At 35.1% G+C, this 120,695-nt stretch overlaps 3 protein-coding genes, 1 long non-coding RNA gene, 1 other non-coding gene and 1 pseudogene across 7 annotated transcripts; 3 read left to right on the forward strand and 3 right to left on the reverse strand.

Moving 5' to 3' along the window:
* The first annotated feature begins 10,470 nt into the window (after positions 1-10,470).
* LOC114756411 (protein PXR1-like) lies at positions 10,471-13,373 on the forward strand. Its single transcript, XM_028945348.1, has 4 exons — positions 10,471-10,812; positions 11,512-11,738; positions 12,560-12,683; positions 12,768-13,373. The coding sequence occupies exons 1-4, from the start codon at positions 10,615-10,617 to the stop codon at positions 12,900-12,902; spliced, it is 684 nt and encodes a 227-aa protein (XP_028801181.1). The 5' UTR covers positions 10,471-10,614; the 3' UTR covers positions 12,903-13,373.
* Positions 13,374-14,902: 1,529 nt separating this feature from the next.
* On the reverse strand, positions 14,903-22,781 carry LOC114756410 (probable carboxylesterase 9; annotated as a pseudogene).
* An 8,355-nt stretch (positions 22,782-31,136) lies between these two features.
* Positions 31,137-73,161, reverse strand: LOC114756409 (synaptotagmin-5). 3 transcript variants are annotated; one of them, XM_028945347.1, is made up of 12 exons: positions 72,988-73,161; positions 72,658-72,789; positions 70,482-70,583; positions 60,272-60,322; positions 58,980-59,100; positions 54,577-54,698; positions 54,371-54,469; positions 42,141-42,221; positions 41,953-42,038; positions 41,545-41,770; positions 32,397-32,561; positions 31,137-31,887 (listed from the first exon to the last, which is right to left on the reverse strand). In XM_028945347.1, the coding sequence occupies exons 2-12, from the start codon at positions 72,760-72,762 to the stop codon at positions 31,468-31,470; spliced, it is 1,578 nt and encodes a 525-aa protein (XP_028801180.1). In that variant the 5' UTR covers positions 72,763-72,789; positions 72,988-73,161; the 3' UTR covers positions 31,137-31,467. The 3 variants fall into 3 exon arrangements, with proteins under 3 accessions (XP_028801180.1, XP_028801178.1, XP_028801179.1); XM_028945345.1 differs by having other exon boundaries at positions 72,933-73,161; XM_028945346.1 differs by lacking the exon at positions 72,988-73,161 and having other exon boundaries at positions 72,658-72,808.
* Positions 31,750-42,396, forward strand: LOC114756412 (uncharacterized). Its single transcript, XR_003741450.1, has 3 exons — positions 31,750-31,823; positions 34,172-34,181; positions 42,385-42,396. It is a non-coding gene; the product is annotated as an uncharacterized LOC114756412 (long non-coding RNA).
* Positions 73,162-86,513: 13,352 nt separating the features above from the next.
* LOC114756413 (small nucleolar RNA R71) lies at positions 86,514-86,620 on the forward strand. The gene has a single exon (XR_003741451.1). It is a non-coding gene; the product is annotated as a small nucleolar RNA R71 (small nucleolar RNA).
* Positions 86,621-92,271: 5,651 nt separating this feature from the next.
* On the reverse strand, positions 92,272-92,883 carry LOC114756408 (uncharacterized). Its single transcript, XM_028945343.1, has 2 exons — positions 92,443-92,883; positions 92,272-92,305 (listed from the first exon to the last, which is right to left on the reverse strand). Exons 1-2 carry the CDS (start codon positions 92,751-92,753, stop codon positions 92,290-92,292), a joined length of 327 nt encoding a protein of 108 aa, XP_028801176.1. The 5' UTR covers positions 92,754-92,883; the 3' UTR covers positions 92,272-92,289.
* Between the last annotated feature and the right edge of the window lie 27,812 nt (positions 92,884-120,695).

Consider the following 120,695-nt stretch of genomic DNA (forward strand, 5'->3'; position numbering starts at 1 on the left):
TGAAGAGGCTTGGCCTGAAAAAACGACTAGTTTCAACCAGCTAAATTCACCTTGACGAAGCAGAACAAGGATATCTTCCTTTCAACACTGAAGAACATAAAAGTACCATATGGATATTCTAGCAACATCTCAAGGTGCAACAATCTGCAGGCTTGAAAAGTTGCTGGGTTAAAAGTCATGACTCCCATGTTCTTATGCAACAGTTACTTCTATTGGCCTTGAAAAACACACTTCCTTTTGATGTATCTGTGGTTTTGGTGGAATTGTGTTCATTTTTCAAGAAGTTGTGTGTGAAGGTCTTGATAGCGGAAGAGCTTGATCAGCTGCAAAATAAAATAATTCTTACACTTTGTCACTTGGAGATGATATTTCCTCCATCATTCTTAACTGTTATGGTTTACATGACTATCCACCTTGTTCGAGAAGCAAAGGTTGCAGGCCTAGTTCACTATTGATGGGTGTACCCTATAGAGAGGTACAATTGATTATCTTTTATCCCTGGCCGCCTCTTTAAATTTCACATTGTTATTTCATTTGCTCGCAGTTATTAATGGAATATTAACCTGCAGGTACTTGGGAAAATTAAAATCATATGTTAAGAATAAGACGTGGCCTGAGGGGTCAATAGTAAAAGGTTATTCCGGAGATGAGGTCCTAACCTTCTGTTCAAGGTACTTTGATGACATGGAGACATATTTTAACCACCCACGTCGCGTAGATGATTCTCCTCCTGGTCCTTCCATGTCAACTTTATTTCCTCTTGTCAGGAAACCAGTTGAAGGATATGAATTCTTCAGACTCACTCCCACAAAGAAACTCCAAGCACACTAACATGTTTTGATAAATTGCAGCCAAGTTGAACCCTTCATGTAGTAAGTATTATATAAGCTCACTAACTTTTACACTTTATATTTGTTTTTCACTGACTCTTATAACAAAATCACTTCACTGTAGTGAGTTTAGAAGTTACCTTAGGCGGCAGCTACGGGGGCGTGCGTGTTCCATTGACATTGATAAAAGAGTCCACAAAGAGTTTCCCGGTTGGTTTACACGTCGAATACGTAATGATAACAGCTCATACATAGATGAATTCAAAGCTCTTTCCCTCGGTCCGTTAGACCATGTATGAAGGTTTACCGTGTATAATGTCAACGGTTTCAAGTTCTGTACTGTTGGACGTGATCAAGGATTGCTCACACAAAACTCTGGAGTTTGCGGGACATTCGGGACGAGATGTTATGCTAGCAGCAGTGACAGTGACATGCGCTTTGGAGGTGCCACTTACTATGGAAAGCTAATTGACATCATTGAGTTGAGTTACTAGCTTTTCATCGTAACTCTGTTCAAGTGCTCCTGGGCAAATATGACAACTCCACAGGGACTCGCTACTGGCTACTTGGGCATCACCTCTGTTAATTTCTCAAGACTTATTCATACGGGGGAATCTGAAGATGATGAGCCATATATTCTTGTTTTCGAGGCACAACAGGTTTACTATGTCAAGACGAGAAACATAAAGACTGGAATATGGTCATTCACCTCAAGCCACAAGATCTTTATGATATGGGTGATGGTGACATTATTTACGACAGAGAACCCTTCTAACCCCTGAATTTTGAAAACTTCTTTCCTCAAGAAGACGATAATTTGGCAATTATCAGGTATATATCTTTTCTTAAATTATTTAAATAATTAACTACTAATTACTAATTTTTTCTAAATATATTATAATTCTAACATAATTTTTTTAAATATCTCTTTTCAGGCAGGATAAAGATCAAGAATAGCAGTTTCAAAAATTTTTATTATTCAAAAAATTTGCCTTTCATAAATAAATATGTATAAATTAAAATTGGTTCAGTCTTTTAAAAAGTAAAAAATTACAATTTGTAGCGGTTACATAACCGCTACAAATTGTGAAACCACTACAAATACTAGCAGTTTTATAATATGCTAGAAAATGTAAGGCCGCTACAAAATGAATAAAACGCTGTAAAAAAAACCGCTACAAATGTCTCGCTGATCTCTAAAATACCACATCACCTCTTCATTCATTTATCCTATCTCTTTTCCTTCCTCTCCCATTCTTCTTTATAATTCTCTCTTTTTTTTCTTATTCTTTGATGTGGTGGTTTTTTTCTCTTCATTATATGGCAAGGTGATTATTATTTTATAAGTATTAATATCTTTTATTTGTTTTTATTTATAATTTACTAACATATTTATTTCTCTTTTTCTTTCAAATTTTTCTTCTTCACATTTGTCATGCCTTCGTCAACTGATTCAAGTACTTCTCAACATAACAGTTTAGGTTCAATATTATAAACTATCTCATCTTTTATTCATCTATCTTATTAAATTTAATTCTCTTCATTTGACACAATCATAACTTAATTACTTATTATTCATTACAAAATTCAAATGTATAACATGTAACACATTAGTAATTATACATATTAACAAAAATTCTCTAATATAATCTACTTAATGGTTTTTAAATTTATAATATTATATTTTTTAATAATCAAACATCTCAATTTATTTTTTTGGCTAGAAATGAATAAAAGAGGGACAAATTTTGTAAAATTTAAATACCTGCCACATCTAACTGTTAATAATCACTAGAAATGTTTTGGCGCCAATTACAAAATTTTGATTCCCTTCAAAATTTGATTTCCTCTAAATTTTCTAGCAGTTAATAACTGTTAGAAAATTATGACACCAAAATGAAAATTTTTGTTTCCCGGCAAAATAAAATTTCGCTCAGAATTTTCTAGCGATTAATTAACCGCTATAAATTTTTCAGATCTTTCTAGCGGTTTGTAACCGCTATAAATTTCCACTTCCAGTACTTGTTTTTTCTAGTGGTTATTTTAACTGCTAGAAGTTTTCTGGCATTTTAACCACACTGTGTAGCGGTTCACGTAACCACTAGAAATCCCTTTCTAGCACTTGATTTTCTAACGGTTTGTGTAACCGCTAGAAAAGTCATATTTTAACCTCTACAAAATACATGTTTTTTTGTAGTGGTCAACTCCAACAGTGGGAAAGTCATTAACTATTGATGTTCCCTCATAATTGATGTTAGTGATTTGTTCTATGTGATTATCTTGTGAACAATCACTTCGACTAATCACATCATTCTTAAGAAATTTGGCATTCTTAGATTCTACAAATCTTTTAGAAGGTGGAGGACAATAAAACTTATAACCCTTTGACCTTTCCGCATAGCCTACAAAGTAAGCTCTAATGGTCTTAGGGTCAAGTTTCTTTTCCTGTGGATTGTACACTCTTATTTCACCAGGACCACCCCATACCTTGAAATGATTTAAACTGGGTTTCCAACCTTTCCAGATTTCAAAGGGTGTTTTGGGCACAACTTTTGTTGGAACCTATTTAATATGTATGTGACTGTCTTGGGTGCTTCCTTTCATAATGAAGTTGGAAGTTTGGAGCTACTCAACATACTCCTAGTCATATCCAATAAGGTCCTATTTCTTTTTTCAGCTATACCTTTCATATTAGGTGAATCGGGCATGGTATATTGGGTACTATACCTTGCTCTTGAAGAAAGTCAGCAAATGGACCAGGTGCTTGTCCTTCACTAGTATACCTACCATAATACTTACCACCTCTATTTGATCTCACAATCTTGATTGGTTTCCCAATCTGTTTTTCTATTTCTGCTTTATATTCCTTAAAGGCATCTAGTGTCTCACTTTTATTATAAAGCATATAAATATATATATCGTGAGTAATCATCAATAAAGGTAATAAAGTATTTTTGACCATGCGCAGTCAAATCAGGGCAACAAACATCCGTGTGTATAATTTTTAGCAATTCAGAACTTCTCTTAGCCCCTTTATAGGACTTGTTGGTCTGCTTTTCTCTTATGCAGTCCACACAAGAATCAAATTTTAAATGGCCTAAAGATGGAAGAATTCCATCCTTACTTGACCTTTTGATTCTTTCAATGGAGATATGTCCTAATCTCCTATGCCACAGGCTAACAGAATTTTCATTAATGAAACTTCTTTTAATACCATGCGTAACAGAAAAGGATTGCTCTGAATCAGAAATTTTTTTAAATAAACCATCAATCATAACTTAGTTCACAATCAAAACAAAGTCTTTTGACAAAGTCATAAATTTCTTAGAAAGAACTAAATGGTAATCAAACTGAATCAGTTTTGACATAGGAATCAAATTCCTCTTGTAAGAGGGAACATAAAAAACTTCATAAAGGTCCAAAACATGATTAATAAAAAAAAATTATGCAAAAAGTCCCAACAACTTTCATAGGATCTCCTTTCCCCACTGCCTGAAAAGACCATTTCCTCATTGGGATGTGGAGGATTGCTTGTTAGAAACCCCTGTATGGTAGTCCAAAATGTGGATTATTGAACCAGTGTCAATCCACCAAGTGTCATTATTAACGCTAGAAAAATTAGATTCAAAAGCAACACAGGATGAAAACATACCTCTCTTGTCTAGCCATGCCTTCCTCTTGAGATACTCAACCCTCGTGTGTTCATTTTTCTTACAGAAGAAGCATTTAGCATTCCTTTTGTTGATAACTAAAATAGCAGAGATTTTCTCCTTTTTCTTTTTCTCTTTCTTTTCTTTCTTTCCCTTTATACTGCTAACCTTGGAACTTTCTGCTAAATGAGCCTCCTTTTGTGCAGCCTTTCTACTCATCAACAATCTAGTCTCTTCTTGAACACACAGATAGTAATTCATCCACTGACCATTATATTGAGCAGGAAGTAAGTTCAAGATCAATTGCACTAGGAACTGCTCCGTAGGTTCCATTTCAAAGGATTTCAGCTAAGAGGCTAGGTCTCTCATTTTCATTATATGTTGCCTCACATCACCAATACCTGTAAGCCTCATAACACATAATTTAGACATGATGGCACCATCCATTTGTTTGTTTGTTGGCTTGAACTACTTGTCCAAGGCTTCTAGGTATCCTTTAGCCACCTCACATTTAGGGATTACTCCCCTAATGCTTCTGGTGATCCTTTGTTGTATAAGCAGAAGAGATAAGCAGTTGCTTCGCTCCCATAATTCATACCGTTCTTTTGCCTACTTATCATCCGAGGCATCATTTGGTCTTGGAGGCTTTTCATACCTCAAGACATAATCCAAGTCCATACAATCCAGTTGCAGCAAAATATCATCTCTCCAGTCAGCATAGTTAGTGCTACCATCTAGGATGATTTTGTTGCTTATATCAGTCATGATTCTAGGGTTAGCAATTGGAACTGCAAATTGAAAATAGACAAATGAACTAACAAACAAGCTCACAAGTTAGAATTTGAGGCAACCACAATTCACTATGCCCTGTATGCATGCTTAAATGAATAAAGCATACAAGTAATAAATACGTATCACTAATATCTACCTGTGGGTAAAAACATTAGCATAGCACGTGTTTATCTCAAATTGATGAAACTAGAATGCATTTATATTTTCTAATACATGTGGGTTACTTAGAAAATAACAAAGCCATTCTATCCCACCCTAACTAAATGTGCAATCATGAGATATCTACCTGTGGGCAAAGATAAATCAGAATTACACATTTAATTACAATTGACATTTTAATCCATATGTGATTAATTAGTGCATGCAACATAATTAAGGATGCTGTGGCTACTCCTTAGAAAAATGCATGCTAATCATAAACATCATTAATGTGCATTTAAATTCCAAATATGCACAACTTAATGGAGAATTTAACAAATTAATTTAATCAATAAAAGTGACTAAATAATTTAATTAAAATTCTCCCACTATTTCATGCACCCAAAAAAAAAATTGTTTAATAAATTAATTTCAATATATTTCAACCGAAAAGAGTTTTACAAAATTTAAATAGTTAGTTCAATTGCCTAAAAACATTATCCAAAATAGGCAATTAAATAACAAATCAAATTAAATTTTGTAAATATTTTCCAAATGTCAAAATGTTGAAAAATAAATTATCCTTAATTTAAACCGTCATAGTGCATAAAATAACATTCAAAGAAACACATTACAAAACAAAATTAATTTATTTTGTGCAAATATATTCCGGAAAATCAAGTTAAATGGCCTAAAATAATTTTTTGGAAATAAAACCAAATGGCCCATACTTAAAAGTCTAAATAGAACCCAAAATAAGCATTCCAGAAACAAAACAAAGTTGTTCAAGCCCAAAACGAAAGTCCAGAAGATAAACAGAGACAAAAACTTAAATTTCTATACAAAAAGAGTCTAATATGAAGCCAAAAAGGTTACTGTTTCAACATTGTGCAAAATTTTTTTTGTTTTGCAAATGTGGCCCAAAAGAAAAGCCCATGCCGAGAGATAAGGAAAAAAAATTCCAGAAAATTAAAGTCCAAAGCTCTCGGCCCAATTCGGAAACCCATTAAAAACAACCAAAAAAATAAAAGGCAAACAGGCCCAATTCACAAATTTTTTTTTTTTATAGAGGCCCAATATGCCCCAAAACACGTCTGGCCTAGATCCTAAATAAGTGAAATGGTGCATTTCACTGGAGCCCAAAACGACACCGTTTTTGACATCAGGTTGTCTTCCACATAGAGTCGGGTTAGGTCAACCCGACTCCCAACCGGCGTGCCACCCGGTTCTGCAGCCCCTAAAGGGAATTGAAAGACGGGCAACGGAAGATAAATTTTAAAACTTTCAATCCCTTGCCCGGATCTACTGATCGTGTTTAAGTCAAGTAGTAAGAAGCATTACCTTCGGTGTTTGATTTCTTGGTGGCTCGGTGATTCCGCTGTTCAGGATGCCTCTGCTCGCCTCCTTTGTCGTTCGAAGTCGACAACTCTGGTCGGCTTCCTCTACCGGTATCCACACGAATAGCTCTCAATCTCGAACAACGTGCTAACGTCTTTGTCCGTCTAGGGTTTTCAAAGAATTCGTCCTCCCTTCTCTCTTTTTGGCCGTCTCTTATCTGCAAGTGCTTTCACTCTCACACCCAAAACCCTAGCTCCTAATATCAAATATATAGGATGCTGTAGGTATTATGAATGATATTTAATTTCGAAATTAATCCTAAATTAATTCCGAAATTAATACAATATCAAATATTGCCTAATCAGATAAGAGAACAATTAAATAAATATGGTTTATATTAAATCCGTCTCACAGATTTAATTCACCTATTTATTTAATTCAAAATAAAGATATGACGGAATTAATTTATACAGATCTAATTTATCCTTATAAATTAAATCTAATAATTAATATCTCTTATATTTATATAATATGTATATATATACGAATTTATATATATATACACGTCCACCCTATATTATTTGTTGAATCTGGACATATCTTAGATTCAGTGAATCTGGACATCATAACTCATGTTGGGCTATTTTGTGTGCGACCCTGTAGGCCCATATGAAGTTGGCAGTGGGCCATTAACTATAATGACTCACAAGTCGTAAGCGGTCTCTAGCAAGACATCACGACTACCCAAATCATATGAGGATCGTTGAACGATGTAACCTTTCATACAACCATATCACGTCCCTTTTGTCACACGACATTTTGGTCATGGATGAGGCATGGAGAACGTCATCCTCCTATTCATGACCGTTACTTTCTTGATCCCTGAGTAGTCTGAGTATAGAAACGGAACTACCTTTCCATTATAGTATGGCCATACATTTCTCAGACTCACTCATCGAGGGGCCCAGTAATATCTCTCTACGAATGTGAGGGACAAATTCCATCTTGACCATTCACATTCTTCCGCATGAAAAACCACTAAGCCTGAACATAGTCTTTATGATCACTCGGTCAAAAGTGACTTTTGACTAGGTCAAAGCTGAGCGTTTCTCATGTAGGAATCCATGATGATCTCAGGTCAAAGGGCACAGTGACATGGTTTGTATTTGAGAGAAGCTTATGACTTAACCCATGCAGCTCTTTCATAGCGGGTCGGTCCAACACCTTGTACTCTTACATGTGCCTATGACTTTAATTTATATCTCTATATATCTTTAAAGTCATATTGGTCTTATTTCATCTCTACTCCCACATAGATGACCGACCAGGGACATTTAGGATAAATCATGAGTTATTCAAGGATAGTCATCACAGTAAACATGCAAATATGATAACATAATTAATAAATTCATAAATCAACAATGTTCATAGCACAATGATTGGCCCCTAGGGCACAATTTCCAACACCCCCGCCATCGCAACTCTTGACGTCTCTTTCCGACGAGCCTAAACAAAAATCCTGCGATTTTATAGCATTTTCAGTGGCGGTTTTAATTGCTTTGTGCCCAGAAACAACAATAAGCAAAGTTTTAAACAAAACCAAAAAGAAAATTGAGCCAAAATGGAACAAGATATTAATTTTAATGAAAAAGAGTGACTGAAAAAAGGGGACCTCCATGGATGATGAAGTCAGTGACAGGTTTATCGGAGGGATAAAATTTCATCTCCTTCCGTCGCGTTAACTTGAGACTGAAGCTTAAACAATCAGAAATATAAACAATGTATCTTCAATTTTGGCTCTGGACTGATGGCGAAAGGCTTATTTCTTTCCCATTCAAAGCTCAAAATTTTCATAGATTCAGTAAAAATTGAAACTCAATGTAAACTTGAATGAAAAATGAATTTTGATCGAACCTTTAAAGACACAAGATGGTGATGTTCATAGGAAAATCAAAATTATTTTCCTCCATCCCAATAATCCGAAATTCATAACCTAAATATTCAGATTAAAAACAAACTAAACCAATCAAAAGGGATGCTCTCAAAATGGTTAAATAATTTTCGAAGTAGAAAATTGAACAAATTCAAATGAGCATCATAAAAGAATAAGGTGAGATGAATCAGGAACCAGGCTCTCATACCACGTGTAAGCAAAACAACACACACACACACACACATATTATTTAATCAATCCAGATTATATACATGTATATGAGACTCAAAAGAGTTATGGCAGAAGACTTATAAATACCTCACGTCATTAGCTCAGTTGATTTGATGTAGAACTCGATTTGAATGATAAGGAGCTGTGAATCTAAGAACATCGTTAAAGAAAGTAATACAGGAAATCTTCCAACTGGTGATTGGGCACAGTGATGGCAACTGGATTGTAGCCACACCAGTGGGGAACCCTCAGAGAGTGAGTAGAGAAGAAAATTAGGGTTTCGCTCCAGACTCAGTATACCGTATGTTATTTTTCATCATCAGAAGATTAACTTTAATTAACTAAGTCAGTTACCCATCTTGGACTGGGCCCAAAATGACTACAAGCCACACTCAGGATATTTATTAATTATCCTAATAATATCTAAATAGTCATAATATTATAAATATCTCACAATAGCTTCTACCTATCATGTCTTGGATGGGTATAGAATGTTGTTGAATGATGATTATTCCTTCTTTGGAAGTGTCAATTGCCTCTTCTTCCCTTCGAAAGTCCAGTTATTCTTGTGGAAATTCTTAAGAAATCAATTGCTTACACAAGAGGCTCTATTGCAACATCGTGTACCTATTCAGCTAGGGTGTTTTTTTTTTTTTTTTTTTTGTGATGAACGGACTGAACCCATGACTCACCTTTTCTTTCAATGTCACTTGTCACATCCGGTTTGGTTTGGAATCCCGCTGGCTCTGCATTCCAGCACGGTTCGGCTATCCTCTGCTTCTCAATGGTTGTTTGATATTCTAAGGGATAGTGATAATAATGTAATTAATTAGGTGGGTGCGCTGGACATCATATTGCACTTGGCGGGGGCGTAATAATAAGCTATTTGCTGGCAGAGTTGCCTCACCTGAATCAGTGGTGGAGGTGATTACTTGGAATGCCCAACACCAAAGTTCTATTTCCAGTCCTTCTGATGTTCAACCCCAGCACCCTCCTCTTCCGCATAAATTGGTCTAGTTGGTCTACTTGTATTAGTAAGATATGCAGGAATTCCAGATCAAAGTGGTTGCCGCGGTTCATGATATTTCAACCAAAAAGAATCTTCTGTCCCCCCCTCAAGAAAGTTTTGCTATTCTTGATCAATCAAGAGATTATAATTAAACTGTGTTTGTTTGATGTTCTTGTGCAGGCGGAGGATACTTAAGTGCTCTAGAGTGTTGTCGTGGGACACAGCTTTTTAGGAATGCTCAAGAGTTCTTAGATTGTTCTATACTGTTATCTAGGTTTAGGCTTGCTAACAAGTACTTTATCAAGTTTGACGTATTTTTGTGAATTATAGGTATGGAGTTACCATTTTTTGTTTTTGTTACGTGTAATAGCCTTTTGCACATGAAAATAATAATAATAATGTATAAGAGAGAGATGCTTTCGTCCAAATCTAAACCCTTTTCTAAAACAGCTTCCTATTGGGCTTTTTTTTTTTTTTGTGATGGCTTTCCATTGATTTTATTCGCCGTCAAAATGATTGGTTAGGACTAAGGATTCAAGCTGAAGAAACGACGGCCGAGATCTATCGCTAGAACGCGCGATTTGGAGCGTTCATTAACGGACAGTCTTGATGAGGAGATGTACATCGCGCCTTCTCACTGGAGATGTAGAGAGAGAACGCTTTTCAGAACAGCGCAAGTAGGGTTTAGAGAAAATGGGTGGCAAGGGAAGAAGAAGAAGGGAGAAGAACTACAGAGCCGCTCATGGAGGCTCCAACGTCCTCCCTCCTCCACCTGATCCTTCCATGGTGGACGCTTTGCCCTCAAAACTTCGTCGGATCATCTCTTTCACTTCTTCCTCTCAACCAGATATCAAACAACAAAAGACGCACGAGGGTGACAATGCCCAAGCTGTAAGTTCCATCTGATTTTTCATCTTAAACGTCAAAACTCCAAGTTGAAAGTCAGATATAACTGCTAATGTTAGTAAAAAAAAGAAAAAGTAAATTTGACTTGTTATATCCTAGCCCATTGTAATTTTCATTTTAAGTTGCTTTTGTAAAGACAAAATATGACCCAATAATCGGATATGTTGAAGGAAACGAGTGTTACTGATTTGTATTCGTTGTAAGGTGTCCCGGTTTTTGTTCTTAAATTTGTGGAAGGCATTTTATTGCTGTGGAGAGGAATAATAATTTGGGATCAAATGATAATTAAAAGCATAAGCATTCTGTCCTGTTCAGTTTTTTAATTCGTGTAGCTGCCAAGTTGTCATTCCTTGTATTTAGGACTGATTTAAGACTGATTTATATTTTCTTCCTATAATTTCTGTTGTGGAATTCCCTACTGGTTGAGCTCGAGTTGTGTTTGAGCTATTCCGTGTCCTCTATTTCCATCTCTTGTATAATTTTATTTAATTAAAGTCATGGTCTTGTGATTCTAACTTTTAAGCGCTACTGAAGCGATGTGTTTTTCCTCATAGACTTGGAAGAAGTTTCGTGAATATGAAAATTCTGCCACCTTTAACAATAATGTTTTGGCTGGTTTGTTTTGTTGTAGTTCATTTTATTTTACTTGGGCTCTGTTTATGACTTTTCATGCATATCTGACAGTTAAAGGACAAAGTTCAAGTCAATCCCAGAGATACCAGGCCGGAAGGTACCGATGCACAATTGCAGGCACCTCATCATAAAGATAATAACGATGAACAAATTGGGAGGAGTAGTACAATCGAAAAGAACAAGAAAAAGAGAAAGAGGAAGGAGGTTAAAGACCTGAGGTTTGAAATGGAAGTGGAGAAAACAAGATCCCGGATAAAGAGACGAGAGCGCAAGAAAAAGTAAGTGAAAGGACGTATAGTTAATTTTTCTGTTCTACTTTCTTTCTCAATTATTTTTTAAGGATTTTGTCATTTGTTGTTAAATAATGCGTTGAAAAAGATTGAATCTTTTGGATATTGCTAAATTGATGGACTTTATGCTGCATCTGTGTTGACTCATTTACCCCCATGATTCACTTGGAGCAGAAGCTTAGTGTTGGATCTAGTAATGTTTTGAAGTTTAAATTTGGCTTGAAAGTAACTCTAATGTTCGTCGAAAGAATGCTAAGTCAATTGGACGCTTGGAGAACTGTATTGTTTTCAGATGAGTTGTTTTTGGAATCCTGCTGCTATGTTGGCCTGGTTTTAAAACTGTGGTATTATCAAATGATTTCCTGCACAAAGAAAAATCACAAGTTTTCGTTTAGATTTGAAAGGGTGCTTTCTTCATTGTGTTTCCCAACAGTATGACTATACTAATCTTGGATCATTTAGTTTAAGCACGTTGGGGTCTGCTTTCCTTTTGTTAAGCCTGGAACTAGGATCGTGGGGCTTTATTTGTATTTTCTTTTTTAAAGAAGAAATTTAATCTTTTTACCTCTTCATCATTTATTAGAAAAAAGACATTGTGAGTTGTCAAAGGCCGTTTATTATGTCATACTGTCAGTCATGTTTATCCTCATTTTTTTACAGAGAAAATAGAAACATGCATATGTCCATTCAGTTACATCTTCTGTTCCTTATATGCATTTGGAATTAAACTTTGGGACGATGTCTTTTAAAACAGCATATTACCTTTTCACAACTGTAGCTTACTTGTCCTATGATGTATTATCATGTAGGTATTTGGAGGCAAAAAAGAAGAACAAAAAGAACAATACAGAAGAGCAGGACTTTCCTGGACATGAAAATATAAAATTTGGAGACATTGTGGAAGGCCCACCAAAGTTGAATGTTATTCCTAAGGTAGATTCTCGAACTTCTTACATTATCATAATGAACCTATCGATAATAGGATTTCAAGAAAATGTTATTTCATGTGTCATAAAGGCATTCAAGAACCCCCAAGATGCTTCACAAGAGAGACTCAGACTCAAAGCTATAGAGCAATACCGAAGTCGCAAGGGTTGGGTTTCAAGGCCAGGAAGTCACTTGCCGCCACCAGTGACTGCATCAACATTATAAACCACTTTCAGCATCTTGTCACACATACTCTGCATGAGGCATTGGTGTCTGCTAGCTGCACAATGTAGCTGTTATGTGTTGTACTGGAAAGCAAATGTGGCCTTTCCTTTTTTCAGGTTGGTTAATTGTTCTTGTAATGAAAATTTGTTTCTCAATATATAGTAAAAAAAGAGTAGATGGAAAGAACAATTTGACACCTAAGTTAGAAAATGATATGGCCTAGTCCAGCATTAGTTATGACCTCGATCCATCTGATCAATTTTGAATCTTGCAACTCTCTTGAGTAAATGACATACGTCTCTTCTGATTGTTTTTCTTTGAATGTCTTCATCTGTGTCCTTCGCTAAGTATGGCATATTCTTTTGACATGTAAATTGCAAGTGAAACTGTTGAGGATAAAAGATGATGTCTATCTGTAGCTGCCATTTAATGGCAGTCCTGATTCCTTTGAGTGCTTCTTGTTGCCTGTCATGCTGTGGAGAGAATCTGGAGAAGAAATGTCTGGCCAGTGTTAGATGAAAAAGCTTTCGGCAATAGCAAACTGAGATGCCAATAATCGGGTAACCAAGGAGAACATTAAAGCAAAGCCCTGCCGGTCTTCAACGAAGAGGAAGGAAGCCACAGATAAATGATTTGGACTGGCAAGGGGGTAATCAAGATTCAGTAACAAATAGGGCTAAAAGAGATTGAGGTCCAGATAATTCAACCGTGAAGGTTACTAGATAATGGATGGACGGTTATCATTAATACAAACAACAAACCCAAGTATTGATTAATTATATCGTAGTCATGGTTTCAAGGCTAAAATCATGATTTTTTTTATGAAGTTTGAGTGATTAGCTTTTCAGGAAAATAACGACAGTATTAAAGGTAATATGCCAAAAATAATATCCTCCATTCAACCATTAGCTCTCTTCTTTCTTTGTAATTATTACATTAACTTATGTTATTCAACCGTATAAAGAAATGGATGAGAGTAATTTAATAATCGAACGATTAAAATCATTTGTCATGAAGTCCCTAGGAACTTCAAATTCAATTTGATTGTTTTATGGAACTTTTTAGTGATAACGTGAAGTATTACCAAAGCCTCTCGCAAACCATCTGGACTGATCATATAGGCCCTGAATATCCCAGGGGATGACAACCCAATATTAAGAGAACTCTGAAGTGGGAAAGATGGTGCCAAGAGCATTGAAAGCATGCGTTGAGATTGCAACTGCAACATCACAATCCAAGAGCTCATCAAAGAGCCCTCAAAAGATTTAGCCCAAGCTTGATGTAACTGAAAAGCATGCCATTTTATTCTTAAAAAAATAACTAAGTTAAATGTAGTAGAAAGTGATATGTAGCCTAGGTCATGTCTCAAAGGAGCCTAATGGAGCCACAAATTAACAATTTAGTCAATGCAAAGTATAAGAAGATTACTTGATTGATTTGCTAGTTTTAAATTGCTTGATTGATTTGCTAGTTTTAAATCCTAAGAGCTATATAAATTATGATTTTATATGCAAAAAAAAAAAAAAGGAATTGTGAACTAAGGGAAAGAAATGATAATGACAGTGATGATTAAGAATATATGATAGGGTTAGGGTGCAGAATTGTTGTGAAAATTTTCACTCAGGATCACTGAGTATCAAGATTTTTTTTTTAGGTGCAAATTTGCCCATGAAATTGTTGATCTCCTTCCTCTCAGCCATATGATTCAAGTGGTGCATCTACTTTTGATTGGGTCCTCCGTCTTTATGTTGTTGGTCTCTTTTCCTCAGGTCGAAGTACTTAGGCTCCTGCTATATTCTCTAGTTTTATAATGTAAAGGGGGCCCAAATATTTATGTATCATTTGACATTTTTAAATAAAATTATGTTTTTATTAAAAAAAAGTTTGTGATGATTTTCCTTGTAATAGATAGAAGCAAAATAGTCGTAATTTATCAAATGAAATTCAATTACGCTTTAGAGGGGAATTAAGTTTGAGTTCCACTCAAATTAAGACTAAACTCAAAGGATAAATTCCTTAACAATGTTAAGAACTGCATTAGATCGCTCAGGGTCCCCCATATCAACCTTGTGGAACCCCACAGGATCAAACCTCGCTGCCACCTGGACCCCACACTTCACGAGCATCGTCACAAGCTCTTGTTGGCGATCAATTAGAATGTCCCCACCAAAGCCAATCACAAGGCATTTTGCAAGCTTTCCTATTGCCTCCTTGTGTGGACCTTCCAACAGAGGATTACAGTATCTGTGGTCCCTATCGGTTTGCTTTGGCAGCACTAGCTCCCACATCAAGTCCACAACATTTAGCGGCAAGAGCTCGTCCGCAGCCAATCGCAGCTCCGACTTCGTCCTCTTCACTCCTCCAAACATAGGTTGGTTCATTATTATTCCCTGAATTCTCAATGGCTCTAATTTTAACTGGGAAACTTTTATACCCAAATTGAACACAATGTTTCCACCACATCCACATCCATAAAGGTGATGCGATACAGCAAGCTAACTCCTCAACTTCCAATGATCCATTACAAATCCCAACTGGACCAATCACAAGAGCAAGAGCTAAAAGAATTAAGGAAGCTTTGAGTGGGCTAGTGCAAGACACCTTGACAAAGCAAATGGCATTTATTGGAGTATCAAATCTGGATAAAAATGCTGAGGATGTCACTAATGTCATTTGGGCTGAAAATGGAGCTACTGATCATATCTTGGGCTTGGAGACTTCAATTTAAGGAGCTTGGATCAAGTACAACACATGAGAAGACTCATTTGGGCCTAATTAATCATATTTTGGGCTTGATATGCTGATTATATTTCATTAAATGCATTTGTGCGAAAATTCATAATTAGTTGGCAGATTTGACTTTTGAATTTCCAAGTTACCTAAATCAAGTCCTTATGAATTTATTATGTTTTGATTTTCTAGATTGCATTTAATGCTTTTTAGGTCAGATCTTGAATGTATCCTCTATAAGATATTGTAACCCTCATTGTGGGAGCAGATTTGGAATTTTGAATGAAAACTTGCATTTTGCAATTTCTGATTGAGAGGAGTTCTCTCTAGGGTTCTTCATTGAACTAACAGACTTATCAAGGCTTGATCAATCTTGTGGCGTCTTTCAACACTTCGGGTCCTTGTTCTTCCGTGTTCAAGGGTTCAAGTAGATCACCAGACCTTTGTTTACGTTCTTGGGGTGCGTATATTCAGATCGGTTGTGGGTTCGTGGGATTTTTCCCTTGTGGGTTCTCACCATCTTGGTATCAGAGCTTGGATCTAAACTCAGGTCATATTTTTCTGTTAGTTTACCTTCATTTTCGTTCTTCATTTGGTGCCTTTTCTTGTGTCTGTTCGTCTTCTGCGTTTCTGTTCATCACCGAAATTGTCATCCTTGTCCATTCACTTTTCCGTTGAGTTTTGTGAAGTTTAATAGGTCATTTTCATAGTTCGGAATCCCTTCTTTCGTCTCGTTTTGGTTTCATCTAAATCCGACTTTTGTAGGGCAAGTTATACCCATTTGAAAAGGACGCGTTTTCTGGAATTTCTGGGTTCAGATTGCTTGTTCTGTTTTGTTTATGGTATTTTGTGATTTTCCTTGCATTATTCAGTGAAAAAAAAAAAGAAAAGAAAAGGGAAAAGACAAGAAAAAAAAAGGTACCCAAAAGAAAGGAACAGAAAAAAAAAAACGAAAAGAAATTATAGTGCTGGTAGTGTTTTGAGCAAATCATCTTCATATCCAAATTCTATTTTGGCTTTTGCAATACTTGTGTCAATTGAGTTTCTGATTTTTCTTGAAGGTCCATATTCAATACTCTTAATTTCTCAAAGTTCCTAAGTGTTGGCTGATTCTGCATATTGTGATTGCTTTGTTTAAATTGTTTAGTTCTTTAAAGAGCCTCAAGAGGGATTTCAGAGTGGAAAAAGGCAAGAGTGATATACCTCAATTTAAAAGCCAAGTTTGAGTGAAACACGAGTGTTGAGTGTCATTCTTGAGGGAAACACGTGAGGAAATTTGTGAGGAACTTTACTTCACTAACATAATTAATTTTCCTTGAAGTCACAATGTCTAATGCAGATGGGACATCTGGTGGTAGTGGAAATCCAATGAATATTGAAGACACCCTTAGGGCAATGCAGCAACATTTTCAACGGATGAATGTGGTTTATGGAGAGATAAGGGATAGAATGGATAGACAAGATGAAAGGATTGTAAATCTGCAAAGAGCCCAACCTAAACCTAGAAGGCATGGAAGGCAAAGGGAGGTTTCTATGGATGACTTTGAATCTGAAAATAACAAAGTTGGTGGTAGTGAGGATGAAGTCAATTCTGAATCTGAAGTTGAACTGATAAGGAATAGGCATAGAGGGGATAGGTATGGGAGAAGATATGGGAGAAATAACCCAAGGGAGAGAGATAGAGTAGATGGGAACCTTGGGAGCATCAAAATGAAGATACCATCATTCCAAGGTAGAAATGATCCTGAAGCCTACTTAGAGTGGGAAAAGAAAATAGAAATGATCTTTGAGTGTCATAATTATTCTGAAGCTAAAAAGGTGAAGTTGGCAGCAATAGAATTCACTGATTATGCCATTGTTTGGTGGGATAAATTGGGTATTAATAGGAGGAATAATGGAGAGAGGCCTGTAACAACTTGGAGCGAAATGAAAGCTCTAATGAAGAAGAGATTTGTTCCCAACCATTATTTTAGAGAGCTTTATCAAAAGTTGCAGACCCTTACACAAGGTCCTAGGAGTGTAGAGGAGTACAATAAGGAGATGGAATTGGCCATGATAAGAGCTAATGTGCAAGAAGATAGAGAAGCAACAATGGCCCGATTTCTAAGTGGGTTGAACAAAGATATAGCTGATATAGTTGAATTGCATCATGGTGCATATGGCTATTAAGGTGGAAAAGCAACTCAAGCGAAAAGGTGCTTCAAAATTTCATTCTGGATCAACTTCTTCTTTCAAACAGAATTGGAAGAAAGGAGAAAAAGCTATCCAAAAGGAGACCACTAGAGGCAAAGAAGAAGCTTCATCAAAGAGCAAAGGTAAATCTGATTCCCAAACTTCTAGAAATAGGGATATAAAATGTTTCAAGTGTTTGGGTACAGGTCATATTGCTTCTCAATGCCCCAACAAGAGAGTTATGATTCTGAAAAATAATGAAGTTGTGACTGAAAGTGAGAGTGAAAGTGATGACTCCATGCCCCTACTTGAAGATGCTAGTGATGATGGGATTGAGTATGCTGTGGAAGGAGAATGCCTTGTGGTTAGAAGAGCCTTGAATTGTCAAGTGAAGGAAGATGAGTTGAATGAGCAAAGGGAAAATATTTTCCATACTCGCTGCCTCATTAATAACAAGGTATGTAGTTTGATAATTGATGGTGGGAGTGTTACAAATGTTGCAAGCACTACAATGGTTGAGAAATTACATTTGCCCACTGTTAGACACCCTAGACCATACAAGCTGCAATGGCTGAATGAATGTGGGGAGATTAAAGTTGATAAGCAAGTTCTTGTTTCTTTTTCAATTGGGAAGTATTGTGATGAAGTATTATGTGATGTTGTTCCTATGCATGCTGGACATATACTTTTGGGAAGACCTTGGGAATTTGATAGAAAGGTAAAGAAAGATGGGCTTACAAATAGATATTCTTTTGTAATGAACAACAGACCCATTACTCTTGTACCATTGACCCCAAAGCAAGTGTATGAGGATCAACTTAAGATGAAAAAAGAGAGAGATAAAAAAGAGAGTGATATGAAAAATGTGAGAGAGACATCAAAAAGAAATGGGAGTGAAAAGGAGAGAAAAGATGAGAGTTCAAAAAAAGAATTTCAGAAAAAAAATGAAGAGAGAAAAGAGAAAAAGAAATTGAGTTTTTATGCAAAAGAAAGTGAAGTGAGGAATGCCTTTTTGGCTGAACAACATTTGCTTCTCCTTGTTTACAAGGAATCCTTTTTGGATACTAATGACATTAACTCTTCCTTTCCAAGTGTTGTTAGTTCTTTATTGCAGGAATATGTTGATGTGTTCCCAGAGGAGATTCCACCTGGATTACCACCCATTAGAGGAATTGAGCATCAAATTGATTTCATTCCAGGAGCAACAATTCCTAATAGGCCAGCCTATAGAAGCAATCCAGAAGAGACAAAGGAACTTCAAAGGCAAGTGGAAGAGCTCATGGCAAGGGGATATGTTAGAGAAAGCTTGAGTCCTTGTGCTGTTCCGGTACTTTTGGTCCCAAAGAAAGATGGAACTTGGAGGATGTGCATTGATTGCAGAGCTGTGAATAACATCACTATAAAGTATCGCCATCCCATTCCTAGATTAGATGATATGCTTGATGAATTGCATGGTTCTATTGTCTTTTCTAAGATTGATTTGAAATCTGGATACCATCAAATTAGAATGAGGGAAGGGGATGAATGGAAAACTGCTTTCAAAACAAAACATGGTTTGTATGAATGGTTAGTTATGCCATTTGGGTTAACTAATGCACCTAGTACTTTCATGAGATTAATGAATCATGTTTTGCGTGCTTTCATTGGGAAATTTGTTGTGGTTTATTTTGATGACATTCTGATTTACAGCAAGAATCTTGATGAGCATTTGAATCATTTGCATTGTGTGCTTGATGTTTTGAGAAAGGAAAAATTGTTTGCAAATATGAAGAAGTGTGATTTTTGTATGGATAAAATTGTTTTTCTTGGCTTTGTGGTGAGTGCTAAAGGAATAGAAGTTGATGAAGAAAAGATAAGAGCTATAAAAGAATGGCCAACACCTAAAAGCATAACTGAGGTGAGAAGCTTTCATGGTTTGGCTAGTTTTTATAGGCGCTTTGTCAAAGATTTTAGCACACTTGCTGCACCACTCACTGAAGTTATTAAAAAGTCTGTTGGTTTTAAATGGGATAAAGAACAAGATGTTGCATTCATTAGGCTTAAGGATAAATTGTGTTCTGCACCTGTATTAGTATTGCCTAACTTTAACAAAACTTTTGAGATTGAATGTGATGCATCTGGAGTTGGAATAGGAGCTGTTTTGATGCAGGAAGGAAAGCCAATTGCTTATTTTAGTGAAAAGTTGAATGGAGCAGCCTTGAAGTATCCAACATATGACAAGGAGCTCTATGCACTTAAAAGAGCATTAGAGAATTGGCAACACTACCTTTGGCCTAAACAATTTGTAATTCATACTGATCATCAATCTTTGAAGCACATTAAGGGTCAAGGTAAGCTGAACAAGAGACATGCAAGGTGGCTGGAATTTATTGAGACATTTCCGTATGTCATCAGATACAAGAAAGGTAAAGAAAATGTGGTGGCTGATGCATTGTCAAGAAGGTATACTCTTCTTACTACTCTAAATGCTAGGTTGCTTGGTTTTGAATATATCAAGGAATTGTATGCCATTGATGCTGATTTTGCTGAAGTGTTTCTTGCTTGTGAAAAGAAAGCATTTGAAAAGTTTTATAGGATTGATGGGTACTTGTTTAAAGAAAACAGATTGTGTGTGCCTCAATGTTCTTTGCGAGAATTACTTGTGAGAGAAGCACATGGGGGAGGATTAATGGGTCACTTTGGTGTGAAAAAGACTTTGGATGTTTTGCATGAACATTTCTTTTGGCCTAAAATGAAACGTGATGTGGAAAGAATCTGTGCTAAATGCATAACTTGTAAAAAGGCTAAATCTAGAGTCTTGCCACATGGTTTGTACACCCCATTACCTGTGCCTAGTGAACCTTGGGTAGATATATCAATGGATTTTATTTTGGGTTTACCTAGGTCAAGAAAGGGTATGGATTCCATATTTGTGGTTGTCGATAGATTTTCTAAAATGGCACATTTCATTGCTTGCCATAAAACTGATGATGCCACATACATTGCTGATTTGTTCTTTAAGGAAATTGTAAGACTTCATGGTGTTCCTAAAAGTATTGTTTCTGATAGGGATACAAAATTCTTGAGTCATTTTGGAGGATTTTGTGGGGTAAGCTGGGTACTAAATTATTGTTTTCTACTGCTTGTCATCCACAAACTGATGGACAAACTGAGGTAGTTAATAGAACTTTAACTCAATTGCTTAGAACTGTGATTCAAAAGAACTTGAAGAATTGGGAAAATTGCTTGTCATTCATTGAATTTGCTTACAATAGGAGTGTGCACTCATCTACTGATTATTCTCCTTTTGAAATAGTGTATGGTTTTAATCCACTAACTCCCTTGGATTTATTACCATTGCCTATTGATGAGAGGGCCAGTCTTGATGGGACAAAAAAAGCTGAAACAGTGAAACAACTTCATCAAAAAGTGAAACAACAAATTGAAAAGAAAAATGAGCAATATGCATCCAAGGCTAACAAAGGAAGAAGGCGTGTTCTCTTTGAACCTGGTGATTGGGTGTGGGTGCATATGAGGAAAGAAAGATTTCCAGCTCAAAGAAAGTCCAAATTAGCTCCAAGAGGAGATGGTCCATTTCAAGTGCTTGAAAGAATCAATGACAATGCTTACAAAATTGATTTACTTGGTAAGTATAATGTTAGTGCTACTTTCAATGTGGCTGATTTATCTCCTTTTGATGCAGGTGATGATTCGAGGTCGAATCCTTTTGAGGAGAGGGGGAATGATGCGATACAGCAAGCTAACTCCTCAACTTCCAATGATCCATTACAAATCCCAACTGGACCAATCACAAGAGCAAGAGCTAAAAGAATTAAGGAAGCTTTGAGTGGGCTAGTGCAAGACACCTTGACAAAGCAAATGGCATTTATTGGAGTATCAAATCTGGATAAAAATGCTGAGGATGTCACTAATGTCATTTGGGCTGAAAATGGAGCTACTGATCATATCTTGGGCTTGGAGACTTCAATTTAAGGAGCTTGGATCAAGTACAACACATGAGAAGACTCATTTGGGCCTAATTAATCATATTTTGGGCTTGATATGCTGATTATATTTCATTAAATGCATTTGTGCGAAAATTCATAATTAGTTGGCAGATTTGACTTTTGAATTTCCAAGTTACCTAAATCAAGTCCTTATGAATTTATTATGTTTTGATTTTCTAGATTGCATTTAATGCTTTTTAGGTCAGATCTTGAATGTATCCTCTATAAGATATTGTAACCCTCATTTTGGGAGCAGATTTGGAATTTTGAATGAAAACTTGCATTTTGCAATTTCTGATTGAGAGGAGTTCTCTCTAGGGTTCTTCATTGAACTAACAGACTTATCAAGGCTTGATCAATCTTGTGGCGTCTTTCAACACTTCGGGTCCTTGTTCTTCCGTGTTCAAGGGTTCAAGTAGATCACCAGACCTTTGTTTACGTTCTTGGGGTGCGTATATTCAGATCGGTTGTGGGTTCGTGGGATTTTTCCCTTGTGGGTTCTCACCAAAAGGTAACATCTTGAAGGGTCTCCATATTCTCTTATCCATTTCTCTCCTTTGGGATCAGTTATCTGTTGTTTAACCCAAAATATGGCGTCGTTAGCATCATGGTATTACTCCGGCAGGTGGCTCTCAGGTGCAAGGCGGTAGTTTACAGAGACGACAATGACAGGGATGTCCCCTGCGAGTTGTGAGCAGTTTGTGTGGATATTAACGTCAGCTACACTCAGGAGAATCCAACCACCGTGGTGGAAGTAGATTATGATTGGAAGCCGGGCCACGGTATTGCCGTTGGAAGGCAGTTTGTTAGGCCGGTATATACGAAGCCATGTTTTCCTTTCAACATCAAGGGTGATGTCTTTGGAGACGGCAGAGTCGCCTGGCGAGGGCTCAGGGCTTGCAGTGACCGTTGGGGCATTATAGTTACGGGTTAGGGTTCCGTCAGGGTTAAGAATTATACTGAGATGGTTGTATGGATCAAATTTGGACATTTTCTTTTGGTTGCAAAAGAATGATGGATATTAGAGTCTGTTTTAGCTTTAGCTGTTGATGACATGCATGGGAAGATGAGCTTGTATGAAAATCAAACCGATTTTCTTTTACAAGTATTTGTGGCTAACGAGGAATTTTCTCTAATGAAGTACCTAGCTAAAAGATGATTTTAACATGTGTGATATAGAGAGCAAGCGCTTCTCTCATTTATGTACTTATCTATTTTAATTTGTTCATTTTATCAGGTGTTATTCTCAGGCAGTTGCGTTAGCTGTGTGTTGAAAAATTCTGATAGGTTTCCTTTTCCTGTGCCGGTGGTGTAGCTTTAGCACTACGAAAAATGTGAGCTCCGTTTTGAAACAGAAGATTTTGACTTTCGTCATTCATGTTACTAATTGATGAAAATCCTATCTCATGGAAATTTCTATAATATACAGCCGCATCACACCTTATGTATAAAGATAAGGTGGGATATCAATGGTAATCATGGAGGAGAACGATCAAATGAAAAAGGAAAATAATAAACAAAAAAAAGTTTCATTTTCTATTTAAGTGGATTTTGATGATCAATATTTTATCTTTGTATTTTTACTTAATGCTGCCTGTGTTTTGTTTGTTTGGGCGGCAATGGCTTGAAAATGGAACCATGTCAAAGGAAGGCAAAGATCAAATAGATACAAGTCAAACCATGAATTTCACCTACTCATTTTTCAAGCTCCAGATGACGCTCCATAATTTTGTGAAGAAATAAGGGTGTTTAAAGATATCAAAGTGTTAAAAAGCATAAAGGAAAGAGAAAGAAACAAAATGTATGGTTAAGATACGAATTTACCCAACAAGTTTTTATTTAGAAATGTTAAACACCCGAAAGTTTTTTTTGATTTAATATTGTCTCAAAAATTTAAAATTTTCGTAATATTGCTCCTTACCGTTAAAAATATTAATATTAAATAGAATTATTTTAAATGTCAATATTAATATTTTAATGATAATATCTATTACAGACGCAAGCAATGGTGATTGCTCATAAACTGAATGACAGTAATTATCTCTAATGATCGAAGAGCGTACGGATACGAGGAATGTGGGAAGACAAGTGTATCAAAAGAGAAGCGCCTCAGCCCCTCCATGCCTTTGATACCTGGTTTGCTGAAAAATATTTTAAAATGTGCCTTGTTTATTCATTGAGCATAGGTATATTTATATATAATTCAAATGAAAAGCACGAACTTGACAAATACAGAATGTACAATAAATCAGCTTCATTTCAGCTCCAAAAAAAAAAAGCTTCATACTTTCCTCAATCTGTGCATGAGCTATGCTAACGGAAGAAGCGCATTTTAGATGTGTTGTAAAAATGCATTCCCATAACATGATCTCCGTTCCATCTCCCATCAGATGGAACTAGATGTAAAAACCCCACTGCGACGCACGGGATGCCAATGGTTTTGCCAAAATATAAATGAAATGGGATTGTTTAAGTTAATGTAAATTAGCGCTGTGAATGATGGCCAGGAAAAAAAAAAACACTGTGGCCAAAGCATACCGTTGAAATTAATATCATATTAGTGCTGGTAAAAAAAAATCATATTAGTTGTAAGTCATATTTGTTTACCCGGCCCATAAAAAATTGTTTAACCTATTTAATCAATATTCCATCATTAAATTAAAGAAAATAAATTCATTTTATTTTCACATGCTCTATCATTTATTTTGCTTCTATCTCTAATTAAATTTTGAGATAGTTTACATAACTACTTATTTTAATTGGCATCAATTTTTAACCGTCCGACCTAAATATTAACATGTTAATAGTAAGACTGTTAATGTTAAAATTTCTCCCCACATCACTCTCCCCCCCTCCAAAAATAATTACAGAGAAATTAAATTCTGAAATTACTATCACCGTATTATAGTTATTGGTCCCTTGCACTTAAAAAAGAAAATTGTCTTAACCTATTGAAATTTTAAAATACTTTACATGATAAATTGTTCGGTTTGGCATCAATTTTCAATTAGCCAACTTAAATTTTAATATTTTAATAGTAATCCTGTTAACATCACTTCTATTTCATCCAATAATCAAGATCCATGACAGCAACATCAGCCGTGCAATTCCAAAGGGAGGCCCAAACCATGAATTTCGAAATATGTGCAAGAAGATAGGATATTCAACTGATGACACCTTACGCCTCTTTTGCAGGGATAAATTTTCCAAGAAGCTTCCCCATGATGAGTTGCTTTGAAGGCATATAATAAATTTCTTATACTCCTATAGTGTTATTTACAAGGCAGAGAAATAATATAAATTTTGGTCCTTATATAAAGGCATTTGATGTAATTTTTAATATAAATATACAGAATTGCCATTATTAAATGAGAGAATTACAATCAAGTTCTATAAAAGAAAAGAATAACGAAACAAGTCTCAGAAATTATTATTCTCCATTGTAGGACATGTCATTACAGATTTACAGGCTGTTCAGGTTATTATTAGGATTTTTTTAGTAATTATTTCTTTTCTGTAGAACTTGATTATAATTTTCCCTTATTAAATTACTAGTACTTATTCCTTTGCACAGTTCGCATATTTTCTTTACTTCTCCCTGCGATGCTAAATATCCTTTGATTTTGTCTTCTTCCTATATCATGATTCCCGTCTCTTCCACTCTCTCTCTCTCTCTCTCTCCCCCCATATTTTCCACTCGCTCTCTTCCACTTCCTCTATCTCTCTTTTTATTCACCTCTTATACTCCCTTTATTCCTATGCTAATAGTTCATTCGATGATTACTTTTGCACTTAATTTTGCTTCACATAGAACCACCGATCCATACACTATCTTAAAAAATGATTGGCAATGTTATTTATTTACTTCCACCCATCAATAAATTATGTCAATAGAGTATTTAATATTTTTAATCTCTTTATTTCTAAAGTACTACTTCCGGTCCTTAATATAAAATTTTATTTGACTTTTGGTTTAATCCTAAATATAAGATCCCAATCCACTTTGTCTCTCATATTTATACTTTTTTTTTTCAAAGTAGTCCTTCTAACAATGGTAGTTTTAGCCAATACACTTGATTAGCAGGAATATTTTAAGAAAAACAATACATATTTATTATAAATAACTAACTTAACTTCTTTTTTTAATCTCCTCAAATTAGTCAACTAGCTCTTATAATTAGGACAGGAGGTAATACTATATAGGGGAAAAATTGAAAAGTTGTATTTTAAGGCAAAATTAATGCAATTTAAAATTTTTCTTAGTCTGTATAAAATATGCTAAAAGTACCTTATAATTAGGACATGATGAGTAATAAATTTATTAAGAAGCTACATTTTAGAGACCTAACAAAGTTAAATGCCTTCACACATTAGCAATCATCCTGTCTTCTCTTCCACCTACCTTAATAATAATAAACCTGGCTACCGGGGATGTTGAAGTTTGTTTGAAGGATACTAAAGATGATACGACCAAGGGGTCAAGTATAAAATCATGTTTGTTAAGTCATCTTATTACAAAAGGGAGAAGTCATCACAGAAGGATAAAATTATTTGCATATTTTCTAAAGAAAAACAGAATATACCTCCCTGATCCTAAACATATAGCTTGCGTTATATGTGTGGCTATGTCAATTCAAATTGATAATTTCGTTCGAAGATATCAACCAAAAGTTCAGGCTATCTACATCATGCCGTTAAGACTTGATTCTATAACTGCAAAAAATGGGAAAGCACAATTTCATTTTCTTTAAAGGAGACTATGTTGAAGGCATAAACAACTCTGGAACCCAGCATACCATCTCTAAGCTATGCTTATTGTTCCATAACCTTCAAGCAAAGTTTAAGCTTCTTATTCTCAGCAGTCAACCCTATAATGTCTCTCTGCCTCATGAGATAGAAATTAGTTTACCGTTCAGTTTTTTTTTTTTGGGTCAAAAGTATTTATTTTCATGACATTTTAGGATTTAGGAGTTACAATTATTATCTTTCCAAAAAAATCATTATAACCATTAGATTATATTAAGGGTTTCCTAATCCACCTGACAGAATACTTAATATTTACTGCTTTTTATTTCTCAGACAAAGACAGGAACCCTTGCCCACTTGCTATGTTGTAGCAACAAATTAATGTTGCATTTTAGCCATTAGGGCCTACATCAAGATAGTTAATATTACCCTAAAACACCGTGTAAGAATCATTCATGATGAAAAAATTTAGCAATCTCCTTTGACTCAAAGCAATAATATTTGTCATACATGAGTAAAATCACTAGCACAAACCAAAACTTTGTGTTTTGATTATAGACGCTAGCATTCATAGCATCTAGTTCAATGTCAGATTATCGATTTGAAGACCAAACAGAAGAAGGCAATTACTAGAAATACAATTAAAGCTTGATCGAAAATATAATTCGCATAGTTCACAAATCAGTAAAAACTTTTGTAGCTCAAAACAAAATTAGTGCCTTATCTTTCTTATTTCTTAGAAATAGATTCCTCTAGCTAAGAAATGAAATATAATTGAAAAAAACCTTTCACTGCATCATTGTTATACGCATTTCTAATTATATGAGGAGACGTACAAACCAACTAGAATCAAGTAATGAACTGACGGTTCATCTAAGTAAAACCCTAAGAGAACCTGTCTTTTACAACCTTAGCTATGAAGACACCACAAGGTTGATCAATCCTTTGATACTGTCGAGTATTCTGACAAAAATAAGAGGATGGGATCAAAGCTCACACATAAAGAAATAAACTTAATTCTTATTCATCTAAGTCTTAAATTCAAGTACAAAAACGTAACCTATACGTAGGCAACCATAGAACATTATAGAATCAGCATCCTAAGACATAAATGCTAGGGATGATATCAAATTAATGATTAGTTGAATATGAGAGACACCATTTATGACATAGAGATAAAAGGAAATATTTAAATTTCAAGAACAAATTTGCTATGTGAAAATAGGAAATTGAAGTAAAACATAATCTTTTAGAACAATTCTTGACCAAAAGGCCTTATACAAAGCAAATAAAAAGAAAAAGAAAAATTCCTAAAAACGAATTTAAATCATAATCAATTCATAATAATGCTTTCTTGATCCTTCTTGAATGTCATTTATGATCCTTGTTTAAGATACATGCTTGTCACATGGTATTTTAAGTGAATTCTTCAATCTGAACTCCACATGGGCCTTATACATCTTCTTGTTAGGCTTTTAGCAATGTGATCATTGTTCTTGGACTCTTTTTAGGCTCACTAAGGCTATGTTTGGATCTCCGTTGGAGATGAAAAAAGCATATGGGAAAGTGTGCAACTGACTTTTGTGGCTTATTATGGCTTAGAAGATTGTTTGGATGGGGTTTCTTTTCTAATTGACTTATGGGAAAAAGTAACTTTTCTAGCTGACTCATCCAACACAATCTGGATCAACTTTTCTAATTGACTTATGGGAACACTATGCAAAGCTTATGATCTAATTAGTTATGTAATTTCATTTACTTTAATTAGAAACCAAATAAATTTTAATTTATATTCATGTTTGTCCATTATGTATATTTAATTAATTATCTACAATGTGTTTTCAAATTTTTCTCCGTAACAAATATTTTTATTTTATAATTTCACAAATAAACTATTTATATTTTATCATAATAATTTTACGTATTTTTTTAAACTATTATCACATTAAAAATATAAAATTTCAAACACTACTATTTAATAAAGTCCATGTCCTTTTCAGTCATTTTACAGCTAAATTAACTTTTCTATTAATCATCCAAATAACTTTAAACTTTTTCAACTCACTTTTTATAAACACCTATCCAAACATAAATCACATTACACTAACTGACTTTTACTCTAACTTCAGTTACAAAAGTCAGTTGGACTAGAAGTTAGTTTTGCCCAATATCAATCCAAACACACCCTAAAATGTGCTTCCTCCAAATAAATGAGATCCAACTCTTTTAGCTCTCTTATTAAACAATTCAGGATCTCCTTTATAACTTTGGTCCTTGCTCTTGTCATTGGACTTCCAATACCTTGTAATGGATCTTTTGAAATTTTGAACTTCTTTCCGTGTGTTTGGACTCCTTACCCTTCCCGATAAAAAGGCTTCGCATTATGAGGCAGCATTGCAATGTCAAAATCTGGCTTGTTGCCCTTCAAGAATCCTTACATTGTAAACGGACCCTATGTTAACAAAATTCTTCATTAAGAAAAATAACAACTAAAATCCTTTCCACTCCAAGTAAAAAAATTGAACTAACAAACATAATTCCATTTGCTAATAAAACTTGATAATTCCTCTGCATTGCCTGTACTTTCATTCGAACAATCTGACATTCTATACTTTACAAGATCTGAAAATAAAATGGAAAATAAATAAAAGTGACAACGAAGACAATAATAGCCTGTTTGGTTGAATTACATGAAAAGGGATTACATGTAATTATAATGTAAAGAGCTTGTTCAAATGTTTGGTTGAGCTTATGTAATGTAAACATTTTGTAATGCTGATTACATTAACTGAGTGCATTAGGATTACATAGGGGGAACTCATGAATGGAGATGTAGACCTCTTGTAATTGAATTAAAAAGACAATGTTACCCTTATAATTTTGAAATTGATTTTATTCACCCTTGAACTTCTTTCATACATCTTGCTTCCCATACATTCATCCCCACCGACTTTTGCCAAACTCCTCACCATTTTCATCTCCAATGAAATAGATCTAACAACCTTCTTCATCTCTCCACCATCAACAGTATCCCAGATTCTTATCGCCATTTTTTAGCTATAAGCTCAACCAGATCTGCGATGAGAGAGGATGGATGAGAAGCAAAGAATCTTTGTTTCCCTTTCATTCGACCTTTCTTCTATCACCTCTATCTATCTCCTCCACCTTCGTCGACGTCACTTATCCCACCGTCATTGATGGCCTCATTAACTCTAGGTCCCTCCTCCACCAAGTCATGAATGTCCCCTTCTCTCTAGCTCTCCACAGCTCACTCTTCACCAAAACCATTCATAGAATACGGATTTATAAGTAGGATATTGATATTTATGGTGTTGAGAGATGACGGTAACAATTGAAGATGAAGGAAAGCAAGTGACGGTGGGAGAGAAGGTAAAGATGAAGAGAAAGGGGATGGGCTATCTTAGTCTTTTGACCTATATTATTATTAAATTAAATAAATAAAAGTTCAATTTATTATCATCATCTCTAATATCAAACCAAACAAACTCATGTAATCCTTATTACATTACATTCCATTCCTTACCATTACATTACATTGTATTCCCTCTAATTCAATGAACCAAACGGGCACTAAATTATAAACTCGGCTTGGAAATCAAATAAAGGGTAAAGCAGTATATGTAATCGCGTCGGCGTTGGAATTGAAATCATGGAGGAATGTCCAGTCCAATCTCAACCCCAATGTGCCCTTCTACCTAGAAGAGTGCTACGATTCACCGGTGATATATGATAAGAGGTTAAGAGAATAAGAGAGAGATGGAACTATGGTTTGAAAGGAACTAACCACAATGCTTGCAGATGTGATGAACTGAGCGATGGCTCTCATGGCTAATATCTTTAATTAAAACGTCTGGTGCAAGAAGATGGAATGCAAACATGAAAGCTAAGATTATATCGGTGAAGTGTCGTGAGCTTTCAGCAAAAAAATTCGAACCTTCCAAATTGAAGTGAGGTAACGATATAATGGATGACAAAACCAAATCAACGATGGCAACTGAAGAGCTTGATTTGGTCTGAGAGGAGCTAAAGTGAGGCAGCAAAGAAATCAAGACTTGAGCAAGAGGCAAATAGTGTTCTACAATTCCGACCGATAAGTGAAGGGAAATAAACAACTGTAAATGGGTTCCTGCGAATGTGGTTAGGGTTATACTTTGGGTGCTTTTGAAAACTTGAGTTTGAAATTTGAAATCTTAAAAGGGAAGCTTATCAGGAAAGCATTGGTACATGCAAAAAGTCCACTGGGGAAAAGTTGGTGGCAACTCCGATTGGTTAGTCTGTCAGATTAATTACCATTATTTATTATTCATGGTGGTGAAAATATTGAAAGATTGAAGTCATCTTGTGAGTCTGACATGTGATGTGCGAACCACCGAATGACTTACCAATTACAAATTGAGATATACGACATGTATTATGCACAAATGGACTGATGAATAATTTGCTACAAGTTTTAGCAAGTTATATTGATATTGATTGATTGATGAGGATTCCTATTTATAAATGCAAAAATAAGCTCAACCTCTGGATAATCAAGCTTCTTTTCCTTTCTCTACAAAGATCGTTGCTATAAACCAAATAGTGGTTATGGTAAGAACATGCCATTTTCTATTTGCTTTCACGCCCCCCAAAGCTACGTGCAACAATTCGTATAATATAAATTCATGCTATCGTATCTCCTTTGGTTCTCATGCATCAGGAATTTGCACTACTTATGTTTTATTACACACCCAGGTTTGGTACTATTACAGATAAAGGAGGTACACTTAAAAACTAAACCCAGCTTTTTGAGTCCGGCGGATGAAACAGCCTAGAGAAAGCATGATATGACAAAGAACAATCAAATAGGAAATCTATCATCAAAGTTCACAAAGTCAAGTTCTATCTAGTCTCTCGCAGCTCCCAATGAAAAATCACAGGGGCTTTGCGCCGCCACCATTTTCCTGAACATTACTAACAGGAGTAGATGATCCACTCCTTCTAGCACTGCTATGTCCTCCCGTGATAGTCCGGCCCATGAACTTACCTGCCTTGCTCAATCCACTGCCGACAGCTCCAAGACCACTACCTACAAGCCCCACCCCAGCACCAACACCAGTACCAACAAGCCCCACCCCAGCACCAACACCAGTACCAACAAGCCCCGCACCAGCAAGAACACCGGTACCAACCATTCCTACACCAGAACCAACCAGTGATGCTGCTCCGTCTATAGCATCCATGGTGCTTCCTATAACTCCTGCCTCTTTCAACTTCTTCCTTTCTTCTAGTATCTTCTTCTCTGCTTCTAGAGCCTCCAACTGCTCTTCTTTATTATATTGATGGTATAAGACCTGGAATTTCAAACGAATTCGATCTTAAAATCAACCAAAAGTGTCTGGAAATGACAGGAGTAACAACCTATATCATAGTTTGAAAAACAATAGCAGAATAATCAAATAATCTTTGAAGAATTTGACCGTCTGTCAGACTCAGTGAAACGAGAGTTTTCTCCCTTTCTCTATCATCCAAGGGTTTGTTTCTTCTAGCTATTTTATACATTCATCTACACTCTGAATATGAATTCTACAGATGTTAGGATTATCCAAACAACACATTTTAATTGCAAGGAATCTAAATTGCAGTAATTCAAAATCATTGCATTTGAAATTACAAGTCAGTCTAATTACAAAATCCAAACACACAAATGAAAAGAAACCTCACCCCATCTCAGTTCTCATCAATATCAACTATAAACTGCAGAGGGTCTCATATTAAAATATATATGCACATAATGTCACAAACAAAGTCAATTAAAAGACATATTTGTCTTAACAATAAATAGATACCGATATATTTATACCTTAATTGTCAATGATCCTCGGTCCTTCTTATCTTTTACCTTCAGTGTGTCCAGCGATGGCAGCAGCCTCAACTCAATTTCTTTATCAGTTTCAGGTTCGAGATCAATAAGGGGTAATTTTACTATTCCCAACCTCTTATCTTGCCCAATATCTTTATCAAAAACCTAATTCAAGAATCACGATACAAGAAAAATAAGGTTCCTTGGCCCCAAGGAAAAAAAAAAAAAAAAGGTTAATAAGGGATAAAGAGTCACATTAGAATGAGGAACGAGGATAGACACATATTAATAACTTCACGGATAGTGGAGAGGAAAAAGAGAAGAAAACCTTGTTTTCAATGCTACAAAAAAGAACAGAAAAGTATAGTCCAGACTCCAGGGATGAAGACCCCAGAGAGGAATCTGACACAGTTTTGAAGGAAACCACCAAGATGCACATAGAATGGCTAGAATTTGAAGTTCTCTGTTTTCAACTACAGTTATCTTCATTTATATTGGCTAATGAACTAATCGGCAATTTCAAACTTTGTTATCTCTACATACAATAACCAAATAAGAAATGGAACGCCATATCTTAGAAAAGATAAACCAATCAAATAACCCATCATATTCTCTTTCAGCCTAATAGTCTGTTTAACATGTTAGATTTATACTAAACAAGATAAGGTGCTTAAATCCAGCGGACGTACCCACAAAGGACCTAGTACTTGAAAGTTTTTTTTGGCTATTATATGCTTCGGAAGTTTACTTTCACTGCAAAAATACCCTGGCCGTTATTTGCTGTTAAGTTTGATTGTTAAATTATACGGTTTGACCGGTGTTTTTAACGATCAAACTTAATGGTAGATAACAGTTCAAGGTAGAAGTGTTACGAAATAAAACTTCCAGAGCACATAAAAACCAAAAGACCTTCCGGGTGTTGGGTCCTCCTTTTTGGATACTTTTGGGGTATTTAAACACCTTATCCCATACTAAAAATATTAAACTAGAATGCCCCATGTCCTCAACTAAATGAAAAACCAATTAAATAAAGCTCACCAAAGCAAAGAAACATAGAAGAATGGCTTAACAGATCAAGATTAAAATCTTCAGAGCCACTTTTGCATTAAAACAGAAGTCACTCTTGAGAATGCCAACCATATCCCCAACACTTACCTGTTTTGTTTCTTTATTTTTTGTTTAGTTCCTTTATCCTGTAACTAGCATCACCATGTTTGAATTTAAGCAGTTAGATGTGCGATTCTAATCTAACGGAATCCCCTCATATCTCAGATTGAAGAATGAGACAGTCAAAGGGAGAAAATTCTTCTGTGTTTTATTCATTCTCATTGAATGTACATATATATAGGTTAAAGGACTCGGCCAAGTTAATGAGGAGGCCAGAAGTCAGGGGGATACAAATAGTAAATAATTGAAAATCAAACTTATACTATTTACATTAACCAGCAATAATTTCAAGATCCTTTCACCTATAGTTTTAGGATTGAATTCCTAAACTCCCTCTCAAGTTGAATTATAGATATCAATCATGTCAAACTAGCCAATGGAATAATCAACTTGTATCTAGCAAGTCCTTTCATAAGGATGTTTGCAGTCTGCTCATAGGACAATATATAGGATAGGCTGATTATACCACCATCAATTTTTTCTCTTATCGAGTATTTGTCAATCTCCACGTGCTTGGTTCAGAAGAAGACAACAATAAAGCAAAAATCTTCCTGATTTCATTCAGATTATACATGGACATATATAAACGAATTAAGGCATATTAAGAGGAGGCAGAGAGTCAAGCAATTACAATCAGGAAAGAATTTGAAATTTGAACTCCTAATCTATATACAATAAATGATTGTAATTACTCTTATTACCCTACGATTTTCTACAGTCCACCTCAAGTTGGACCATAGATGTTGATTATGTCCAGCTTGCCAACAAAATATTCAAATTTATCTTTGGCCAGCTGTTGTGTAAGGACATCTGCTGTTTACTCTCTTGAAGGCACGTATGTGAGGCTAATATTCCACCATCAATTTTCTCTCCTATGAAATGCTTGTCCATCTCCACATGGTTGGTGTGATCATATTGGACCAGTATGTGAGATATTAATAGTTGTCATCCTATTAGAAGAGCTTAATAGATAGATTCACACTTACCTTTAATTCTTCGAGTACAGCCATATACCTCCACACATCCCTAGTGCTATGGCTCTAAATCTGCTTCAGCACTGCTTCGTTTGTTTTTTGCTTCTCCAAGTGATAAGGTTGCCCTAGACAAACATACAACAATTCGAGGTGGGTTTTCTGGCATCCTAGTCGCCTGCCTAATTGGCATCTGTGAACATGTCCACATTCCTCTTCTCAAATTTCTTGAACAGAAGGCCACGTCCCAGAGTACCCTTTTAAGCACTTGAAGATTTTGTAGACTTCATTAAGATGCTTCTATTTTGGATCACAAGAATGTTGGCTAACCATACAAACTGCAAAAGCTATACCTAGTCAGGTATGAGAAAGATAAATCAGCTCTCTGACTAGGCCTTGATATCTCCCCATATCCACAGCCTTGCCCAAGTCTTCATCATCACTAATCTTGTCTACTCATATGGGGCTGTAAATGGGTCTGCACCCTATCATGCTTGTCTCCTTCAAGAGATCAAGAATATAATTTTTTGTGAAATATAAATTCTTTTTCTTAATCTGGAAACTTCCATTCCAAGAAAGTATTTCATCTCCTTGAGGTCATTGATTTGAAATTCTTAGGCTAATGCTTTCTTACTTTGATCAATTTCTACTGAATCATCACCTATAAGGACAATGTCATCCACATATACCATGAAGATTTCTGCTTTCTCATGTTGGTGTTTGAAGAGGAGAGTGTGATCACTTTGCGCCTAGGTAGATCCTTGTGTTTCCAAAACTCGAGTGATTCTCTCGGACCATGAACCATGCATGAGGGGACTGCTTCAGTCCATACAATGATTTTTTGAGTTTGCATACTTGACTTGTACTCATACTAGGAACACAAGAGGCAACTTCATATATATTTCCTCGTTCAATTCTCCATTGAGAAATATGTTGTCGTCACCTAGTTGGTGTAATGAGCAATCCAAATTTGTTGCTAATGAAAGTAAGATTCTAATTGTATTCAGCTTTACTACAAGAGCAAACGTTTCTATAGAATCCATACCATAAACCTGAGAAACCTTTCGCAACGAGCCTTGCCTTGCCGTTTATTTGTCAAGGGTCCCATTTGCTTAGTATTTTAGGGCAAACATCCACTTGCAACCCATAGATTTCTTACCCCACGGGAGGTCTACCACATCTCATGTTTCGTTCTTCTTCAGGGCTTCCATTTCTTCCATAACAGCTTGTCTCCATTCAAGAATAGCCAGCGCTTCATCTATATTGTTTGGTATCTTGATACTATCTAGGTGAGAGACAAAAGCACAATACTTTGGAGAAAGAGCCTTGCATGAGACAAAGTTCTCTATGGGATGATGTCTTGTAGAAGATCTAAGCTTTTTTCTCAACGCAACAGGTAAATCAAGATTTGCTTCCATGCGCCTGTTCAACATCAATCACACCTTGCTTTTCATTTGGACTTGCCATCGATTTTGTCTCTTGACATGCGTTGGGTGCCTATGCGACCTCACCTGTCTTGTCTCTCTGTGTGTAGACTTCTACAAGATTGGTAGTGTCTCCCCTAGACTAGACTTTCCTTTATTATCAGGAACTCCCTCACTTTCATTTTCCTCAAGAATAGGTGTTTCAAGAAGGATTTCTTGAGACTCAGGTTCAGAGAGGATTTAATGGGGTTATGGTTCAAAGGTTTTTGGATGTTCTGGTACTAGTATGGTGTCATTGGTAGTGTCAGGATGCAATTCACTCCAATTCTCCCCTTGAATTGAATCCTGAGTAATAGTAGGGAATCCCTTTGTGAAAGGTGATATCACACAGGATAAGAGGCGTTTTAATGACAGTATCGCAACATTTATACCCTTTTTGAGATGCGGAATAACCCAGGAAGATGCAACAAACAACTTTAGAATCAAATTTGTTGGTGTGATAGAGGTGAACAAAAGTGGTCCAACCAAATACTTTCAAGGGTGGTGTGTTTCAAGGCATGGGAGACTGTAGTAGTCATGGAGGACTTGTAATAGTGTTCTGAAAGACAAAAGCTTGCTAGGCATTCAGTTAATGAGAAAAGTGGCTATGAGAACTACATCATCCCATTAGTATGTTGGAATGTGACTACTGAACATGAGTGCCCTAGCGGTTTTCAGGATATGTCTGTTTTTTCTTTCAGCAATGTTGTTCTGTTGTGGGCTGTAAGGACAAGTACTTTATGGACAATGCCATGATGTTTGAGGAAGGTAACATCTGTGCCATTATCAATGTGGAATGTTTGAATTTTGGTTGGAGTTGAGCTTATATCATATGGTAGAAATAAATGAATGTATGTGTAATTCGTGCCATAAACTTGCTACTAATGATAATAGGCCATGATTCTGTTAAGTTTGGCTACTGATGCGAATGTTTTTGCTAGTAGTAGGCTGTTTGTGGTGCTGTTGGTCGGATCTCAATGCAGCAAGCATCTCCAATATCCTACCTTACTTATCATTTTGAGAGCCCGAATTTGAGACACTTGGCTCCTCATCTTTAGATTGTTCAGCAATGTAACCATGGTCCCTTCCTTTCTTGGAGTATCCACAACAACATGTTTCTTTCGTGTGACCCACCTTTTTGCAGTGGTCACAAGCAGGATGACCTCGATTATTCTGCTAGTTAGAGAAACATACGACAAGAGCTAATGACTTAGGTTGGCTATTTCAAGGTGTAGATTCCTTCTCTAGTACCTTTCACTAGAGGTCTTTATGTCTTAGCATAGCAAAAGGCTCACGAACACATGGTAGTGGCTTAAGGCACAGAATTTGACCTCTGATGTCATAAAAAACTTTATTCATACCTGCTAAAAGTTCAAATAGGCGTTCCTTCTCCATTCCTTTTCAATGGTTGACAACATCATCTAAGTAATGCCACTCCTCCTCAGTTAGTGAGCCAAGTTCCCACCATAGTGACGTTTTCTCCAAATAATAGTCATTCAGACTTTTAGTTCCCTTTTTCAATTGCCATAACTCAGATTTTATTTCAAATATCTGAGAAGCATTCTCACTGTCACCACATGCTTCTCAAATGGCTTCCTAAATGTCTCTCATAAAGGGGAGAAACATAGAACTCTTCTTAATCCTCAAAGCCATCATGTTAACAAGCCACAAAGACACTAGTGAATTGTCGGACTTCAACTTCCACAGTGCTTTCATGTCCATCAATGAAGAAGCAGGTGAATCCTTGATGAAGTATCCAAGTTCCCCTCATCTAACTGGGGCCAAAAACATGTAACTTAGCTAATCCATTGATAATAACATGAACCAGAGAAGTAGTTGAACTCAGGGTTTTCTCACTCTTAGATGTTTCAGTAACCATGCAATATTACCGTTAGTTATAATACGAAGGATTATACTGTTTCCTCTTATGAAGCCCTCATATATCACCCCACAACATGGGATTTAATTAGGCTTCAATTATGAGATATTTCATCTTTAATGAGATCGGATTGCCTAATGCTTCGAACCTCTATATATATGCATCATATATCACAGAATAATATATTAGAAAACATATTCTGGCCCCTAAATATATGCATCATATGATCATAGAATAATATATTAGAAAGCATATACAGACTCAAAACAAAATGGTATGAGTGGTTGTAATACAGCCATGGGTTCAATGTAAACTCATTTTTCAAAATGGGTTTATACCTTTCGCAACTATTGAGAAAGATTTGTAACACTCAAATTGCATTTGCAAGCATGAGAGAGAGAGAGAGAGGATGTACGTGGGGTTGTGCAGGTGAGGACATCTAACAAGACCACCCCTTCTGTCCAATTCAAACATTGCATATCGGCTACTCCCTAGCATCTAATAACCTCTATGTGGGGTCATGCTAGGGCTTTGCTTCATGTTTGAGAGAAGTTCAAACTAGGTCATCAATGCAAGTGTATGCAATTGCAGGTCCTCACTCTTAGAAGATTCACTAATAGAGGAGAGGGACATCTCGAACTAGGAGGACCAAACCAATCATCCCCAAAACATATGCTTGACATTGCTACAATGCCTTCTTCCTGATCTTGAGGACAAGTTCAATCTTCATGGTAGGGGTGGGAACCATGCAAGCATGGGTATTCGTGGTATTTTCCTATATGACAGTTAGTGGGAGAGGGGTTATATAACAGGGGTCTGATTAGAGGGGGAATGGTAAATGTGGCAAGTGAATTGGGAGAGCTCCTATGCTTCAGGAATGCATCAAGTAGTGTGTGTTTTCTCCGTTTAGTTTTACCTCTATAAGACTTGCACTCTGTGGAGGAGTTTCTATCACTGAATAGTACTATTTTAGAGCTATGATTCCATCAATCTTCTTTGAGAGGGTAGAGTTAGAGGAGTTAAAATCTATATAGATGCAGATCATGGCAGATTCCTACAAAATAGAAGGTCTGCCACCGCATATTAGGGTTATTTGTTTTTTTTTTTTTTCCTGTTTTGTTTTTGGGGGGGGGGGTGTGGGAATCTAGTCACGTGATGAAGAAACAATCAGTGGTGTCAAGTAGTAGTGCCAATACAGAACTAAGGGCAGTAGGTCTTTCAATGTGTGAAGGAATTTGGATCATCATACTCATTAAAGAATTAAAGATCCCACAAGGAGGCCATTATGTGACCAGACTAGCATTGAGATGACAAAAAAGCTGATCTACTAGGACAAAACAAAACATGTGAAAATGGACAGACACTTCATCAATTGAGAAAGTGGAGGGTGGTCTAATCAAATTGCAGACATCATGACAAAGCCACTTGCCAAAGATCAATTTGAAAGACTTCAAAGCATGCTGGAAATGCTAAATATATTTTTTCCAACTCAACAAGGAATACCACGTCATGGGTTATGATTAGTCTTTAATCTTGAGATATTTAGGCCTTAATGTAATTGGACTGCCTAATGCATCCAACTGTTAGAATTGTCTCTTAAGGCCCAAACCTTAAAAAATGTATATATAAGATAAGTCAACATTAGGGTTATTTCTTTCTAGATCACTTTCATTCACCAATTTCTCAGTCATTCTGTTAACAATAAGAGAGGAAAACTGGGAAATTCATTCAACAAAGAGCAAAAACGAAGAGGTACACAATGTATAGTCTCGCTTCTAGCCTTGTCATAACCCACTCTCTCTATTGTAACTAACTAGTCAGACACGCACCCAAAATGACCCTATAGCAATAGGAATAATACCAGCAATAACATAACATATTATCAATAACACCCCCCCCCCAAAAAAAAAAAAAAAGGGAGAGAGAAGAATCCTTGTCCACAAGGATGGTGTTGCTTGGAGAAGCCAAAGACTTGAAGTGTGGAAACTGCTGCTGTATTGCAGAAAGATCTTCCCAAGTAGCATCCTCAGCTAGAGAGAACTTCTAGTGTACCAAAATTTGGGTAATTGGTAGATTAAGTCGGTTAGTGATCCTGCGACCCAATACTTCCTCAGGTTCCAACATAAATTGCCTTTGATTATCAATTGGGGGGCAATGAAGAGGCCACGTTCACATCAAGCCCAACATGCTTTTTAGAAGGGACACATTGAAGACCGGATGGACTCGAGTTTCAAGAGGCAAATCAAGCTCATAGGCCACAGCACCAATCTTCTTAATAAATTTGTAAGGACCAAAGTCTTTCACAGCAAGCTTATGCAGAGATGAATTATTGAGCAGATTTTGCCTAGAAGGATGAAGTTTAAGGTAGATCCGATCATTAACCTCAAATGTACGCTCAGTACTGTGCTTATTTGTTTGCTGGATCATCCTGTTCTGAGCTTTAACCAGATGCTGCTTCAGAATTTGCTAGACTAGCTCTCTAGCAATACAAGTTCGGTCAACCAAATCATTAGAAGAATCCACTGCTATGTAAGGTAAATGAACCGGTGGAGAAACTCCATGTACAGCCTCAAATGGGGACATCTAATGGCTGAATGGTAGTCAGTATTATACTAAAGCTCAGCCAGCGACAGCAATTTGATCCGTTGTTTAGGAAAACCACCGGTCATAAAGCGGAGATAACACTCCAAACATCGATTGAGAACTTTAGTTTGACCATCCGTTTGAGGATGATAAGCAGAAGAATATTGAAAATTGAGCCCATACCATCGAAACAATTCTTTCCAAAATTTACCACAAAAAATGGGATCTCTATCAATCACAATGGACTTGGGAAAGCCATGCAACTTAACCACATTATCAAGAAATATTTGTGCCACTTCCACTACTGTATAAGGATGCTTTAAGGGCACCTTCTCATCTTTTGCGCTGCTAGGCCTATCATTTCTTTTGTTTTAGTAGCAATTTACGATTGACCACTTCCATTGATTCTAATGCTGTAGGGAGAAAACTTAAGATATTGCCTCAATGCTCTTTTGAAGTCGCCTTAACTATATTAAGGCTTAGGTCGCCACTCAATATTTCTAGAAGGTATAAACTCATACTTTTGCCTGGCTAGTTTACTCTTTGTTTAACCTAATATCACCGATATAAAGAATCAGATTTATTGCAATCTCATCTCATTTAATCTCATTTACGTTGTTCCATGATTATCTGGACGAAAATAAGGGATGCAATTAAAATCAGATTCTAGGTTTGGTCGTTCCTGTTCTCCCTACATATATGTAAATGACTCAATAAGAATCAGAGCTTTTCCTCTGCTCAAACTTTCTCCAAGCCCTACATATATGTATCACATGAGCACTGAATAATATACAAGCAGGCATATTCAGACTCAAAACAATAGAACAAGATATGTAGTATGTCTTTAATCCCATCCTAATGACAGAACACTAGGTAAGTAATCAGCTAAAGTTCAATCTTAATATGAGATACTGGAAAAATCCGTAAAAATAAGTGAGCATTAATTAAGCTGACAAATAAGACATATGTTCTACTTCTATAAAAGGCTAAAATTAGTGAAAGATAAATGTGAATGAACATCGACAGGAAAGGAGGCAGAAGAGAGCAGTATTAGTGAACAAGGGGGAGCAATTGTGATGCAAAACCTCTAGAAAGAGCGACTGAGTCTCCTTGTCTTCGACAATCAAGTTAAACGCCTGATCCCAAACAGGATTCAAGTTGTTGTCAATAACCTTGGTTTTAACCTTAAATAAAGGTCGAATATGCAGAACTACATAAGGATCAGATTTCCCAATCATTTCCATATTCTTCAAATCATTGGCTTTCACAACATTCACTGTGAGATTTCCCTGAGGTTTAAGCTCCAGTTCACTGCAAATGAAAGAAGGGACTCATGTGCTTTGGGATGTATATATAAACTCAAGAAATAACATTGAACCAAACAACACAGCTTGCTAGCGTTTTTAGAGGGCCATCTAAAAGGTTACTGAAGTAGAATATGTAATAATAACTGATAAAAAAAAGGAAAAGGGTCCCATATGATTCATAATTACCTAATATCAATAGGTACACCACCAAGCGGGACAACGACCCTATGAGGCCATTGGAGCATATCAGTAACTATTGAGTTCACAGTGTCCTTTGAAATGTTGGGCAAAAAAGCAGATGAGTCATGAGTATTTATTCCAAATCCAATGCAGCGGGAATCAAGTCACAAGTCCAGATAACAAACAGAACTCACATCAATCATATCTGATAATCCAGGAATTGCAGTCAAACTTCCTCCAATGGCCTTAAGAGTGTAATCAATTCGAGGTTTTGGCTGATTATATATTAATGAATAAAATGAGTAATTCGAATAGTGGAACAAATTATAGTACAAATTTGCTATCACACATTAAGCATTAACCAATCCTGATAAAAGTAATTGAAATTTTCAGTTGAAAAATAGATTTAGGCAAAGCAGAATATAACAGTAAAATAAGAGATGATACTAATTCTTATCCCAGACAATCTTGAGAAAGACGTCATTCTAAAATCGGCACTATTATCTATCATGCTATAATAATTTGGTCAACAATAAAGCTAACATTAATTTTAATGCAATTAAGACAAATAGAATCTAAATTGACCCATTATGTCCCTTTTGGTTTTCTGCTTGGTCAACTAATTTTTCCATTCCCAAAAAAAATAAAAAATAAAGGCCAAACCAATCATATTTTGCAGTAACAACATTTATGCTGAGTAACATAGAGAGCTAAGTAAAAAGAAAAAGTAAATCTTTCAAAATATACCATGAAAAATCTTTGTCAAAAGCGACTTTCAACCTATACTTTTTATACTAAAACTATGGCCATTTGACCACAAACATGTCTTGATTTCTCAAAACTACTATTCCTAATCATGCACATTAAAACTACCCTTTGATAAAACTCCCTTACTACGTGCAATCAATAAGGACATTTAGGAGGAAAAAAATATGAACTTGAAGCACAAAGCGAATTTAAATCTTATATTTAGAAAAAAAAATAAACCCCATGTATAGCTTGTTGACAAGGATATGGGCCAAGAGCATGTTTAGGATACAAATTATAGTCTATATATTGTGATTCCTTAAATCTCGGCTTATATCTCAAGGAATTAATGTTAATTGATTATTTTCTTGATTTGATTCTGATTGGTGTAATCCGACCTATCCTAGTAGAGCTAGGAAGCCTAGGATCAGCTGCTATATGTACAAAGGATTCTGTTGAATTAATTAAGAGAGATTCTTGGGCATTCACAACTTCATGGTATCAAATCGACTACCATGATTTGCTTTGGATTGGGATTGGGATTGGGATTGGATCAAACAGGCCAAGGCACCTTCTCTTCATCATCTCATAGTATAACCATAGAGACGACGACTCAAGGAGTGAGCCAGGAATCGCCACAAGATGCCCAATCTACTGCGATCACCATTCATCAATTGAATTGTCATACTTATATCCAGTGGGAGCGAGGCTCCATGTCACCAGAAAGGGAAAAATTGGCTACTTCATTGGTGCAAAAGCAAAGCCATCGACCTCTAACTCAAAGTAAGTTGAGTGGGAGGTCAAGAATTTAGTGGTTCAATGCTTGGTGAATTCAATGACCACAAAGATAAGTGCAAGCTTCTCGCTGTTTCAATCAACTAAAGAGTTCTGGGATGCGGCACACGACATGTTTGCTTCTATCAAAAATATAGTAGCAACTCTGGAAATTAGTTATTGAATATTGGACTAATCTGCTTGTCTTGTGTTAGTAGTTAGACTCATACGAAGCATATGAGTAGTCATGCTAAAGTGACACTCTTGTATAACAAGATAAAGGAGGAAAAGCAAATATATGAATTCTTGATGGGTCTGGACGCCTCAAATGGTGGTACCCGAGGTCGTATCATGAGCCAAGAACAATTACCTAGGCTAAGACAAGTTTTCTCCATTATAAAACAAGACGAAAGCAAATTAAAGCTCTCAACCCCGAAACAACTTACAGCAAAAGAGAGTGAGTGAGGCACATTCTTCTCCAAAGGTGGTCAACCAAGTGATGATTGAGGGAAAGAGACTAATAAATGGTGTGAGCATTGTCACATACACCAAAGATATTTGTTGGCAGCTCTATAGGAAGCCACCAAATACTAAGGGCAGAGGCAAACAAGAGCATAGAGCTAACATTACGAGTAAGGAGCCTAAACTAGAAACTAATGATGAGTTAAGCAAAGAAGACATCAAATTCTTGAGGAAGTTACTTGACAATCATGACACTCGAGAAGCTTTAATAGCTACTGGTAATATTGCTTACATACGTAGTGCCATCTAAACTCTCAATAGCACTGTACACCATAACAATATGTGGATTGCTAACTCAAGGGCCATAGATCTCATGACTAGTAATAAAAATCTGAATCAAAATATAAAACCATGTCTTGTTCCTATGTTTATTAAGTAGCTGATGGGAAATTCATCGAGGCACATGGAACTAGAGAAACATGTCTATTTGGTATCTTGGTGTTTGAAAAAGTGCTTTATGCCCCTATTTAAAGTGTAATCTCATATCTATTAGCAAAACCACTCTAGTTCGGCAATGCCATGTTAATTTTCCTATTGTTCAATGTCTTTTCCAGGATTCGTAGTCGAGGAGGATTATTAGCGAAGTTGAGCATCTAGAGGGGCTATATTATGTTCAACATCAAGCACGGAGGACCTCAACAAGAGCCAACCAGTCAACTAGAACAAATTTTTCTCAAATTTCGAATCAAGATTTATTCGATATATGTCAAAGTTGTTTCCAGATGCCAATTATCCAAACATACAAGGAATGTTTGTTTCTCATAATCATGTTTCTTCTTAGTCCGTTGCACGCATTCACACCAACCTCTGGGATCCCCCCCAGACTCAAAAAATCTAACCCACACAAGATGGCTTGTCACGTTTATAAAGGATCACACCGGTAACTTGGGCTTTCTTGTTAAAAGAGAAAACAGATTTGACAACAAACCTTCCCAGATTCCATAAAATGATTCAAAACGAATACAATGATAACATAAAAATATTATGCAGTGACAATGGAACTGAATACACCGATTCCGCTCTCTAATCCCATCTCAAACAGCACGGTATCATTCACCAAACAACCTGTGTTAACTCACCATAGCAGCTGTTAGAGGTTGCACAAGCCATCATGCTTACACACAATGTTCTCAAATTCTTCTGGGGAGAAGCCATCCTCACCGCAACCCATCTCATCAATAGACTACCTTCAGAAACTTTAAACTTCAAAACCACAATCCAAGTCTTGTCCGAGACCTACCCTAACTCCCATCTCCTCACTCACATTCCTGAAAAGGTGTTTGGTTGCATTGCCTATGTGCACAATGATGATGGAGGGAAATTAGACCTTATAGCCTTGAAATGCATATTGCTTGGGTACTCCAACACCAAAAAAAGATACAAGTGTTACTCTCCTACTCTCAAAAAGTTCTTTATCACTATGAAAGTGTCTTTTGCTGAAAACCAAAGCTTTTATCCTAAAACAGTTATGTAGGGGAGAGTGAGCACGAATGGAGTTTTAGAATTTCCAAGTCATCTGTGGGAATATTCTGCCATTAATTGTACAAATTTTATTCTGTCATTGATTAGCTCTTTACTAGGCTTTATTAGCTTTTATGAGATATTATTATGCTTTCTGTCTCTAGGTGTATATATTCAGATGTAATGTACCATTCAAAATGAGTAATAGAATTATATTTCCCATAAAACACAACATGGCATCAGAGCATCAAGCTCAAATTCGAAATTAGGGTTCCTAGGCCATGAGTCAGATGAAGTCTTCTATCCAGTACGTTAGGGAACTAGTGTGCGTGATGATAGAGTCATTGTTGACTCTCACTGCCAGTCCCATCAGCAGTAGGAGGCTCTGATCAGCTAGACCCAGAGCAGCTTTGTGAATGGCGACACGTGTTAGTCACATGCGCCACCACAGTCTCCAACGACAACAGCACATCAGCGACGCGTGAAAGCGCGTGGAAGGTCCACTCCGACAGCGACTTCTCCTATCGACGACGGCAAGTAGTTTCTGGCCAAACCCAGGGGCTTCCCACGTTAGAATAGCCCTTTCTCGAAATATCCTGTTCACCTGCTATATGTTGTGTACTGTAGCCTTACATTTGCAGGGCTGTGGCCTCTGGACCACATAGACAATGAGCTTTTCTTCATGGTCAATGGTGTAGGAGTGATCCTATAGACGCTCCTAAGCACGTCGCCCAACGCTCCGAGTTTTGTACCAGTTACATCCGTGGCAAAAAGAGGAACTTTCCTTGAAGCCTTAAAGATGTCATGAAACACAATAGTATGGATTGTTGACTCAGGGGCATCTGACCATATGACCAATTCCCAGGGTGAACTTTTGTGTTTCATGACAACTTTTGTTGACTCAGGGGCATCTGACCATATGACCAATTCCCAGTGGCAAAAAGACGCTCCTTGAAGCCTTAAAGTTCACCACTTATACTTCTTGTGTTGGAAACATCAAAGTAAAAGCTGCTGATGGTTCTCTAGTCCCAATTGCCGGCAAAAAGAGTATTCGCATTTCAGATTTGATAGTCTTAGAATCTGTCTTACATGTACCTAAACTTGATTGCAATCTCATTTCGGTTAGTCAGTTGAGCAAGCAGTCAAATTGTTTCACTAAATTCCTCCTATCTCATTGTGTTTTTCAGGATCTACCCTCTGGTGTGACAATTAGAAGTGCCAAAGAGTACGAGGGGTTGTACTATTTCGAGGTCAACCAAGTGGGTAATTCACCCTCTCCTACAGTAAGTCATTCTGCATCTACCTCAATGATTTATGTTATAGCATAAGAGGATGGGCCACCCTAACTTCCAGTACCTTCAATGGTTGTTCCCAAATCTGTGTCCTAACTATGATATTAGTGCCACCCATTGTGAGGTTTGTGAACTTGCAAAACACCATCGATCCTCCTATCCTAGAGCCACTTATACACCTACCAAACCATTCACAACTATACATAGTGACCAATAGGGAGCATCTCGAGTTGCCAACTGCACCCACAAGAAGTGGTTCATTACCTTCATCAATGATCACACCCGTGTTTGTTGGGTGTATCTGTTGAAAGACAAATCTGACGTCTCATCTATGTTCCCCAAGTTTTATTCCATGATTAAGAACCAATTCAATTCCAGCATCCAAGTTCTCCACACTGACAATGGCATTGAATATTTTAACCACTCCATGAGTACGTTTCTTTGAGAACGTGGCATCATTCATAAAAGTACATGTGCTCATACAACCCAACAAAATGGAATCGCTGAGAGAGAAAGAACAGACACATCCTAGAGGTTGCCTAAGCCCTCATGTTCACTTGTAACGTTCCAAAATACTATTGGGGAGATGCTGTTCTCACTGCCACACACCCTATAAACAAAATGCCAAGTCGTGTATTGTCCTTTGAGACACCTCTCAAGAAACTCAAAAGTACCTATCCTACCTCCCATATTGAGACTAAACTTCCTGTCTGCATTTTTGGATGCACAACATTTGTCCACCTACATCAAAGGTCCAAACTTGAACCACGTGCTGTCGAATGTATCTTTGTGGGTTACTCACCAACTCAAAAGGGCTATAAATGCTATGACCTTGTCTCTAAACAAATATTTGTAAGCCTTGACGTTAGTTTTCTTGAAGATGCACTGTTCTATCCCAAGCCTTCACTTCAAGGTGAACCGCTCCAAACACACCACCCGTCAAACTGAACCACTTGAACTCACTTCTGTCACTCTTGATCCTCCATCACCAGTGCCTAATTCCTCTTCACTTTCTCTTGCCCCTTCTCTTATGCTAGAGGAAATTTGAAAACAGGGGAAGAAGCAGAACGACCACAAAAGGGAGAATTATCCACCTAATCACGAAGGAAGAAACTAGAGAATAATAAGCAACTAATACCCGAGGCACCAAGAGAGTCAGAACCAAGGGTAGTTCCTGAACTTGGAGTAAGAGAAGAACTGGAACGTATCACCCCAGATGTGGGGCCCTTAGAGGAACAAGATGTTTTAGTAAGTGAATCCTCTAATCTTGACCTTCCTATTGCTCTTAGGAAGCAACCTCATTCATGTACTCAGCATCCTATAAAAAGATTTGTCTTATAAAGCTCTTGCTCTGAGATTTCGTGCTTTCACTACTAATCTTGACAGGATAAAAATTCCTAACAACATTCATGAAGCCCTTGAAACACCAGAATGGAGGAAGGCTGTTATGGAAGAAATGAGAGCTCTTGAAAAAAAACAATATATGGGAAGTTGTTGATTTGCCACGAGGAAAGAAACCTGTGGGATGCAAATGGGTCTTTACACCAAAGTACAAGGCCGATAGTTCCTTGAACAAATACAAGGCATGATTAGTGGCTAAAGGGTTTACCCAATCCTACAGCATAGATTACACTGAGACATTTGCTCCTGTGGCAAAGCTTAATACAGTCAAAGTTCTATTATCATTAGCTGCAAACCTTGGCTAGCCGCTTCATCAGTTGGATGTCAAGATCGCGTTCCTTAATGGTGACTTGGAAGTTTTCATGACCCTACCTCCAGGTTTTGAAAACAAGGGAAGAAGTAGCAAAGTGTGCAAGTTAAAGAAATCTCTCTATGGGCCGAAACAATCTCCCAGAACATGGTTCGATCAATTCTCAAAAGTGCTAAAAAAGGAGCGGTATGTGCAGGGCCAGTCTGATCACACACTCTTTGTTAAACATAATGGAGAAAAAAGGGCCATTCTGATTGTCTATATTGATGATATGATCTTAAATGGAGATGACATTGAGGAAATTGAAAAACTGAAGAGAATCTTAGCATCTGAATTTGAAGTAAAAGATGAGGGCCAAATGCGTTATTTTCTTGGCATGGAAGTCCCCAAGTCAAGGAAAGGAATATGCATCTCAAAAAGAAAATATATTCTTGATCTCTTGACAAAAACAGGAATCCTTAAATGTAAACGTATTGACACTCCCATTGCAGTACAAAAGAAGAAGAAGAAGGAAGAAAAAGGCAATGTTGGTGATGATAAAGAAGAAGAGGAGGAGCAGGAGGAGGAAGAAGAAGAAGGACCCCTCATTGACAAGGAAAGATATCAAAGTTTGGCGGGAAACTCATCTACCTGTCACATACAAGACCAGATATTGCCTTTGCAGTGAGTTTTGTGAGCCAACATATGCACTCACCAAAAGAAACTCATCTGCAAGCTGTATACAGAATTTTGAAGTACTTAAAGGGTACCCTAGGAAAAGGCTTATTCTTCAAAAGGGTAGAACGACCAAGTATAGAGATATATACTGATGCTACTTACGGGGATGGCTTTGAAGATAGAAGATCCACATCTGGGTATTTCACCTTTGTATGGGATAACCTAGTAACATGAAGGAGCAAGAAACACAATGTGGTGTCAAAGTGCCGCAGAAGCTGAACTCAGAGCGATAGCACATGGGATTTGTAAGGGCTTGTGTTGCAAAAGCTCCTCAATGATCTACAAATTGAGGTGGAATTACCTATCAAGCTCTATTCTGACAACAAGGCCGCCATCAGCATGTCCCATAATCCAGTCCAACGTGATAAAACCAAACATGTTGAAATAGACAGGCACTTCATCAAGGAAAAGATTGGAAATGGAGTGGTGTGCTTGACCTATGTTCCGTCAAAGAAGCAAGTCGCAGATGTCCTTACCAAGGGACTTCCAAGAGACAGTTTTAATGAACGCGTAAGCAAGTTGGACATGATTAACATCTATGATCCAACTTGAGGGGGAGCGTGGAAATATTCTGCCATTAATTGTACAGATTTTATTCTGTCATTGATTAGCTCTTTATTAGGCTTTATTAGCTTTTATAAGATATTATTATTCTGTCTCTCTAGGTGTATATATTCAGATGTAATGTACCATTCAAAATGAGTAATAGAATTATATTTCCCATAAGATTCAAATCATCAACAAAACAGCTCTATTCCTACACCTACATCTCGGTCAAAACCCAATCCTACACCTAAAGTAACCCTAGACATTGAAACAGAAGCAGAAATGGAGATGCTGGAAACAAGACAATGAAAACACTAGAACAGCTTGAGCAGATGGTGAACATCCTCCAGAAGTGCCAGAAGGGCCCTCTAGTGCTGAGCAACATCAATCCTCACCTCCTACTCTTGATCCTGATAACCTTGGAGGCCAACTGCCTTGACAAAAAGGGAATGAGTCACACTCAAAATCCTATCAGTCATTTTGTCTCTTATGATAAAATATCATCTTCCATGCAAGGTTTTGTTGCTAGATTAAATGAAAAACAATTGCCAAATAGTTTTGAAGAGGCAGCCCGTGACTCAGACTAGAAGAAAGGAAATGAAGAGGAACTTGGAGCCTTGCACAAGAATGAAATATGACAAGTTACCTAGTTACTAGATGGGAAGAAGACAGATTGAACCAAGTTAGTATAGTGTTTTCCCCTGCATTTTTAATACACTTAGCTAGATTCTTGAGCGGTATTACATATTTTATAGCCTTTGGTAGACTAAGAGTAGTTGCACTGTTTTAAAGTTAAGATTGCATGTTTTACATCTTACTATCATTGATCTTGGTTTACCTTGATTCCATGAACCTTTTGACACTGCACAATGCTATTTTAATCTTGTAAGTACCTTGGAATATGAAGGGAGAAGTGCAAGACTCAAACTTAGGCCAGCAAAAACTTAAGATTCAAAATGTCTGTGTGGAGCCTCCTCTCTAGAATCGTCGCCGCGACGACAATGCGATTTCAAAACGCACAGTTTCAGATTTTGATGCAAAAATGGAACAAACCCACACCCAACATGACATGGAACTGGCTCTTCCTCAATTGGGTTATTAGGATTCGACCTAATACCACTAAGGAGACATTCATTCACCATCCATAGCCTCCATTCCATTTTTGTTTTCTGCACTTTTCCACCATCTTTTCCACCATCTTTTCCACGTCTAGAGATGGGTTTCATCATTACCAAGCATGGCTGAAGCTCTCAAGCTCTCTTGAGGATGGGTTGAAGGTGCTAAGGGCAATGGATCATCATTAGGGGAGTTCTTTCTTAGTTCCACTTGTGTATTTAGATTTTCTATACATGTATTTTGGTTACCTAGCTTCTAGATGTTCAGTTTCTATGTATGGTTGAGAATCTATTCATGTAAGTGAAGGTTCTATGATTCGATTGTGTGTTTGGATTGGTATTTGTATTAAATACTTTGGTTATGATTAATGTGATTTCAGTTTAAGCATTTCTAATAAGTTAACTCTTGTGGTGTTTTAATTCTTGTTTAGACTTGCTTTGAGATTGTGTTACTTGACTTCATGGGTTGAGCTTGTTGTGTGTGTTTTTCAGTGGCTGGTGCTTAATTGAACTCCACTTAACAAGACTCACTTAAAAAACCAATAGAAATAACCCAATCTAACCACACAAATATGATTAAGTGCCCTAACTTCTGTTATGGTTAGTTAAGATTCAGTGGCTTAATATTCAGTGTCTTTAGAAACCACACTAAGCCACTATATTGAATAATTGGATTTTGATTAATTATTTACATAGGCTAGTTGTGAACTCTTTGGTGTGAAGATTTTTCATCAATTGGAGTTAGCTTAAAGAATTAGTCATGGAACTAAGTTTAATTGTACCCAGACCCCCAACGAATGAACCATTGCTTGACACTTGATTTCCTAACTCAAGAGAGCATCCATCTCATATTGCATTTCAAACCATTTTCTATTTTCCTAAATCCAAAAATGTTTTCATTACATTGCAAAGTTTTATTTTGTTCTCCAAAATAATTTTTTATCACTTCAATCTACCTTTTGTTGCATATAGTTACCCAGGGCGTTTAATAAATTGACTCCTTAGGTACGACCCTGGTGGCTACTTTACTGCAATATTTGGTTTATAAATATTATTGATTTTAACATCCCAAGGCATAAGGAAAAAGGTTAGATCAAAGATACAATGTAAATGGGCTTTCACAAAGAAGTATAACTCAGATAGAACAATTAATAAGTACAAGGCGAGATTGTTGGCAAAGGGTTATTACTCCTAAACATATGGAATTCATTACCAAGAAACGTTTGCCCTTGCAGCAAAATTAAATACCATCAGAATTCTTATTTCCTTAGCAGCCAATCTAGACTGGCCTCTTCAACAACTCAATGTGAAGAACACTTTTCTAAATGGTGATTTGGAAGAAGTGTATATAGAGGTGCCACAAGACCTAGCCAAGAGAAATACACCAAGAATGGCATGTAAACTCTTTTAAGTCACTCTATGGTTTGAAACAATCACCTAGAGCGTTGTTTGATCAATTCACCAAAACAGTAAAAAGAGTGAGGTTTATACAGTGCTGCCATGGGCCAAATATTGGTACAACACTACCTTTCACAGCTCTAATGGATTGACTCCCTTCAAAGCCTTTCATGGCAGGGATTTGCCCCTTTTGCTGAGATGGAAAGACTAGCCTTTAAGAGTCCAAGAAGTGGATTAGCAAATCCAGGAGAGAAATAAGATTCTGGATGAATTAAAAACTCAATTGGAACGTCCTCAAACCAGAATGTAGAGCCAAGCTTATTAGCATAGAACAGACGTGGAATTTTCTGTTGGTGAATCGACATATCTCAAGCTCAAACCATACAAGTTTCATACCTAGCAAGGAAAGTGAATGAAAAGCTGTTTCCGAAGTACTATGGCCCATATTTAGTTGCTGAGAGATTAGGAAAAGTTGCCTATAGACTTGAGCTGCCTGAATCAACAAGAATACACAACGCATTTCATGTTTCCCATCTCAAAAAAAGCTCTTAAACCATCAGTTGAGGTTCAACCTCTACCAAGGGATTAATTGAAGAAATAGAGCTTCAAGTTGAACCTAAAACAGTAAAAGAGGTGCGTAGGGCTGAGGATGGGACTGTTCAGCTTTTAATGAAGTCAAAGGCTACCCGAGCACGAGAACACATGGGAGGATGCTCCTACTATTCAGAATCAATTTCCCACATTCCACCTTTAGGACAAGAAAGGGGAAATGATGGATCCATTAAACGCTGGGGCCAGAAATACAAGAGAAGCGCCCATGGTGATGGATCTGGGCCTAATAAGAGGAGTTCATGGGGGTGGATCCGGCAAGGTAGCACACCAAATGAAAGGCAAAATGGGAGAACATGAAGGGCAACAAATTTCTGATAGCAGCAAGGTAGTGGGGTGGTTTATTTTGTCGTAACGTAGCTTTTGTGTAGGCATGGAATTGTCTTGGACGACTGTGGAGAGGTTCTAGTCTCTCAAAAACCAGTGTGTGTTGCTGTTATGTTCTTGATGTTGTTAAGATTCATATTGTACTCTCTTTAATTTGCCTAAGTAAAAAAAGTTACTCAGCATATTTTATTCTGGAATTTCACAACTATTTTGACATCTCTATCAGATTTATCACCGGGAGAAGTATTCTTGTGGTCTATGGCATGAAGCATCATATGGTATTCCGCAATAGTGGTTTTGAGGTGGTGATCTGCAATGACGAAGGGGAAGGACATTCAGCAATTTTGGAGGAAGGTAGGGTCTTAATGTGAAAGGACAAACTTGTCAATAAATTAAAAAATTGAGGGTGTAATAGTCTTAAAAACGTCACAGCTATGAAACTCATTTCAATTCCATAGGTCATAGAGTAGAACTAGGTTCAAGCCTTTTAGCTAGAACGGACTTGCATAGAGAAGGTTTCCAATGCACCACCAAACGAACAAAATTATTGGTTTCACTTCCCCTTCCATACTATTAAACAGGGCATTAGGAGTCATTGACTAGGCCATTGGAAATAAAGTGGAGAGCCAATAGCCTCAAGACTGAATTGACTGTAGTTAGTGAAGCAATGTAAATTTACAATCCTGCAAACTCTCGCCTAGTAGGCCTACAAGTGAACTAAAACCAAAAGAACATAAATGAAATAAAAATAAACTAAAACAACTAATTAAAAAAAAACAAAATTGTTGGGATTTAAGATCAGCAACAATAGAAAAACATGTAAGCCCATAAGTTTTCCCAGGTGAATGTACAAAACAAGATAATGGTCAACAAAAGGCCTCAAACTAGATTTGCAAGAATCCCCAAAAATGCGTAATATGTTGTTACTCCAATCTTACACATGGATTCCCCTAAACAGAACCATAGGCAACAGATATTATTGAGATTTGAAAGGAAATTTAGTTGCAACAGTACTTATTTAATTCAAGGAAGACGTGTTTGCTACCCACTTTTCTTTGACTTGCCTATATAAGATAAATGCAAACTAAATAGAATCCTTTCATATTTATCTTTATTTTTTAAACCAACAAAATGGTCCAAATATTCAGAATGGTGGCTCAAAAACTAAAGAACGGCACTTATTCTTTTTTCCACCCTCGGATTACCTCAGCAAGTAGGGCAACAACAACAGCTGAAATACAGGGTATCTCTTCAGCAAGTTGGAAGATAACACGGACAATCGTGAAGACTTGGAGATCTTTCAACTGAACCAGAAAAATAATGATAACTGTTTGAAACTCCGTAAAGGAACAGGACTTTATCAAAAACAACTATAAGAGACAGGAGAGAAGAGCAGTCATCTGAGTTTAACCTGAATGGGGATTGATGCAACCAGTGCCGCTTCAACAGCCAGAATAATGCTAGGATCACCTCCCCACCGGAAATCAATGTCCATAATGATTTGGCCTTTCTTAAGACTCTGAACACGAATACCTATAAGAATTAGGAATTTACACACAATTAGCTCATGAACTAAAGAAAAATTCAACAGAAAAGTGTGATCATGGGAAGGCGCAAAAGAAGGAGCAGGATATAAAACTGCATTTACATGAAATTTGGTAAATTGCTCTCCCTTGTCCTAAAAGATGCACCAGTTCGAAAAACCCTTCCCTTTCAGAACTATAAACTTAATGTTTAAACCAAGATGCCCCAAACAAAAATGTCCATTTCTTTTTGTTCAAAATATAACACTAAATAACATTTATTACACTTTTATTTCACTTCTATTTATTTTGGGCTGAAAAGTAGAAAGTTAATATTATAATATATTACATTCACAGAGAATAGTGAAAATAGTCATAGCTGTTGTTATTAATACATATATTTAACATAAACATTTCCCTTGAAATTAAATTAGGGTTGAAGTGTAAATTTGTCTCATAAGTTTTCACTAAGGAGCGTTCGACACTCAAAAGTTTTTCTGAATACAAATTTATCCTAAAAGTTTAAAATCGTAGCAATGTTGCCTCCCTACGATTAAAAAACTAATGTTGACCGTTAATATTTTAAATGATAGGAGGATAACATTGCTATGATTTCAAATTTCTGGTGCAAATTTACACCCAAAAAAGTTTTCAGGTGCCTATCGCTCCTAAATAAGAACTTCCGAAGAAAATTTGTGCCTTAACCCATTAAATTATTATCTGTAATTATCTATAAATTAATTAAAAACAAGACAACATTTATTATATTTTGTCAAAAAAAAAATTTCAATCTTTTCTAAGTTTATAAAATTAGCTATTTCATATTAGTAAAAAATGCAGATTGAATAGATTTTGGGATGTTTTACCAGACGAGTTTCATGTAAGGAATTTAAAAAGTTTTAAAGCACATTAAGATTCACCAATTATAAGAGCACCCACCAATTTTCCTCTTCAATATACAAAAGCTAATATTTGTATATATTGTTAATGTGAATGTACCTACAGCCATGCATACCATCTATGGCGCATATATTACACATTTTCCATTCCGCAGTATTATCCATGACCAAGCTTTATCTCAGAGTTGTGTCCATGCTTGCGATTCATAGGATACAGCCTTTATGAAGTTAATAAATACTCTGAATTGATTTATAGCACAAGTATTAAAGTTCTTATTATGGTAAAATGCATGGACAGGAAGCAGGAGTTCCTTCTCCCACCTCCACATAAAACTCTTACAAGGGGGAGAAAAAATGGCAACCCACCAAACAAAAACTAGAGCAATTATTGACAGTATGAACATACAAATTAAAAAAACACATGGCTAAGCAGAAGTCTAATCAGATTTTACTCGCAAGTCTCCACCCAAGAAGCCAATCTAGACTCCCAAATACCCCAGCAGAACAACAAAAACAATTTCAGGGAAGGCATGCATGATAACTAAAGAAACAACTATAACATCCCAAATTTTTATTTCAAAGGTTTAAGTAATATCATGAGGAGAATTATTAAGTAAATTAATGCTTACAGTTGACCAATATATTATACGAGGTCTAGAAACTAATAGAGTTTAGAACAATAATGGAATGTGATCGAAAGTTGAAGGGGGGAAGCAAAATAAACTGATTCTGATTATATTGAGGCATCAATTATTACTGGAATAAGGTCCAATTTTGCCATGGAAGTTTTTACTCAGGAGTTGTGGCTATTCAGAAGTTTTTTTTGGAGTAATGTCACCTCAAGAGTTACCAAACCATAGCAATGTCGCCCCACCCATTAGCAAAGTTAATTTTGACTGTTAGCTGACTCCATTGTGCTAAGGTGGCTCTAACAGTAGGATATCATGCCACATAATACTCCGCCTATTATGCCACATAAGCATTATCATCTTCCTTTCACTCTTTCACCCATAAAATCCCAACCCTACCCCCTGCTTCTAAAACCCTTCTTTCACCCCTTTATCTACTCCCTTCCCTCTCACACTTGATGCCTCCTTCTCCCTCCTCTCTCGCCTTGACCTTGCTGGCAACACCAACACCAATGATCTAAAAGGTTTCTCTCAAATCTACGACACGAATTATAGAGAAACATGTCCTCCAGTAGCTAAGCTCAATACAGCAAGAATCCCGTGATGTCTTTGGCAGCAAATCTAGACTGGCCTATCTACCAACTAGACATAAAGAAGGCATTCTTGAATAGAGATCTGAAAGAAGAAGTATATATGGTGCCACCTCCTAGGTTCGCAACCAGGAAACCAAAAATGGTATGCAAATTGAAGAAATCTATTTATGGGCTGAAACAGTCACTTGGTGAGTGGTTTGAACATTTCACACACGTCCTAAAGGTTGAAGGATATACTCGGGGACACAGTGACCACGCCTTATTTTTCAAACACCAAGGAGCTAAGAAAACCATCTTAAGCATATATGTGGATGATGTAGTTCTCACAGGAAATGACCTTGAAGAAATGGACAGAATAAAAATGGCAATGGCAAGGGAATTCCAAGTAAAAGATTTAGGGGAAATGAAGTACTTCCTCATAATGGAGGTAGTCCGATCCAAGAAAAGAATCTACATCTAGAGAAAATATGCACTTGCTCCTTAGAGAGACAGGAATGTTAGGCTATAAGCCCAGCTCCATGCCAATTCGTTTTGATCATATGACCAGTGGGTTATAGGCCCACCATGCTTCCGCTGCACCAGCTATATGTGATTTATGATTTCTATATGATCAAACTCGTGTTACAATATTTTATAAAAAGGGTTGAAATATGTTTTGTAGAATTTCCTGTAAAAGTGATTTGAGAACTATGATCTTCAACTATTTTAGAAGCTTCCTTGGAATGGATTTTTGGTAACCAAATCAAGAACTACTTTGCGAAAGGTTTTAAGTAAAGACCTATATAAATTAATTATTGCTGGTTGAACTTGATCTTTGAACTATACTTTATCGATTTCAGTTTGCGTGTATATTTCTGGAAAACCATTGGTTACTGATGTCTCTAGATGTCACCGTTACCATATTATCATTTTTTTTTTTTTCAAGTGAGATTTGAGTAGGGTTTCGGGGAAGTTGTAAGAGAGTGAGTCTAGTTGTAAGCTCACGTTGCCTTTCTCATATACATAAGCAATGCCATGAACAAGGAACTATTTAATATAAATTAGAATATTTTATATGACTTAATTACTTTGAACTATGGATTTAAAAAACCATTGGTTTTAGTGCATGAAAGAGATATTCAATGAAATGTGTATTGTTATTGGATGGAGCCCTCACTTACATGATTTCCTAATAGTGAATTATGATCAAGGGATTAAGCGTTGTCATTTGGGCTTGTGCATATAATATTAGGCTTTAAATGCCTGTAGCACAATTATTATGTCAAGGATCCCCACGTATCTACCTCTGCTATGGTTGTTATCAAATTGTGATAGTTTAGTCTATTAAAAGCTTCAAAAAAAATTGACGATTTCTAAATAACCATAGTGGACCTTCTACATGCAATTTTGTTCTTTTCTACCATGTTTAGTTTTGGAGATTATAAGTTTCATTCCTTTCTACTATGGCAACAAAATTCTTAAAAAAAAAAGGCAACCCTTTCACAATCAAACAGAAACGAAAGCAATCATTAGCAACTATCAGCATCAAAATTTGAAACCAGTTAGGTAAGCAAAAAAAAAAAAAAAAAAGGAATTGGAACATAATCAATAGAATCAATAGAATCTTAACATTGGAAAAACAATAGATTCATTCTCCCAGAAAGTTATTGTTAGGCAATAAAACAACAACATTGTTGAGCTAAATCTTGAACGCAAGCCTTTTTGTCCTTCAAAGATTAGTGCAGAAAATGGCAAAAAGGAAGAGAAATTAAAACCATAAAGTGACATTCAAAAATGCGGAAGACTTGGCGCTAAACATTTTATAAACTCTTTCATTTGTCCTATGCAATGAGCTCCCTCTCCTATTCAATCAATGATCTGTCTTCTCTTAATATACTCCCTCCACATTCAAATATAAGCCCCAAAAAAACAAAAAAGCTGTCTCACTTTGACCTTACTGTCTCAAATTATTTTTTAGACTAAAATGCCCTTCTGATTTCATTTAATAAAGATAAAGCCAACTAATCCCATCCTCTCGTTTAATTGAATTCACTCCATACAAATGCAGAACTCTCACATTCCTCCACACATAAACCGTGGTAAAGGGCAATTTAGGAAAATTGTCATAAATGCTTCTTGAAAATAATGGAGGGAGCATACATATATATATATATATATGGAGAAAAGGTACCTTCAATCTTTGGAGCAACATTTCCGAGAGACAGCTTGCTGAATTTCAATGAAGTAATTCCAGGAGGCCTGTATTCCTCAAGCAGTGGCTCAACAGATTCTTTGATCACCATGGATCCAGCCTAAAGGTAATGAAAACCCAGCAATATTAAGATTGCTCTGCTATTTCAGCAAAGCAGGCAAACACATGTGCCAATAGATTTCCAGGGCAACTTGAGGCAAAAAGGCAAATCTTAAAATAAGATGCAAAGCGCAGCTTGTATAGAACATACAATTAAAAAGCTGATGATTGAGCTCGCTTCTAATATTCAATTATCATATACAAACTTTGTCACAGTATAAAGCATGATATATAAATGACAATAGAGGTAGTCATGTCCAGTATAGGTAGTCAGATTTCAGCTTCCCATTGAAAGATCCCAATTTCAGCATCTCCCAAAATTCAAAAAATTTGATTCAATCTGATCAAAAACATTAATTCATAGTTTGATAAATTAAGAAAATAAAACAAGATCATAAGTCCTCCATAGAGGAGAACACAGAAAAAGCAAAGAAAAAGAAATATTTTAGCAAGCATCTTCCTAATCCCTAGCCACTACATGCTGGTAGCATTCCAGGGTCCCTTGTTCATAAAAGAAGGAAATGTGGGAACCAGGCAGAATAAGTCAATCAGGTGGCAGAAATGTAACAATAAAGCAAAACGACAGACTACTGTGGCAGTAGGACACTTGGACATATTAGAAATGTCATAACTAAGGATTATCCTAAATAACTGCAGATGTTAGTTATTGATAGTTATTGTTGTGTTTGCTGATATATGCGTTAAGTTAAACTTATACAGGATTGTCAGATTATTTGGTTGGTGTGAATGAAGTATTATTCAGATAACCTTGAGATCCTCCCTACTCTTAGGATTAGATGCATTGCACTTTTAGATAGAACGATATACCTACAAGATGTACCATGAACTATGTCAATTATATTGTCAGAACAATTGTCATTTTATATTACTATTAGCTACTGCTAGAGCCAGAGTCATCATTAAACACATGAAAGCTTTCCAGTCATAACACAAATGAGATGTTACAAGCAATATTCTCAAACATCATAGTCAATAAAAAATCCATTGTTCATTAGAGGTCATATATAATCAGCAAAATTCCATGCCCAACATCAGAAATGTGAGCATATCAAATTCTAACCAGAGCACAAAGTCTGGGCAAAAATCAACAAATGATACTCCACAGCGGGAAATTATTATTCAAGCATATAATGAGGCACAGTTATACTCACTTCTGCCACAGATGGCCACAGTTTGCTGAGCAGCTTGTTTAGCCATTTAACCTAAAAAAGCCCATGAAAAAGGTCATACACAAATAAAGAACTCTGCGTTGAAGCACAGAAACAAATAATAGGGTTTCTAGCATTCAACTTTGCAGGTGTGCCTAAGTAGCGTTATAACTCATGAGTCATAAATAAGGAGTGGCAATATAAACATTAACTTAGTGGGGGAATGTGGGTCAGCCGCCTAAGGCCCAGTAGCTAAGGCTTAACCTAATTCTCTAGGGTCACTTAGGCGCAAATCATGTATCGGTCAGATTAAGATAAAATCTGATCATTATCCCATATTCTCTCCATGATTTTAGGAATAATTTAGGAAGCAGAATCAGATCTACATTAATTAGGATTATCTGCATTAACTCAAACTATTCTCCCTTCTCCTATATATCACGTAAAGCTATTATTCAGTAACATACAGCATATTATTCAGAAATATTTCATGGTATTAGAGCTGTGATCAAACTCTACCCTAAATGGCATTCAAGCTTGCCCTCCTACAGCTGCACGTTTTTGCTGCTAATACCAAGGGGCACCATCCCTAATTCTACCCTCTCCAACCACTGATGCTTTTCCGGTTACCTATCGTCTAAATGGGAATAACTATTTACAATGGTCCCGCGATGCTTTGATGTTTGTTTGGGGTTGCAATAAGGAGAAATATCTCACTGAATCTCCACCAGCTTCCTCTAACTCTCAATTTGCTCCATGGCATGCAAAAAACAACCTAGTAATGGCATGGCTTGTTAACCCTATGACTGCTAATATAGGTGAAAACCATCTTCTCGCCACCACAGCCAAAGAAATCTAGGATTCAGCCAAAGCTACATACTTTGTCACTGAAAACACAGCAGCCTTGTTTCAAGTTAAGCGACACCCAACAAGAAGCAAAAGGGCAAACCTGACAACAAGGGAATGATGGTAGGTGGCACATCTACTGTAGACAATGCCTTTAGTTATGATGAGTTGATGTTATTGCGCATACTTTTGAACAAGGCACCTATCCTCTACTACTGACAGTGAGCCGTCTACCCCTTCTGTCACCCTTGCTCATACAAGTACTGTCTTAACTCATTTTTTTCACAGCATGACTACTACTAAAAATTTCTGGATTATAGATTCTGGCGCAACCCATCATATTACTGGCTTTAGGGAATTATATTCTGAATTCAGTGATTATTCCACCCACAACACCGTGAGAGTTGCTAATGCACAGTTTGCAAAGGTAAAAGGCTCTAGAATTGTTATTATTAACCCCAACATCATTTTGAAGGATGTCTTGTATGTCCCTGACATTGAATGCAGCTTGATGTCAATAAAACAGGTCACTGACCATCTTTGCTGCCTTGTTACATTTGATAATCATGGCTGTGTTTTTCAAGACTTGGCATCAAGAAAGAGGATTGGCGTTGCTAAGTTTTTCAAGACTTGTAGATCTGCTAACCAAACTCTATCAACGTGAAAGTTTGAAAGGCTTCACAAGCAAGTTGGGAAGGATGAACACCTCTTCGCCAACTGGAGAGGAAATGCCGAAAGATGAAGACTGATACGGCTCATAGAAAAAAAAAGAGGAAAAAATACTCAAGAACTATGATTAATATTCAAGAACCTCTCCCTTACGATAGGAAGGGTTTTACAATGTCAAAATGAGGCCTCAAACCAGTCACACATCTCTGGCTTTCGAGCAGCCAGTGCACTCCCTCTCTCTCAAAAAAAACAAATAAGCCATAGTCGTCCAAAAACAGGGACAACATGTCTCTAAGTATTACAAGAGTGCATTACATAGTTCGCCAAAATAGTCTAAAAGAACAGCTAACAGCAACTCTAAACTTTCGTCAAAACAGTAACAACTCCTAGGTCAACTTTCTGAATCAACAAAAGGCATCTTACTACTTTCATGTGTCTCCTTAGGCTTCCTTTTGTATGTGTGAGTAGCGAAAGTAAACACATCATTACCTGCCCCTAAAAGTTTCACCTTGTCCTCAGGGGAAAGGCGGGGAATTGTTTGTGAAGCATATCAACAGCTTCCTATGAATTCTCGAACTCGTGCATATCCTTCCACTTTACCAACGCCTCTACTTGCCTATTGAGTAACTTGCGAACTTTGCGGATGTCTTCAGGTTGTACCTACAGTTCTAACTCTGCAGAGATGGCAGCAGGGATTGTGGCTGTCACAACAAAAGCAGGGACTGATTTCTTGAGCTTGGAGACATGAAAAACAGGGTGAATGCAAGTGGAGGGGGGAAGTTCCAGCCAGTAAGCTCCTAGACCCACCTTCTCAATGATCTTAAAGGGGCCACAATAACGTGGACTGAGCTTTTCATTGATCCTTCTGGCTAATGTGCGCAACCGATAAGGTTGGATCTTAACATAAACCTTATCTCCCACTTCAAATTGAATGTCCCTTCAATGCTTGTCTACATATTCCTCCATCTTTTGTTGGGCTCAGGCTAAGTTTTCTCTCAAAAGAGAAATGACAGCATTCCGAGCAGCAAGCTGTTTGTTCACTTCTTCAATAGCGGAAAGTTCACTTTGTAATTTGAGAAAGATAGGAGGATCTCTCCCATAGACAGCTTTGAACAGAGTCATGTTGGCAGCACTATGATGAGAGGTATTATAGCAATATTCAGCCCAGGATGACCACTGAGCCCAGTGACTAGGCTTGTCACTAGTGAAGCAGCGTAAATAAGTTTCCAAGCCCCTATTCATGACTTCCGTTTGGCCATCGAATTCCAGATGATAAGTGGAGCTAAGGCATAGTTGGGTACCAACCTGTTTGAACAGCTCCTTCCAAAATTGGCTAATAAAGACCTTGTCCCTATCCTAAACAATGGTCTTAGGGAAACCATGTAGCCTTACAACCTCATGCACAAATACTTCAGCAACATCCTTGGCCGTAAATGGGTGAGACAGCAGTGGAAAATGTGCGTATTTGGTAAATCTGTCAACAACCACTAGTATGGTGTCATACCGCTTGGATTTAGGAAGCCCGGTGATGAAATCCATGCTTATATCTTCCCATATTTGTTGAGGAATAGGCAAAGGCTGAAGTAACCCAGCCGAATAAAGAGCTTGATATTTGTTCCTCTGGCATATATCGCATTGCGCCACGTACTTTGCATTATGCTCTTCATTCCCTCCCAATATACCACATTGGCTAAGCGTTTATAAGTGCGCAAGTAGCCAGCATGCCCACCTATGGGTGAGTCATGATATTCTTTAAGCAGTAATGGTATTCGCGATGAAATTCTAGGCAAAACCAGTCACCCTTTGTAGAGCAAACACCCCTTTTCTATACTGTGCCCTTTTATATAGGCAGGTTTGATCAGTATCTGCTGTATAATTTGACTGAGTTTCGGGTCAAATTGAACTTCCCTTTCCCAATCTTCAATTTCATCGTGCTGCCACGATGAGAATCCCTTTAACTCCATCACTTCCTCCTACCTAGACAGGGCATCAGCTGCACGGTTCTCTTTCCCAAGTTTATAAGTGATCTCAAACTTGAACCCCATTAATTTGGAGACCCACTTCTGTTGGTTTTCATCTACTATTCGCTGGTCCAATAGATACTTCAACACTTTCTGATCCGTCCTAATGACGAACTTCTGCCCCCATAAATAATGCCGCCATTTTTTAACTGTCATAACTATGGCCATGAGCTCTCTTTCATATACTGAACCTTGCTGAGTTGGATTAGAGAGTTTTTGGCTGAAGTAAGCCACCAGTCTACCACATTGCATTAAAACAACACCCACACCAATCCTAGAAGCATCGGTTTCCAACTCAAACGGAAGAAAAAAAATCCAGCATAACCAGCACCGAAAGCGTAGTCATGGCTGTTTTGAGCTGTTCAAATGCCTTTTCTACATCCGCGGTCCATTTAAAGGCATCCTTCTTTAGCAAATCAGTGAGTGGACTTGCTATTTTGCTATAGTCTTTAACAAATCGATGATAGTATCCAGTAAACCCTAGGAAACCCCTCAAAGATTTCACATGCTTAGGCTTAGGCCATTGCAACATGCTTTCTATTTTTGCTGAATCTGCCTGAACTCCCTCTTGGGAGATGATGTGACCGAGATACTCAATTCTGGGTTGAGCAAAACTGCACTTCTTCAAATTAATAACCAACTGGTTCTCTTTCAAACAAGTTAGCACAATGCTCAAGTGCTTCAAATGAGAGGTTAGGTCACTGCTATCTATAAGTATATCATCAAAAAACACAAGCACAAATTTATGCAAGTATTGGCGGAATACCTATTTCATAAGTAACTGAAAGGTAGACGGGGCATTAGTCAGTCCAAATGGCATGACTTTGAATTCATAATGGCCCTCATGGGTTCGAAAAGCTGTCTTGTACTCATCTCTGACTTTAATTCTGATTTGATGGTATCCTGATTTAAGGTCTAACTTGGAGAAGACAGTGGCCCCTTTCAACTCATCAAGCAGCTCATCTATGGTAGGAATGGGAAATTTATCTGGTACAGTGATTCGGTTTAGGGCCCGATAATCAACACAGAACCTCCAACTTCCATCCTTCTTCTTAACCAACAACACTAGGCTGGAATAAGGGCTGTTACTTGGTTGAATAATTCCACTTTGCAACATTTCCTGTACCACTTTCTCTATTTCGTTCTTCTGTAGGTGAGGGTACCGGTAAGGTCGAATGTTTGGTGGTTGCTCTCCTGGTTTGGTCACAATAGCATGGTCATGTGATCGATGGGGTGGTAGTCCGTCAAGAGCACGTCAGACCTCTGGGTGCTCATCTAGTAACTTTTGGATTGCCAGCATTAAACCAACAACTTCACTTCCCTCATTGACCAAGCCATTCCGTTGGTAAGTACCCAAGCTACTCTGAGATCTTTGGTCAAGTCCCTGAAGAAATAGACATGTTCTAGTTTCTTACCAATTTTCATGGTCAACTGACTCCAATTCACCTTAACTTCTCCCAATGATTTGAGCCATTCCATACCCAACATAGCATCTACTCCACTTAGAGGGAAAGGGTAGAGAGTTTGAATGATATCTATACTCGGCTATCTCGTCCGATGGCAAATCCAAATGGCGTTGCAATTCCTCTGACACAAAGTTGTGTGTCGCACCACGATCAATGAGAAGCACGACTGCCCACACTTTAATCTCTCCGCGAACCTTCATCATGTGCGTGTCTCTGAAGCCTGCGATGGAGTTCAAGGACAATTCCATTTGAATCGGGTGCTCATTGCCCTCCAATATGTCATCTCCTTCTCGGTCCCTCTCTCCCTCGTTGGCTTCCCTCTCATCTTCCCTCTCCAGAATCATGACTTGCAGGTTTTTGTTCTTATAGACGTGGTTAGGGCTGTACTTATCTGCACACTTGAAACATAAGCCTTGCTCTCTTCGTTGATTAAGCTCAATATCTGGTAATCTGTGTGAACGCCATCCTTGCTTGGCCGAAAACCCAGTTGACGATGAACTCCCCACCTTTGAGTCCGCTACCTTGAAATCAGTCCTCATGTTTGTGTTTGCGAATCCCCTTTGTTGATGGGCTTACACTTACAATTGTAGAAGCATAGTTTCGGTGAGGCTCAAGTGTCTGGGTAGTTCTGTGATATAGAGACTGGGCCGAATCCACCTTAGGCCCACTAGCGAAACGCTGCGTCTTGGCTGCCCTAGTCTCCCTTGCTCATTTGATAGCCTGGTTCTTCTCCTCAATGTGCATGGCTGTAAGCATAATTTCCGGGGCATACCCGTGGTGGTTCAAAGCAAGGTGGAGCCCCTTCTGACTCTAGTAGGGTGGTGTGTTATTACTGCAAAGAACCGAGGCATACAAAACGCACTTGTCGTAAACTTCAGAATAAACAACAACGCAATAACTTTGCCCACATGGCTACACATGCCAGTGACACAGTCACGATTTCTGCCGCTGAGATGCCTAGTTGAAATCTGCTACGCCACCTGTGAGTGCCGCTGCTACAACAAGTAATAATGCTACTGCCTTTGTTTCTTCTTCCTCAAAGTGGATCATAGATTCCGGGGCTACTGATCATATGACAGGTAACCGTCATCTCTTCTCCTCTTATAATTCTTTTGCCAATCCGTCAAGTGTTTCTATCACTGATGGTTCTCAGTCTCAAGTCCTTGGTTCTGGCACAGTTAATCCCACACCTTCTATCCGTTTGTCATCTGTGCTGAATGTCCCTAAACTTAAACTCCCAGTAAACTTACCCGTCAACTAAACTGTTGGGTCTCACTTTTTCCTGCTCATTGCTTGATACAGGATCTTTTGTCGAAGCGGATTATTCGTAGGGGTTATGAATCTGGCGGGCACTATATCCTGGATGACCGGGTGTCTCATGTGATGGCTTGCACTAGCAGTCATTCTCCCTTTGAAGTTTATTATCGATTGGGTCGTTTGTCTTTATCTTCCCTTAAGAGAGTTTATCCTCAATTTCAGCATTTGTTGTCTTTAGATTGCGAGTCATGTCAGTTTGCCAAACATCATCATCTTCCCTTAATGTCTCGTGTCAATAAACGGGTTTCATCCCCTTTTGAGTTAGTTCATTCTGATGTTTGGGGTCCTTATCCTATAGAGTCCAAAGCAGGTTTTAAATACTTTATTACATTTGTTGATGATTATTCCCGAACAACTTGGTTATATTTAATGAAACATCGTTCTGAATTGTTTTCCCATTTTTGTCCCTTTTGTGCTGAGATTAAAACTCAGTTTAATGTTCCTATTCGCACCTTACGAAGTGATAATGCTAAAGAATATCTCTCTACTTCGTTCTAATCTTACATGCTTCAAAATGGTATACTTCATCAGTCATCTTGTGTTGATACACCAGCTCAAAATGGTGTTGTAGAAAGAAAAAATCGCCACCTACTTGAAGTAACATGTGCACTTTTGTTTCAAATGAAGGTTCCCAAACCATTTTGGGCTGACGCGGTCTCTACTGCGTGCTTTCTTATTAATCGGATGCCTTCCTCTGTTCTTGATGGTAACTCTCCTTATACTACCCTCTTTCCTCCTAAGCCTTTGTCCCTATTGATCCTAAAATATTTGGGTGTGTCTGTTTTGTGCGGGATGTACGTCCATCTATTTCGAAGTTAAACCCCAAGTCTCTTAAATGTGTCTTCCTTGGATATTCCCGGGTCCAAAAAGGTTATTGCTGTTTTTCACCTACTCTTAATCGTTACTTAATATCTGCAGATGTCACCTTTCAGGAGTCCACACCATATTTCTCTTGTTCTTCCACACTTGCTCCACCTACGGAGGAGGATGACATTCTAATACACTCTGTCACTTCATCATCACCGTCGTCTCAAGCACCTGCTCACGCACCCGTTCAGCCACTTGATCGTGTTTATACACGACAGTTAAAGGAGATCACTATCGCCATGCCAGCTTCTATTCCTCCCTTATCCGCTTTGCCATTGGATCCTGAGTTGAGCAACACTGAACCTAGCTCTGACCCTAACCTTGAGACACCTCCTGTTCCAGACCTGGATGCCTCTCTTGATTTACCCATTGCCCTTCGCAAAGGTAAACATACCTGTGCCCATCCTATTTCCTCTTTTGTTTCCTATGACCACTTGTCTCCTGTGTCCAGTTCCTTTGTTGCTTCACTAGATACTATCTCTATGCCCAAAACTACTCGGGAAGCCTTGGCCCACTCGGGTTGGCGTGCTGCTATGGAAGAGGAGATGGCGGCCCTTGACCGGGCTGGTACATGGACCCTGGTAGATTTACCGGTAGGCAAAAAGGCCATTGCATATAAATAGGTGTTAACCTCGAAAACTAAGGCTGACGACCCACTTGACCGCCTTAAGGCTCGCCTTGTGGCTAAAGGTTATGCACAAACCTATGGTATTGACTATTTCAAAACCTTTTCTCCTGTTGCTAAGCTCTCATCTGTTCGTCTATTCATCTCTCTGGCTGCTACTTATGATTGGGATCTGCATCAATTAGACATTAAAAATGCCTTCTTGCATGGTGATTTCCATGAAGAAGTCTATATGGAGCAACCACCTGATTTTGTTGCTCAGGGAGAGCGTGGGAAAGTATGTCGCCTTAAGAGGTCCTTGTATGGTTTGAAGCAAAGTCCTCGTGCATGGTTTGACCGGTTCAGTACTATTGTACAGAAATTTGGCATGAGCCAAAGCAAGTGCGATCATTTTGTATTTTATCAAAGAACATTAGCTGGCATGATTCTCTTGGTGGTGTATGTAGATGACATTGTGATTACAGGCAGTAATAGTTCAAGCATCTCATCCCTCAAGTCCTTTCTTAATTCCCACTTTTAGATGAAGGATCTAGGCTCTATGACATACTTTCTAGGTATTGAAGTTATGAGAAGCAAGAAAGGCATATTACTGACACAGCGCAAATATGTTCTTGATCTACTGAAGGAAACTGGAAAGTTGGGAGCAGCGCCGACTAATTTTCCTATGGTTCACAACCCACTCCTTGATGCTGATGGGAGCATACCGCTTGATGACTCTCTTGATGATGAGAAACGGATGTTTGAGGCTCAAAAAAACAAACCATTTGAGAATCCTGAGAGGTACAGGAGAATGATTGGCAAGGTAAACTATCTCACTGTAACTCGTCCAAATATTACTTATTCAGTCAGTGTACTAAGCCAGTTCATGGCATCCCCAACTGTCAGATAGTGGGAAGCCCTGGAGCACATGTTGCATTATTTGAAGGGATGTCCAGGTCGCGGGATATTGTACAAAAATCATGGTCATACAAACATTGAGTGCTTCTGTGATGCAGATCATGGTGGATCGAAGGCCACGAGACAATCTACTACAAGATACTGTGTCTTTGTGGACAGGAATTTGGTATCCTGGAAAAGCAAGAAACAAAACGTGGTATCCCGATCGAGCGTAGAGGCAGAATACCAGGCTATGGCACAGTCTGTATGTGAGATAGTCTGGATATATCAGTTACTGAAAGAAATTGGTCTCAAAACCACTTTGCCAGCGAAGTTGTGGTGTAACAATAAGGCTGCCCAACATATAGCCTCTAATTCTGTGTTCCATGAACGTACCAAACATATTGAGATCGATTGTCACTTTATCCGAGACAAGCTTAAAGAAAACTTCATCTCTACTGGATATGTGCACTCTAGTGATCAATTAGGTAATCTTTTGACCAAAGCTCTGAATGGGACTTGTATTGACTACCTGTGTGACAAGTTGGGCATGATTAACATCTATGCTCCAACTTGAGGGGGAGTGTAGAGAAATGATATTATGTAAATATTATGTAATTATGATTAGGGTTTGATATGATATGATATTATCATAATGAGCCATTAATGCAAAGGCTCCTCTCACTTGTATATATATGTGCATATTCTGATCAATGAAATACAAGGAATTATTTTCCATATCATTCTATAATCTACAAATATAAATAAGGACAATACCAGATGATTCACCATTCAAATCCATCACACTCCATGAATGAAATAGTAACTTCAAAAAAGTGGGAAGTATGTCAACATCCCCCTTTGCATTCAATTCCCAAAAGATGGAGCAAGAATTCTCTCAACCCCATCAAACTCTTCAATACTCTCAAACAAGCTCATATGCTCAACAAAGTTAATCGATCCTAACCAAATGTCAATAAATATTTGACAGTATACCCATTTATCATCCTCATTCCTAAAGCACTAACGGTTTAGAGAAAATAAAGGGAAGGAAAATCTAATAAGAAAGGGGGGGCAAGTATCTTGCTTAACTCCTCCTCACTAGTCAAAAACTTACGAGAATCTCTAAAGGAATTGAGCAAATATATTAGTCATGACTAACTAGCTTCAGGGAGGTTGGTCTGCTTATAAACGGAGACTGCATTAAAGTAATTAAATAAAATCTAGAAATAATCTCTAAAATCTACAGGATCCTGGCCACAACAATATGGATTCTTAGTTGATTCCTAATATCTCTTATCAAATATTTAAATATTTGATTCAAGATAAACAAGGGTAAAAAAATTTAAATATTCAAGATAAATTAAACAATTAAAAAAAAGACTGATTAAATAAACTCATTAATTTTCTATTGTTTCCTTTTCCTAATATAAGTCTGAATTGGCATCTCTTATCACCTTGGAACTATAGGGACATGATATTTATCACCTCATTTGAAAGCTAAACTATTAGAAGGAAATTCCCACCTGTTCATACACAGGAAAAGATATCCACTCAGGAGAATTATCACCGCAGATTTTTCTTATATCATCTCTGTCAAGGGATCCGAGGAGTTTGATATCAACTGCCTGTGCAAAAGAATAAATACCAGCCGTTAAAACAAGAGAATTTGTTTTTCAACAGATTGAAAAAATCTAAAATGTAAACTAATTCAAGAAGCTCGATAAGATATCCTCGTCAATGCCATTATATTCATCATCATACAAATCCTTCTAAATCATGTTGCCTCAATTAATGCATGTGATTAAATCAGTATGGAATCTGGATAACAGGATTCAGACTTAATTAAAGTCCAAGAGAAATCAGGTTACTTTGGGATAAAAGCGAACGGCTGATAATATGAACAAACACAATGTTGATTCGATGGCAAGTCATCCTACAGAGAACAACTGCACTCGACATTGTTCCCCTAGCAAAGATTGACGGTTTAAAATTTTCTCAGTCATACTATATTCATGTAACAGACCACTGTACAGTTTTGAAAGGGTTACTAGCCATCACACACTCATAATCTATAAAACCATGAAAAATGATCACTTCAAAACCAGAAACACCTTTTGGTTTACGAAGTAAGACCAACAACCAAGGTTGCTGACAATCCAAAAGTTTTCTTCAGGTTACCTTAATGGAGGACCAAAAATAGATAAAGGAACCATGAGACAGTGTTTGTAGGCGACTCTGTATGAGAATACGATACACGTACACATGCATGCATTTTTATGATATTGTCAGATAAATAATATATTGTATTTGGAGTTCATGAAAATTTGTATACAGCTTGCAAGCTAAATGTTCAACCTTCTCTCCTTCTTTGCTTCTCCTCATAAGTGCAGGTTATATATTTCTTAATGGGCACTACAATTCAGAACTGCTTAGCATTTTTCCTCTGCCTTCCCTATCACTTTCCCCTTCTTTAACCCATAGGAAGCCTTCGTTTCAACTATATTCCATTGTCCTATACCCCGCAAACCATAAATCAAGCAACCTAGAATGACTTAAATTTATCACACCAGAATATCTCAGCAAGAACATTATATACAATTTGCAAGCATCCAGTAACTTATAGTCCTTGATCCTGAGTGTTAAGACTTTCTCAATCAAGCTCAAGCAATGCTAGGCATCAACCAAATTAAGGTCTTTTGATCAATCCTACTTCGTTTTGGTCAATTTTCAAGTCATTTAGCACGGAGAAACCAAACAATGGAAATCTAAATGTAAATGTGTGCAGTATGCAGTTAAATAAAATTGAGGAGCATCAATGCTTAGAAATATGAGTTGTTATGCTCCATAACCTCAATGTTACCTATTGTAGAGTCTTCTCTAAAGACCACTCAACCTTTAAACGTGATCACTCAAGAAAGAATAGTTTTGATTAAACATGTTGGATGCAACTTTTCTTATCCAAAAATGAGGAAGATTGATTTCAACAGGAAAAATTTATTTAGTTGACCAACAACTTTCTCATCAGTCTCATTTGAGCTATTGTAAGTAGCTACATAGAAAAACTCCATGACATTATTTCTGGAATTAACCAGTGAAGCTAAGTATTATCTAGTAAAAGGATTACAATTGAAATGATAATGCCCATGGTCAAGTGCACAATTACACTTCCGTTACTAAAACTTTTCACTGAGTTATTGACATAAAAATAGTGTAGGGTGTAGCGAAGAGTTTCTTAGAGGCTTAAAACCAAGGACTGGATTTCCCACAACAGCGACCTTCCCTGAAAAGAAGAAAGTTGGTAACCGTAATTCAGCTGAAAATAAGTTCCAAGGAACCAATTCAGATAGATGTATTGCTTGCCGTTATACCCCATTGGCATGTAAGCTTCAACCTCGCTCTGTAAAGGTTAGTGCCCACCCCTTTAATTAATTCAAAAAAAGAAAAAATAGATGTATTGCTCTGTGATGAGGGGGCTTCTGCATTTTACCCAGGAACAGCAATTTTCTTTATTTGACACAGCATCGTCTCAAACTGTTTAGCAAATCCAATTGCCGAATGAATGCATATTATATATCAATTCATTCACTCATTTAACACTGTCCAGCATATATCTCACGCAAAAAGTGTTTTAGCAGGAAAAAGAGTAAAATAGTCTATTAAAAATTCGCGTACGATGGAAACGGGAACAACTCATCATACCTTCGCAATCCGCTTAGCGCTTCGGTACTTCATCACATGTTGCCATCCATACATCAAAGCGATGCCGAGTGCTATCCCGAAAAAGAGCCCAGATATCAAACCCATTTCCCCAGACTTCAAGCACCGCTTCCCCTTCAAAACGAATATTCAACAAAATTTCAAAGAGCGAACCAAAGAATTTACGAGAAAATTCAAAGTCGCAAAAACAGAAAATAACGAATTCAGGACAAAAGCTTGCAGAATCACAAACGAATCAGGCCCAATGAGAAACTCACAGCGAAGTCAATAAAGAAATCAGGAAGTCTAGGGAAGTCAAATGAAAGACTTTACAAAGACCAACGAGGGAAAATAAAAGAAGCCCAATTCTGAATCTCCGTAAATTGTGGGGTTGTGCTTGCTCTCATAGGTGTGAGAACGTATAATCTTTCCCGGTCATAACGTCACTTTCAGCCTCATCGGTTCTTCCGTTTCCCCTTCCTCCACAAGATTGGAAACATAACATTAATGCCTTGTAGGGAGTCCCTCATCCCTCCGCCTTAAATTTCTTACCTTCCAAAGTTTGAATGAATCTTCGAATTTCTTGTTTATCCTTTTCAACCCTTTCTTATCCTTTCCCCCCGCATAGTATGTTGAGATGAAAGGGGATGTTTAGATGAAATTGGTTTCAAAAATGATTTTATAATATACGAAATAAACATGTGAAGGAGTTTATCTCAATTTATAAAAAAGTACTTTTTAAAAACATTTCTCATGTCATTCAAACACCTCCTAATCTAATTTTTGTTTTGTTACGTTGGCTTTAGAATTTGTGCGTTTCATTTTATCTTTTTTTTCCAATTGAATATAATTTTTTTTGGGAAACTAATTGAGGCTCTGTTTGGGTGACACCCCAAACCATGGTTTGGGGACCCAAACCATGGTTTGGGTGATAAGTCACCCAAACACTCCCTCCAAAAACCAAAACCATGATTTTGGGTCAAAACTATGGTTTTGACTCCAAAACCATGGTTTTGGAAAAAACAAAATTTTTTTGCTTTTGGAGAAAAAAGGAAGAGTGTGAGGGCCTATATGATATGTATCTTGTTATTTTTTTTATAAACATATTTTTTATAAATATATTTAATCTTACATTTTATAAATATATATACACATTAATTATTTATTAATTATATTGTCTTATGTATTATTAATTATGTTGGTAAAAAACATATTATTAACAATTTTATTCCTTCAAATTAAAATATATCATAAAATCTATTTTTTTTGTAATTATCATATTAACTTATGTCTTTTTTTTAGTAATTTTTATATATAAAAAGTGCTTCTGATAACAACTATCCAAACACTCTTACTTCTCAGAATCACTTTTTTACAAAATTTATTCTTCACAGAATCTATTTTCCCCAGAATCTATTCTCCAGAATCACTTTTCCAAACCACGGTTTGGTTTCATCCAAACACACCCTGAGTTGAGCATTTGGTTTTAACTGAAAAAACCAAATAACTTGAATATTATCTATTTTCAGGACAAACATAGTAAATAATCCAACCAGATTAACCGTGTTATTTCAATTCAGTTTAAAAATAAAGAGAATTATAAAGAGGAAGACAGCTTTGCATACAAAAAAAGTTTGTACACAGAATTTATTAGAGTTGAATAATTTTTTTAAGGTTAAGGAGCATCTAGCATTTTGACATATTTTCTTGAATGTATTTAATACTTTTAAATATTTTATGATGCATCCAACACTTGGAAATATTTTTTTTCTTGGATGTGTCAAACATCGTGAAGTATTTTTAGTTGCATCCAGTACCTCAAAGTATATTTTTTAGGTGTGTCCAACACCCAAAAATATTATTCAGTGTATTCAACATTAAAGAAAAAAAAATATTTCAGGGTGCTGAATGTATCTAAAAAATATTTTAAGATGTTGGATGCACCACAAAATACTTCAGGATGTTGGATGCATCTGAAAAAATATTTTAAGGTGCTAGATGCAACTTAATCTTTTTCTTAATAAAAATGTACCATGTAAGTAATTTGACAAAACAACTTGTACAGCACAAGCTTAAATGGGAATATAAAAGGACAAATAGCAAAAAAGACCCCTAAATATATGAAATTATAAAATGGGTTTCTGAATTAACTTAATTGCCTTAGGAGACTGGGTTTTAAATTGCAAATATATAATGATGATAAAAAAGACCAAAATGACTTCTTTTTTCTCTTTCTTCCTCTCTCCCATCTTTTTCCCTTTCCTTCTTTTCTTCAACTCCCTCTCTTCGTCCTTCTTTTTCCTTTGGTTCTATAATAATTGCCCAACACACCATATCTTCTCTAAGCTCATGATAGGAACAAGTATGATGATTTTATTATAGTGACGGTTTTAGTGGCTTCATCTATTTGCTTCAATGGTTTATTACCAAAAAGTGGGGGGTTTAGTTGGGTTAATTTAAGCTTGTTCCTACGATGTGCATGGCTCTAGGTAATTCTGCCATCTTTCTTGCATTTGCATTTTCATCCAAACTTTTCATCTAAAGCATATAAGCTTGACAACAAGACTTTAAAGGTTGAAATTGAAGAAGCTGCCTAGCAAGCCATTCCCCTGTAGTTATATCTCCATGCATCCTACATGCCATGCCTATTTTCCCGTTACCTTTTTTTCTCCAAGAGGTTGCAACTAGTTTGAGGTGCACTTGTCACTGAATCTTGTAAAAATTGGTTGCTGTCAAAACACCTCTAGTTTTTTGTTATTGGCTCACCATTGTTGTAATTTTGCTTAATAATGTTGTAACTGTAGACTTGTTACTATGATGGCAGCAACATGATATAAGGATCTGGAAATGTTGGTTTTTTGTTTATGGGCAAAGCAATGTTAATATTTTATATTTATTAGTTCTAAATGGTAACAATGCAAATCTATTTTATGTTCTGAAGTCAATGAGAACCCCAGTCACAGACTTGTAATTTTGCTTACCAAACTTGTTATTTGGCTTACCACTCTTGTTATTTGGCAATAAAATATGGAAATAATAGCAACTTTCTATGAAACTTAATTTTATGAGAAACTCAATCACAAAATTGTTATTTTGCTTACCAAACTTATTATTTGGCTTACCACTCTTGTCATTTAGAAGTGAAATGCAAAAATAATGTAAACTTTTCATAAAACTTAATTTCATGAGAAACTCAGTCACAGAATTGTTATTTTGCTTACCAAACTTGTTATTTGGCTTACAACTATTGTCATTTAGCAGTGAAATGTGGAAATAATAGAAACTTCTCATAAAACTTAATTTTATAAGAAACCCAATCACAAAATTGTTATTTCACTTACCAAACTTGTTATTTAGCTTACCACTCTTGTCATTTGGCAATGAAATGCGGAAATAATAAAAACTTTTCATAAAACTTAGTTTTATTATAAACCAAATCATGGACTTATTATTTTGCTTACCAAACTTGTTATTTGGCTTACCACTCTTGTCATTTGATAGTAAAATGTGAAAATAATAATTAGGGCTGTTCACGGGACGGATCAGGACCGGGACAGGCCTGTCCTGGTTCCGTCCCGATGAACAGTAACGGGACAGAAAATCTGTCCCGTGTCCCGGCCCGTCCCAGGATTATCCCGGTCCCGGTCGAGACGAGACAGATCCGGGACGGGACCGAGACGTCCCGAAGTTTTTTTTTTATTTTTTGTTATTTTTTTTATTTTTTTAAAAAAATCTGATTTTTTAATTATATTTTTTTGGCTTAAACCTTATAAAAACATCTTTTTATTTTCTTTTTTATTTGTTTGGACACTTTTAAACAAAAGCTCAAAATATTACATATAATAGTCATTAAAAACTCTAAACAAAAGCTTTTAACACAATAAAAACTTGCCAAAAATTCTAATCATCAATAATCTCAAATCATTGACAAATATAAAAGCTCTAAATAAATATATCCATAGTTCCATACAATAGTCTCAAATCTTAAAAAAATATGAAAAAAATGATATTATATAAATAGGATAAAAAATTAAAAAAATTAAAAAAAAAATTTTATTTCGCTTAAAATTAAAAAAAAATTAAAAACAGTCTCAAATCTAATCGTCCCGATTTGTCCTGTCCCGAAAAATTTTGGGATGGATTCGTCCCGTCCCAATAAGACCGGGACCGGAACGGGCTGACTGGGACGGGCCGGCCTTGAACACCCCTAATAATAATAGCTTTTCATAAAACTTAATTTTATAGAAACTCAATTACAGAATTGTAATTTCACTTACCAAACTTATTATTTGGCTTACCACTTTTATCATTTGACAGTGAAATGTGAAAATCATGACAGCTTTTCATGAAACTTAATTTTATAGAAACCTAATCATAGAATTATTATTTCGCTTACCAAACTTGTTATATTTTAGCAGTAAAATGTGGAAATAATAGAAACTTTTTATGGAACTTAATTTCATTAGAAATCAAATCACAGGCTATAACAATAGTTACATTAAAAATAACAACATTCTTATTGCTAATAACGAAAAACAAGTATGGCTATGATAACAACTATTTTTGTAATACAAACAGAATATTCTTCTCTCTCCCAAAAGGATATTACTTATAATCAAGTTTGAACTTGGGAATTTTTCACTTTCTTGTTCAATCACCGCAAGGGTCTCAACAAAAAAATAATGGTGGCCACTAAGATGATGAAGATGATCTTTTTGCTGGTGTAATGGATGATGCTTCTCTGTTCTATGCAGATGATGACTTCTTATCTTCCAAATTTCTCATGCATGTCATTTTGTTGATGTTCATGTTCTCCTTGGCAGTCATGGTCACAACATATCACATGGGACATCATATGCACATAGTCTGTAGTTACAACACTTGATGGGAAATAAAAACAATGTTATCAATGATAACAAAAAACTAGTATGTGTTTGACAACTCTTTTTTGCAATATTCATAGGGAAGAACTGTTAACCACATAGCCATAATGAACAAAACTACATAACCAAACTCTATAAATAACAAGTTTAGTTTTGGAACAAACAAGTTAAGTACAATATTGGAAATTACGATTTAACAATTTAGGCATTCAAAATAATAACTTTGTACTTGGAAATAACAAGTTCACTTCTACAAATTAAAGTTAACTGTTGGAAAGAATAAGTTCATTAGTTTTGCAAATAACAACTCCACAGTTAGAAATAACAACTTCCATATTTGAAAGAACAAGTTAAGTATTGGAAATAACAACTTAACTTTGGTGATTATAATTAACTTCTCTTGACAGATCTTTTCAAACTTGATAGATGCAAACATATAATGTTCTTTCTCTTGACGGGTCTTTTATCTTGACAGATGCAAACATCTCAATTTGTTCAAACTTGACACACCTATTGGAAATATTTTGATCTAGTGACAAATCATCAATCCATGGGCAAAAGTTTTCATTCTTATCACTAGATATGAGGGGGGAAGTTCCAATACTAGTATCGACTCAACATATAATATCCAAAGTTGTGGTGTCATGCCTCTAAAAAACTTCCTTTATTATTGAAAAGGCTTTCTTTCTTATTATCATTTGTTCTTTGGCAAAGTCATGAGTCCCCTAGATATTAAATTGATATGACATGGTAAGATTATCAAATCTAAAACCCACACAATATCGGAACAGAGGAAGGATGAATTAAGATGCATAGAAAAAATAATACCTCTCTATGAGTTATCCTCTCCACATTAATCTTCCCTCTTGAAGAAATATTTTTTTTTTATGCTTCTTCTTTCTAGCCTTCTTTCCTTGCCTGCCCACCGACGCCCAAATCACCATTGGAATCAAAACTGTATGTGATGTGCCAGTGATGCTTCTATGTCCTTTTGAGATGGATGTGTTCGGAGGGGGAAGAGGAGACGGTGGCAGCTATGTTGAATCCTTAGCCACAGGACCAAAATGAGAAACAGAGAAAGTGATGGAAGCATACAAGCATTATATTTCAGAAGGAAGAGGATATGAGAAGGAGAAGGACATTTTGGTCTTTTCCTCAATATTTCATAATTTCAGTTTAAGACCTGGTCTCCTGAGGCAATTAAGTTAATTTAGGAATCCATTTCGTAATTTCATATATTCAGGGGTCTTTTTTGCCATTTTCCAATATAAAATGCATCCACAAGTAGCTAGCTTCGAATACTATGTTAATTGGAGGAAGAATGTAAGACAGTCAAGTCCACTGAGATTCAATTAACCCATTAATCAACATGCAAACTAAATAATAGTGTTTAATATTGCTTGCTCCAAAGAAAGCATAATAAAAGTTCAAAAAACTTAATAATTTCTATTTTGCTCCCTGAGTACTACCTATAATTAAAACAAGAAAAAATCAATAAAAAGAAAACTTAATATGTAAAATTAGTTGTAGCTTTTACAACTTGTTCCATATTGCATCTACAAGATAATCAATAATTACCTCCAATGCAAGTTTTTGCAAATCTAGTCATTAACATAACAAGATCAAAGTTAACTTCATATATCAAAATAAATATAGTATTATTCTTATAAAGTTATAATTTATGAAGTATCAGTAAAATCTTACCAAAATCTATCTTTTATACATCATCATCCCCTTCTTTTACAAGATATTGCAGTGACTTCCTAAACCAATATTGAGCACAAATCATAGATTGCACAACTTTAGGAGTTAAAGACACTACTACAAAATTGTTACTATGTCGATTAATTTTTATCATACTTGACAATTGACAACCATCACCAATAGACGCATCATATATTCTCTAGATAATATATCTGACGGTTCCAAACTATCACGTAAAGGGCCTTTACGTGACAGTTATTATAAAAAAAAAAAAGTCAAGTAAATGTACTTTTACATGACCATTATTGTGAAAGAACAATCATGTAAGGATACATTTAGTTAACCATTCTTTTGCAATAACTATCACGTAAAAGTATTTTCTTTTTTTTTGAAAAAAAATTATATTATATGAATATGATTAATACTAATTTACATAAATAAAACATGTAAAAATCAATAATTTTATATCAAACAAGCTATTATTAATTAGAAAGACTACAAAGATTATTTAAAATTTTCATTTTGTAAATTGTATTTGCAAAATACAACTTTTAAATCCTTGTAATCCCATATCTTTCCCGACTAATATATTCATAAGTAGTGTTGTCTTCCTGTTACCACTAATACTCACAAGCTCTGCTAATATGCCTAGCTTGAAGACATTAGTGACATCTCGTAGGAGTTAAAGTATATCCTCTTGAATTTTTTGACTTCTCATTTCCTAACCCAAAAAGCGCCAAAAATTTTAGTACAAAAAATTAATTGGTCTAAAAAGCCTTTAGCTTATGCTCATGAGATGCTCTATAAAGAAAATCGCATAAACAGGTGATGTTTCTTTATATTTTATTAATTCTAGCATGATTCTCATAGATTTTTATGCCTAATTCTGGAATTCTTTGCAAGGAAATATTAATAATTGGTTAGAGAAAGTGTTTTGTGATTATGTACGATTTTAAATCTAGAAATCAAGGAAGAAGCATTTAAGGACTTGATTGCAAAAGGGGAAGAGGGACTAAACTGCAAATACTCAAAGTTCCCTCACACTTACCCTAAACTGTAAATACTCAAAGTTCCCTCACACTTACCCTAAACTGTGCGTTTTATTAGTCGTATACTTGCATTTATCTTGCATACATGTATAGTAAATTTGCTACTGAGATTCTCTCGAATTTCTCCTTCTCTTGAATTTCTCCCTCCCTTAACTAACCAAAGCAGGTATGATGTGTAAAGGAAGAGGAATGCATGAGGAAAATCAAGAAAGAAGAGAGAGAATTTGAGAAAAGTATTATATTATGTTTTGTTATACTATGTTATTCTTATGATGTTGTATGTAATGAACATGTCTATGATACTCCTCTGGTCCTAAATATAATACTCATTTTGTAGTGTAATTATATTTAGGACTGAAGGAGTATTATGTAATAAGGAATGATGACGTTGGCATGTATGAATGAGTATGATAATTCATGAAAGTGATCAATAGTATATTGGGTTGATAGCAGGCAAGATAAAAAAGGTTTATAGTATTAGTAGCAGTTTCATCCAAGAAGGGGAGTGAATTGGGTGATATAAAAAAATTGACTTTACAAAATAAATAACCAAATAATGTAAAGGAAACAAGTTTAGAAAGATTTCACTAAAGATGAGCAGAAGTAGAACAAGCAGGAATTTATACTGATTCAATCTCAACTACTTGACCTACGTCTAGTTCTCAAAGCGCCTCTGAATTTTTCACTAAACCCTAAGATTCAATGGGCTTTTAGTGCCACAGTATAGTAATTGAACTCACTCTCAATCACTCCCCCTTACTTTCCCGTAAGGTTACAATCTCCTCAAGAATCCCAGATTCTTGAGTCACTTATTGAAAGTAATAAATGATTTACAGACTCTCTTAATTTTGATAGTTGGTAGCTCGGTTCATTCACTGCTTCATTCAATGCTCTTCAAGTCATTTATCGTTAGAGACTTTCAATTTTCCGTTAGACATAAGAGCTTGTAACTGTTGGGGTATCGCTTGCGTGTGTTGGTAGTTGCAACAATTGTTCGTAATAAATGCGCTTCTGACATAGTAGCTTGAGCCTATAATATAACTGTTGAGCTTCATAATTTGTGAAAATGTCTTGGTAGAGAAATGAGTATTCTTTATCAGAGAATATAAGAGAATAGCAGAATAGATGATGATCCTTGACCTTCAATACAAGAAGTGAAAATCATAAATCAAAGATCAGATGATCAAAGAATCAAAATTATCAAAGAACTGATCAATAAATAGTTTAATCCATAAAGTTATCGATTAATTGAAATGAGGCAATCTATAGAACAGACTCACTTATCAAAGTCATTATGGAACATGCACTTTATAGAACAAGTTATCAATAAATAGTGAATTATAGTCAAAGTGATATTATCAAGAAAATACATCTGATGAAAAGCTTGTAACTTAAAACAGGTGCCTTCTCAGCTCTTTATAAGAATATAAGATGATTAATGAAGGCTGAAAAAAGCTTGAAGATAAGATAATATCATATTTTCTAAAAAGTATAGTGAAAAATAGTTTCAAGAAATTTGTTTGAGTTTTATGGAACATATTATCGATAATTTACTTATCCAACAACTTATTGATAATTGAAGTAACTATAGAAAACCATTTTAAGGAAATTTATCTGAAACGTTATCGATAAGTGACTTGATCGAACATGTTATCTGAGAAGTTACTTGAAGCACTTAGTTAGAGTGAGATAAGAAAATGTGACTTTAATCGATAAAGTGATTGATAAGTGCATTTATCGATTAGATGATCGATAATTGTGATTATTGATAAGATGATAGACAAATGTCCGAATAAAACTTGAAGTTTAAATATACTAAGTATAACTTGATCGAGTAGATGATCGAACATAAGCTTACTCAAGTTTTAGAACAAGTTATTGATGAGAATGATTATCGATAAGGTGATAGATAACTCATAATGTGATCTAAACAAATATGGTTTGAAAGAAACTTACCAATTATCTGACATGTGATCGATAATCTCATTTATCCCTAAGGTTATGGATAAAAACTTATCATCATAGAGAAAACATATCTGTTTACCTGACAGATTATCAAACACTTGGTTTATCAATCAAGTGATTGATAATTACCTAACACTAATCATATTGGAGCAAGTTTACCTAATTATCGATAAGGTGATCGAACAATACATTTATCTAACATGTTATCTCAAAAAGGAGCTATGCAACACGTTATCGATAATGCTTAACAGTAACTATATTCAAAGATATTCAGTCATTTATCTAACACGTGACAAACAACTCAATGATCCAACAGGTGCTTGAATAATAGCTTAACAGTTATGCAGAGAAATTTAACTACTTATTTTGTTATCATCAAAACCTTAAATCTAACATATAGCATGTTAATACAAGTAATGGGATAAACTTTCTCATTACGAGCAATGAATTTTTGATAGAGTAAAAGTAAAATGAAAGAGTGAATCTGCTTATGAAAGTTGGTAAGCAGCTAGTACATGTAACACCTTCATTTTTTTACCAAATAACCAACCAATTAGAGGTAAATAGAATCATATTTGATGGCCAAAAGGTTGAAAATTTTGACTTTGAAAAATTTTGTTCTTGGGTTACTATTTAGAGCAGCCTATAATTTGGCCAAATCGTAACTAATTTTACAAAAATCAAAATTGAGTGATTCTAAGTTCTATTGGAAGCTTTTTGGAATATCTTTTAAGAAAAAATAAGCTTTGGAAGAATTGTCTTCAAATTCAAGCACAGTTTTATTTTCAAAAAGTACTGTTCATTTGGTCATTTTCTAATTTTCGAGTATTTCTGTCTAACTTTGGATAGGCATAACTTCTTGCATGAATATCTGTTTAAGGCATATTACCACTTATTTTAAAGAGAAAAATAAGATCTTTTGATGGGGAAAGTTTCATGATTTACCTCACTTATTTGCTCAGATTCACTTTAGTCAAAGTTTCCTCTAAAATAGTTGGCTTTTATCCCTCACTTATATTTCCTTTCCATAAATAATCTCTAGCTTGGCATGCCAATCAATCAACTTTTTTTTTTTTACCAGAGCTAATCAATCAACTACATAATTGGTTTTAACAGCATGCTTTAGCATGTGATTGCAGATAGTTGTCATACAAAGTCATCCATAAAATATTATTTTACATTCTTCCACATAAAACAAGAAAGGTTTAAAGCCATAATTCATTCATCATTTCCTTATGCAATAGCCACCTCCTTACCCTTTTCTTGTGATGCTGAAAGCCCTAGGTTTTTGTTGAAGGGGTGAGATTCATAGGAATATTAGTAGCACAACATCACATTCACAATGTCACACAAGCAAAGCATTTTATGCCACATGAATTTGCTAATACATAGTTTCACTTAATGCATATGCCATAAAAAGGACATAACGTACTTCTTATTCATAACACTCAACATTGCATAAACCAAGGCATTACAAGCATGGAGTTATACATCACAGAACACCGTCATCTTATCCACATCATGGCATAGCAACATAGCATAACATAAAGCAATAAATACAATGCAATGTAACATTTGGAAAGTAAATGCTAGCTACCTCTTTTAAGCTCTTCCTTTCCTTCAAGCTCTTCTCTTTTGATGCTAGGCCTATTGATAACACAATAGGGCACCACAAATTATTATTTCATCCAAAATATTATATAACCCTTAATCCCCTTTTCTTTGATTTCTGGGTTATCACTTACAACTTTGATTCTTGAAATCTCTTATGTCATTCCTGCATAATTTTGTCATGTAGAATTCAAATATCTACTTAGATTTATGAAAATCCAATTCCTCCCTAATGATCTCACTTTGGCCGAAACTTATACCGTTGGAAATTAAAATTTTCATTTTCAATTTTAATGCTTCCAAGCTTCCTTTCTTGGTGTTTCCCTACACCGTTTCATCATTTAAACATATTGGAAGCATCAAATTAAATCAAATTCAACTCTAACCCTATTTTTTTCTTTTGGTCGAATTGATTCTTTAACATAGGGGGTTAGGATTTCTTTCCAAAATTCAACTATAACCAATAATCTCCTATCCTTTTTAGATGTTTAATCAATGTTTCAATCCCTTAGCTAAATTCTTCCAATTTTGTAAAAATTTTGGCAATATTTTTTCCTAGAAAATGGTGATCCAAAACAATATAAAAAGCCATAAAATAGCTCACAATAAATCACAAAAGACTTAGGAGCTTACCTTAGTGATTCCTTAAACTTGGTTGGACTTTCTCTCTCTAGAAATGACCTTTTCTCTCTCTAGACCCAAGAGCAACAAAACCTCCCCTTAAATCCTCTCTTTGGCTGAAATGTGAAGGGTGGGAGGAGGTATTTATAGAGTTTTACTTTAGCTTTTAGCCCTTGAAGTTTGAAGAAATTACAAGGTATAGGTGGAAAGATCTTAGCCATTCATTTTTATCACATTACACATGGATAAATCCTAAGTTAGGAAGCTTGTGATCTTGCCACTTGTCCATGTGATGTCATTAAGATGATGTCACTTTGCTTATGTCATGCTAAGATTATCACACCTTAGCCTTAGTTAACTTTCCTTAATCCAAGATTACTTTTCTTAATTAGCTTCTAGAAACTTAATTTTCTTTTCATTTTTAATTAAATATTGTCCCCCTTTTTGGGTCTAATTAGGCATGATTTATGGGCCTCATAGGCTGGGGAATTTTGCAAAAATATTTACTTTCTTGGTTGTCCTTGCATTACACTTAGTATCGGTGTAGTGCCAGATGAAAATTTTTTTGTATCCTCTCAATTTTACTGTCTTAGAAAATTCATCTCAGTGCACCGTTAGCCTTCTCTTAGTGTAGGAAAGTTTTATGATTTTTTTCAAAATTTAATTTTCTCAGGAATGCTCTAAATTTCATTTTTTCCAAAATCAGCACTTTACCAACAATAATTCTGCTTTAAATATTATTAAAGCTAACCTCCTTATCAAAAGAAGTTTGGGATAATTTTATAAATTATTATAATCCTTCAAGGTATTTTTTTATATTTTTTTCCAGAATTATTGAGGCCTCTAAATATTTTTCATAATTAATTTTTGGTTACTATTACTCGGTGTAACCAAAAAAAAATATAGAAAATTCTATATTATTTATTTTCCTTTTAGTAATTCCTCTTAGCCCTCAAATACTATTCCTTGACCCTCATTTCCATTTTTCATGATTTTCTGGAAATTTTTGAGAATTTGTGACTTGACTTTCCAATTAAATCTTTCTTTAACTGATATTTAAAAATATGAATTTGGCCACTATCTAGATTTTTAAATTCAAACCTATACTTAGTATATTTCCTTCTACCTTAACTAGCCCTTGATCTATTTAATTTTCTTTTTTCCAGAGTTAAGATTTTGAGGATGTTACAGTACATGTCCTAAGCTTTAAACCAAGTGATAAATCACTTAAAATAGATGTGAGTGTTAAGACATTTAAGGTAGAGAATTTGGAAATGTACTAGTTGACTAAATTAATAGTACAACTTTATGTGTAATTCTAGAATGAATGAGTAAGAAAATAAACCAATAAGCATTTTTTCCCTATAGAGAATTGAAAGAGCTTTAAATAAAGGCTTAAATCACTTTAATATGATTTTTTATAATTAGTTATGAATTTTTAAATTTAGACCAAAAATTTGAAATTTACTAGTGAATAGTAACCCAAGAATCAAATTTCAATTTTTCAATCTATGGACTCATTTCATGATCCGGTTGAACCATAACACTTCTAGACGTGTACTAAAAGGGGTAATTAAACAGAAGGATGTTTTACAGGATACAGATTTCCTTGAGGCCTTCTCTAACCTATGTTCATATAATTGATAGTTTCAAGACTATAAGGACACTCTTTAGAATAGTGTCCTTCACTACAATGATCACATGCAAACTGATAAGCATGATAAGCATTTACCTAGATTGAGTTTCCTCGCTTAATTTGCATCTCCAGATTATCAAACCTCTTCAAAATAGCTTCCAATTGTGATGAGATATCTTTAGAAGAAGAAGAATCTGTTTCAAGATACCTCTTAGAGCCTTGCCTCCGCTTGTTATATGGTTACATAGTATTAAAGGCTACATCTTCATATAGTTGGTAGAGTTCATTGACCTTCATTTTCCCTATTCCTCCATTAGAAGCAATGTTGAGCATATTTACAGTTTGATCATTTAACCCATTCTAAAAGCTTCCATTATGACATTCTGCTTTTGTTTATGATTTGGGCAATTTCTCCTTTTGTCCTTGAACCTTTCCCACGCTTCATAGAATAGTTCATCAAGTTGTTCTTCAAAAGAGAGCAACTCTCCCCTTAAGGTGGCTCTCTGACCTCTAGGAATGTTGGCTTTGAATTTTGACACCAAGTCGTCCCAAGTATGGACGAAGTGTTCTTGTAGAGAATTAAGTGATGCTTTTTGTAACATCCTGAAAATTTTAACCCTAAGATTAAGGGAATTAAATAGATCAAGAGCTAGTTAAGGTAGAGGAAATTGTAGCTTTGGAATATATATGCCCCTATTCGCCCAAAATATAATGGAAGAAAGGAGTTTGATTTTCATAAATATGAATTAATATTTGGATTCTACATGAAAAATTGTGTAGGAATGTGTCAAAAGATTATTAGAATTGAAGGAGGAATAATTATGTTAAAAATCAAAGAAAAGGAGAATTTAATTAGGCTTAAGCTTAAGTGTTGGTGTTTAATTGGAATGATTGTTAATGTAGCTTGTAATTATGCTTGAATTGATAGGTTTTGAGAAGAAGAACCAAGGAAAACAATAATTCCTTAAGGAGGCTGAATTACATTAAGTATACAAGGTAGCATTGAACTTATAATTTGATTGTTTGTCTTGCTTGCTTATTGTGTTATGTTGATTACTCCAATTGCTGGATTCATGTTGTGGCAATTGTTGATTTTATGACACTTGAATTGCTTTGGCCAAATGCATAATGTTATGCCAATGTGAGTATGTACTTGTTTCTTTCCTTGGCATAATGCATGACATGATTTTATGTGACTTGAGGATGTCTTGAAGTTCTATAACATATCACATTATGCATTGCTTGATTAACATGATAATTATAGTTCATTACTACTAAGATTTCTATAAAATCTTATTCCTTCCTATGTTAAATTATGTATTAAGAGGGAGTGGATCAAGTATGAATAAGAGCAAGGAGTTGGTATTGTTGGAAATCGTGCCCTAGGGGCCAATCATTGTGTTATGAACATTGTTGATTTATGAATTTCTTAATTATGTTATCATATTATTTGCATGTTTACTGTGATGACTATCCTTGGATAACTCATGATTTTATCCTAAATGTCCCTGGTCGGTCATATATGTGGGAGCAGAGATGAAATAAGACTAGTATGACTTTGAAGATGTATAGAGATATAAATCAAAGTCATAGGCACATATAAGAGTACAAGGTGTTGGACCGACCCACTATGAGAGAGCTACATGGGTTAAGTCATAAGCTTCTCTCATATACAAACCACGTCACTATGCCCTTTGACCTGAGATCATCATGGATTCCTATATGAGAAACGCTCAGCTTTGATCTAGTCAAAAGTCACTATGCCCTTTGACCTGAGATCATCATGGATTCCTACATGAGAAACGCTCAGCTTTGACCTAGTCAAAAGTTACTTTTGACCGAGTGATCATAAAGACTATATTCAGGCTTAGTGGTTTTTCATATGGAGGAATGTGAATGGTCAAGATGGAATTTGTCCCTCACATTCGTAGAGAGATATTACTGGGCCCCTCGATGAGTAAGTCTGAGAAATGTATGATCATACTATAATAGAAAGGTAGTTCCATTTCTATACTCAGACTACTCAGGGATCGAGAAAGTAACGGTCAGGAATAGGAGGATGACATTCTCCATGCCTCATCTATAACCAAAATGTCGTGTGACAAAAGGGACGTGATATGGTTGTATGAAAGGTTACATCGTTCATCAATCCTCATATGATTTGGGAAGTCGTGATGTCTTGCTAGAGACCGCTTACGACTTGTGAGTCATTATAGTAAATGGCCCACTACCAACTTCATATGGGCCTACAGGGTCGCACACAAAATAGCCCAACACGAGCTATCATGTCCAGATTCATTGAATTTAAGATATGTCCAGATTCAATGAATAATCTAGGGTGGACGTGTGTGTATATATATAAATTCGCGTATATATATTATATGATATAAGAGATATTTATAAGATTTGATTTATAAGGATAAATTAAATCTCTATCACTTTTAAATTTGATATGGTATAATATAATATCTCAAATTTGATTTATTAGAATGAATCACATATAACTCCGTCATATCTTTATTTTGAATTAAATGAATAGATGAATTAAATCTGTGGGACGGATTTAATATAAACCGTATTTATTTAATTGATTTCTTATCAGATTACGCAATATATGATATTGTATTAATTTCGGAATTAATTTAGGATTAATTCTGAAATCCAATATCCTTCATAATACCGATAGCATCCTATATATTTGATATTTAGGAGCTAGGGTTTTAGGTGTGTGAGAGAGCAAAAGGTTTACAGATAAGAAACGGCCAAAATAGAAACGGTGAGGATGGATTCTCGGAAAAGCCCTAGAAGGACAAGAGGCGCTAGCACGTCGTTCGTGATTGAAACGCTGTTCGTGTGGATACCGGTAGAGGAAGCCGATCTGAGTTGTCGACTTCTCACGAACAAAAGGAGAGCATAGGCATCCCGAACGTCGGAATCCCTGAGCCACTAACGATTCGAATACCGTAGGTAACACCTCTTACTACTTGACTTAAACACAATCGGTAGATCCGGGCAAGGGATTAGAAAATTTTAAAGTTATTTTCCGCTACGTGTCTTTCAATTCCTTACAGGTATTGAGCTAATGAGGCCTTGTGATTTTTATGACATTATGTAAGACTTGTGTTGTATTTTGATGAACTTTGATATTTGTAAAGAGTTATGGATATGATATCCTTTGGAATTATGTAATTTATAATGTCATATGGTTGTTTATAATCATGTTTTGGTGTGCTTGAATGGATGGTATATGGAAGAGAGAAAAGAAAATTTAAAAAAATTAGTTTATGGGATAAAAATACTCTAAAAAGAGGCAGTTTTGTGGCACATAAAATAATGAGCAAATGGATGAATTTGGACTTGAAATTTGACAAGCTTATAGATCTCATTTTTAACTTTGAATCAAGTGGTAGATCATCAAATTTAGAGTTTTGTGTTAAGAGATATGTCCTTCCAAAGTTGGGCTAAAATACTAGAAAATCAGAAAATGACCATGTGAACAATGCAACTTGGCGAATTTTCTGACTCTGTTTCGTAATGATATGATGCTAATGAGTATTTTTTTTTCCCTCATACAATGCATGGCAAGCTTGAAATAGAAATTGGAATCACCCCATCTTAATTTTTCTACAATTAGTTATGAATTTTCAAAATTGACAAAAAATTCTGTGAATAGTGAATAGTAACCCGGAATCAAAGTTTCAAAAATTGAAATTTCTCATACTTAAGGTTTGTATAATGATCCTAAAAGGGTCCAATTGTCATATAATGAGATAATAAAGGAGATGTGACAATCTATCACTTATTTTAAAGCTCAGGATGTGTAATTTTAAAGATAGCAAATTTCATAGGTAGATTCCATCGTTTGCCTCACTTCCATTTTATCACAAATTTATGGCTCATTTAAGGATAACTTATCCCCCTTACTTGCATTAGTAATTCACATTCATTTCTTGCATGTTCATAATCATGCCAATATTGTTAGATTTAAGGTTTTGATGATAACAAAATAAATAGTTAAGTTTCCCTGTATAACTGTTAAATTGTTATTTGATCATGTGTTGGATCATTGGGTTGATTGAACATGTGTTAGATAAATGACCGAATGTTTTGAGCTTAAGTACTGTTAAGTTTTATCGATCACATATTACATTATTACTGTTCCAGATAACCTGTTAGGTAAATATGTTCTCTGATCACCTTATGTAACACCTCCTTTATTACTCCATTATACATCAATTAGAACCATTATAACGCATTTCCAAACGTTTTTGGGCGAAAAATTTCAGTTTCAAAATTTTCCTTTTTATTCTGTCGCACACTGTTCATCCGAATTTAGGCTAACTTTGAAAATTCATAACTAATTCTGGAAAAATCAAAACGAGGTGGTTTCAATTTTCACGTGAAGCTTGCTAAGAGTTCTATAGAGAAAAAATATTTATTAGACTCAATTCCATCCAAAGTTGATAAATTTTCAAATTTATAGTATTTTAGCCCAACTTTAGAGAGGCATAACTCTTAGGACAAAACTCTAAAGTTTGATGATTTACCACTTGATTTAAAGATAAAAATGAGACCTATTTGCTTGTAAAATCTCAGGTCCAAATTCCATCATTTGCATATTATTTCATGTGGCACCATTTTGCCCCTGATTTAGGTAATTTTATCCCATAATTACCTCTTTCTTAAATTTTATTTCCCTTTTTCCTTTCTCTTATCCTTATGACATTGCACCATTCAATATTTCAACATTAGGACATGTCATAACAACACAATTTACATCATATCATTATTCATAATTCATTACAACTTAGCATGAAATTTATTATTAACACATTACATAACATAACAGTGATTTTAGTTCCATAATGCTCTTCTATCCCAACACCAATTCCTTGCCTTGATCCATAGAATAACCATTCCCTATTTGAGACATAATTTAACATAGGAGGAATGAGATTTCATAGAAATCTTAGTAGTAATTGAACTATAATTATCATGCAAATCAAATAAGTTACAATGTGACATGTTACAAACTTCAAGACATCCTCAAGCCACATAAAATCATGCTTAGTTTCATGCTAGGAGAGGAACATTAACACTTACACATTAACACAATTCAATGCATTTGGCCAAAGTATAAACCAAGGTTAACCAACCAACCAACCAAAATCACAAGTTCTTCAATCCAAGCAACAACAAATCACATTAAACAAGCAAGATAAACAATCAAATTATAATTCAAAGTTACCTTTTATCACTTGATTAATTTTCTCTCTTCAAGGGACAATGATCGTCCTTGACTCCTCCTCATAAAGCCTATTAAATCAAGCATAGACATAGGCCACATTAATAGCCAAACCATTTAAACATAACCTTTTATCTTTAACTTAACATTTTCCTCCTTTCTCTTTGATTTTTAACAAAATAATTCCTCTTTTAGAATTGAAGTTAACTTCCCTTAATTTGTCACTTTGGGGTTACTCCAAAAATTAATCGAATTAATGCAATATAGTGCACAACCCGGGTCGTATTCACTTTGAGGAGTCGAAAACGAAATTAAATCCTAGTAAATAAACACAAGTAACCTAAACTATATAAAAGGGATTTTTGATTTTTAAAAAAACTGTTAATTAAATCCTACGAATCAAATTGAAATTAAAATACTTTTTTTTGTTTTTATATAAAAGTGATTAAAATGAATGAAGATTAAATAAATGAAAATGAGACACACAAATAACAATAATAATAATCAATCCTCCAATTCAACAACTTAGGCAATTATCACTCTAAAAGATGTGAGAGTTAAAACAATGAATTAAGAATTATAATTAAGCTTTTAATCCAACAACCGAGCCACCTCGAATTGCCTCAAAATATTTTCCCAAAAATTCAAATTACTAACTGCAACCAGAATAGTAAAATGAAATTAAGGATACTAAAAACCAATGCTCAATTAAATTCTTAAATTCACAACAATAGAGTTAAAGCTAGCAAGAGACAATATGATCCAAGATTCTAAGCCACCTTAGAAAATCACAATATATTAACTCCAAAATCAATACAAATGTCATAACCACAACATCATAATTGAAATCAAAGCTATAAACAGCCCAATGTCAAATGCTAACCAATAATCCAGTCACAATAATCCTCAAATATAATCAGATTAAGCAATACAATTATCCCAACAATCAGAAAAACTATCCTAAGACCTAGAAATTGTTAAACAATTATTGAGTAAGAAATTAAAACAACTAAAACTCCCCTTTGATGATCCAAGCTTCTGTCATTATTGTTGAATTAGAGAATTAGGAATTAGCCACGGTTTGCCATCAAATTCGTTGCCACCAGCGCTCTGTTACGGTTTGCCATGGAAGAAGACGGTGACACTGATTTTGCTGTCTCACTCGTTCTGGTTCCCTCGGCAGCGGCGAGCTCTGTGTTGCTCTTTTTTTTTTTTTCTCCAGGTCCGTTGCTCGCCGCCCAGCGTCTTCTCCCTCCCTGTTGCTCCGTTTCGTCTGTGCCGCTTGCGTCGTCTGTGTGTGCCGCCTCCTGCTCGTGGGTTCCGTCCAGCTCTGTTCGTGCTTCGGAGAAGAAGAAGGTGAAGGCGCTGTCTTCTTCCTGGTTCATCGCCCAGCTCCTACTTCTCGCCGTCACGAACTCGTATTCGGCGCGTCTCCTCTGCTCTCAGCCGCCGTCCAGCGTCTTCTCCGTTTCGCTCCCCGGTTCCCCCTGTTGCGCCTCGCGTGTGTGTGTTTTATTTCAGCGCTCCTTGCGTCTTCTGCCTCCCAGCTGATGATGATTATTAGGTTGGGGCAAAACGCAACGTTTTGCCCCCAACTTATTATTATTATTATTATTATTATTATTATTATTATTTTCTTTTAATTTAATTTTTTTTCTTTTTCTTTTCTTTTTTTCTTTTTTTATTTTTGAATCTTCCAAGAACCTACAAGAAAAATTCAAGGATAAGGTAGCATTAATTATCCTCAAAAATCAATTAGTCACAATTAAACTACAATATGACAATTTTGCCCCTATAAAATAATAATTCAAAATAAAATAAATTAAATCAATTAAGGCAAAAAGGAACCAATTAAACTGACAAAACTCATATAAAAGATATCAAAATATATAAAAATAATTGAGTTTGTCAAGAATCAATAACTTCATAATTCATTCCCACACAATTTTTCATGGGGAATCCAAATATGAAATCAGATTTTTAAAAATCAAACTCCTTCCCTTTCAAGTTGAGTTGGCCGAATAGGGGGTTTTAGCTTCCAAAAATTTCATTTTTTATTTCAATGATTTTAAATACTTCCCAATAGTATATCCCTATACAAAAACACATTTTAAACCCATTAGAATCATCAAATGTAGCTAAAGCAATTTCTTGAAGCATGAATAGTGGCTTGTTGAAATATACATATAGGACCCTAGATGGATTTTCTTCCAAAAATCAACCCATACACCACTTAATTATGCTTATTCCACTTGGTATTTAAGGCTTCTACCCTTCCCTAAGCATTACATGGTCCAATGAAAATTTGGCAGCATATACACTTGATTTTTCAATTCAAAACCCTCACTAAATTAGTGTAAAACTTAGGGATAAGGAGACTTAAACATACCTTGATGTTTCCTTGATATAAGTTGAATGATTCCTTGTCCAAAATCCTTCAATTTTCGGTCTTTAAGGTCTGGAGCTACAGTGGCAACATCTTCCCTATTTTTCCTATTTTTCCAACATTTCTTTGTATTTTCAAGAGGGGCATTTATAGAAAATTTAATCTGCTCCCTTCTCTCCTTAATTGGCCAAATTTGGGACACGTAATGGGGGGTTATGTGGCAGCCATTTACAGCAAAATAAATCAGATTAATCCAAGTGGCAATTCTAGACTTTCCAAGCATTTATCCCTTAATTTTGTATTTATTTTAATTAATTCTGTGGAGTGGGCAGCAAGCAACAAAATTGGGCCCTTATTGGGCTCAAAGTGGGCCCCACAAATGGTTTGGGCTGGCCCCAAAAGATGGCCCACACCCCAAAGCAAAATCTCAAACCACTTTGAAACTTTATCAGTTACTATTCACTAGTAACATTCCATAATTTTTCTAGACCTCCAAAAATTCATTTCTCTCCATGATAATTTACCTTTTAATATAAGAATATGATTTGAAAATTTTCAGAATTTGTTTACCACCTCTAAGTATTTATTTGAAATTTTCTCTGATTAGGCCTTTATTAGTGTTATTACGGGAAAATAAATTCCCTAAAATTAAATTTTCTAAAATTAATTCTAAACTTCCAAGGCCTAAAATCAATTTTGTAAATTCAAATAAATATTTAAATGATTCATCCATTTTTTTAAATTTATTGAGGCTTTTAACTAATTAAAATAATTATCTTCCTCTATTTTTCCAATAATTTCCCGAAAAGCCTCTGTTTATGGAAAATTCTATAATAATCTATTTTCACAATAATCCTACCTTTTGGGTCTCAACCAAGTTTCCAAAAGCTCTACCTTACACTTTTTCTATTTTTCAGGAATTTTTTAGAATTTTTCTCAATTTTTCCCGTTTTGCTTCCTAGACTGATAATTACGAAAATGCCAGCTCGGACCTTGTCGGGGTTTCACCTCAAAAGTTGTTTCGTCTCCTCGTCTAGTTTCTACATTGGTCCTCATCTCAATTTTTAATTTCCTATGTCCAAATGAAATTTCTCGGGATGGACGCCTTATCAATCACTGGTCGTCTTGCTTGAATTTGGTTATTATTGGTAAATTATCAATCACTTGATTGATAAATCAGTTGTTCAATAAGCTACCAGGTTAAAAAGGTAAGTCTCTCTCTTTTGACAAGTATTTATTGATGACCTTATTGATAAATGAGGTTATCAATCACATTTCAGATAAATGGCTAGTCTCAATCATCTAAATCCTATTTAGAATACTTTATGAGTTATCGATCACTTTATCGATAATCATACTTATCAATAAGTTGTTTTAAAACTGTCTAAGTCTATTTTGCTACAATGTTTGATGACCTGTTTGACTAAGATTCTCTCAATCTTTCTCAATTTCAAGTTTTATTCAGTCAATTATGGATCACTTTATCGATAATCACAAATATCGATCATCTAATCGATAAATGCACTTATCGATCAATTAATTGATTAACGTCAAGTTTTCTTTGCTTACTCTGTCTAAGTCTTTTAGATAGCTTTTCAGATAATATGTTCGATCAAGTCCTTATCAATAACGTTTTAGATAAATTTAGTTAAAATAATTTTCTATACTTACTTCAATGATCGATAAACTGTTTGATCAAGTGAATTATTGATCATCTATTCCATGAAGTACAAACACATTTCTTTTAAACTGTTCTTCATGATATTTCTCAAAAATATGATATAATTATTTTTAAGCTTTTCTCAGCCTTCATTAATCATCTTAATTTCTTATAAAAGGTAGAGAAGGCACCTGTTTCAATTTACAAGCTTTTGAGATGAATTTTCTTGATAAAATCACTTGGACTATATTTCACCATTTATCAATAACTTGTTCTATAAAGTGTGTGATCCACAATAACTTTGATAAGTAAGTCTTTTATTTATATTGCTTCCTTTTCTATTAATTAATAACTTTATCGATTAAAGGCTTGGTCAGATCTTCGATAAAATTTGATAAAATTGTTTCTCTAATTAACTTATCCTTGATTTATGATTTTCATTTCCTGGATTAAATTCAAGGATCATCATTTCTTCTATTATTCATTCTTATTCACTTGAGAAGAAAAGCTTATCCTTGTATTGAGACATTTCCACAAGTTACGAAGCTCAACAGATACATTAAAGGCTCAACCTACCTGTGTTAGAAGCATTTATTACAAACAACTGTTATAACTACCAACACATGCAAGCAAAATCCCAATGGTTACAAGCTTTTGTGTCTAACAGGAAGTTAGAAGACTCGAACCATAAATGACGTGAAGAGTATTGAATGAAGTAGTGAATGAACTGAGCTACGAACTATGAAAATTAATCTTTGCATTCAATACTCTGTTTTCTATATTGAGCTTTAGTGTTAATCTTATACACTCTTAAGAGAGAATCTGAAAATCATTTGTTACTTTTAACGAGTGACTCAAGAATCTGGGATTCTTGAGGGAATTGTAACTTTACGGGAAGTAAGGGGGAGTGATTGAGAGTGAGCTCAATTACTGTATTGCGGCACTAAGAGCCCATTGTGTTACACCTTACTTCTAGAATAACTTAGAGTTTAACCGAAGCTATTTTAGACCACATTGGATGGTCTTGGGCTCAAAAATCACATTTAGGATGTTGAGGACACTATTTTTCGATTTTTACTCTTCATTTGGTAAAAATCTAGTTTTTGGGTTCAATTTCAAAAAATCATAACTTAATTAAAAAAATCAAAATAAAGTGGTTCAAAATTCTACAGAAATCTCTTTGAATTCTCTTTCAAGAAAAAAATAATATTGGGATTTAATTCCTTGTGAGAAAATCCCAAATTTTTGTGAAAGTCACCTCTGTTCTTTTGGTAAAAATCTTTTTCCAGATTCTGGACCTTAACTTTGATAAATCATTATAAATCGTATAGTTGGCCATTTTTAATGTGCTACCTATTGATTTCAAGCTCATGATATGAAATTTAAGCATACCAAATTTTGTGAAGAAATTCATTCGAGAACTTAATAAAAACATGGCTCAAAATTGGCATCCTGCTTAGGGTTACAGCATCAATCATACATACTTATACATAACCAAATCATAATTGTTTCCTCATGGTTCATCACCATTTTATCCTTGGATTTGTAGCCTCCCTTTTGATGAATCTGCCCCTAAAATATTAGGTTATATATGGGGGATGAGATTTGAATGAAATCCCAGTAGCAAAATTAATCAACCAAAACATTAACATGCATCAATTACAAGCATTCTAACCTTTTGCTATTAATAGGGAACTACTTTACCTCATACATGTAGCACTCTAACATGCAATAGCCAAGGCACTTAAAGCAAGGAGTATAGCTACACAATCATCATCATCATCATCATCATTAGTTCAACCATAGAATAGCACATGAAATTGCATAGCAATCAATACAACAATCAACATTAAGGTTAATTAAATCTTACTACCTTAATCCAATACTCTTTGATTCTTTGACTTTCTTCCTCTTCTCCACAATTAACAAACCCTAATCATGATAAATCACAAAAAGAGCAGCAAAGTTACCAAAAAAATTAACAACAAAGCTCAAGTAACTCCTAAACCCCTTAAAGCTTCCATCTTTGTTTTTTGAATTTTTAGAGTCTGTTTCTTTACGCCCTAAAAATTCTCTCTTGTTCATTCCTACATGATTTTTCATGTAGATTCCAAATATCTACTTGGATTTAAGAAAATAAATCTCCTTCCTCAAGATTCAGTTTGGCCGAACATTAAGGCTTGGTTCTTGTAACATCCTAATTTTCATATATCTAATATTTAAACAAATTTTTATAGCATAGGTAGAGGTTAAATATATATATATGTAATTAAAATAATTATGATTTTGTGTGTGTGTGTGTATGTGTGTATAAGAAAATGAATAAAATAGCAATGTTAAGAAGTCCCGCATTGATTAAATGATAGGAAGATGGATAAAATAGCAATGTTAAGAAGTCCCACATGGAATAAATGATGGGAAGAGGGAGCTCTAGGAGCCTATATATAGGTGGTAGTAGGGAAGAGTTAAATATGAATTAAATAATTTTCGCACAAAACTGAGACAGTCTCAGTAAAGTGCTGTTTATGAGTTTGTAAATCGTTGAATCGGGCTGTAATTTTGTCAGCTGATCCTAGACTTCAAACTCGTTAGTTTAAACGGTTGGACCGTCAATCCAGTGTTTGAGTTACAAGTTATTAGGTACGTTTTTCATTTATTTTTTTAGAGTTGGTTGATAGAATACTAGATAGTAAATTAATGTCTTTAAATTTGTTCACCGTTGGATTAACCCAAAATTTAGAGAGTAGTCTTGCGACATGTAAGACATTAAATTCAACGGTTGGATCAATAATTAGACTTCTACAGTAAGAATAAAGTAACTCATAAAGAGGTTATCTGTCTAAATTTTTTGAAGATAGAACATAAGTTATAAATTGAGGGTTCTCTATCTAGATTATGAATTTGGTGCTTCAAATGATATAATTTAATAATTAAAGATAATGTAAGTTAAGGGAGCCTAGGAATTGAATATAAATCATCATATATATGTTCTTACCCCAAACCTTAGAAAAAGCCTTTCGAGCTAGAATTTCGAGTAACAGCTGAATGTATTAGAGGGAGCTTAAATGTTAGAAATTTGTGAGTAGTTTACTCTAATAATATAGAAATAATGTTTTAATTTCAATTGTAGATATAAACCATATTGTGGCATTTTTGAGTACGGGCCTCGTTTGTGCTTGATTGTTAGCTAGGAGACCAGGTAACTAAATTTCTATCTGTTACATGCATTGGTATGAGGTTGGTAAGTGATTTTATAACCAATTTTTGTATACATATATTATGTTTTGTATGAACTGTCTTGTGGGATACTGTTTTGAAAAGGATTGAAATCGTTTGTATTGTTAGAAATTAATGATTATGACTATGAGGTGTTATTCTGGAATTCGGTTGATTATGCATATAAATGTGTTACTTTGAGCCCTGTGCATCTAGTTTGGGTGGGGAAAGGAGATGATTGGAGTTATTGAGATGCATATACTTACCACGTGGTATCGGCCTCCATACGGAGCTCTATGGTTGGCCACTATTATTGTCCCACTAGTTCTTCGAGGGACTGCGACACCCCACTAGTTCTTCGAGGGGGGACCCATGGTCCACCGAGTGCTCTGTGGTCTTTGGCTAGTCCATATCACTTGAGTGGTGAGCTTATCAGAGTAGCTAGTCAAATGGAAAGAACTTAGCCCATGGGTCCAGTCAGCGGAAATAAGGAGGATATAAGGATGGATTTGAGTTCATGGAATTCATATGACATGGTCTCTTCATTTGATATTTATATCTTTTGAATAAAATGAAAAGTATGTTATCTCTTTTGAAACTATCAGCTGTATGAGATTGGCAGAAATATTCGACTTATATGATTATTGTGAGTTTAACTGTTAAATAAATGTCTATTGATTGTTTTTAACTCGGTGTATCCCACCTGACACCTCACTAGTCTATGTTAGTGTGTGTGATAGGTAGGGTTTTAGTTACTGAGACATTGTCTCATCCCTATTATTTAACATTTTTCAGGTGAAAGCTTTAGAGGTGGGACGTCAGGGAAGGTCAAAAGGAGTAAAGCTACATTCATGACTTGTAGTGTCTCTTCGATTTATGAGTTATGTTGTATCTTGTATATTGCCACCTTAGGATAAACTGTGTTTAATTGATTCATGCATTATGATGTGTTATATCCTTTGAGTTGTACTGTTGTGATATGCCTGCTGGTAGTTGGCCAGAGGCTTAGGATCGCATGTGATTTGTTTATGAATTTATCATTTAATTCTTAATATTTTGATCTATGAGTTATATTATATGTTGTTTTGTAACCATATTAGATGAGATTGATCATTTCTTACATAGGTTGTATTTGAATGAGTTAAGAAAAGTTCTTTTATCCGTAATAGGATGTATGATTGGGTACTTCTCTTTTCTATCACGGATAACATTATGATATAGTTAGTTAGTGTAGATGACTGTGATATAATTTGGGTTCGTATTTAGCATGGTTTTGTTATAAAAAGCTATTTCTTAAAATTACTATAAAAAAGGTTAAGTTTTTCGGTTTATTTAGGAAGATTGTTTCAGTTCTCAAAAATCAGATCTTTGATTCTATTACTTCCAACACTTGTTCTTTAGGTTTATCCTATACCGTTTTCCATTTTGAACACAATGGAAGCATCAAAGCTTTGAAAATCTCATCCTAGGTTAGGATTCTCATCTTGGCTGAATCATATCTTTAGAGAACCAACCATAAAATCTTTTCAAAAACACATAAAACCACTTGAAATGACCTTAAATTAGTGTTCTAGCTTTGTTTAACAATAAAACTTTCTCCCATGTACATCATTACATTTCGGGCTAGCATAAAAGAAAGGGAAGAACCATAAATTTTAACCATCCAACTTAAGATAATCAAGCTAGAAATAACTTAGAATCATCTACTAACCTTAACTCCAAGTTTACTTGATTCAAGATGGTTGTTTTCTCCTTGGTTGCACTTCAAGATCACTCTTGCTCTCTCATTTCCCCTCTTGGCTGAACTCAAATCTGAAAATGGGGAGGGGAAGAGCTCACTAAATGCTCCAACAAATATCTCAACCACCCACCTACCACAATTAATTGCTATACCATGTGTCACCTCCCTATTTAGTCTTAAAACCTCTCTCTTAATTATTTAAATTCAATTATAATTAATTTTCAAAAGTCAAACTCTCCTCCACTTAAAGCTTGACACTTGAAAATTTTAATTACTCTCTAATAGGAGCTTGACAAGTGGCAACTTATGGGCCAAGTAAAGTGCAAGACTCTAATTTACACTTTATCAGTGCACTTTTACTCCGGATTTAATTTCTTTTCTATAAGTACGGTACTCTAGCCTCTGCAATTATTTTCTGTCAGATCCATAAATTATTCTCCTCATTTTTCTCTTCCCAAAATGCCCTTATTGTCTCAAAATCAATTGCTCAATAATTAAATAAAAAAGAAAACTAATTTCCTCTTTTTTAGTGATTTTTCCACTTTTCGAATAATTAGGAAAAATCATAGATATTTGAGGGTCTCCTTTTAATTCCATAATCTTTTATAATTTCTTGGGGTATCATAGGAATTTTTCTTCAGATTTTATTCCCTTTCAAATATTTCTTTGGAATTTTCCAAATAAAAGGCCTTAAATTAGCCTAAATCGCCCTTAAATTCCTTTGTAATTTCTCTAAGAGTAATTTGGTCATAAAACCAATTATATAACCTCATATAATTCTCAAAGAATATTATCCTTATTTTTCTTATTTTTTTGAGGTTTAAAAATATTTTTTCATAATTATTTTTGACCAACTTTCCTTAATTGGTCAAACTTTACATAATTGATTCGGAAAATCATAATAATTATTTTGCACCATAACTCTTCTATTTCTCCTTATCATCTTTGGCCCTTGAATATTTAGGAACATCCTCATTCTTAATTACCATATTACTGGATGTGACACATTGAATGTTAGGGTTTAGTGAAAAACTCAAAGGTGCTCTGAGGACTGGACATAGGTCAAGTGGTTGAGACCAAACCAGTATAAATTCCTGTGTGTTCTGCTTCTGTTCATCCTCAATGAAACCCTTCTAAACTTGCTTTATTTGTGTTATTCAGTTGTTCATTTTATAAAGTCAAATTTTTATATATCACCCAATTCACCCCCTCTTGGGTGAAACTGCCACTAATAAATATTGCATAATTCATTCTCATGCATCATTATATTCAATCTTACATGCCATCATCATAATTTATTATCACATTACACTAAGAGGCATGTTCATATATATATATATATTGACATAAAGGTTACATTAAATATATAAGCTCAATTATCACCTTCTTCTCTTTTTTCTTTGTTCTCCTTTATGCATTTCTCTTTCTTTGCATATCATATCTATTATGGTTGGTTAAGGGAGGGTAAGATTTGAGAGAATCTCAATAGCAAACAATAACTACCCAAACATATATGGCAAGCTTGACATTCATAACATGCTTGCAACTTAACATCTTTATAACATAATGACATGTTTGACATCTTTATAACATAAATTCATCATACATGTATCATAAAATACATAGGCCTATGGTATACTTTAAACAGATTCACATTCACAATGCATGAGTTCATAAAATCACATGAACATACAAACATGCCATACATGTAAGCAAATACCAAGCATATAAGAGTAAGGTAAAGTTTGCTATCTTTAGCCTTTTACATTCAATCTTTCCTCTTGTTCCCTTAACTTCCAACCATCAAGGTCGCTTGATCAACCTTCCAACCATCAAGTTTGCTCGATCAACCTTTATCATTCATTTTTCTTGATGTCACATGACCCTAATCACATTAACACATCATTTCCATTCATTTATTAGAGCTATGGAATCAATGACATTCATATTTTGCTTTTTAACATACTTTAGCCTCTAACTTTTGAGCTTTAATTCTAATCTTTGTAAAATTAATTCTACATACTATTCTCACATAATTTTGCATATAGAATTCATTTCCACACTCAAATTAATAAAAAACAAACTGCTCCCTACTCAAACTGATCTAACTGAAATATAGAGTCTTAGGGCTCAAAATTTCATTTTCAATTCCAATTTTTCCAACTTGCTTTCTCACCTTTACCTCACATAATTTTTCATTTTAAACACATTGGAGATATCAAAATCATTAAATTCCAGCTCTAACTTAAACCCTAGGTCTAGCCAAAAATTACACAAGTTAGGGAGAAATGGAATTTCTTGCAAATTCATCACCTAACGACTAGATTCTTGTTCTCTTCTAGCCTTTAATCCTTAATTTAACTTCAATCAATTCTTTCCTCTTCTAATCTAGATTTGGACAACATCTCATCATGGGTTTTTATCCTCTCCAAACTCAGTAAAATCTATAAGCCAATCTTAGATAGAAGTAGGAAAGCATGGACTACAACAAAAATCATGATCATACCTTATTCTGGAGCTTGGACTTACATGGAACCACTTGTTGTTCCTCTTCTCCTTCTTTCCTCCATAAGTTTCGGTCTCCACCTCCCCTTTCCTCTCTTAGTCAAAAATATTGCAATGAATGGGAGGGAATGGTGTGTATAATACCTAATTAGAACTTGGTCCTTGAAATTGATCAAAATTACAAGGGTTGTGTGGCTCATGATCTAACCATCCATTTTAACTCTTTCCTAGCTGTACAAATCCCATGGCTTTATGCTTGATCTTCCACCCTCCATTCCAACCCTTTCATTAAGTGGATACTCTTAATTACTGCCATGTGTACTTCTAATATTTTCATGTGTTAACTATAAATAATATTTAATTCTTCTTCCAACTAAGAAATCATCTAATCTCTTCCACGTTCCTACATCAATTTGGCAATAAAATAGGGAGGAAAAACGAAGGGAAGTTCGTGCATAATCAAATTCTTAACTATTCCTCTACCTATCTTGCCATTTTACACTATAACGGGTACTTTTTCAGGTCCTAACCTACTCGGTATCACTAGGCCATATTCTGGCATCTTTTTCTCATCACAAATAAGTCAATATGGCATTATATAACATGTATAAAAAGGGAGTAGTGCTCTTCCCTTTGTACTTTCATTAAAATATTTAATAATATTTATTACAGAGTAAACTTGATTGAATTCTTTCTATTGATTCATGACTCGAAAAATTTGTCTCTGAGTATCAACACTACCTTTTCATTATAAGAAATTTTTCTAATTTTTTTCAAGTCAAAAGTCAGCCTATAGACGGTTTATTTTAACTTTCCCTAGATTGTATATAGGCTTTAAATTTTGTTAAATCCAACTGCTTCGCTTTCTGAGAGTAAAAGTATTTTTAAAACCTGTGATAATTTCTAAAGTATTATCCCCTCATTTTTCTCTAATTATCTGAAATCTCCTCATATTTTAAATAATTCAATTTCAGTTAATATTCATAATTAGCCAAAACTCAAGGAATTTTACCAATTTGCTCCAAGGGTATTTTTACTTTTTTTAACCCCATACAGGCCTCAAGACCTTATTTACCATTTTTTTAAAGAATTTTTTAGGATTCTTCTAGAATTTTCAGGCATACTTCCATCATTGACCTTTTCAGCCGAAACTTTCCAAATTTACAATTAAGTCCCTATCCAGGTTTAGCCTTAGGAATAATCTCAATGAGGCTCCTAGCACAATCTTTGGCCTTTCATAATCTCCAATTCTTATACTGAGCTCTTGAGACTTCATCGAAGTCTTTAACTTGCCAGTCTCATAGTTTCACAAAACTCTTACTTTACAGTTTATTACCTAGGAATCCTCCCGTCCTTCCAGGAAATTTCTAGAACTCCTGCCAAAAGGAGTCTAGTAGCCTGCCCATTTCAGGGTAATTCTGTAACACCTCCTTTATTACCCTATTATACATCAATTGGAACTATTATAATGTATTTCCCGACATTTCCGAATGAAAAATTTCAACTTCAAAATTTCACATTTAATTTTGTCCGTACGTTGTTCATCCGAATTTGGGCCAATTTTGAAAATTCATAACTAATTCTAGAAAAATCAAAATGAGGTGGTTCTAATTTTCATACGAAGCTTGCTAAGAGTTCTATAAAGGAACAATATTCATTGGACTCAATTCTATCTAGAATAGCACCAGAAAATTTGACAAGGTGCACTACTCATATGGTCAATTTTTGAATTTTCAGGATTTTAGTCCAACTTTGGAAGGGCATAACTCTTAGCACACAACTCCAAATTAGATGGTTTACCACTTGATTTTAAGCTAAATAATAAGATCTATCTGCTTGCAAAATCTCAGGTCCAAATTTCATCACTTGCTTATTATTTTATGTGTCACAATTTTGCCCCTAACTTAGGCAATTTTATCCCCTAATCACTTCTTTCTTGAAATTTTATATTCCTTTTTCCTTTTCCATACCCTTCAGGCATTCTACCACTCAATGTTTCAACATTAAGTCATGTCATAAGGATATAATTTGCATCATATTACCAACCAAATTCATTACAACTTGATATAAGGTTTATTAAAGCATTATACAACTTTTCAACATATCATTAAAGCAACAACAAATCATATTAAACAAGTAAGATAAACAATCAAATTATAATTCAAAGCTACCTTTTATCACTTGATTAACTTGGTCTCCTTAAGGGATAATGATTCTCCCTATCTCCTCCTCACAAAGCCTATTAAATCAAGTATAAATATAGTCTATATTAATAACTAAACAACTTAAATAGGATCCTTTAACTTGAACTTAACAATTTTCCCCCTTTTTCTTGAATTTTTAACAAAATAATTCTTCCTTTAGAATCAATAATCTCATGATTCATTTCTATACAATTTTTCATTAGGAATTCAAATATGGAATCAGATTTTTGAAAATCAAATTCCTTCCCTTTGAAATCACTATGGCCAAATAGGGCTATATAACTTCTAAAAATTCTATTTTTGATTTCAATGATTTTAAACACTCCCCAAAAACATATCCCTACCCAAAAACACACTCTTAACCCATTGGAATCATCAAATCAAGCCAAAATAATTTGCTTCTGCGTGAACAATAGCTGGCCGAATTCTTGCTCTTAAACCCTAACTTGGTTTTCTTCCAAAAATCAATCAATACAACACTTATACATACTTATTCCGCTTGATATTTAAGGTTTCTATCCTTCCCTAACCATTACATACTCAAACTGAAAAGAGCTAGCATTTTGGCAAGAGATTTCAAGCCAAAACTCTAGTATAATTAGCTTGAAACTTGGGGAGAAGAGGGTTTTAGCATACCTTGATACTTTCTTGATGTAAGTTGGATGATTCCTTGCCTAAAACACTTGAGAATTTTGGCCAAATGGAGCTAGAGCTACAGTGACAGAGTCTCCCCTTATTTTTCCAATTTTCCAACATTTATTTGTATTTTCCAAAGTGGTATATATAGAAAAATCTTATCTGCCTTCCCTCTCCCTGTTTGGCTGAAATTTGCCACCTCATGGGGGTTATGGGGTAGTTATCAAATGCTAGAAGAAGTCAGATTTGAACAAGTGGACAATTACTAGATTTTTCCAAGCATTTATCCCTTAATTTTGCATTTATTTTAGTTAATTCTTGAAGTAGGGAGCAAGGCAACGATATTAGGCCCTTATTGGGCTCAATGTGGGCCACACAAATGATTTGGGCTGGTCCAAAAAGATGACCCACAATCCAAAATAAAATATCAAACTAATTTGAAACTTTATCTGTTATTATTCACTAGTAACATTCTATAATTTTTTAAGACCTCCAAAAATTCATTTCTCTCCATGATAATTCAACTTTTAATATGAAAACATGATCTGAAAATTTTCAAAATTGTTTGCCACCTCTAGGTATTTATGTTGAATTTTCTCTGATTAGGCCTTTTTCGATATCACTGCGGGAAAATAAATTTTCTAAAATTAATTCCTAAACTTCCAAAGCCTAAAAATAATTTTATAAATTCAAATAAATATTTAGATGATTTATCCATTTCTTTTCCAAATTTATTGAGGCCTCTAATTAATTAAAATAATTATTTTCCTCTGATTTTCTAATATTTTCCCGAAAAACATTCGTTTACCAGAAATTCCGTAATAATTTATTTTCACAATAATTTCACTTTTTAGGCCTCAATTGAGTTTTCAATACCTATAATTTATATTTTTCTCCTTTTTTAGGAATTTTCTAGAATTTTTCTCAAATTTTTTCATTTTGCCCTTCTTAGATCGATAATTACGAAAATACCAGCCTGGATGTTATCGAGGTTTTGTCACACCTTACTTATATAGTATCTTAGCAGTCATTTAGAACCATTCTAAACCACTTTGGATGGTCTTAAACTTAAAAATTTCAATTTGGACGTTAATTTTCGGGAAATTACTGTTCACTGTCGAGTTTTCAGATTACAGGTCCAACTTTAAAAAATCATAACTAATTCTAGAAAAATCGTATGGAGGTGTTCCAAAATTCTACGGAAAGCTCTTTCAATGCTCTTTAAGGGAAAAATACTCAACTGAACTCATCCTCACTGAAAACGTACAGTTTATTGGATTAAAATTACTATTCATTTGGTAAAATCTGGACTTTCCAGATTCTGTGCCTTAACTTCGAAAATTCATATCTCATTGTATACACATCCAAATGATGTGATTTACCACTCATTTTAAAGCTTGGGATGTGCACTATAAGTGCACCAAATTCCGTAGCTTAACTCATTCATATGATAGGTCGAACTGAAGCTTGAAATTAACTGCTTCAGGACCTACGTTTTATCCCTTAATATCTCTTTACTTTAATTCTTTTTATTTCTTTGGCATACCTAACATGGGCTTACTTTTTCCCATTCATGCTCATATACTTTCATTCATGCCATAAACATCCTAAGCACATACATTGAATTGATGGCATTCATAACATAACTTACAACATAGGAGAATTATACATTGAATAATAACATCAATCATTAGCATTAATAATTCTCCACTTCTTCTCCTTGCTTCTCATGCCCTTAGTGCCCATCATTGATTTGACCTAAATGGTTGGTTAGGGAGGGGGTGAGATTCGGGGGAATCTCAGTAGCAAACATTACCACATACATGCACAAGATGGATGCTAGTGTATGGTATGTAGTTTTTCATAAACTTAAGTTAACTAGTGACATGCCATCATGCTTTATGCTTGGTATAAAAATGCATGGCCATGGGAACATATTAAAAACAGCATTTCTAGCAACAATCATCATGTCACAACATCATTCAAACAACAAATACAAACCAACACATAAGCATACCATGTCAAGCACATAAATGGTAAGTTCACTACCTTGCACCTCAAGCTTTCCTCTTACTTTTCCTTTGACTCCCTTGACTTTCCAACCATGTGGGCATTCGATCAACATCACTAAACATCCTCTTGGATGTTTCAAAGGTCCTAAACATAACCATAATGATGACACAATCCATTAGGACCATTAGATTACATAAAGTTCAAGACTAGCTTTCTTGAACCTCAACCCCTTTCTCTTAGTCTTAGGGTTTTCTTTCTAACTTTTCTAATATAAATCTTATCATTTTACATCCTTATGATCTATTTCCTATCAATTAGGACCACTTTAGATGGTTTTAGATTCAAGAATACCAAATCTGGAAATTTTGGTTCGCGGTACTGTTCACGCAGAATCTCCAGAATTTTTGATCAACTTTCAAAATTCATAATTAAATTTAAAAAAATCCAAATTGAGTGCTTCAAAGTCTCACTGAAAGATAATTAAGTTAAATTTAAAGGAAAAATGTTTTCAGGAACTAATTCTACGCCGAACAGTACCAGAAGTGTACGGAACTCGACACCCTTTCAAAAGCTTAACACTGTTTCCAGATTTCAACCCTAACTTTGAAAAATCACCATAAATCGTACACATATCCAAATGAAGTGTTCTACCTATGGATTTAAAGCTCATAGAGTGTACTTTAAGCATGCCAAATTTCAGAACCAGATATGAACAGTAACTAATTCGAAAAAGCCATCAAATCAGCACGTAATTCTTCCAATTTTCACATAGATCCACTTGGATCTACCATACTTTGAGGTGTTCTAGCAAGATCTAACAACCAAACTCCCTTCCCCACTCATCAACCATTTCGACCAGCCATCAAAAGGGAGAGAAGACATATTTTCAACTATAAAAGAGAAAGAAACCAAGGCAAGAACACATCTAGAGCCAAGAACTCACCTTGAACCTTGATTGTATGACCAAAGTTGATGCCTTTCTCTTGGTTTTCCCTCAAAACTCTCTCTTTTTCCCTCTCTTCATGCCTTGCACGAAATTCCCATCTGATTTAGGGGAGAGATGAGCTCATTAATGTGTTCAAAATATCCCACCAACCATCATTAATGTTATGCCAAGTGTCATTAGCCTACTTAATCTTAATCCTCTCTCTTAATTAACTTAAATCATAATGTAATTAAATTCCAAAGTCAAGATCCTCTCCATTGGTAGCTTGACACTTGGAAAGCTTTAATTACCATCCATTAAAGGCTTGACAAGTGGCGACTTGTGGCCCAAGTAAAGTGCAAGACTCTGATTAATACTTTATCGGTGCACTTTTACTCCGGGTTTAACTTCTTTTCTCTAATTACAGTGCTCTGGCCTCTGTAATTATTTTCTGTCAGATCCATAAATTCTCTTTAATTTTAGAGGGTATCTATGAATTTTCTTAGGCCATAACACTTCCTTTAAGCCTTGCATAAAATGCATTTACTAAAATACCCTTTTATCGGCAAAACCGGCTCTTTAATTTCTTAAAGCCACTCTACTGGCCTTTTGGTTGCGGGACTAATTTTATAAATTAGTACAACCTTTCAACCCTTTAACCTCATTTTTGTATACACTTTTGAGGTCTCTTGCTATTTCAAATAATTACCTCAAACGGTATACTTTTTACCGATCATAACCTCATAAATTCCATTTAAGCTGCCTCAGGGGTATTTTCATCTTTTCTCTTCATAGAAGAGTCTTAGAATATTATTTCCCATTTTTTTGGGATTTTCTTGGAATTTTCTGTACACTCTTCCATTTTTGCCCTTGCTGGTCATAACTTTTTGAATTTACGGTTTTACCCCTGCTTAAGCCTAACCTCATAGAACCATCTCTTTGAGGTTTCTAACTTACCCATTGGCCTGTATCTAGTCTCTTTTCTCTTTTTGGGCCTTCGAGACTTTACTGGAGCCTCTAACTTTAATTATACTCGAGTCCCTGAAAACTTTTACTTTGCAGTTTAGTCCCTGAAACTGCTTTAACTTCCTTTCTCATCTTTAGGACTTTTGCTCACAGGGGTCTGATAGCCTATCTAATTCAGGCTATTTTTGATGCTTCTAGGCCCAAAAGTCTGGATGTTACAGGTTTCACATCAAAATTTGTTTCATCTCTTTGCATTGACCCTCATCATACAAGTGAAATTTTTCAAAATGTGACAAATTCTGGTACTTCTCCTCGCATTGGCCCGAACCATGTCTGTGGCTTGTCATAGGCCTTGTTTTCTAATAAGCCTAGCATATGCAAAGGCCTGGCTTGTCTTGAAACTTGTTAAAAAGCTAGTATGTTTAAAGGCTTCTAATAGGCCTAAAAAAAGCCATAATTGTATAAATCAATACAAAATTATAACAAATCAATTCAAATTATCTAAAATATAACATATGATATAATCTAATCAAATCTATCTGTAGTCCTAATATATTAAAATCTCTTACAGTAATTGCAATTTAAAAAAGGCAGTCCTACCCAATTAAAATCTCTGTAAGAAGCAGGGTTTCTTTAAAAGCCATTGTTGTTTAGTGCATAAAAACTAGGAACAATCAGTGTGAATCTCGTTGAGGAGCCAAAAAGCCTTAGCCTTTCTGAAGTGATTGGATTGAAGGGAGAGGAAAGATGAAGGCTTTTGGTAAGTTTATGGAAATTCCTAAAAACTAAATTCCAATGATAAATCATTGAATATTTAGAAAGACGATGGTAAGAAGGGTAGTAATAATCAATCAAACACCTTAACGATGATAGTTTAAAGGTGTTAACAATGATACTCACTTGACTAGAAAAAGGAACTTTACCTACCTAGCAACACGGATTGGAAGTAAGGATTAATTAGCCTGATTTTTTCTTCTCTTCTTCAATTTTCTCTTATCACACAAAATGAGATATTGAGAGCTAATATCTATAAGTAGCAATGAAAATAACTTCTAGGCACTTTGTCACTCTTCAAGCTCCTTACGACCATAAAATGTCATTTAGGGTTCTCACCAAAAGAAAAGAGGCCATCTTGTTCACCAAAATTTCATACAAGGAAGACAAGGTTTAACAAAGTTTTGTATAGGAAGAAAAGCATGAGCCAGGATCTTTCAGTCTAGGCTATGACAAAAATGGAGGTTGGACAAACAATAAGGGTTTAGGAGGTGAAAGGGGTTTCGGGTGTTAGGTAAGAGAATGGAGATTAGGTAGTAAGCAGTTAGGCTAGATAATAGCAAAGAGCAAGTGAGCAACTAGGTTTCTTTCCGGAATGGGTTGAATGTTTAGTCTGATGTGATGAAAAAACCTAGGGGTAGTAAAATAATTAACTATTAACTAAAATTATAGCAGGCTCAAGCCACTTGACAGGCTTAATAAGCCTCTCATAGAGCTTATGCTTGGCTTATTAAGGTAAACAAGCCTTTTTGGATGCCTGAGTCGTTTTATTTTTAAATAGGCTAGGCCATAGGCTCTTGATAGGTCACCTAGCCTATTTTTATCCCAAGTTCTATGCAATGAAAAAACAATGTTTTGGGATTTTCTTTGGGATAAAAAGATAAGTTGGCATGAAATCAATGCAATGGGATGGTGGATCTCTTGAGATTGGACTTTACACACTAGACTTGGATTCTTACTTGGGGAATTTACTTATTATTCAAATGATTCTACTTATTCATTACTTAAGGCAAGTTCATCGGCTCATCTCTCATTCCTATTTATGTTTATTTAGAAATTGAACAATCAATAGATTCACTTAAAGTCACATCCAAAGAAACTTAATATTGAACATTCAATGTCCTAACTGTAACATCTCAAATTTTGGGCCTAAAAGTACTAGAATTAGCCTGAAATGGGCAAACTACTATAACCCTTTTGGCAGGAGTTCCAAAAGTTCCGTGGAAGGATGAGAAGATTCTCAGGGATGAAATCACAAAGTAAAAGTTTCCTAAAACCACGAGATAGACAAGTTAGAGACTCTGATGAATTCTCAGGAGCTTGAATATAGGAATTAGAGATGATTAAGGGCTAAAGGTTGTGTTGGGAACCTCAGTGAGATGATCCCTAAGGCTTAACCACAACAAGGACCTAATCATAAATTCAGAAAGTCTCAGGCCGAAAAAAGGTAGTGATGGAAACTATGCCCAAAAATTCTAGAAAAATGGAAAATAAGGTTCTAAAGCTTGTATGAGGCTAAAAATAACAAAAATACTCTTAAAGCAAATTGATGAAATTCCCGGGGTTTTCGCTAATTATAAATATTAGCCAAAATTAAATTATTTAAAATATGAGGAGACCTCAGATAATTGGAAAAAAAATGAAAAATAATACTTGAGGAATTATCACATGTTTTAAAAATGATTTTGTCCCCAGAAAGCAAATAGGTTAGTTTTAATAGAATTTAAAGCCTTAGATAATTATGAATATTAGCCAAAATTGAATTATTTAAAATATGAGAAGGCCTTAGATAATTGCAGAAAGATGGAAAATAATACTTGAGAAATTAACACACGTTTTAAAAATGATTTTATCCCCAAAAAGCAAATAGGTTGGCTTTAACAGAATTTAAAACCTATTTATATATTATCTGGAGAAAGTCAAAATAAACTGTCTATGGGTTAACTTTTAACCTAATAAAAATTAGAGAAATTTCCTATGATAAAAAGATAGTATTGGAACCCAGAGACAGATTCTTGAAGTCATGGAACAGTAGAAAGAATTTAGTCGAGTTTACTTAAAAATAAATATTATTAAATGTTTTAATGAAAGAACAAAGGGAAGAGCACTACTCCCTTTTTATGCATGTTATGTAATGTAATGTGAAGTTATTTAGGATGAGAAAAGGGTGCCAGAATATGTCCCAGGGTTACCGAGTAAGTCAATACCTGAAAAAGTACCCAATACAATATAAAATTATAAAATAGGTGGAGGAATAGTTAATGGTGAGAGAGAGCACGAATTTCTCCCTATTTTCATCCCTATTTTAATCCAAAAATGATTAGAAGAATATGGATGGAATAATACGATTTGTTAAGGGGCATGTTTGGAAGAAATGAAATTATTTCATAAAATATTATATTTCCCCCCATGTGTGAGCAAGTGGCATGCAGGTGGCATGATCTTGAAGAAGGAAAACATGAGCAAGACACCTAAGGAGTAGATTTGGCAAAATCATAAGACAACAAGTGTAAAGTGAAGACATGTATTATGGTAAAGGTAAATTAGATTTACCAAGGTAAATGGTAACTCTATCATTATAGATATCCCTTTCTCCTTCCCATTTGTGTGTTTGTATGGCCAAGAGAGGAAGAGCAAGGGGAGCATGAAATTATCAAGTGGAAAAGGGAGAAGAAGAAGAGTGTAAAGTCCTAGGCAAATCCAACCTTCAAGACAACGTAAGGTTATGGTTTTTGACGTAGTTTAAGTTGCTCTTTGTCTTGTTGAGCTTGGCTATGGTTTTTAATGAGTTGTCGAAGTGTGAAACCCTAAGGACAGGTGCTTTCCAATATTGATTAAGCTATGTAAAAGTGATTGATGATAGAATCATGTTTAGAAGTTAGAAAAGAGTAAAAATCAAATGGTTTTTTTTTAATGAAATTGGAATGAATCTAACTTCCCCTAATTATATGTAATATTTTGGCTAGACCTGGAGTATGAGTTAGGGTTAGATTTTGATGATTTTGATGCTTCTAATGTGTTTAAACTAAAAATTATATGGGGTAAAGGTAAGAAAGCAAATTCAAAAGCTTTGCAATTGAAAATGAAATTTTAAACCCTAAAGCATATATGTCTTAGCCAAGTTGACTTGAAGGAGAAAGAGTTCGATTTTGTTTAATTTGAGTTTGGAAATAGATTCTATATGTAAAATTATGAGGGAATAGCATGTGAAATTGATTTTAGAAAGACTGGAAATTAAGGATCAAAAGTTAGAAGTCAGAGTGGTTTAACGAGAGTGAAATCTTAATATTGATAGTGATCATGACTCTAATAAGTGAATGGCATTGTGTGCTAATGTATTTAGGGCCATGACATATTAAGAAAGGGAAATGCAAATATTGAGCAAGTAATATAAATGGTCGGAGGCAAAGGGAGCAAGAGGGAACAAAAGAGAAAGCTTAAAGACACAAGGTAGTGAACTTGCCCTTATTGTGTGCTTGATATGTATGCTTGAGTGTTGATCTTGCTTGATGATGATTTAGAAAATAAGAATGTTGCTCTATTTCTTATATATTCCATGGGCATGTGTGAATGAAACATTGAGCATTAAATCATATCATTTTATAAGCATGAAAGCATGAGACCCAAGTATGTCATTTACTTAGCATTTGTCTTGCATACATATGGGTAATGTTTGCTATTGAGATTCTCCTGAATCTCACCCTCCCTTAACCAATCCTAACAAGTGTTAATGAGCAAGTAAAAGGGTACATGAAATGGAAGCAAAAGGAAAGAGGAAAAGAATTAAGGAAATGTATTATGTTATATTATGTCCATATGTATGATAGTGCTAATGATATTATGTAAAGTTAAATAATGATGGTGGCATAGATGATAAAGCATGTTAATATATGAGAATAAATTATGCAATGTTAGAAATATTGCATGCAAAGAAATAAATGAATATGAATTATTAATGCAAATAAGGGGAATAAATTATCCCTAAATGAGTTACAAATTTGTGGTAGGGTGGAAGTGAGGCAAACAATTGAATCTGCCCATGAAATTTGGCATGCTTAAATACACATCCTAAGCTTTTAAAACAAGTGGTGAATTACTTAAAATAGATGTGAGTGATAAGAGTTATGACTGCTTAAATTTAGAATAGAAAAACTAGAAAGTACAGTTTTTACTAAATGAATAGTAAACTTCTATAAATTAACTGTACTAACTAAGAAAGGTTAAGTCCAAATTTATATTTTTTCCCTTAGAGAATTGAAATAGCTTTAAATAGAAACTTAGATAACCTTAATAATATTTTTCCATAATTAGTTATGAAATTTCAAAGTTAGACTAAAAATCTGGAATTTATCGGTGAATAGTAACCTCAGAATTAATTTTTAAATTTTTAATCTACGGGCTTGTTTCGTGATCCGCTTGAATTATAACAATTCTAGACACGTACAAAAGGGGGTAAATGGGAGAATGTTTCACTAATAGCGATAAGAACTAGGGTAATTAAGTATTAGAAGTCACATAAATCACAATTGTATAATTAGGATGGATTATATGTATCTTTCCTTTTAATGAGTGCAATTTGGTAAAATGCTCACATGAACATGACAAACATTCACACAAATCCACACCATACTTAACACACATATGAACAGTGCATGTTTACATGAAAACTGGGCACAAGTGTAATGGATTCATAACCAAAGAGTATTTTTCCCTTTAAGATCATTCAATTAGTTATGATTTTTCAAATTTAAGCCAATTTTAAGGTTATAATGAATAGTAACCAAAGAATAATTATGATGAAATTTAAATTTTCCCAACTTAAAGACTTAATGAGTGATTCTAATTACTTCTATTTGATGTGAAAAAAGGTCAAAAGCTAAGGTGTTATCGAAAGTGAAGAGGTTAATTTTAAGATATTTTAAAGCCGAATTCTTGTCGATAAAACACCAATTTCAGGAAAAACTTGAATATAAAGTATTGTGAGGCAAATTGAAATTTGAAAAAAATCATGAAACATCCCTACATTAAAAGGAAGGTTTTGGTGCAAAGGAATGAATTCTTAGAAGCTTTGAATTATGCAGGATCTAAGAAAAATTCATCTGATACAGGATAATTGAATAGGGGAATGTTAATAAGCTATGAGAGGGAACATTTTCTCCTATTTTTCTGCTGTATGTGGCGTAAAATTTAGCCCTAGGACATGCTTGGCATTTGCAAGATTGTTATGTAAGAAGAGAGATTAAAATAATAAGTTTTAACACATGATTTAAATTATAATCACATACTTGGCGTGACACTTGGCAAAATCAAGTTGAACCAGATTTTTGGAGTGCCACTTTGGAATTAGTTGATTTCCCAAAGGTAAAAGAGGGAAAGTAGGGCTTAAAAATTTGTCTATAAATACCCCCTCAAGACACACAATGCGGTTACTTTGGAGAGTTAAAAAGGGAAGGTTTGGCCACCAAATTTGCTTTAAAGTAAGAAGAAGAAAGCAAGTTCAAGAGCAAGAAACCTTAAGAAAATTCAAGAGCTCTATCAAGGTAAACTTAAACTTCAATTAGGAAAGTTATTTAGCATAGTTAGAACAAGTTTTGGATTGGTTTAGATGACAAAATTTTCTTGGTATGCTACTGCCAAATTTTTAAAAATAGAGGAAGGTTGAATGGAAATGAAAACTTGGATTAAGGATTGGAAAGAGTAGAAAAATTAAACTCTATGTTGATTCTTGAACAAAATCGAACTCCCTAACACTTAGAGCATGTTTCGGCCAAGGCTGGGAATTAGGATTCGGATTTGATTTGAGTTAATTTGATGCTTTCATATTGTATAGAATGTGATTTTGTGTAGGAAAATACCAAGAAAAAGTGTTTTGAAGTATTAAAATTGGAAATGAAATTTTGAACCCCTAAACCCTATAACTTTTGGCCAAGCATTGTTGGATAAGAAGGAGATGGATTTTGTTAAAACTAAATAGATATATGAATTCCACATGCAAAATTGTGTATGAATGACTTAAGAAAGTTAGCAAAAACAACAAGGAAACAATGGCTCTTAAAACCAAAGAAAAAGGGGTTAAAGGGTATGTATTAATATTTTATATTGATTTAAGTAGTAATATGAAGTATCATTATGCATGATTGATAGACATTACACAAGGATACAAGGAGAATCAAAAGGAAAGGCAAGAGGCCAAAAATTCAAACTTGAGGAAAGATAGCATAGAACTTTCAAATTGACGTTAGCTTGCATAGTTTGTTACAGTGTGTTGTTGTTTGTTTGTATGCCATCATGTGGTAAAGCTAGATATATGATGATGTGCTTGACTCCTTGTATTTGGCCATGTATATTGTTGAGTTGCCTATTGGTATGATGTTTTGCTCCCTTTCCATGAAATGAACATCGATTGATAACATGTAAATAGTATGTGACATATAGCTTAACATGCCCTGCTTGCTTAATATTTTAATTGTGGTTCTTTGCTACTGAGATTTCTATGAAATTTCACTCCCATTATCGTTAAATCAAAACCATTTAGGGGCTGGAAATGCAAAAAAGAAAGGGTAAGGATGTGGCAATAGCTTGAAGACTACTTGTTTTAAGCTAGCTAAGGACTTTTGGCTAAAAGTATGTAATGTGTAACAATTATATTTTGGTGACTCAATGGCTACTTTATGATGTATAATGTAGATGAAGTATAATCATTGGTGTTTTATATGATAAAGGATTCCCATGCATTGGTATGGTATAATAAACAAGATTGGTACTTATAAGGGATAAAAATGACCTAAATTGAGCTTATTTTTAGAGACCATATGATTCTAAACAAATGAAAAAGTTTGATCACAAACTTAAAAGTTTAATAGATATCATTTTTAGCTTTAAAATGAGTGGCAATTCATTAAAATTGGAGTTTTGTACAAAAAGTTATGCTTATCCAAAGTTAAGCATAAATTTAAAAAAAAAAAAAAGAAAATTTGACCATATGAACAATGTATGTTTGCGTGAAAATTGGGCACAAGTGTAATGAGTTCATAATTAGAGAGTATTTTTCCATGAATATTATTTAGCAAGCTTCAAATAGAACTTGAAATCACCTCATTTTGATTTTTTTAGATTTAGTTATGATTTTCAAAGTCAGGCTAATTTTATGGTTATGATAAATAGTAACCCAATAACATTTATTTTAAATTTTGAATTTTTTTTACTTAAGGATTTAATGAGTGGTTCTATTGCTTCTATTTGTATCCTTTGGTCTTGTTTAGTATGAAGTACTAAAAATGAGAAGTAAGAATTGAGATTATGATTGAAAAATGTTAAAAGAGTGCTTAGTATAAATGATTACTTATTATTTAGGATTGAGCAAATCCATATATGTGGGATTGTAAAATACCATAGGGGGAGGTGGTATCTCTAATCTCACCTACATGGGATTTCTAATCCTATTAGAGTCGAGAAAACGGGCCAAGGCCGCCGAGCCCGCTCATTTAAGCTTGAAAATTACTAGGGATGGCTTGTGATTTTGCCCCTTAAATTGAAAACAAGCCTTAAAGGGTCAGCCCTAATGGGCTGATGGCCTAAACAGGCTGAGGGCTGACTTCTTTAGGCCCTTTTATTTTTTAAAAAATTATTTATATGAGTTAATATGATTTTTTTTACATTGTTAATGCTATTTTAAATATTTAGTTGAATTTCACAAAATAGTTTGATTTACTTGAGTTTAGATAATGATTTGTTGGATTGAACTTTAAAAAATGAGTTAATTAAACATTAAATAATAATTTGATATATATTATATGTGTCAATATGCTAAATTATATATATATATTTGATAAAGAAGTATTTTTATACTTATATAACTTGTGATTCTGTAACTTGAATTAAAAAATTATGACTTTCAATTTTAATGTATCTCAAATTAAAATAAAATAATAACGATACCACAAAACTTGATAAGTGAATTTTATTTGAAGAAGAAAACCTTGATATTTTTATCACTAAAAAAGAGCTTACTTATAGTAAAGTACAGTCAAATATTGTTGATATTGAAGATAGTGATAAAAATCATATTGATGATAAGTGTTTATGTTGTACTTTTTATAATGTTTAGGACAATGACTTAATTTGGTTTAGCTTTGAAAATTTGGATGACAATTTAGCATTTTGTTTTATTAATATTAATGATTGGAAGTTGGAATTTTATTAGGTTTATTATTTTTCTTTTAAGCAAATCAAAATATATAAAAAAAATAAAAAATTTTAAATGGGCCTAAAAGCCCACGAGCTAGCCCGAGCCACTTATATAAGGGCCAGACTTCATAAAATAGGCACATTTTCAAATGGGGCCTAGCGAGCTGGCCTGTTTTTCCAGCACTAAATCCCATGTAATAAGAAATTAGTCATACTAAACACTATTTAATGATTTTTCTCAAACCTAATCCTAATCCTTATTCCTCATTTTCAATGCTTCGTATCAAATGGACCTTTGTACTTTTTTATGTCATGTTTATAGTTAGACTTTTTCTTAAAACATTCTAAGTATGGTAAGTTGTTAGGTAGCATGTTGCAGGACTCGGATAGAAAGAGTCAGAAATTATCACACCTCATTTATTACCCTATTATATGATAATTGGAACCTTTTAGAATCATTATATGAGCCTTAAATATGAGAAAATTTCTAAAAATTTGAAAAGTTTTCAAATTTCAGTCCAGATTGCGATTTGGTACCTTCAAGTCGCTACTTGAGGTTACAGAGGCAACCTTTGTTGTCAAGTCACGGCTTGAGATTCCTAGGTTGCGACTTGATGTCATAAAAAGTCCTCAAGTACTATTCACTGTTCACAAAAAATTTTCGTCACTTTTGAAAATTGATAACTAATTATAGAAAAATCAAAATGAGGTAGTTTCAACTCTATTTGAAGCTTGCCATGTGTACTATAAGGAAAAAATACTCATTGGCATCATAGTATTATGAAATAGAGCCAAAAAATTTGCCAAGTTCTATTATTCATATGATCATTTTCCAATTTTTCAGTATTTTAGCCCAACTTTGGAAAGACATATCTCTTAGCATAAAACTCCAAATTTGGTGATCTATTACTTGTTTTAAAGATAAAAATGAGATCTACCAGCATGTCAAATTTCAGATCTAGATTCATCCAATTGCTCAAAATCTCATTGGTCAAACTTGACCCTAAAAAAGTTAACTTTAATCCCATACCATACATTCTTGCCTTTTCTTTTCCTTTCGTTTCACCTAACCTTTCCAATCACATAATACATACTTAAACATGGGTCCTTACTCAATTGCTTACATATAAAGCATCCTTAATCATTGATACAATATTCAAACATAGTTCACAATAATACATGACAACTCATAATAATTTATAAAACATAATTTCAATAACATCAAGCTCAATCATCCTCCAAATTGAATCCCTTTCCTTTCTCTTTGCTTGATCCAATCCCTAGTTAGTGAATATTGGAATATAAAGGAATGAGATTTCATAGAAATCTCAATGGCAGTGAATCATAATCATCATATTAATCAAGCTCTGCATAATGTATTATGTCACATTACTTCAAAATATTCCCAAGTAAATCATGCATTATGCCATGAAAGAAAACAAGTATATACTCATATTGCCATATCATTATGCATTTGGTCAAAGCATATCAATCATCAAAAATCAACCATTCCCATAACATAATCCAATCAACACAAAGCAAGCAACATAAATACATTTAGCAAGCAAGGAAAAACAATCAAATTATAGATTCAATGCTACTTTTTTACTTTATATAATTTGGCCTTCTCAAAGGTTAGTGTTCCCCTTGATCCTTCTCATTCATGCATAAATGCACCTTAAATTATCAATAATTCAAGCATAAACACAATTGCTTGACATTAAGTTCAATTAACCCACTTTTTCCTTGATTTTTGATTTAATTAATTCCTCCTGGTTTTCATCAATCTCTTGGTTTATTCCTATATAATTTTTCATGTAGAATCTAAATATCAAATCATATTTTACAAAATCGCATTCCTTCTCCTTCATTTTACATTGGCCAAATAGGGGTAGTATATGTTCCAAAAATTTTATTTTTGGTTCCAATGGTTTTAAACACTTTCTCTTAGTGTTTTCTGTAACATACTATTTTTTTCTCTATAAAAAAAATTGTAATTAAAAATATATAATAATATTTTATTATAAAAAATAAAAAATACCCAGCTTTCCACCGACTTCGGTGGAAAAGCTTGGGAATAATAGTCAAGAACAAAGAAAACATGGGCGCAAGAA

The sequence above is a fragment of the Neltuma alba genome, unplaced genomic scaffold, assembly GCF_004799145.2.
Source record: "Neltuma alba isolate B1F8T4 unplaced genomic scaffold, ASM479914v2 tig00010398_pilon, whole genome shotgun sequence".
Taxonomy (NCBI): Eukaryota; Viridiplantae; Streptophyta; class Magnoliopsida; order Fabales; family Fabaceae; genus Neltuma; species Neltuma alba.

Coding starts and splice junctions, on each gene's coding strand:
- LOC114756411 (XM_028945348.1), top strand. CDS start 10,615: ATGGGTGGCAAGGGAAGAAGAAGAAGGGAGAAGAACTACAGAGCCGCT. Junction 10,813..11,511: donor AGGGTGACAATGCCCAAGCT/GTAAGTTCCATC, acceptor CATATCTGACAG/TTAAAGGACAAAGTTCAAGT. Junction 11,739..12,559: donor AGACGAGAGCGCAAGAAAAA/GTAAGTGAAAGG, acceptor ATTATCATGTAG/GTATTTGGAGGCAAAAAAGA.
- LOC114756409 (XM_028945347.1), bottom strand. CDS start 72,762: ATGGGTTTGATATCTGGGCTCTTTTTCGGGATAGCACTCGGCATCGCT. Junction 70,584..72,657: donor GCGCTAAGCGGATTGCGAAG/GTATGATGAGTT, acceptor TCTTTTGCACAG/GCAGTTGATATCAAACTCCT. Junction 42,039..42,140: donor GATTATCAGATATGATTGAT/GTGAGTTCTGTT, acceptor AACATTTCAAAG/GACACTGTGAACTCAATAGT.
- LOC114756408 (XM_028945343.1), bottom strand. CDS start 92,753: ATGAACCAGGAAGAAGACAGCGCCTTCACCTTCTTCTTCTCCGAAGCA.